Source organism: Onychomys torridus, chromosome 2 (assembly GCF_903995425.1).
Source record: "Onychomys torridus chromosome 2, mOncTor1.1, whole genome shotgun sequence".
Lineage (NCBI taxonomy): Eukaryota > Metazoa > Chordata > Mammalia > Rodentia > Cricetidae > Onychomys > Onychomys torridus.
In genome coordinates, this window is record NC_050444.1 from 153,149,543 (window position 1) to 153,289,787 (window position 140,245).

A 140,245-nucleotide genomic window follows, 5' to 3' on the forward strand; every position below is an offset into this window, starting at 1 on the left:
CCATGGGAGCAGCATGGGCTTCTTCTGAGATGTGGGGTCACCAGAAGAAGAACCAACATTTTGAAGGAGATATTGATGTTGATCTGTTCAGCCATATCTAGGCCACTCCTGCCCCAACCCCTCTTTCCATGTTAAAGACTTTTTGCCTCCTCCACACCTTTCTACTCCTCTACCTTTTCTTCCCAGTCCCTAGACTGCCTTTCCTTATCTGTCCATCCATCATCCACCTGTCCATCCATCATCTATCAATCCCTCTATCCATCCATTCATTGTTCATCCATCCATTCGTCATCCATTCATCTAGTCATCCATCCACCCATCTATCATCTATCCATACTTCCATCCATCATCTGTCCATCCATCCATCTATCCATCATACATCTGTACTTTCATCCATCATTCATCCATCTATTCATCATCCATCCATACTTCATCCACCATCCATCCATCCATCCATCCATCCATCCATCCATCCATCCATCTGTACTTCCATCCATCATCTATACACATTTGTTGAACATCTAAGATGTACCAGGCTCAGGGTTTTGGTGCTGGAGATACTGAAAACAATGAAGACATGTCCTTGAGGACTTCAAGGATTGAGGGATGATGGACTAGAAACAATGCACAGTCTTGGCTTTAATAAATTCTATGAAGGCAAAGGATGGAAAACCAGAACAAGAAGGAAAGGCTCATTATAGGCTGTGTTTAAGACAAGGGCTTCAGGACGAATATGGCCAGAGTGAAGGAGGTCTTCATTAGAGGGATTATCCTCTAATGATAAGGGCAAGAAGGATGCATGCAGTAGATGATCCGCATGCAGTAGATTGGGACCTAGGGTGCTGGGCTGGAGTTACAGAGAATGGAGGGAGCAGGATAAATGGTGTGGTGGTTTGAAAGAAAATGGCCCCCAAAGGGAGTGGCACTACTAGGAATCATGGCCTTGTTGGAGTAGGTCTGGTCTTGTTGGAGGAAGTGTGTCACTGTGGAGGTGGGCTTGGAGGTCTCATATATGCTTAAGCCACACCCAGTGTCTCAGACCACTTCCTGTTGCCTGCAAGCCAATATGTAGGACACTCGACTCCTTCTCCAGTACCCTGTCTGCCTGCATGCCGTCATGTCGCACCATGATGATAATGGACTAAACTTCTGAAAATGTAAACTGCCACCCCAACTAAACGTTTTTCCTTTCTAAGAGTTGCTGTGGTCATGGTGTCTCTTCACAGCATAGAAACCCTAACTAAGTCAGATGGCATCATCTCTTCTGGATGGATGGACAACTGATGAGTGTGGTAGCAGCCCCAGTAGGTCTCCTCACATGACTTTGCTGGGTACTGAGTCCAACGCTGGCTTCTTAATTGTTCGTGGAGGACAAAGAAGGCTGATGAACCACTTGGGGGACATGAAGGGCCCAGTCAAGCACCAGATGGTGAAAGAGTAATCAGGGTGGCCTTTGGTAACCATCTTCTTCTTAGAATCAGAGTAGTAACACACACACACATACACACACACACACACACACACACACACACACACACACCCCACCCACCACCACCACCACCACCACCAATACCACCACCAACACCACCAACACCAACACCACCAATACCACCACCAACAAAACTTAAAAGTTCAATATCATATGTTGGCAAAGGAACTGGGAAAACTCCTGCCTTAAGTGCTGTGGTGAGAAATCAATTGGGAGTTAGTCTCTTGAACTTAAAATGTGTGTGACCAGGAATCAGGCTTCTCAGAATCTCCCCTGAGAGATAAGTGTAGACCAGGCACGTGACTGTGGAGGACTAGTCAGAAACCATAAAGGAATAACCTAATCCCCAACAGGGGATTGCTTAGAAAACTGATTGTATGTGCTGTGGGTTCCAAGGACCAAAGGGGATCTCACTGCACCACCATGTAAAGATCTCCTGGGCCTGTGGTAAAGAAGATGTTCAAGGCTCATCAGCACAGCATACACATTATGATACAAATGATACAAGAAACAGAGACAGCCAAAGACAGCTGCAGACTACTTAAAAAAATACTTATTTTTATTTTATGGGTGTGACTGTCTTGTCTCTATGTGCACCACATGCTTGAAGAACCCCTGGAGTCTACAATGGGGTGTTGGATCCCCTGGAACTATAGTTACAGGTGGTTATGAGCTGCCATGTGGGTGCTGAATTGAACTGAAGACTTCTTCAAGAGCAGCCAGTGCTCTTAACTGCTGAGCCAACTTTCCAGCCTGTACTGTTCAGAAAGCAGGCAGCACACTTCTAAATGCACACATCCAGTCACACACACAGAACAAGAAAGGTCTCGAGGAAGAAGCATGTAAAGTAATATCATGGTCACTCATGGGAGGGAAACAGACATTGGCAGATGGTGTCAGTGGTTATGGTTGATGATAGCTTTATGAATTCTGTTTGAATATTTCACCATGAGGCTGTCGTTCTGCATTGCTTGTATAATTAAAAAGATTAAAGAGTTAGGGGTATGACTTAGTGGTAGAGCACTACTTGCCTAGTATTTATGGGATCCTGGGTTTCAGCTCTAATACCACAAACACATAAAAGTTAAAACTGAAATTAATATATAATAATTGTGTATAACTAATGTATCTTACCTGTACTAGTGTATACAGCCATCGTAAACTCTTTGAAAATGGAGCTATTCAGCTGGGTGTGGTGGCGCATGCCTTTAATCCCAGCACTCGGGAGGCAGAGGCAGGCAGATTTTTATGAGTTCGAGGCCAGCCTGGTCTACATAGTAAATTCCAAGATAGCAAGGACTGTTGCACAGTGAAACACTATCTTGAAGAGAGAGAGAGAGAGAGAGAGGAAGGCTCATCAAAGGCTTATCGTAGGTTGTGTTTAAGCCAAGGCCTGCAGGATGTCCTTGGTAGGTAGAGGCAGGAGGGTCAGGAGTTCAAGGTCATCCACAGCTACACAGCCAGCAGGAGGCCAGCCAGGGCTACATGAGATCTGTCCCAAAACAAAACAAGAAACAAAACCAAACACAAGAACCCCAGTCCTTTACCCCAGATAAAACCACCATGAAAGTCTTACTACATTTTTTCTTTCTTTCTTTCTTTCTTTCTTTCTTTCTTTCTTTCTTTCTTTCTTTCTCTCTCTCTCTCTCTCTCTCTCTCTCTCTCTCTCTCTCTCTGTCTGTCTGTCTGTCTCTCTCCCTCCCTCCCTCCCCTCTTTCTTTCTTTCTTTCTTTCTTTCTTTCTTTCTTTCTTCCTTTATTTCATTTTTGGTATGCCTAAGATGTAAAAATGGACTGAAACACACATTTTTCTTACAGTTTCTCGTGGGTATCTTTCCATGTCATTATTATCTTTATTTTAATTAATTAATTAATTATGTGTGAGTGCATGCATGTGTGTGCATCATGACTGGAGGGCAGAGGACAACTTGCAGGAGTCAGTTCTCTCCTTCAACGATGGGGGCCCAAGGGTGGAACTCTCCGTGCTGAGCCGTCTCGACAACCTCTTAACTATTCTCTCAATGGCTCCATTGTGTTATACCCCTTGGATTTAATCACTGCATATTGAAATTCTCTGAGACTTATAACTGAGGCATAGCTCATTTCTAATTTTTCTTATTATACAACCTTGTAAGCACATCTTTACATCTTTCTCTCACTACTTAAGAATGTTTTATTGGGAGTCTGTGCTGGGCGAAAGCAATTTGAAGGCTTTTGATGACCCATGTCTAGTTGTTTTGCACAAATGGGAAGGTTCTTGCAGCCTGAACAGGGCAGGATGTTCTCATATACCCCGTTTGCCTCAGGCTTTTCTGGAAGACCTTCCATCCACAGGGAGGAACCGTTTTTAAGAACACTAGCAGTGTCTCCCTCATGGGAGGATCTCAGAGGAAGAAGAGCTGAAACTCTGTTTGCAGTTGTGTATACTGGTCCATGCATGTCCTCCCAGCCTTGGGGCAGGAAGTTCGTGAGTTCAAAGCCTGTCTGGGCTACATAGTGAGTTCTAGACCCACCAGGAAATTTAGTGAGACCTTGCCTCTAAATAAAATTTAAGGGATGGCAGTGTGGTTCACTAGATCGCTTCCCTAGCATGTGCCAGACCTTAGGTCTGATTCTCATGGTGTTGAGGGTGGGGTGAGAGGAGGGAGTGGTAAGGGGTGCTTGTTTGCATTAGTCCTTAGAGGCAGAGCTGCCCAGGTGGTCCCTCATCCCCAGCCCTCCAAGTAACCTTTTGAGGGTCCTTCAAGAACTGGATTGGAGGTTCCAGAACAGCAGAACAAACCACGGAACCAACATCAAGGTTAACCTCAAAGTTGGCTATAAATATCAGGACCTCTAGGTAAATCTCCAAAGACTTTGCCCTCAGTGAATCTGTCAGTGAGGTTCTCTAGAGGGCCCACCTGGTTGCAGTATGGATTTGACACAACCTCCAGAATACTGGACATTTCCGAGAGGAGGAGGTGAAGTCAGGGGAGAGGAAGAAGAATCATAAAGAATCCAGCACACTGTCTAGAGTTGCCTGGCACTAGATCAGCCCTGCCCCAGAGTTCGGAGTTTGGCGGTAGCATATGGCCAACGGCAGGCCTGGGCAGCACCTGCACAGAATCCCCCACTCTCCCCGTTTGCTCTCTCCATCTTGCTTCCCTTCAAATTCCTTCCTTTTCCTTCTCTTTTCTTTGAGGCAGGCTCTTGTGTAGCTCAGTGGTCTCAAAGTCACAGTGCAGTTGAGGATGACCTTGAACATCTCATCCTCCTGCTTGCATTTCCTGGGATTACAGGCATGCACCACCATGCCTAGTTTATTCTGTGCTAGCGATCAAACCTTGGCTTTGTGTGTACCAGGTGGGCATTCCCCACCCGCTGAGGGAAGTCCCCAGACCCCTAATATGTTTTCTGCTAACGCTGGGAGCTATAGAATGCAGTGACGTAATAAAACCTTGAGGGAGTCAGGCCTCTCCTTCCTTTGTGTGGGTCCCGGGGATCGAACTCGGGTCATTAGACTTGGCTGCAAGCACCTGTACTTGCTTAAACTATTTCTCCAGCCCCTAGCCATTGATTTTCAGTTTTCATTTTATGTACTTTTCATCCCTGAGGTTCTGTTTGGTTCATGGCCATATTATAGTTTCTTGCTCTGTGTTCAGTTTGATTTGGTGACTTATTTCTTTAAATGGAATATAACTTGATAAAATGCTCTACTATTTGGTGACATTTTGCCGTGAGAATAAGAGAAATGAGCAGCATCGTTCCTGGCGGAAGGCAGTGTCCACCACCCAGGGGTTGGACTGGCTTTGGGAAAGGGCATCGGCCAGTTACGGCAGCAGAGGGATGGCAGTGTCTGGTCACACAGAGTGGGGATGAGGAGGCAGCTGTCTCTTCTGGATGCTTCTTCCAGAACACAGAATGGAGGTCGTGGCGAAGCACAGGGAAGAGGCTGTGAGTTGTGAGAGTGGTGGTGGTCCCTGGTCACTTGGGAGTGCGGAGGGTTTGGGGATCGAGTGCTCTTGCCTGGCTGCCACAAGGCCCAGAGGAGACCTTGAGGCGGAGAACCAGGAGAGGAATCCCAGCATGACTGCAGCTTTGTAAGCACAGGTTAGACCAGTCCATTCCCTGCTTGTTTCTCCTGCTCCAAATCCTCTGTAAGACATTCCATGTCCTCGAGGATCCCAGCTCTCAGGGTCCTCAATTCTGCCCCCTGCACCCCGCAGCCGAGAGCACACTGCAGTTCCTTCTACCTCTCTGACATGGCCCTTGCAGCTTCCTCAGCCTGGAACATGCACCCCACACTGAGCTAACCCCAAGGTCTGTTTCACATCCGAAGTCTGTTCTCACCTGTCACAGCTCCCATGTGATGTCAGTCACTTCCTAGTCCTCCTCCTCTAGCAGGTGTGGGCTCATCAGGGCACAGACTGCCCTGTCCTCCAACAGCCCAGTGTTGTGCACCAAGCAGGTGTAGAGACAAGATCCTTCTAGAGGACTCTACAAATAACTTCTAGACAGCTAGGCCAGGCCAGTGGCTGTTACCCAGAGGGCTGATCTTGGAGTCACTGGCCTGAGGGAAGAGACATAGACAGTAGCCAGGAAGGTGGCCAAGAATTTAGGTCAAGAGAAAGCAGGCCGCTTTCCCAGGAGGAGCTGAGAGGGAGGAGAGAACACCTTGCTCAGGCTGCATGGCAAGCCTGGAGACTACCAACAGCCTCCAGGGTGGCCCTGTGCTGTGACCCAGGCCTATATGGTGGGGTGGATGTTGGGTGGCACAGCCATCTGGGAGGGGATACTGCAAGCTGTGAAGTGCTGATTTTGGGGGAATTCTCTGGGAATCCTAGGTCCTTGGTTTCATTTCTTTTTGCTGAGGTAAAATGCCCTGACAAAGGCAGCTTAGGGGAGCTCATCCATCACTGCAGGGAGGTCAAGGCAGGGAGAACCTGAAGATGCTGGTCACATGACATCCACAGTTCTCTTTCTTTATACAGGCCAGGACTCAAGCCTAGGGAGTGGTGTTGCCCACTTTTAGGCTAGCTCTTTCCACATCAATGGACATAATCAATATAATTTCCCATAGGCATAGCCCCAAGTCAGCTTTGATTAAAGCAGGCTGGAGCTATGGAATTCCAGGTAGGCTCCAGCTCAGGGCTGGGCAATACTCTATTGAAAAGGGACAGAAAGGTGTTGAGCACAGATAAAACCCAGAGGGAAACTCTCCAGGTCAAATGTAGGGAAAGTACAGGGTGGTGTGAACAAGGGATGCCTCATTTGGGAATCAGTCATTGAATGCTGTACCCACAAGTCTAAGATCACCTTGGGGTAGCCCCAGTGTGGATGTGATGCCGGCAGAGCCTGTGGTGACAGCAGAAGAATCTTTGGTATCCTGAGCTCTAACCAAGATGGCCGAGTGTGTCTGACCAGCCTCGGGGAGCCTGTTGGCCTCTGCTGGGCTCATCTTGATTGCTCAGTGACAGTTCATGGCCAGTGCAGAGCACTGCTGTCGTTACTACAATCCTGCTCAGGGCTGATTGTGTAACAGCCCTGTGGGGTCAACAGTGGCTAAGGGCTTGCTGTGTAGGTATGAGGACCTGAGTTCAGATTTCTAGACCCTACGTAAAGCCAGATGTGGGAAGACAGGCACATCTGGAACCTCAGCACGTGCCTACGACAAGATGGGAGGCGAAGATGGGAATTTGTGGAAGCTCATGGGGCAGCTAGCCTGGCATATGGAGCAGGGAACAAGATATCCTGTCTCAAAAGGTGAAAGGTCAGAACTGGCATGAAGCTGACCTCTGACCTCCACATGCACATCTACACTCATGCACATGTATACATAAACATACATAAAGATTTTTTTGGTTTTGTTTTTCAAGACAAGGATACTCTATATAATAGCCCTGGTTGTCCTGGGACTCTCTCTCTCTCTCTCTCTCTCTCTCTCTCTCTCTCTCTCTCTCTCACACACACACACACACACACACACACACACACACACACACACACGCATATAAAATCGTAATGATGGACAGAGCTACTGAGACCATTGTGCCTGAGGCTTCAGACATCCTTTAACAGCATTGACAAACTAATAATTAAAATTGCAGAGAGAGTGAGTCAAGGGCCTGAAAGGTACCATAGGCCTGGTGGAGAGGGACGACTCTGTATGACCACAGCTGCCTCTTCCAGGTGGCTTCATGAGGCTGGTGACACCCAGACGGAAGAGTCAGGCTGTTGGGAATTTTAGGTCCTGAGTGAGAGGATGCTTGCTGATGCTTACAGAGCCTCCTCAGCCTCATCTAAAACTGGGGACAATGACACTTTATACACCAACATATGGGCCAAGCCAGAAGACTCTCTTGTCCGATTCCAGCACCTCATCTCTTACCTGGAGGGTGTCTCAGATCTTGACCCGGACTGTGACAGTTACTTCCCACCAACCAGGAAATTCTTGATGAAGGGACACGAAAGCCAGATGCCTGCTGAGGCCAGAGGGGGCCATTGGCTGCCCTGGACCTGGACCGGACAGTTGTGAGCCACCATGTGGGTGTTAGGAATCGAACCTGGGTCCTCTGTAGGAGCAGCCAGTGCTTTTAACCTCTGAGCCATCGCTCCAGCTCCGTTCTATGTGTTTGATCAAAAGTTACAGTAAAAATTTACAAAACAGCTTGTGGGATTTTTTGCAAGTAGGACTTTATCTTACCCCCCCCCCCTCGCCCCCACCCGATTGCTGGGCTCTGTCTGGCTTGAGTGTGCCCTGCTCTTGTGCACACTGTCACAACCACTGTGAGTTCATATGTGCGATGCCCTGTTGTGCTCAGAAAATAGTTTCCTTACAATCATTCATACCTTTGGCTCTCATGCCTCCCCTCCCCCATCTTCTGAGATGGTTCTTGAGTCTTGGGAGGAAGGGGTGTTACATAAATGTCCCATTTAGGGCTGGGCATTCCACAGTCTCTTACTCTCTACCCCTTGACCAGTTGTGGGTCTCGGTGTTAATCGCCATGCCCTGCTTAAGAAGTTACTCTGATGAGGGAATGAGACATGCAGTTAGCTACGGACGTAACTGTAAGCCATCAGGAGCTGGCTTCTTCTGGGACTTCGTTCCCTGACAGCAGTGTAGATAGGCTGCCCTTCCAGACTGTCCCAAGCGCTGCATCTTAGGGGTGAACCAAGGCTTACGTTGTTATCTATTGTTGGGCGCTCTGTGTCTCTTCCCATCTGTTTTGAGTCTGGTTGGTGGGTGGGGGCAGGTGTGGACTGAGTTAGCCTCTGAAGTTACAAAACTGCCGTTGGGGAGGTCACCAGGCTGACTCAGGGACTTCTGGATGTTGAGTGGTTTCTGAGTTTGTGCTGAGGACAGCAGGAGACCTATCTGTCACTGAAGCCCGGGAAAATTCAGGGCATCACTCTTCTTCATGGTTCTGACAGGGCTGGGCCACAGGAATAGGGCTTCCGATTCACCCTCTTTTCCGGCCACTTCCAGAGGTCCTGTGGCTAGGGCCATTGCTGCAGCAGTATTTGTACCCCAGAGCCACTAGACCTGCCTTGCTCCTCTGAGGGCTTTCCCTGAGGCATGATGTAAGTGGGGGAGGTTAAATGTGCATGTACCCAGCTGCCGTCCACTGGGAAGAAAGGCAATCTGTAGAGAAGGCAGGAGGGGCCCCCACAGCGAGGACACCTCACTCCCCCATCCCTGTAGACCCTGGACCCTTTGGAGTCTTCCTGGCAAAACCTCCTCCAGGGGCAGTGTGGAGGAGGAGTACTGTCTTCCCTTCACAGCACAGGATTCATGCAGTACCTGCCTCCACACTAGGACCTTGGCTCTCTGGCTCCCAAAATGAGGACCTTCTCCTGGTTGCCTAGCTTCTCCTCTCCCACCGTCAGTTTCTCCATCCTTAAAATGGGCATGAAGGCCCCGCCCTTAAATTCATTAGGAAAGAATGATGCCTGGCAGGTGCTGAGTGCTATTAAGCTCATTGCTGTTGGAGCTGATGTTAGCTGATGTTGAGGACGGATGAGACACTGCCCATGTAACAGACAGAGGTTACCTTCTCCTCGAGCTGGGTCCATCTCTGTGGACTGTGATGCCTTTAGATGACAATAATACTGGGGTAGGAAACATTGCCTCTCCTGAGAGGGCTGCAGGCTTTCTAGTGACCTGGATGTGGCTCTGACTCCACGCTCCTCTGCTATCTCCCAGAGACAATGCACAGTATCAGAGAGAGAGAGAGAGAGAGAGAGAGAGAGAGAGAGAGAGAGAGAGAGAGCTCTCACCTCAAACCCTGAGGCAGCATTGCATTCTTATTCTGTTTTGTTTTGTTTTAATTTAGTGTGTGTGTGTGTGTGTGTGTGTGTGTGTGTGTGTGTGTGTGTGTGTACTTTTACCTGTGGGTGTGAGCACATGTACACATGTGGTTAGAGGCTAGAAGTCACTGTAAGATGTCTTCCTTGATTCCTCTTCATCTTATTACTATTATTTTAGTAAATCTTTTTGTATGTATGAGGGGTTTGCCTGCATGTATGTCTGAGTACCATGTGTGTACCTGTTCCCACAGATACTAGGAGAGGGGGTGTCAGATATCTTGGGACTGGAATCACAGTTGGTTGTGAACCTCCATGTGGCTGCTGGAAGCTGAACCCAGAACTTCTGCAAGAACAGCAAGTGCTCTTAGCCACCAGTCCATCCCTCCAGCCCTTTCACCTTGATTTTTGACCCAGGATCGTTCAGGGAATCAAAAGCTCAGAGAACTTGGACAGCTCGGCTAGGCTGGCTGACAGTGAGCTTTGGAGATTTGCTGTATGTCCCCAAGCCCCATTTTGCTGTTCTGGGGTTGCAGATGTGTGCTGTAGTGCCTGGCTTTTACGTAGGTGATGGAGTTTTCACACTGTGTGACAGGTCCCTACCAATGGAGCCACCCCCTCAGCCCCTGTTCCTATTTAATTGCTGGGAAAACTGGGGCCCAGTATTCCTGCCCCAACCCCTACCAAGGGAAGAACTACCTCATTAAGTACTAGGCTTCAAATGAGTTAGCACACAGTCAAGAGAGGGACTTGTGTCCTCCAGTCAGGACTTGAGGGGTGCTAGGAAGAATCTGGAAAAGGTAAGGCCACTCTGGTGTGATGGGCTGGCTTCATCTTCCTGAGGGAGCTGTAGGTCAGATGGAGGTGTGAGAGATGAGGGAGGCAGTGTGCTAATGGACACATGACAGAGAGAGCTGGCTATGCCACAGGGAGAGCAGTGGGAGGCAACTACACTGGTTCAGAACTTCTGTCTATACTCCCACATGCTGCTGCTTTGGTGTACAATTGAATGGCGGGCTTAGACAGCTGTCTGTCAATGTCTGTTAGCACTGAACTTGCTTGAGTCCATTGCAGCAGTGATCTATCTCTGGGGCTGTACCCAAGACAGATAAGTTACTAACTTTACCGAAAGCATCTTTGAGAGGGTCTGTAGCGGCTTTCAGCACCTCCAAGCTAAGGAACAACCCAGGTGCCCACCTGCAGCAGGATGGAATGAATCTACCCTGATGTGTCTATACCAAGTGACACTACGCAGCAGAGGAACTAAATACTGCCGTATGAACACTGAGTGGGCGAATCTCATGTACAGGCTGAGAGAAATGAGCCGAGGACATCCTGCACCAGAACATGCAGTTCTAGAATGGGCTGGAAAGGAATAGAGGGTGAGAAAAGTCCTCACAACTTTGGGAGCAGGAAACTGAAAGGGAACAAGAGGGAGCTCCCCAATGTGTGGGATGTGGTCTGGTGAATAAATGCCCATTTACAAATTCATTGAGCTGCACACTTGGGACTTGCACATTTACTAAACATCAATTATACCTCCTCTGGGCAGAGTCAAAATAAGAAGCAAGGTGGACTCCCAGAGAATGAAGTCAGGAGCCGGCCAGCCAGAAAGGCTGGGGACTGAGTTCTGGAGGAGGGGGACACATGTGCAAAGGCCCAGCAGCTGGAGTACACGATGGCGCTTCCTCTGGATTCATTGATGGTGCCACTACCCCTTGCTTTTGCTTTGTTTTTGCTTTTGATTTTTGTGAGACAGGGCTTCTCTGTGTAGCCCTGGCTGTCCTGGAACTTGCTCTGCAGACCAGGCTGGCCTCAGACTGCCTCTGCCTCCTGAGAGCCGGGATTAAAGGTATGAGCCACCACACCTGGTTCATTCCTTGCTTCTATCTGCCTCTTCCTACTCATGTGAAGGTTTCTGAAAACACAACTCATTCCTTCACTCCCCTTGGAGATGCCAGGGGAGGGGCTATTGAGATAGCTTCACCAGTAAAGGTGCCTGCCACCACCTAAGGACCTGAGTTCCAACACTGGGACCCACACTGCAGAAGGAGAGTCGAACCCCACAGGTTATCCTCTGACCTACGTATGTGCACAGTGTACCCACTTCCAGTCCCTACACATACTAAATAAAATGGAAAAAGGGAAACAAAAGGTGTGATGGGAAGGGGATATAGAGGAGCTTGGTGGGGAGGTTGGAACTGGATTTAAAGCTGAGCTTTGCACTGTGTCCTTTCCTCCCATGAGCCTCTGCTTCTCCATCTGTAGGAAGAGTATTTGATAGACGGTGCTTTCATGAGGGGGGCGGGTGAGGAAAGGACACATTCAACAGATACCTGTCCTATTTGGGGAGCAAGTGTACCCCTGTTCGAATGAGCATTCATGGCATGAGCATAGCCATGTTAAGGACACCGATGCTCCAGACCCACTGGGACAGCAAGGCCTTCCTCCAGCTCACAGCTGTCCTTTATCTAAAACTAGTACGACAGGAAGTGAGACAATATCTACCACTTCCTCCTCAGAATGACTTCATCCTGAGACTGCTGTCTACAGAGACCCCGCTGACATTAGCTAACATCCCCCTGCCTCTGCCATCTATATATAATAAACACACTGGATTTCCCAAATGATGCTGTATCTCCACCAGAGCCCACAGCCCACCCAATCCCAGCTTTTCTGCATGTGTGTCTATCATTTTCTTCATTCCCTATCATCTGAGTGAGGTCCGTCTGAGGGAGACATGGATAGAGGCCGATTGCAAGGCCCTCTGGTCCTGTGGCTCTCTGTGGGGTGATCCAGGTTGGCCTCCTGTCTGCCTGGCACAGAGTTCATTACCACACAGGACAGGGTAGGAAGAATGCTGGCTCATGACAGTTAGCATGTCACAGCAACCCTATAAACCATCACCAGCCCACTTCACAGAGGGAAAACTGAGGCATAGGGAGGTTGAATAACTTGTCCAAGACCACAGAATTAATCATCTGCTGTGCCTGGGTCTGGGTCCCCTCTTCCTAACAACACTACTTAAACAGTGGCACCCAGGCTAGTATCCTCAATGGGGAAGGTGCCAGAAGCTACCAGGGGCTCCCTCAAGACTGCTGACCAAGATCAGTGCTGTCAGAACACTCTGGCGCCCTGAATTTAGTGAGATCCACACCCTTTTCGAAGAAGGAGAACACACCCAGAATAATCGTGGAGCCAACAGACAGCTGAAGCCCTATGTAGCCTGGAGGTCCCAGTAAAGATGAGGTTCTGCAACGTGCCGCTGAGCCCAGGTGAGATCCAGTCACCATTTCTGCCAAGATTTTTCTTTTTTTGGCTGCTGTTGTCATTATTGTTTCTTTGGGGGGAGGGGGAGCCATGGGCCATCTCAAGGACAAAGCCTGTGCAAGTTAGGGATGAGTTTTCATCTGGCACGGTGAGGGCTTCTAGCCACTCCCTTCCTTGGTGCCATGATGGTTTACTGCACTTTTTTATTTCACTGGAGAAGAAGCCTGATTGGAATGTTCTGGAAACTGAAGCTTGGAGGGATGGACTGAAGCTTGGAGGGATGGGAGGCAGGGGAGGGGGAACCCCTTCTGCCCGGCAGCAGGCTGAACTTAGGCCCTGGCCAGGGTGCTGAGTAGAGATGTAGGAGATGCTGCTCAGTGCATGATGGGCACTGAGAACTGTTTGCTTAAGCAAGGCAACCCCAAATAAGTGCCAAATGATGGTAATACTGGCAGTCATTGCTGACAGGGATGGCCAGGAACTGTGGCTTCAGAAGCATCCAGCTCTACCTGGGCTGGAGGGCAGGCCAATTCATCTTGGGTTTGGGCACTGAATGTCTTCATCAAGGGAAACCCCTAAGTCCTGGGCAAACCAGAGGCTGTTTTTGGTCCCCTAGCTGGTGGACTATTTGGTATTTCTCACTCTCACCTTACGTACAAAGAGCAGGATGTACGGCTCACTGCTGGTACCACTCTGTGGTGAATAAGCAGCATTCCAGCTCTCTCCTTAGTAGGCACCACCACCATACAGCTCTGTTGGAGGCCTTCAATCTCAAGTATCATTTCTGTGGTCCTCTTCAGATCCAGCCTCTGTTCAGCAATCTCCTCCTTCATACCCTGCCATTGACTCAGGAGGGTCTAGTGTCCCCAGCAGGTCCCCCTCCAGCACCCTCCTCAGCTTCCACTGCAGGACTGGATCCAAGCAGGGGTCCAGTCTGAGACCCTCAGTACTCAGGACAGGGTTGTCCCTCTCCAAGAGGGCTTTATACCCAGCTTTTGGCAGGACAGAGCTTTTCTGGAAAAGCCTGAATGAGTTTCTTCAGAGGTATGGCTCCTTAACCCTTTCTGTGCCATGGGCTTCTCAGACATTTTGTGAATCCCGCAGTGCCTGCTCAGAATGATTTATAAGAATGCATTATGAGGACGCATATGGTGGTCTTTAATACCAGCATTCCATATACAGAGCAGATGGATCTCTGGGAGTTCAAGGCTAGCCTGGGCTACACAGAGAGACCCTGCTGCCTCAACAAACAAGTGAAACAATGCATGTGGCTGTCAGAAGAGGGCTTTCCTAGCCAGCTGAAGGCCTTGATGCCCATGCGTGATGTCCTATGCTTGTAATCTTAGCACTTGGGAGGTGGACTCAGGAAGATCAGAAATTCAAGGCCAGCCTGGGATATCCTGTCTCAAAAAGGAACAAACAAAAACCATATCATTTTGTTTTGCATTCTGACAAAATTCATGCAATGAAAAGTGTTTAAAATGCAAGTCACCAAAGTCTTCAAAAAGCAAATTCACAGCATCATGATATATTTATTTCTTTATCAGCACACTAACTAATGGAGCTTGAGAGATGGCTCAGTGGGTGAAACCCTGCTGCACAAGCGTGAGGTCCTGAGTTCAGATCCCTGGGATTCATATAAGACTGGATGCAGTGGCAAACATCTGTAATTCCAGATTCCTACCATGAGAGAGGAGGAGACAAGAGAGTCACCAGTGCCAGCTAGAACCCCTAGGGCCAGCTAGCCTGGCATACAGAACATCATAGAGATCTTGTCCCAAGTAAGGCAGAAGGCGGGGACCAACATCTGAAGTTATGGTATGTGTGTGCTTGCACACCACACACACACACACACACACACACACACACACACACACACAGAGGATTTTTTTTTTTTAATGAGGTTTTGGGTTGAGGATGTGGCTTGCCTAGCAATTGAGATGCTCTGAGTTCCAATCAAACACTATACAAACCAAGCAGACAGATGTAGCAGTAAGCCCAAGAGGACTTTCAGAATGTTGGTAGCTCAGGTCTCAGGATATTTACAGCACCGATCATATGGGTATATCTGATTTCCATGGGTCACAGAATCACAAGGACTTCATTCAGAATCAAAGGAAATGCTGACTAGGAAATTCAAAAGACAAGCAACCATAAAAGTGGAACTTGGGTCCATCCCAGTGTCACAGCCCCCTCAGAATTCTATTCTTAGTCCACGTGGGAGCCCAAGAGCCCCCCACTTCAAGGCAAAGGGTTCCTGATTTTTGGGGTGGATAAGGAAAGCATTAAAGGCTATGAGATCTAAAAGTTCAGAACAGTGACCAGGTAGGATTGGGTTCAGAGGAGAAAGACGGCCAGAAGGGACTGTCAGAGCTCAGAGGTGTGTCCATCTGTCAGGGAGCAAGGAGCTGGGAGTGAGGGAAGGCAACATGACTAACCCTGAAACACAGCAATAACATCAGAGGCACAGCACCACCCCAGAGCAAGCTACTGTCTTGTGTCATAAAGAACACCAAGGCATTGTCCCCGTAAGACAGGGTACCTGCCCACAAGCTTACACAAAGAGATAAGACAAATACATAAGTTAGTAACAAGACAGCAGGGCAGCGAAAAGAAAAAAAGATGTGGCTGGACAAGTCTAGAACACACTACATATCTGGTTAAGAGCTGGCGGTGTAAGCCACAGGCACTCAAGGGTGGGGTCCCTCCTTTATGGAGTTTGTGGTGAGGACCAAAGGCCAGCAGCTTGGAAGGCTGGTTAGAGCATGCTTTGAGATGGTGTGACTGCTCAGGTCTCAGTGACCTTCTCTATAAAGTGAGGATAATACTTAAGTAGGCACCTGCTGTATGCTAATGCTTGCGGTGGGTGCCGGAGACGCTTGGAAATTGCAGGAGACACTGACTTTAGGGTGGTAGATGTGAAGACATCTGGATGGATGGATGGATGGATGAATGAATGAATGAATAAATGAATGAATGAATGAATGAATGAACAGATGGATGGGTGGATAAGTACATCCTCTAAATAGGTGCTTCTCCACAGTGTAGCAAGGCAGTTGGGAGAATAGACGAATTGACCCCCAGCTCTGGGCTCTGCTACATCACCGCAGCCTGTGAGAATGTGGTGGTGGGAGGTGGTTAGTCAGGGCTTAGGACAAGCATGCTGGGAGGGTCGTTGGTTGCTCTTTTCCCGGCTTACCTGGCGTCCCTGAATCTCGGTTTGCTTGTGGACCAGCGGGCTCCAAGCCTGCGGGAAGAGGCGGGTGAGGAGCCCTGGATCTGCCTAATAGGGGACAGGAAGGCGACCTAGGCCGCCGGAGGCTTGAGTTGGCATGCATGTATCTTCACACGCTATGGTTGCCAGACCTTTGCAGGCCACAGCCATTCGAAGGCGTGAGAATCTGGGGCAGGGAAATTTGGGGCGCGGAGGGAGGGCGGGCGGGAAGTCAAGCCCCTTAGCAGACTTGGTGGGAGAGGGCTCCCCCGGAGGGGAAGTGAGCGGATCCAGATCGTCCGCCTCTTTTAGAGGCTGCTGCTCCCGGCTCTGCCGCGCTCCCCGCTGCAGTTTCATATGTAGACTGCATTACATTACCTGAACCCCGCTAGGCCTGCAGCGCCGCACGCAGGAGAGGGCTTTCCGGGCCATTGCTGGGCGGAGCCTGAGCTGCAGCAGTCGCCTGGCGCCTCGCAGACAAGTGGCGCAGCTTGTGGGTGGGCGGAGTTCAAGGGGTTGTGGGCGTGGCCGGGGCTGCAGGGCCTGGGAGCAGAGTCTCAGCGGGTGAAATCGCTGCATTGGGTGGAGGGGGCGTGGTCTATGCCCGCAGAGGGCGGTCCAGGCAAGGGGGCAGGGCCTTCTCCTATAGAGGGTGGGCCAGAGAGGGGCGTGGCCTTTGCCTGCAGAGGACGGCCAGGCAGGGGGTGTGGTCTGTGCCTGCAGAGGGCGGGGCCCGTCGCAGAGGGGGTAGCGCCGGCGAGAGTCCTCTGCGCGCCGCTACTGCGGCCGGTCCACAGCAGCTCTGACAGTCGCGGCGCAGGCACCGAGCCCCTCGCCAGCCCCACGCAGTCACAGCGACCTCCGGCTCGTCCCGCTCTCTCTTCCGGCGCTGCGGAACTGCATCTCGCGTGTACCTGGCACCACCCCGGCCGCGCTGGAGCCCGCGCCCGCCCTGACCCGGCCACGCCGGGAGCCCGGCCCCGAGCTGGAGCCCCATCTGGAGCCGCGGGCCCGGGGCCCTGAGCCGCGCAGCCGGCGCATGGTCAACTCGCTGCTGTTCGGGGAGATGGCCTTGGCTTTCGGCTGCCCGCCGGGGGGCGGCGGCTGCGCAGGCGGTGGCGGTGGTGGTGGGGCCGGGCCGGGGCCCTCGCCTGTAACGGCGGCACTGCGGGACGATCTGGGTTCCAACATCCACCTCCTCAAGGGACTCAACGTGCGCTTCCGCTGCTTCTTGGCCAAGGTGCACGAGCTGGAGCGGCGCAACCGGCTCCTGGAGAAGCAGCTGGAGCAGCAGCAGAGCGAGCGCGAGCGGCGGCTGCGCTACAAGACCTTCTCCCGCGAGCAGGCCGTGCAGACCGGGCCGGAACTGCTGCGGCCGCCGGCTGCGGGCGGCGGGCAGGCCCTCGGCGCGGCCATCGGCATCAACGCCAACGCGGTGGCCCTGGGCGGCCTGCCCCCCGGCGGCGGCTCGCACCCGCAGCACTACGGTCGCCTGCCCGGGACCATATGGAGCTACACGCAGGTACGGCGCACGGGTGGCGGCGGCGTGGAGACAGTGCAGGGCCCCGGCGTGTCGTGGGTACACCCGGACGGCGTGGGCGTGCAGATTGACACCATCACGCCAGAGATCCGCGCACTCTACAACGTGCTGGCCAAGGTGAAGCGCGAGCGTGACGAGTACAAACGGAGGTGAGTGGATGCGCCCTCCTCCGCCGCTCCTGGGACGGGCAGCAGGGCCTGGCAAGTGGGCTACGAGCTGCAGGGAGGACTCGGTCATCTGAATCCACGAGCGCAGCTCTCCCTCCCCCCCCCCCCCCCCGCAGGATACCTGGGTGCAGACCCTCGGGGCCAGGCACATTGTTTCCCAGGGACGTAATAACCAGCGGACTTGTGGTGATCTCATTCTGTCCACATGACAATGCGGTGTGAGGCAGTCTTGTCCCCATATTGCAGATGAGGAAACTGAGGTGAAGAGGTGCTAAGTGACTTGCCCAAGACGCCTTGGCTAATCCGTGGTGAAAGTCAAGATTTGATCCATTGATGGGAGTCCTGGCTGGTGTGTGTCCCAGGCTAGGTATTTACCCGGAGATGTTGGTGGTAGATTCCCTTCCCATAGCAGGTATAAAGAAAAACTCTCAACTAGCACATTGTCATTTTTTTTTTTGTCCTTGAATTTAATGAGCTCATGTGAGAAGATGGATGGATCTGTCCCCAGGGCCCCAGGGTTGGCTGTCTTGTTCCAGGTCTGTAAGGCCCAGATCCCTGGGCTACAGAATCAGAACCAGCCACCAGCCTTTAAGAAAATTCATTCTTTTCTTCACATTCTCCCAAGTGATTATTGAGGTCCCTCAGGGGAGAGATGCTCATGGGTTAGACTATTGGGTGGACCCAGATCATGGGTCCAGCTGGAGGTCGGGGGCTGACTGCCTGCAAGATGGTCAGTGTGCTTCCTGAAGTCCAGATTCACTGGCTGCAATACTGGCACTGCTTTCTGCCTGCAGCCTGGCTAACAATACTGTCTGCTCAGCTTTCTACACAGGGAGGAAGAGAGAAAGAGGGTCTGTGTGTAGTTCTCAGGTCTGCATGGGGGAGGGGCCCTCTGGTCTTAGGCTCCTATCTCAGCATGTGTAACTCAGCTTTCCTGACTCCTAAGGGAGTGGGGCCATTCCTTCCCAGTCTCCCTGGAAGCTGGGCCTGGGTCTCCTTTCTTACCCGCTGCTGAGGTCTACTGACTGGGAAGAAGTCCGGGGCTAGCTCCCATCACCTGCAGGGGAGGGAGATTGTCAGGCACTTGGAAGCCTGTGCACTCCACAGGGAAATGGAGATAGAAAATTCCAGCCAGTGCTCCAGGGTAGAGTGGGATGAGGCTCCTGTTGGAAGGTGTAAAATAATCAAGTAGATGTCATTACCTGTGATAATAAGCAAGGTGTGGACATGCCTGGAGTCCCTGTTGCACATGCAGGGCCTGGCTTGCTGGGGGATGCTTTCCTCTCTGGCCTTAGGAATGTCCTGTGCTGTTCATAGTGGGGCCACCCTCTGTCCTTGGTGGTTATCCCCAACAGGGCGGTCTAGGGAAAGAGACAGTTGCTTTCGATGATGAAACTGGAGGAGGAAGGTTGGGCTGGCACTCCTGTCTGCCACCTTGGGCAGTGTAGCCATGACAGAGGCTTGCGCTGTATTTGTTTAATTGTGTGTGTACTTCTTGGCCCTGGCTGCTAAGGTGACGGAAAGACTGTGCCCAGGCTTAGAGGGAGATGGGTTGGCATTGAGCAATGAGCTGTTCAGGTTGCACCCAGGGTGTGGGGTGTGATGTCAGCTTCTGGCACTGTCCTGGAATGAGCCAGCCCTGCTGAGACAGGTGGAGTACAGGCATCTCTCTTCCCGCCTTTCTGGGAGGCCCATGTACACCTTCCTTTCTTTTCTTCATCGTCGTATGAATTGGAAAGACCTATCTTCTCCGAAGTTGATTCAAAGCTTTGGAGTTTTCCAAAGTGGATATTCTGCCTTGCTCAGGCCTCAGTTTCCCTACCTGTCAAGCAAGGTGGTTGGCCAACAGCTGTGCTCCTTGAAGCCCTGGGCTTCCTCGGTGATGCTTTGGGGAAAGCTCCTTGGGTAGCTAATGAAAATACAGCAAGGGCCTGGGAGATGGCTCAGCAGGTAAAGGTGCTTGCTGCCAAGTCTGACGACCATAGTTCAATCCCTGGGTCCCACATGGTGAATGGAGAGAGCCTGCTCCTGCCAGTTGTTCTCTGACCTGCACACATTTGCAAAGGCATGTGTGCCCACACAGTACCCCCAGATCCACATAAACAACTGTGTTAAAACCCCAATAAAAACCCAGGCGGTGGTGGCACATGCCTTTAGCCCCAGCATTCGAGAGGTAGAGGCAGGTGGATCTCTGTGAGTTCAAGGCCAGCCTGGTCTACAGAGCGAGTTCCATGACACACTCCAAAGCTACATAGAGAAACCCTGTCTTGAAAAACCAAAGTGCTCTTGCCTACATTGATGTCAATGTACCTGACTCCACCAGCATGTGATTTTTTTCTAAGATGTATTTATTTATTTAGTAAGTATGTGGATGAGTGTCTTACCTGCATGTATGTATGTATATATGTATATGAGCATCCTGTGCATGTCTGGAAGAGGAGTAATCCCTTGGAAGTGGAGTTACAGGCGGTTGTGAGCTGCCATGTGGGTGCTGGGAACTGAATCCAGGTCCTCTACAAGAGCACTCAGTGCTCCTTGCCACTGAGCCATCTCTCCAGCATGCTCACTTTTTAATAGTTGGATTCAAGTTGAAGCCTCTTTCTTTGGAGAATATCGCCAGCTGACTAAGCAGGCTGCTGACATAGTTTCTTGTAGTAACAGCTTACCCAAGTGTGACAAGATACTTTTGATTTTCTGCTAATAGTCCCACCTGAACCTAGAATTTAGTCCCAGCACTCAGGAGGCAGAGGCAGAAGGGTCTCTGTGAGTTTGAGGCCAGCCTGGTCTACAGAGAGAGTTCCAGGACAGCCAAGGCTACACAGAGAAACCCTGTCTCAAAAAATCAGAAGCCAAAAAAAAAAACAACCAAAAACCTCTGGGCTACATGATTTGAGAGAGGCTGCCTAAGCTTGTCAGTATATGAATCTGCAAATCTGTGCTGGGGTTGAAACTCTATGACAGATCAGTTGCCCAGAGTGCAGGGGAAATTGGGTTGCAATAAGTGAATGCATCTGAGCTGCCAGCCTACCTCTGGTACTTTGACTATTAAGAGGTCATAATCTAGGAGATGAGACCATGGGGTTTGCCTGTCTGGTCTGTAGACTGCTGAAGGCATCATAGCATCCTGGGTGTCTAGTGTGGAAACCCAGTGTTGAGTACCAGAGAGGTCCTGGCTGGAGAGGGGAAGACCTCCAGTGTTCTCTGGCACAAATCTGGAGGACCTCAGAGGCTCCTGCCTTAGTTGCTAAATGGTAAGCTGGAAGTATAGCCGTTTTTTAAGCTGTAGGTCTTTGTGGTCCCTTCTCATGACTGGTTTCTTTTCACCTGCACCTGTAGTTTCCTGGTTTGGCTGAGGTAGAATTGGTCCATCTTAAAGCCACCCAATTTAAGTACAGCGATTTTTTTTTTAAGAAATTTTAAAGCAGTGTATCCATCTCCAGGGTCTAGTTTTAGAACATTTGAACCCCCCTCCAGATTCCTTCCTGTCTATTTGCAAACAATTCTCCTCTGGAGCAGTCACCAACCTGCCTGGTGTCTATATGCTTTTTTCTGGATGACTCAGAAACGAGGTCCCATGATGTGTAGTCTTCCGAATCTGGCTTCTTTCATATAGATGGTGTTTTAGGAGTTCTTTATGTTGTACTTGCATATATCTGTAGAGTATCCCTTATCATTGCTAAATCATATGTATGGAGGGGCAGACCCTGTTCGTCTGTCCCTTCACCTTACATAGTCTTGTGCTCCAAGCTTTAGGTTACCTGAGTGCTGTCTGACGTGGTGTACCATCAGCAGTACTAACCCAAAGCAGAGCTTCTGGCCCTGGCGCCCCCACCTCCGTGCTCACTGCTTCTCTGGTTTCCCTTCAGCCCAACCTGCTCTTTACCGAGTAGGAAGTGTGGTCACCGAGACTGTATAGAGGGCAAAGTTGTGAAGCGTTGATCTGGAAACCAAAACAAACACTTCTTTCTGTCACCACCCTGTGCCACCAAATCTCTTGTTCTGAGTTTTCGAGTTGGGGGCTTTCCCCGGGAGAATCCTGGCAAATCATCTGAACTTTAAATGCATGCATTTTCTGAACTGGCCTCCAAGAGACCCCCAACTCCCTTGGGTGGTCCCTGGGTCTGTGTCATCGCTGATCTTTTTGTCTTCGCAGAGACTTTGTGTTTATTGTGCCTCCTGTGTTCTGGGCATTCTGTTTCCCGTCTCTGCTTCAGATGACCAGGGTCCATACCATGGCATGTTTCCATGACTCCTCCCCTCGTTTACAGGAGGAGGCTGTGTTACTTTGTGCTTGTCAAGAAGAAGTTTTGTGTAGGTCCCACTGGCTGCATCAGGGAAGTTGTCATGGCTATTCCAGGAAGTCACAATTACTGGCAGAGGCAGCCAGCTGCCTGTGGGGCGGGTGACTCGCTACTGTCCCAGGTCCAAAGCCCCTGTAGCCCGGTAGGCCTAGTGTGATTAAAGGGTGACTAGCTTTCTCCCCTCGATGCTCTGGACAGTCAGGGTCTATGTGCTCCTGGCTGGCTTTGTCCTTGGTGTCTGGGGAGAGTGGAGGGCTGCTGGAAAGTCTGAGGGACCTGTGTTGTCTTTTTTGTCTTGGTGGATTTCAGGTGGGCTCTTCAGATATCTGGAGCCCATAGTAAGGTACCTCATAGGTGGTTCTGGGGACAGTGGGAGGCTGCGCCCCTGGAATTTGACACATCCAACCACAGGCTCCTTTTCCGTGATTCTAAAGGATAGTCTGTGTGGAGACAGGCTTGATATTGACAAAGGAAAATGAAACCACCACTTCAGCTGTGTATTTTCATTTCAGAGGTGGGGAAACTGAGGCCTGGGGAGGCTTGCTTTCCACGGGTGGCTTTGGGCAGCTCTTCTGAGTGTCGCTTACTTTCAGCCTAACTCTGATGTGATGCCCACATCTGCCTCCAGCAGGAGTTTCTCAAAGGCTTTCTTGTCACCTTCTCGTGTGGCTGTTTTCAGAAGCTGTTTGAAAAGCTCCTTCCTAGGATGGAGGGGCTTTTGACAGAGCTATTTCTGACTGTGAGACAGAAGCGGCTGGGCTGTTAGAGCTGGAATGGAGAGCTCCAAAAAGGGATGTGCAGTGGGCAGCTGGAGTGCCCCTGCCTTTCCCAGCATGCCTCAGGGAGGCCCTCCAGCAGGTGGGTGCTGGCCTCGAATGCCCCAAGCCCTAAAGACTGCCTCAGAAGATTGTCCCCAGGCCACTGACACTTTTTTAATTTCTGAAGCTCCCAACAATAGAGGTTTTTAATTTTGATTTCTGCATTAGGTCTAGGACGGTGGAAAAGGGTTCGAATCCTGACTCTGCCATTCTGTATGCCCATGGGCAGGTCTCTAGGCCTCCCTGAGCTTGCCGCTCTGTACAGAGGGATGCTGGGAAGGAGTAACTTAGTTCTGTGAAAGCCTCCATGGCTTGGGGAAGCTCTGAGGATGTCCTTCACTGGAGCTCACAAAGTCTGTTCCCTTAATTTATGGGGCCTTCTGGGCACAGCCCTGGGCTGCCCAACAAATCCATTTCAGGACACATTGCTTCTCTCTGTGTCTCATGGAAGGCGCCAGAGATGGTGCTGGGGGTGGAGGGAAACTGGGCCGCCTCTTTGTCCTGCCGAAGGGCAGTCTGGCCATTCTCAGTAGTGATTTGTGCTTCCGGAACTCCCCATACCCCCACTAGCCCTTTGTCTTAAAGGAATCCACCCCCACACCCCCACACCCACTTCTAGGACCTCAGTTCACTGGAGAACCGGGTTACTGAGTCTCTTGGCCAGCTAGGCATCTCCCTGGGGACAGATTCGGGAAGGACTGTCTCTCAGAGCCTTGAGCCAGAGGGAGGGGAGGGAGGAAGGTCTCAGAAAAGAAGAGAAACTGGGGACAGCTGACTCTGAAGATTCTTTCCTTCCCAGAGGAATGCAGGCGAGGCTCTTGCCGGCCCCACCGGATGCATGCCTAGCCACCCCACCCCCAGCCGCTATGCACAGTGCACAAATGCACTCACACATGCATGCAAGCACCTGGTCTCTGGCTTTGGGTCTGCAGCTTGACTCTCCACACGTGTCCTGTAACGTAGCTGTTGAAGGACGAGGAAGGGTAGAGCAGAATCTAGCAGAATCGTGCATGCGTCCTTTGCTGCAACCAGACTCCGTGGCTTCCAGCAGAACTGATCCGAACCCCGCTGGGTATCAGATCCTGGAGGGTGGGACTTTGTTGGTATCAGGGAGATGAAGCCAGGCTGGCATTCTGTGTACTTCCGTGTCACAGATGGCTGGAGGCCTGAGACAGAACAACCCTCTGTCCTTTGCACTCAGGAGTGAAGGTGTGAGCCCACAGTGTTCCTGAGACCTCAGTTCCTCCCACCCTGTAGCCCCCACACTCTGAACCCTAACTGCCCAGGATGTGTCTGCTTCCTAGTGCGCTTGAGTTCTGCTGCTCCCAGCTTTCTTCTGGTGTTCACAGAGCTTAGCCAGGCCGGCCGGAGTCCACACTGAGTAAATATTTGTGCAGCCGGGGAGGACTATAGTCTGGATGCCGTGTGCTACTAGGCATCCAGGAGACGGGGGTCAGATGACGCAGACTCGGTCGGCATCTAGGGGTCTGGCATACTGGGACAACGGGTCAGCATCTGGAGTCAGAAGACCCGGCTTCAGTCTCAATGTAGCAACTCCATGAGCTGGCATGATGACCAAGCATAGGAAAACAGTGGAAAGCTGTGTGAGCCTGGGCTAGGTGCCGAACCTCTTCCCATCTCAGTTTCCCCATCATTAGAATGGGAAGGTTGCCCATTGTGGTGCCACACATCTGTCACCCCAGTGCTAGGGAGGCTGAGGCAGAAAGATCTCCATGCATTTGAGACCAGCCTGGGCTACATAGTAGGTTCCAGAACAGCCAGGACTACAATGTAAGCTTGTTTCAAAAAACCAGAATCAATCAGCTTGATCAATCAGCTCGATCAATCAGCTCTGTGCCCAGGATGTAGGAAGAGCCAGGGGACTTACATGGCTATAGGAGATTTTATATATATGAGCTATGTGGGAAGAGTTTGCAGGGTGGTATGGAGCTGGGCTGGCTCTGCAGGCAGAGGCTGAACACTGAGTGCCTACTTGGGAACTGGGAAGGAGTTTAGGAGTTGTGCACACTTCTGGGTACACTATCCTGAGATGTTCAGTGAAGGAAGGTCTGGGGCCAGGTGGGAGGCTGGCTGGTGAGCAATGGTTAGCCATGTCAGGGGAACACCTTCCCATTCATGTCAAGGGACCGGTGCTTGATTCTGTACCAGGACAGAATGTGGTTGCTCACAGTCCCTGGTACAAGAGGAGCTGTCACCCTGCATAAAGCCAGCAAAGCACCTGGTCCTCTGTGGGGGTTGTAGCCTGACTGAGCCCCCTAGATGGTGGTGTAGAGTCAAATCCACCTGCCTAGGAGGGTGGGAGCTTCACCTTGCTCACCTGGGAATAGGAGGGGTGGGCTTGCACATGCCCATGAACACTGTGCTCTTCTTGTGACTTTCCTGGAGGGTCTGGATTTGATGAGGGCCATTCTCTCCCTTACACCTCAGACTGTCTCGCTATCAGCTCTTGGGAGGCTGAGACAGGAGCATTGCCGACAGTTTGAGGCCAGTTTGGGCTACACAGTTCATTAGTGAGTTCATGGCCAGCCTGGGATTCATGGTGAAACTGTCTCAAAAGGAAGAGGGGATGGTCAGATGGCTTGCCCCGCCCCCAGGTCGCCTAGGAGCTCCAGTCCCAATCCCTTCTGACCCCAAGCTCTGAGCTTCTGCCCTGCTGTGAGCTTAGTCCACACCCTCTGGAAGCTGACAAAGGTTGTCCCAGGTGAGGAGGCAGGATTGGCCAGGAGCAATGTCTTCTCCAGTGCCTGTCACAATATTACTGCAGCGGTGGGAGACTGCCCAGAAGGTGGAGCCTGGGCTGCGAAGACTTCCCGCTGTCACTTTGTAGCAGTGATTTTTTTGTTTTGTTGTTTTGTTTTGTTTTTTGGTTTTTTGAGACAGGGTTTCTCTGTGTAGCTTTGCGCCTTTCCTGGATCTCACTCTGTAGACCAGGCTGGCTTCGAACTCACAAAGATCCGCCTGCCTCTGCCTCCCGAGTGCTGGGACTAAAGGCGTGTGCCACCACCGCCCGGCAAGCAGTGATTTTTTAGGTAGCAAATTAGTCACTGGCAGCGGCAGGCAGCTGAGACTCTGAGCCACCCTACAGGCCATCCCCTCAGTGCACATGGAAGGCTGACTGTGCATCCCAGGCTGTCCGTGAATACCCCTGTTGTCCCTAGTTCCAAGTTGTCCCTAGGACAATGACTTGAAAGTCTTATCTGTTCACAACAAGCAGGAAGGAGCAGGGAACATTTTGGGGGCAGCATGAGAGCTGGGGACCCCCTAACTTTTTTGCTTCTGGTCAGCACTGTGAACTTTGCCCGGGCATCAAAAACTGGTCACCAACTTCTCTTGTCTCTTGCTAGGGACCGTGAGCCTGGTGAATGTGATTGTCTGAGACGTCAGTGTTCTGTCATCCTCAGGCTGCCACTGACCTTGTGCCACATGCTTCACCTGAGAACCAGGGAACAGACAGCCTCTGCTTCTGGAGCTTGGAGTCTGGGGTAGACATGTGTCTTGGTGCATGGTAGAGTCATATGACACTGCCATGTGCCAAGTGCCTGTCAAACAATGCCCATGCATAGGAACCCGATCAATATTTCTTAGTTAATTTCATAAGCAAATATTTATGCAGCATTCACCCATTACCAGGCCCCATTCAGAGAGGGTCACATACATCTAATTCACAGAACCCCATTCCAACCCTGGGAGGTGGGTACCATCCTCAGCCCCTTTTAGAGATGCCGAAACTGAGCCTTTGAGGGAACTGGGCTAGGTGAGATTTAAGCCCCTAGATCCAACCTTTATCCTACACTGTGCTCAGAGAAGGGAGTCCACAGCAAAGAGCTCTCCTGTTCCAAGCCTTAGCTTTCCCTCCTATGAAATGGGTGAGTAATCTGACCTCAGAAGGCTATGTGGAGAGCTGTAAGTGACGCTGGGGGTGTGCCTTGTGAAAGTGCCAGATCCCACCAGGGCCTCCTCTGACTTCCAGTGCTACCTGGGATACCCCAGGCCCCATGACACACTGCTCCTCCCTCTTGGCCTTGCAAAGCTGCTGAAGGAAGCTGCTTGGAGTGGAGCGTGTGCAGAACCCATCTGGGGAATGAGAGCCTGCCATGCTCACACTGCTTATCGGTCACGGGACCTAGGTGGAGTCTTTGCCACTCAGTCTCCTTTTCTTTACCTGGGAAATATGGCTGGTCACAAACACGGGTGGACTGCACGAGGAGCCATGAGCTGATGCCGCTCAAGCCCTCGGGCCCTCACAGATGCTCTGGATCTTCAATCGAGGCTGAGGCTGGAGAAATGAACTTGGTGGGCCCAGGTGGCAGCGTGCATTGTCCCTCTGAGTGGCTCTGATTGGCAGGACTGAACCACCAGAGAGATGTGTCTGTGCGCTTACTGTGTGTGCTCTGACTTGAGATGTGCAGGTTTGCCCAGCCGCTGCCCTGCCCATCTGTCGCTTGGTGGGAAGAGGTTCCTGCAGTGGACACGTTGCCTTCCGCCCTCTCAGCTGGTCATTTTTATTATTCGGTTTATTCAAGGCAGTTCTTGGCTCCCTGCCACCTATTGGCTGTCTTGGGGGAGAGGGAAGATCTGCTGGTCAAAGTGGACCTTGTGAAATCCCCTGGCATTCAGGCGTCTCTCTGAGCAGGGACAACACGGCTTCCCAGGGACTACTGGGAACCCCCTTTCTGCCCTGGCCCACTGTGATACTAGGCCAAAGGCCATCCTGTCAGAGTCAGGGCAAAGTGGAAGTTTTGCAAAGTCATGAAGTCCTAGAACTCTGGCTCGGGCAATGGTGAAGCCCTGGGGTGCCTCCAGGCCCAGGATCCCAGGAATCATCCCAGCACTGTGTAGGGCCAGTCAAGGAAGGCTCCCTGGACGAGGCAGCACTTGGGTTACATTTTTGAAGGGGCAGCGTGAGAAACTTCAGGAAAGAGGGCTCTTAACCAAGGAGAGCGGCATGGGCTGAGGCCTGGGTGGGAGACTGAGGCCAGGGCCACGAGCTGGGTCCGCTCCTTGGTCTGGTCTTCAAAGCTTTTCTTGGTTCTAGCCCCTCTTGTGGTCGTCCGTGCTCTTGGCTTCCAAGTCCCTGTTCTCATCTTCTCGCCTGCTCTTTCCAGTTCCGGTTCCGGTTCTGGTTCCCCGTTCTTCATGGCTTGTGTTCCTGCCCCCGTCTGAGACATCACTGAGTAAGGATGGGGCTTTTGTTCTGTACTCCTTAACCGGATGCCAGGCCTGAGGGGCAGCTCTTGTTGCTGAGGCTTTGGGAAGGAGTGTGTGTGTGTGTGTGTGTGTGTGTGTGTGTGTGTGTGTGTGTGTGTGTGTTTGTGAGAATGTTTGTGCATGTGTGTGCACATGTGCTGCTGCTCAAGCATGTGTCCAGAGCCTCTGTGTACACTCTGAGACCTCAAGGTCAACCCCTTCCCCTCTGGGCTCTTGTGCAATGGGCTGCAGTGTTATATAGTGGTAGGGTAGAGGACATTGGCCGCCAGATCTTAGAGGTCATTGCTGGCCTTGGGACCTAAGCTCATACACAGTGGGAATAGGGACCACTTTACATCTTAGGATGCTTCTGTCTGTCTATTCCCATAGTCCACACAGCTCAGGCACTCTTTGTGGTCTGGTTACTCACCTCTTCCTTCCTGCAAAATCCTTCCCCTGCCACCCCCAGCCTGGTACCTGTGGTCCTCTGTTCTTTCTTTTTTTCTTTCTTTCTCTCTTTCTTTCTTTCTTTCTTTCTTTCTTTCTTTCTTTCTTTCTTTCTTTCTTTCTTCTCTCTCTTTCTTTCTTCTCTTTCTTCTCTCTCTCTCTCTCTCTCTCTCTCTCTCTCTTTCTTTGTTTTTTTTTTTTTTTTGTAAGTTGGGGTCTCTTGTAACCCATGGTGCTGTCCAAGTCTATGCAGCCGACAATGACCAACCTTGAACCCCTGATCACCTCTCAGATCCTGAGGTAATAGGCATACACCATCACACCTGGCTTATGTGGTGCTGGGGATCGAACCCAGGGCCTCATGCAAGTACTCTGCCAACTGAGCTGCATGCGTCCCTAGTGGGTAGGGGTGCCTGCTGTCTTTTAAGAAAGACCAGAGAGCTGTCTCTCAGTGTTTTCTCTTTGCTCCACTAGTACCCCTGTGGAACAGCTACCTTGAGTAGCTGCCCTTGCGTTAAGACCCCCTGGGGGCAGCTAATGTAAGGCTTGAAGGTGGAGTTTGGAAAGTACCCAGCAGCTGGAGGCGTTGATGGGGGATCAAGGATGGTATGAGAAGGGTGCTGTTGCCTCCCTGGGCCTTTGAGCAGATGTCTAGGTTGATGGTACTGCTGATGGGACTTGATTTCTCAACCTGCAGAACAGACATTGAGGGGTCACCCACAGGGCTCATCTGCTTATAACCTTGAACCAGACTCAGCCTCACTTTGGGGTCTTGGGGTACTGACTGATCCCCCATCCTGTTCTGTCCGCCACATGCATAGTGGCATTGTTTTTCTTGCTTCTGTTTCCTCTTGAATGAAGTGGGGTGGAGAGACCAACAGGGCCCCGGGCCTGAGTGCTGGGCCTCCTCTCCCCTTCCCTCTAAGGTAGGCACCAGGATTGTAACTTGGGAAGTAGGTTGAACTTTCTGACCCTGCAAAACCAAATCTTCAGAGACACCCCCTCTTTTTGCCTGGGGGTGTGTGCCTCATGGGAGATGCTCTAGTCATTGTAGACTCTTGCTCTGAGCATCTTGCTGTTCTTGGCAGTGGGGCTACACCTGTCTTTAAAGACAATATACCGTGACTTAACCTGACCGGGGCGGCGGAGGTCAGAGTTCTGCAGGCTGGGACTGGCAGAGGCCACATTCACCTAGCGCCAAGTTCAAGGTCTTCCAACTTACAGGTGGTTTCTTCCCGAGCCTTAAGGCACGATTAAACTGTGGGGATGTAGAAGTACTGCTCTGGTCTGTCTTCTTTGGGGTCACCATTGGCCTGTGAGTTAGCCTTTCATGCAGAGTGGGAGCCCTGACTTAAGTGAGGGGTTCACCTCACTGCCCCCCAGCCTGGCAGCCTCTGTCTTTCTGTCTGTGGAACTGGGAGTGACTCCTTAGACATAGGTTGTCTCAGGGTTCTGTGGCATAGAGTGCGCTACCTGCTAAGCAATGCTGGCCCTTAGCAAGACTCTGTCCTTGGCCCTCCCCAGCCCCCACACAGTGGGAACTGGTCACTTCCTCCTGCTCCCAAGGCATACTAGCCTTTTGTGTTCTGATATTTCCTCCCCTTAGCACGGCCTGCGAAGAGGAGGTCATGTCCTCTCTCCTCTCCAGTACTCTGTCCACAGGGTGACCAGGGGAGAGGGCATGGCTTGGCATTCAGGGCTGGCAGGAATAGCGGAGTGTCTCTGTCCCTGTCTCTCCAGGGATCTTACAATGTCATGGCCCCTTCTCTTTGTGGCTGTGAAAGCAGCTCTGTTGGCCTGAGGGCTGCCTGCCTGTGAGAGGAAGCAAAGTATTTACCCGAGGACTCTCCGTTCTCAGCTCACTCTACCAGGCTGAGAAATGGGCTCACGTTCCTTACCCTCTCCCTGGGGTTGAGAGGCAGGAGTCTGATTATAGGGTTCCATCTGGGCCCCTGGGGGACAGGCAGGTGGCCTCCTGGGACCTTAGGAAGGCCTTTCCCAGGCCTGGGCAAAGGGGTGACATTGAAGACTGGCTCCGTGTTGTTTTCCAGTGCTGACGTCAGGGCTGTGGTTTAGAGTTTCTTCCCAGACAAAGGCTGCTTTGTAGCTCTGGGTGAACTGAGCCCAGGAATCTCACTCCAGGTGGGAGGCCAGGTGGAGGAGAGGCAGGGCTGGGCCCAGGATCCCTCAGAGGCCTGCCTGTCCTCAGATCCATCACTCCATTTTCCCAGGAGCCATGTGCCCCTTCAGGTGCACTCTCTTTACCACCAGCATGCTCCGAGGAGGTAGCTGGGCTCTCGCCCATTGTACAGATGGAAAAACTAGGTCTTGGAAATAAAACAACTGAGTCTTAGCCAGAGAATAGCAGAGCTGGCAGTGGGGTGTGTGGGCTTGAGTACCATTAGCTTCAAGGATCCCCTCAGGGTCATCTCCCATCAAAGCCACATCTCACCTCCAACTTTGGCAGTGTGTTGAAGAAGTCGGGGACCCCAGGGGAAGAACAGTGCAGGCAGCTTTCAGCAGGCACAAGAGCTGATTCCCCTTTTGGGATTCTGAATTGGAATGTGTGTGGCATGTGTTGGTCTGTGTGTGTGGGTGTACTCGCACGTTTGTACATGTTAAAGAAGGGGCTTGGTTACTGGAAGATCTATAGTTAACTGGAAATGATTCCAGGGGCCTTGTGGGTGGGTGTAAGTAGTCATTCCAGGGAACACCTAGGATCTCTGCTCCTCTTTTTCAGTATCCATCCATCCACCCATCTTCCCTTCTTTCTGTCCATTCATCCATCTGTTCATCCATCTATCTATTCAACCATCCACTATTCATCTATCTATCTACTCATCCATCTGTTCCTCCATCATCCATCTACCCACCCATCTGTCCATCCACCTACCCATCTATCCATCATCTTTCTGTCCATCCATCCATCCATCCATCCACTGATGCATCCATCCATCATCCATCCACCACCCATCCATCCATCCGTCTATCTTCCATCCACCCATCCTTCCTTCCTCCCTTCCTCTCTCTCCCGCGCCCCTCTGGATTCCTATGTTTGTTCTTGGGCTTGAACTTTGAGGACAACTCTGTGTGGACTGGGGCCTTTCCAGTGTCTGTCAAATCAGAGCAAGAAACCTGGCAGGTTATTCAGTCTCCCTCTCCCCTTTTCCCAGGGAGGGGTCAGTGACTATCCAGCTTGCCCAGTAAGTTCATGGCAGAGCCAGCATTCAGTCCAGCCCTGTGTCTCCCTTTCTGCTGGGGTGACTGACAGGCAGCTGTCACCTTTTGCTGGCAGCTACCTTAATTTGTCCCCTTTCCCTCCGATCCTTTGATGTTTGGCCTCTGTTTTGAGACACATCTAGAGACACCAGAACACAGCCCTGGGCTGGAGCCCAGATTAGCCAACCAACTCCAAGATGGCTTCCTCAACCTGAACATCCAGTTAGTGGTGCTCCTGAGGGCCATCTTTTCCTTGCTGGAGCAGTTTGGGGGTCCAGAGGTCATTTGATCCTTTTACTTGGAGGCTAGAAACACTGAAAATCCTGCTCAAAGTTCACACTCAAAACTGGATGGAGTGCCTGCTTTACTGATGCCTTCCAGGGGCCATTTCCACTGGGAAGTGCTTTCTGATCTCTGGACATAGTCCTGAATGCTTCATTCCTTTTGTTTGGTGGATTGAGCATCACTGCCTGTGGTACTCAGGCGTCTCATGCCCATCACATCCCTCCTTCCCCCTGTATCCTTTGCTGCTGTCCTGAGGGCCCTGCCTTGACTCAGACACCAGTTAGGGCATGCTCTGCAGGAGGCTCTGCCTGGGCTTCAGGATCCTGCTGGGTCTTGAGAGGGAGGCATACTCCTTTCCCTGGACTCAGGCATCGCTCTGAGATAGAACTGGCATGTCTGTGTGGCCCAGGCCCACCCTTCTTGGCATGGAAACTGAGGCCCAGAGAGGCTGTGCCACTTGGCTGTGGCACAGCAGAGTTGGGTGCCTGCATTCACCAGTGTTTCTTTTTGGACAGAGCCCAGGGTTCCCAGCTTGAGGTGGCGGCTGGGGGTTTGGGGTGGGCTGTTCTGGACTGGTATGCCAGAAGGGAAGAAGCCAGTGCCTTGTAGCTGCATAGGTGCCTCCACAGACCTCTGATGCTCCAGAGCTACCGTCACCTCCTGTGTGTGTCAAGAAGCTCGAGGTTCCACCCTAGACCCTCACTGGGCCCCAGAGAGACCCCTCAGGTTCTCACCCTAGGTAGGTGGCCTGAAAGTCCGAGAGTTTACTGGTGACTAAGGTCAGGGTACGTATCCTGTGGCTGGGCAGGAAGGGGTTAAGCAGTTCTGCCTTACAGGCCTAAGTTCCCAGCTGGTGTCCTGGCCCCTCAGGCCAGCCAGGCCATCTGGCCGACAGATGCCATACTGTGTCCCATCTGTCCCAAGGCAAAGTCACCAGGAGAAGACCTGTCTGCTGCCTTTGTGAATCTATGGGCAAGTCGACTCCTTACTGTCTGTTCCTATGAGTCTAGGCCACTTGGGAAGGACTCATAGCCAGCAGGCTGGCCTCTGGCCACTCTCCCTGATGCCTGGATTAGCTGCTGTATGGTGTCCCCAAAGTGACAGAGTCTGAGCTTCCTGTAAAGATGAGCTGGGAGAGGTGCAGGGACAGGCCCAGGGTCACACAATGAGTCAGTGTAGGCAAGGCGGGGCATGCATCCATGCTGGGCTCCTGCTCAGAAGCTTATTTACCTAGTGAGCATCACTTAAGGGCCTACTGTACTTGGGTAACTGGAACCCAAGGTACCAAACAGTGTTCCTGCATCAGGGAGCAGGAACTATGAGAACAAGAGTCCCTGGGGAGGCATGGCTCACTGCGCTCTGGTACCCACCCAGGGCCTGGACGCTGTGGCAGTTCTCCCAAAAGCCATCAGCTGTCCCTGGCCATATCCTCACAAGCCAATGTTGTTACCCCCATTTTACAGATAAGGAGACTGAGGCTTAGAGAAATGAATTCACTTTTGCTACATCACTGGCTGGGCTTGACTGAGTTGGGTCAGCCTTGCTGGTTTGTCTGATGTCAAAGCATTTGGGGTAGAGGTAGGGGACAGACACACACGGTCTCATCCCGGCCACAACGTAGAATCCTTGTTTTTCTATATTGGAACTTCTCCTTTGGACATTTGCCTGAGTCCAAGCTGGGGGTCACGAAGCTGGAGGAGCCGGTCCCCGAGCAAGTCTCAAGTGGAGATAGCTCAGTCAGTCAAGTACTTGCCTTGTGAATATAAGGACATGAGTTCAAGCCCTGGAACCCACATAAAAACTCTGAACAGGGTGCCATGTGCTTGTAATCCCAGAGCTAGGCAGGGGACAAGGGGATCCTTGGAGCTTGCTGGCCAGCCAGCCTACCCCAAATGCCCCCCCCCCATTTAGTGAGAGAGGCTATCTCCAAAGATAAAGACAGAGAAAAGGAAAGGAAGTGGACAGCATCTAATGAGTGACTTATGGCTTCCACATACACACAGACATGTGTACATGCACACACATACATGCTCATATACACACAAACGTGTACATGCACACACACACATGCTCATATAAACACAGACATGTACATACACACACATACATGCTCACATACACACAGACATATGTACATGCACACAAAAATGCTCATATACACACAGACATATGCACATACACACATCCTCTCCCTTTTGGTAAATCACCCAAGAAAACTGGTCCAGGCTTTGGGATCGGAGAGACTGGGTTCAGATCCACCTTAGTGCTGTCACAGGGTAGACAGAAACAGGGAAAAGCCTGCCGGTCGAGGGCATGTGCCACAGAGCCCTCAGGAGTCTAGTCCTGGCTCTTCCACTCCCCAGCTCTGTGACCTTGGCAGTTACTTTACTTCCTGGCCATCATCTTCTTGTCTTTAGAGTAAACACAGTGGTCATTCTGCCTCATAAAGCACCTGTGAGGCCTCAGTGAGCCAAGTGCCTTGTGCATGCTCACAAGTCATGATGTGAACCAGTGTGACTGTGACCCTGTGAGCCTCAGTTTCCCCACCAGCCAGATGCAGATAAGGACATGGGAGACGCCAAAAACGTACTGTCCCAGGAGATTCTCCGGGACTCTTCGATCTAATTCATACCCTCCATCCTCAGGGAACTGACTGCAGCAGGGAGACCCGGGTCTCATAGAAAGGTGGCAGCGACCCTGCATGTATTGGGGTGGGGTACCCATTATCTACCTCTGTCTTCCCCAGGTTCATGGGACTGAGTACCAGGGTTGCCATGGCAACCCACGTTTGATACTAAGAAACAAGTCTCCCAGGTTGAGGTTGATGGGTGTTGAGTCACTCAGCCCCTCTCCCTGTTTGGGCTAACCCAGTCTAATTACCCGTCCCAACACAGCCTGGAGCCTGCCTTCCCAGCCAGTTAGGGTGAGGGCTGGAAGATGCACGCAGGCACACCCTGCTGCAATCCTTCTGTGGTTGCATCAACCCCATGGGTAATTGGCGGGTCCTTCTCACTCTTCTGTCTTCCTGGAGAAGGCTCAGAAATGTCTTTCCCTTGTCAGTGGCATGGCCTGAAGTACACTCAGCCTGGCATGCCCTCCCCACCTCTGAGCTTCCGCCCTCTGACACCAGGGTAGCCTGTATGTATTCCAGGCTTTTCTCTGACCCTCCTGGAGAGCCACTGTGTGCTTGGCCATTCTCATTTAATCCAGGCAGGGGCTCTCCCACTTTCACAGCTCAGGAGACTGAGGCCTGGGCAGGTGACCTGACTCAAGGCTGCAGAGCCTGGTGCGAGCCTTAGATGATGATAAACTCGGGGTCTGAGGCAGTGGCATGGCTCCCCCGAGCTTCTGCCCCACACTGCCCCACATTCACCTGTTGCTACTCACCCACTGGCAATAAACAGTGGACAGACCCAAGGTGCACATTAGCTTTCCAGAATAGCCTTGGGAGTTGCTTTTCTCAAGGCTGTAAACATATCCCTGGGTGGGGCCCTCACCCTGCTGGACACAGGCCCCTGGAACCTCCTGCTTCTGGGCCTGGGTATCCAGAGGCTTGGTGCTCAGATCCTCTGCTGGCTTCTGACACTAGGGGCATGGAGGGGGAAGTCACTGGGGGCTTGGTTTGGCCCAGGCACCTGAGATAGTGTCCTGTAGATAGTCAGCTGTGGCCCCAGCATTTCCAGAGCTGGCTGGGCTTGGGCCTTCAGGGTGGACGGGAGAGAGTGGTGGAGCTGTACTGGACTGTGGAGATTGGAGCAACTGATGGGAAGCCATGCCCAAGGCCACAGGGAATCAGAGCCATGGACTGGATGGACCTTTCAGGAACAGGCCTGAAGGTGACAGCTCATTGGCCCTTTTTCTCTGGTGAACACTTACGTGACTGCTGTGTGCTGGGCCCTGGGCTGGACACTGAGTTGCAACTGTGACCTTTAGATAGGCCTGATAGTGTAAATGTCGAGTTATCTGAGACATGCAGGTAACAGAAATCCTCTGATCCCAGTGACTCAAAACCATGTCAAGTAGGGGGCTTGACCCTGACCCCTATAGGAGGCAGAGGAGGCTTCCTAGAGAAGGTGGTGTATAAACTGAGTCCTGAGTTGGTATTAGATAAAGAAATAACAAAAAAGAGAAAGAAATAACAAAGGGGTGTGCATGTGTGGAACCTTCTAGACAGGAACCAACACATATGGAAAAATCAGAGGTGAGTGGGGTCAGGGGTGATGGGACAGCAGGAGCTAGGGACAGGATTGGGATCTCGCTTTTTCTCAGAGCCCTGGGCAACCGGGAGCCTGTGGTGTGGAGTACAATGCCAAGTGACCTTACTCAGCTGCTGTGACCCACAAGCGAGTAGCCTTGTCACATGCAGCACTTGGGGGTTACAAAGGCCTTTTCTGAGTCTGCCCTCAGCCACAGCAACTACTGCGGGGCTAACAGGGCCAGCTCGTGAATGTGAGTGTAGAGACAAGTTCTATGCAGCGTGACCTTGATCACTAGGACACCCACTGGCCGATCTGGTAAGATGAGCTGGTGAAGATATGGGGCCTGTTAGCAGGAAGGAGGACTTGGGGGGCTGTTGAACTATTTCTTGTTTGGCCCCAATTTTCACCCCGCTTGTCCACTCATTGTGAAACACTCCTGCAGTTTCAATGGGGGGGGGGGATGAGCAGGTGGTTTTGTTTTCTTAAGATTAAGTAGTTCTAACTAAATATATGTGACATCAATCAAAAGTAAAAGGATTCAGAGGAAGAGTGTATCAGTCCTTTTTCCATTGTTAATACAAAACACCTGAGACCAGGCAACTTAAGGAGTTTGGCTTAGCCTGCAGTTTTGGAGACTGGAAGATGGAAGAGCATGACGCTGGCTGTGTTATATCATGGTGGATGGCATCATGGAGGGGGTTGTGTTGAATGATTGCCTGGAAAGACAGGAGGCCAGGGAACAGGGAGGAACCAGGCTCATCCTTCTATAACAACCTCTTGAGAGAAGCAACCCAGGCCCCATGAGAACCTTAATCCCTTTCCAGGGAGACCTGGGAATAGGAAGTCATTAGCCCAGGAACCAGGTGACCTGGAATATCTAGGTTTGAGTCCTGTTTTGTCCACCTTGGAGGCCCGTGTTTTGTTCTCTCACTGTCCCCTGCTGGTTGCTTTAACAGTAGAAATAGCGGTTGACTAAGATATTGATTCAGAAAGGATCTGGGCCCTGAGAAGTGAGTTCATGAGCAAAGAACATTCGTGGCCCTGAAGATTTTCCAAGCAGTGTGCCAGGGCACGAGGGTAGCATTTTTGTGGAACCCGAAGCACCAGTCTTATCACTGAGGCTGAGGAGTTGCATGGCCTTGGCTTAACTTCGGGCAGTGCTTTGATCTGAGCCTCAGTGTTCTCATCTGTAGTGTGGGGGCTGTCATGCCTGGCTCAGAGGTGTTGGGGATGGCGTGAGGTGGTAAAAGACTCATCAATGCATTTTAAGCATTGGCTGCCCAGCATTGGCCGCCCAGCATTAGCTACCCAGCATTGACCACCCAGCATTGGCTCTCCAGCACTGACCACCCAGCACTGGCTCTCCAGCACTGGCCACCCAGCATTGGCTCTCCAGCACTGACCACCTAGCACTGGCTCTCCAGCACAAGCCTCCCAGCACTGGCTGCCCAGCATTGACAGCCTAGCATGCTGTTCAAGATTGTGGGATTGTGAGTATCCCATAGCTGCCACCTCCAAGTGTTTCTGTTGTTGTTGTTGTTGCTGTGTTTTTGTTTTTATACTGATGGGTCCAGGGTCAGACAGGGACACTGGACAACAGAACCTCAGCTTGGCACAGAGGCAGATGGCCATGCCCTCTGGGGCCCACTTTGCCCCAAGATCCAGCAAGGATCCAAGAGGATACTTCTTTTGAGACAGGGACTGTTTATGTAGTCCTTGCTGTTCTGTAGCTGCTATGTAGACCAGGCTGACCTAGAACTCACAGAGATCCACCTGACTCTGCCTTGAAGGTGCTGAGACTAAAGGCAAGTGCCCCCATGCTCAGCCGTGAAGACACTCTGAAATACCTTATGCCTGATGCCAGCGGGCCCTCCCCTTCCATCTCACTGGCTGGCATGTTGGTGCTGGTGGGAACAGACCTCAAAGGACTGGGCAGAACCCACTTATTCTTGCCCAAGACCACACAGAAGCAATTAGATTAGATCCAGGATGCTCAGGCTCTAGGGTCCTTCCTCTTCTCTCCATTTACTTGTTGGTTTGCCCTTCAGGGCTGATGGCCCAGCTGACTCTGAGACTTTGGGGTTCATTACATAACCATTGGTGGTTGTAGGTATTTGTTTAGGGACCACAGACATTGTTTCTGCTTGCTCTGGTGGGTGATGAGAATTAACCTAATTTAACCTCATGCTGTCATGCTGAGAGGTAAGAGATTTGCCTGAGAACACACAACTGAGCTGGGTGGTGGAGGTGGCATATACCTTTTATCCTAGCACTTGGGAGGCAGAGGCAGGCAGATTTCTTGAGTTTGAGGCCAGCATGGTCTACAGAGTGAGTTCCAGGACAGTTAAGGCTACACAGAGAAACCCTGTCTCAAAAAAACAAAAAAAAAAAAAAAAAGAAAAAAGAAAAAAAAATCACACAACTGGACAGATCAGGGACCAGACAGACTCAGAACTTCCTGTACATTGCTGACCACTCAGGGTTCAAAGGAGGGGGGGTCAGCTAGGGTTGTACTTTGTCTCTGTTCTTCCCAAGACCCAGTGGCTCTGCACGGACAGTCCAGAGTCCACCAGCTGCCCTTTGGAAGCTGCTCTCGGTCTCTGGCAGACAGGTAATGGCCACAATCTTTGGTTCTGTAAGACCTGAGCATCACTGGGCAGTGGTGGCCCATGCTTTTAATCCCAGCACTCAGGAGGCAGAGGCAGGCAGACTTTTGTGAGTTCAAGGCCAGCCTCATCTACAAAGCAAGTTTCTGGACATCCAGAGCTGTTACACAGAGAAACCCTGTTTCAGAAAACAAAAACAAACAACAACAACAACAAACACCCGAGCAGCTTGTTTATAGCAAGTGGCATAGGAAATGTTGTGGAAGAATGGGACATAGGAATGAGCCTGTGCATGCTACCACCCTGTCCGTTCCTTGCTTGCAACTAGGCAGAGGAGGCTGGGGGCACCCTTTGAGGGCAGGCATCTGAGCTGGGCACTATCCAGGACAGTACTGCCTGTCACCTAGGGCCATGGCCAGAGTATGCAAAGAACACTGTGGATGCAATGTCCAGAGAGGCTCCCCCATCCTCTTTGACAGCATCTCATGTAGCCTAGACTAATTTTGCATTCGTTATGTAGTCGAGGCTGACTTTGAATTTATACTCTTCCTGCCTCCATCCTGGAGTGCACCACCACACCTGGTTTATGTGGTGCTAGAGGAAAAAACCAAGGTTCTCATGAGTGCTAGGTAAGCACTCTGCCAACTGAGCTACATTCCCGGATTCTTGATGATGCTATTACAGATAAGTGGGCCGAGGCCCGGGGTTGAGATGAGACTTGCTCAGATTTTGCAGTGGATTAGCCACAGCCAGAACTCATGCATCTCCTGACTCCTAGCTCTGTACCCTCCCCTGCACAGAGAGCTTCTCTGTGGCTTGAAACTCTGCCTACCCTCTCCCCAGCAGCCTTGTGGGATGGTTCAGGCTGTGAATAGGCCCATGTGTCTAGTGGAAGGCTGTGCTGGGTGTGGAGGGTTCCTTAAAACCCAGCCCATCACCAGCCTTTTGTCTGGGCTATGGCCCACTCCAGCTATTACCGCCCGCCTGTAATGGGATCGGCTGCCTGGGTTAAGTGTTCACATTAAATTAATACCTCCTCCATGGAGACAATCAGCTGGCATTTAATTTGTGTTTCCTTTTGGGCGGCAGAGTACAGCTGGGCAGCCCTAGTGGGCATGTCTGTGTGGCAGCATCCCTTTCTCAGGATCCAGACTATAGAGATGGGAAGGTGGAGTGGTACCCAGAAGCCCAGGACAGGCACAGGTGGATGGGAGCATGGTAGTGCAGGGCTCCCTAGTAGAGGGTAGCTTGAGGTCCCTGGTTGTCATCTTCAAGGAAGAATATGTCCTCACAGTCTAGGGAAGAGGAAGCCAGGAGGGGAAGAGGGAAATGGCTCATGGTTTGTGGCTCAGCCTTTAGCTTCCTGGGGCGCGGGCTGGTGGTTGGTGGTGTTGGGTTCTGTCATTGTGCCCCAGCCCCCACCTCCCCATTATTTCTGTATTCTGCTGTAAACACAGAGGGCTGTAGTACAGAAGGGGGTGATGTGGAGTGAGGACCCAGACTCAGTCAAGGTTAGCGAGCCCCTTTGGAGCATGCAGGAAAGCTACTGAAGCTCTGGGTCTTCCCAGGAGAGCCAACCTTGGATTGTGCAGCCCAGGGCTCCCTGGTTGGTCTCTGCTGGAGCCCCTGTCTAGCACAGAAGGGCATCTGGCTAGGCCTCCACTCTGCTTGGGAGCCCCTTGTCTGTCTGTACCTGGCCCTGCCGCAGGGCAGTGGGGTGAACTTATCTTCGTGCGTAGGGTGGAGCAGAGAAGTCATAGGCAGACCATAGGGAAGGAGGCTGCCGTCCACCCCCACCCAGGGCCAGGCCCAGGCCCACGCTTGGCCCAGAATGAAGTTTTCCACTGATGGCCCCAGCCCTGCCTCACCTGTGCCCATTTCCTATCACCTGAGTGAGACAGCCGGGGTGTGCCTGCTTCTAGGCGGGACCATTCTTGCCGCTCCCTCCTGGTACCCCGAGGCTCCCGCCTGCTCCCGTGTCTGCCTGGCCTGCTCTTGGAGCCGGACTGAGATGAGCAGCTGGCTGTGATGCTCTGCCTTGATTCAGGGCTGGGACCTGGGCTTTTCACCCTCCTCCTCTTCATGCAGAGTGGTCCCACAACTATCCTCAGAAATGAGATGTTTTCCACCTCACTGGTGGGAAACTGACACCACAGAGGGGGATGGACTTGCCCAGGTTCTCACAGCTGGGGAATGTAGGGGCAGGAGTGAAATGTTACCAAATGGGAGCCACAGTTCAGCCACCCATCCTTGAGAAGCTAATTAAAATAATCTAATTAATAGTATGAAGAAGGGAGATGTATCCAGTGTGCTCACACTGGAAAGAGGGACAAGGATCCACTGACCCCCCAAGTCCCTCTTGGGGTCCTGAAGTGAAGTTAACTCTTTAAACAGGGGGCCAAGGTTGGAGCATGGAGTCCTGGACAGAGTGTGGTCCTGCCCAGCCGGGGCCATCATTGTCTGGCTTCACTATAGTCCTGCGAGGTGCTCTGACAGTTAGAACTATGTGGAATCCTTTTCCAGGAGCCAAGGTCCCCACTCTGGCCATGGTCTTTTCCTTGTTCCATTGTGAGATTCCTGGGGAAATTGCCATTTCTCGGCGTCCATTGTTTCTGTAGTCTGAAAGTAGGATTGAGGAACACAGACGTCTCATTTTCAGAATGTCTTCATTTCTGCCATGCTGGGGCCTCCAGGACTGACTCCCCACGGGCCCCAGGCTGTCTATGGTGTTCTAATTATCTGCAGGGGCTGCACCCACTTTCTTCCTGGGGCCGCTGAGCCTTTCTCTGACTGCTCAGGATATGAAAGCCCCATGAGTCAGCCCCTCTGCCAGCGGCTTCAGCTTGGGTTTCCGCCTCTCCCTCTCCGTAGCCAGGCTTCGTGGGCTCCTTCCTGCGTCTGTGTGTCATTTTGAACTGATGGAGGAGGGGGAGCCACTGGCCCAGGCTCAGGCAGCCGGGACTGGGCTTGCTTTAAAGCCGTCCCCCTCCTCCCTACAGAGGCCAGCTGAGATTTCTCATCTGTCACGTGGTCCTAGCGCTGGCTCTTCAGGAATGCTGAGAGACCACATCTGGCAGTGACGGGGCTGCGGCCTCCTCCTTCAGCTGCCAGTCTCCCACATGTGCCTCTTCCGCTTAGGTGGTGGCGGGGCCTGCTCTCAGAGGCTGGCTGGGTCACTTTGTGGAGTCATTTCCTGTCCCTGCATTGATGGTCCTGATGTCCCTGCCTCCCCTCCTGGCTTTGAAGGGTTGTGAGCAGTGGGAGGGCAGGTTTCTCTTTCTCCTTCAGCTTCCTGTCTGGGATGTGCACGCCCCTCCCTCTGGAGGGGTACGGGAGCCTAGAGGACTGGGAGAGAGCCTGGCTGTGTGGGAATTTGGCTGTGGATTCCCCAGGCTAGGAAACAAAGATAAGATTCGGGGGCAGGGTTTAGGCTGAAGGAAGGTGCCTGAGTGTGGATCAAGTCATTCATCCACCCTCCCATTCATCTTCACATCCACTCATCTAATCTATTCATCCATCCCATTTCATTCAGTAAGGGCCAGCAAGATGGCTCAGCGGGTAAAGGCTGTTGCCACCAAGCCTGAGTTCAATCCCAGGACCCCTCATGGTGAAAGAGAGTTGACTCCCATTCCATTCAATGAATATTCCCCTCTTTACTGAGAAGGATTAGGGAGGTTGGCCTCTGGCTTTAGACCCAGCTCTCCCTTCGCACCCTGACCCTCAGTCCAGAGAGCTCATTTTCTTTTTGACCCCTCCTTGCTTCATTTAGCTGGGGCGCAGGGTGCTCAGAGAAGGTGAGGTGTTACTGTGGCATGGTGAAGATGGTAGAGGTGGCCTTACTTCCAATCACTCTCCCTAGCCTCGTGGGCCTGGGTCCCTTAGGGAGAGCTGTGAGCCATGCACATGATGTCCATCCAGGCTACCTGGGAAGACCTATCTGGGTGCCTGGGTCTGGCTGCCTTAAATCTGTGGAGTTTTTTTTTTTTTTTTTAAGAGGATCAGTGGAGAGAAGATGACACTTGGGACAGTGTGGGAGAAGGGAGAAGGTTCCAGAAGGCGGAGGAGGAGGGAAGAAACAGGCTAACACTTACCTAGAAGCCAAGCCCTCTTCTTCATCTTCAACATGGGGATAGTCCTTGGGGGATTAATACACCCTCCTCTCCAGTTCTTGCATCCATCATCCCACATTTAAGAGATGTTGGAAGGATTGAGTGTCAGGACAGTGTGGAAACATCCACCCTTCTGCCCCACAGGTGGTCTCTTGAAGATGATCCCAGCCTCTTTGTCCAGCTCGGAGCTGCACCCTAATAGGAGTTTGGGGACAAAGGCTTTCAGGAAAGTGTGTCCACCAAGCCCCTGGCCCAAAGTGTGTCCCCTCCCTCTGTGGGCAGCCCCGACAGGGCTTGGATGGTGCTGGAAACAGGTGCAGAAACCTCAGCCAGCCACTCCGTTGACAAGATTTTGGTGAAGCTGGGTCCTAGGGAAGATGGACCACCTGTCTGTCCTTTAATAATCCAGGCAGCTAGCGGCTGAAGGGCAGAGATTTTCTGCATTGTCAACACGTTAGCCAGCTGCGCCAGGTTTTCCTCTGCCTCCCCTGGGAGGGACATCTCTTTGGGGCAGTGGGCCCAATCTGTGCAGCCAGCTGCTGTCCATATTCATCTCCTGGGGGGCAGAAAGGCAGCTGCACACACCTACCCCAGTTTTGGAAATAAAAGGCCTCTGAAATCATTTGTGCACACCCACCCTTGGGGTATAGCCTGGGAAACATGATGGAAGTGGGTGCAGGGCTTGGGGTGGGAGGGAGGGGAGCAGGGAGGTCGAGGCACTGAACACACAGAGGGCTAGCTGCAGGCTGGCACCACCCGGGAGCTGTCTCCTTAGTGTAGACTTGCTGGGATGGGTTTTGTGTGGGGACAAGATGGCTGGGTGATTCGCCTCCAGGATCTAGGCTGAGTGAGGATTGTGTCCCAAGTCCCTATTACCAGCTGTGTGACTTTAGAAAAGTCACTTCATCTCTCTGAACCCCACCCAGCTCCTTCATCTGCAAAGTAGTTTTGGATAAAAACCCAAGAGGATTAGTAATTCATGTGAAAGCTGTTGTATGTATGAGAGAATGAGTCCTGTATGTGAGACTGTCAACATCTGTCAATAAACAGCTGCTGTTCCTGTCTGGAGATCCAAAGGCATGCATGAGTGATGTGGGTAAGCCTGACTTCTGGCTAGATGGATAATCAGAGGAAAGGTTAAGGGTATTCTGCTGCATTCCAGGGGTATGTGGAGGACCAGGGGTGTGTGGAGGATCAGGGGTGTGGGGAGGACCAGAGGTGTGGGGAGGATCAGAGGTGTGGGGAGGACCAGAGGTGTGGGGAGGACCAGGGGTGTGGGGAGGACCAGGGGTGTGGGGGAGGATCAGGGGTGTTGGGAGGACCAGGGGTGTGGGGAGGACCACTGGTGTGGGGAGGACCAGGGGTGTGGGGAGGTCCAGGGGTGTGGGGAGGACCAGGGGTGTGGGGAGGACCAGGGGTGTGGGGAGAATCAGGGGTGTGGGGAGGACCAGGGGTGTGGGAGGACCAGTGGTGTGCCGTTCTCTCTCCTTCAGGCTTTGCTTGGTTGCTCCTGTCGTTGGCACAGGAGGGCCTGACCCCAGAAGCTGGTCTGCCGCCAGCACCACACACTCTCCCTTCCGCCTTCTCTGCCCTCCCCCATCAGAGCAATGTGGCCAGGAGCAATGATTCAGCCCTGACCTGTGTCCTGGGCCTTCACCTCCCTCGAGGGAAGCCCCGAATACCCTGGGCTGCTAAGCAGTGGTGAGGGTAGCCTGACACCCCTGCCCTTCTCGATAGTCCTACCTGCCTCCATGAGAGGTGGCCTGGCTCTAGATTCAGCCTCTTCCGTGACATACTGTGTAACCTTGAACAAATGCAGCCTAGGTCTCAGTTTCTCTCTGTGTTCAGGCATGGGGAGCATCTAGGGAGATAGTTCCTTTCAGGTGAAGCCCTGAGATTCCTTCCGCGTCCTCTGTGCTCTGTAGTTCCAGACTTGAACTTAGGGCAGATATGGGCCCTGCCATGCCACTGGTTAAGGCGGAAGTGGACTCACGTCTCCTGGGAGCCTGGCTGGGCTGGCTTGTCTGGAGAGAGGCGGGATTTTCCTCAGTGTGTGCAAACAGTATCCATTTTCTCTTGTTTCCAAAAGCTGGTGATGTAACCAGCCCTTCATCCAGTCCTTCCCTCTGGCCTATTTTTAGCCTGGCCCCACAGCTTCTTAAGAGATTCAGACCTCCTTGCTCAGCGACCATGTAGGGAGGGTAGCATGGAGTGAGGAAAGACAGAAGCCTGTCTGTTTGTCCCAAGGCGGAGGAGGTCAGGCACAGGCTGCCAGCTCCTCCGGGTAGGGAGGGGATCTTAGTGAGGTGCTCAGTCTTGGAGACCGAGTCCTGGCTCCCCCTGTGCTTACCGAATATTGGGAAGGGTCTCTCAGCTGTGCTTAACTGCTGTGACATGGTGATAATGGTGGTGGCATCCATTCCGTGCACTACTGGAGGCCTGGGTTGCATCATGTAGACCTCTCTAGAGGGAAGCTGGGGCTGTTACCTTTGTTAGTGTTCCCCCCCATTGCCGCTGCCCCTCCCCATCGCATGGTTAATGTTGGGGCACACATTACCTGCGTGTTAGCCCCTCTCTTTTCCTCTTCGGCTTCAACCAGTGGTGTGTAAATGAAACAATATGCACAAAGTTCTCAGGGTCTGGCATACAAGAAACACCGGAGCAAAGAGGGCTAAACCTACCCATGGATTAGGTGTGTGCCTTTGGGCAAGATAGTTAACCAACTGAGCTAGTCTCCATATCTGTAAGACTCTAAAACCTGCACAGGCAATGTTTGGGGCCTGTAAGGTGTGCTGCAGAACACATAACCCATCTGAGAATAGTGTTTAGCATGGAAACTTGCTTCTTACAGAGAAGAGCCCTAAAGCCTGCAGCTGGACCAGGAGCACCTGTACAGCCCTTCACATGGGATAGGCGGTGGTCCTTCCCATCTGTGTCCCCATAGTACCATGCTTGTGCCTCAGAGGTGGCATTTGCCAACCGCCCGGCCTTGTGGTTAGCAGCAGCCCGCCCACTGTCTTCTTGCCCCCTTGCTCTAGGTTGAGAGATCCTGTTTGGCAGGCAAGTTTTCCTAGGCATCTTCCCTGCCCTGCGTGGATGGTGAGGGTGGAAGCGGGGGGACTGGCAGGAGCAGGTGGTCTGACCATGTGTTCTTCTTGGTGTTACAGATGGGAGGAAGAGCTGGCCAAGCGTATGAACCTCCAGACCATGGTGGACACACTGCAGGAGGTAAGAGTCTGCAGAGTCCCCAGCCAGAGAGGTTTGCAAGTTAGCTGTGGGGCCATGATAGCGAAAGCTGGCCAAATAGGCCTAGCATAGCCCTGCCCTGGTCACTCTCTGCCACCTGGGCCAAGCCTTACCGGGCCGGAGAGCTCAGGCACAGGACTCGGGAAGTCTGGGTCTTCCTGGGTGACTGGGGCCAGCTGCTTCCATCTCCTGCCTCTCAACCTCCAAGTGTCACTGGGCGAGGTGGACTTCAGGTCCCTTTGATCTTCCAACTGCAAGTTCCTCAAATTAGGACTGATGCCTTGGAGAGACCTGGGGACACATCGCCTGCTAGCTCCCAGCCCAAGCAGGCTCTGGGACAGACCTGAGGACATTCCCCTTGTTGTTCTGTCTGGCTACTCTGAATTCAGGCTGCACCACTCACATACCGGGAACCCTGAGCAGCATGCTTTATCTTCAGCCTGTTTTCCCTTCTTCCTCTGTCCCATGGGTCAAGACCACCAACACCGTGAGATGGCAATGCAGAGTTGGCTTTTTTTTTTTTTTTTTTGGAGCTGAGGATTGAACCCCTGGCCTTGCACTTGCTGAGAATTGAACCCTTGGCCTTGCACTTGCTAGGCGAGCGCTCTACCACTGAGCTAAATCCCCAACTTCCCCCCTTTAAAAAAAAAAAACAGCTGGGTATGGTGGCTCACACCTATAGTTACTTGGGAAGTGGAGGCAGGAGGATGAGGAATTTAAGGTTAGCCTGGGCTGCATAGTGAGTTTCATGAGACCCTGATTCAATAAAACAAAACCAATTTGTTTTCAAAGTTGGACTGGAGGTGTGTCTCAGTGGCTGAGCACTATGCATATCTTATGCATAGCTCCAAGTTTCATCTCTAGCATGGAAGAAAATATTAAAAGTCAGAATGAATTACTTTTAGGATTAGTTAAAAATTCGAATCACTTTCTGACATTTGAAGTAATTATTTTCTAAGACAGTGAGTGAGAGACACAGCTCAGTTAGTAGAAGCTTGCTCAGCATGTACAAAGCCCTAGGTTCCCACTGTAAACAGTGTGTAGTAACCCCAGCATTTGGGAAGTAGAGCCAGGAGGATCGGTTCAAGGTTGCGCTGGGGATGTTGTCAGACCCGTTTAATCCCAGCACTTGGGAGGCAGAGGCAGGCGGATCTCTGAGGTTAAGGACAGCCTGGTCTGCAGAGTGAGTTTCAAGATAGCCAGGGATCCAAGAGAAGCCCTTTCTTGAAAACAAATGAACAATGAAAGAAGTTTAAGGTGACCTTCAGCTAAAGAGCGAGTTTGGTCTCAGAGAAAAAGTAGAGGAAAGAGACATGTCCTCTTTTTCTTTATAATAAAATGTTTTACAACATATTCACAGTCAGATGTTGGAAAAGTCCATAAAACAACAAAGGATGAAAATTATCTGTAGCTCTTCCTTCTGGTTTATCAGTTTTTTTTGTGTGATCTCCCATTTTTTCTGCACAAACATGCTGACATCCCAGTGGACACCTTCAAATGCCTGTGTTAGAACAACAGACGTGAAGTTATCATTTTCAAGGCCAAAGCTGGTCGGTCATTGGCACCTGGTGGACTGGGGTTGACCTTATATTTTTAAGTGCTGGGGAGCCTGTCGGCCTCAACTACCCTTTGCTCCTGATAGCTACTCGTTTTTCTTTGCCATAAATGATCCCCAGGAAGCGTTGGGAGCAGTCAGTACCCAGGCTGAGGGATGCAGATGTTTAGCTTAGTTAGACATTGAGTGTCCAGGGCTCTGGACCCAGGTGTCTGTCCATCCTCTCCTCCCCCTTTAAAGCCTGCCTGTCTTCATCCATCTGCAGGCAGCGCAAGAAGCTGAGGCTATCCAGGAGGAGATGAACGAGAAGATCGAGCGGCTCAAAGCCGAGCTGGTGGTGTTCAAAGGGCTCATGAGTGACGTAAGTGGCGTGGCCGTCACCCTAGGCATCATGACCTCCCTTTTCCCTTCATGCCAAACGCTTCATTCACTCCGAGGCTCGAGCTCGGCTTATAGTTACAGTCGTGGCTGGCTGGTTTGTTCCGATGAGGGATGGATGCATCGGAGACCAGGCGCCTCCCCACCTCCCCACATCGCTTCCCTATGTCCGAATAGAGGCTTTAACCGCTGCTTAACCCATCACCCTCCTCCTCGGGCCCCCGACGTCTGTATGTGCTGCTCAACTCTCCCCAGATCGCCGTGTGGTGACCTTGGTGTCTGCCGAGCACAGGCGACAAAATGGACTTGGCTGTGCCAACCCAAGGGACTTCACGCTCAGAGAGCCCACCCTGCTGTAGGGTGTCCTTGTTAAGTTGGGGATGGCTGGTGTGTGCGTCTTCTTGGCCATCTGGGGTCCCTCTGACTGGCCATGGGTGGAAACAGCTGTTAGCCGTGTAGGCCTCCTTGAGTCTCGGACCTTGAGTTTCTTGCTGTCTTCAGGCAGTGGGCAGTCTGCCAGGAGAGCCCATCTGAAGGAGAAGGAGTCTGAATTTGGTGATTCAGCCTGGCTCAGCTCCCGGCTTTCAGGGACATGCAGCTGAGTGTGGTTAGGAGAAGCAGTGGGACCCAGGTGAAGGCCAACTGTCTCCCTTCACTTGGGTGCAGAGGGAACCCTTGCTTTTTCTGTGTGACCCCTGCGGCAGGAATCTAGAGAGAGAGAACGGCTGAGGCAGGCATGTTATGGGGGACAGTGGCGCACGAGGGTGGGAACAGAAGGGGCGTCTATGCACTTTTGTGTGTGTGTGTGTGTGTGTGTGTATGCTGGGGAATTAAGCCAAAGGCCGTGGCCTTCTTAGGTGACGTGCTCGCTCACTGAGTGACACCCCAGCCTTGGAAGGTACCTCTCAACAGTCTCCATGCTCTTGCTTGTCCTCTGCTCCCACTAAACCAACATTGCTGTGCCCTGCAGCCCTGAGGGGGTCCAGCACACAAAGCTCCACATCTTCCCTCCTCAAGTCCCCATGCTCCTTTCTACCCTGAGCAGTGCTGACCAACCTTCCACTCTCAGGAAAGGCTCAACACTTCCCCCCACCCCCAGGGTGCTCCCTCCTCCTCTGACGGCCCCTCCTGCTTGCTCCGTCCCTCGCTCACGTGACCCCTGCTGTCCTCCCTGCAGCCCATGACAGACCTGGACACAAAGATCCAAGAAAAGGCTATGAAGGTGGACATGGACATCTGCCGCCGGATCGATATCACGGCTAAGCTGTGCGATGTCGCACAGCAGCGGAACTCGGAAGACGTGTCCAAGATCTTCCAGGTGACCAGGGCCGGCCCCTCTCACCAGTCCCCACCCCAACCTCTTAGAGCAGCCTGACCTCCACCACAGCCTGTCGATGCCTCTTTCCCACCACATTTCACTCACCCCATCTCATCCTGAGGTAGTCAGTCACCTGACCCTCTGACCTCCCTTAGGGAGACACAAACTTGGGGATTTGTAGTTTACAGCTGAGGAGACGGAGGCCATGGGGGATGATAGGATGTGCCAAGAAAGGACATGGTAGACCCGGGCTGGAACCCAGATCTCCTGGCCCTCTAGGCTGTTTCCTCACGCTTACCCTGTGCCCAACCATTTCTCACGTAGCCTCTTTCTTGAGACTCCACATTGTCCCCGTGGTGAGGGAGCCCTGGCCAGGAGATGGGGAGCCCTGACAGCTGGCTCTCAGGGTTCCCGAAGAGAAGCTATTGGCTTTTGTCTAGTTCTCATTCTCCCAAAGGGTTCTGTACACACATCCCCTCCCCTGGTTTCCCATGCAAGAGAGAAGGCGGTCGGTTGGCACCAACGGGCAGTTCTGGAGAGGGCCTGAGTGTGGTCCTGCTGACAGAGGACACGCGTCATTCTCAGAAGTTTTGGGTCATAGTTTGGCTTGTGCGTGAGCCCAGGGCGGAGCAGTGTGTTGTTGCTTTCTGTGTGCGACTCTGGACATGGTTGGGGGAGGTCAGATCCTCCCCAGTCCTTTCTCCACCTCACGCCTTCTTGCTGCCTCCTGAGGGACTGACCCCTTCAGGGAGCTGTGCAGTCCTTTGCTCGGGCCTTGTCTGCTTGTGAACCCTCCGTGCCTCTGCACGGGAGAGGAAGGTTCTGAAAGCATGCAGCTATTTTGAGCTTTGTCAGGGTTTCTTGGTTTCTCTGGCTGGCTTTGAGACATCCCAGGTGATGGTACCCTGGTCTGGCCTACCAGTGTTCCAAATCATGGGGCTGTTTTTCTGGTGATGGGTGAGCTGAGCTGGCCCAATCGCTAGGCCTTCCCAGGCAGGATTTGGTCCCTGTATCTCTGTTCTCCACCCTGCATGCCTCATGCCTCACGCTTCCTGCTACCGCTGCCTGCTTCTTAGAAAACCTGTGCAGCTCCCTGCGGTGGTGGCTGGCCCCAGCCATGCTCCATCTACTCCTGGGGACACTGGTTCCCTTCCAGGATCACCCCTGCTCTCCACCCTAGCCAAGCAACCCAGTTACCTTGCTCTCTTCCTTCCCTGTCCAGGTGGTCCCTAAGAAGAAAGATCGTAAGGTGGCTTCGGATGATGACATCTCTGAGCAGGATGGGGAGGTGAATCGGTTCTCAGATGAGGAGGTCGGCTCCATGAACATCACAGATGAGATGAAGCGCATGTTTAACCAGCTGTGAGTACCTAGGTTACCCAGCCAAGGGACATATCAGTGGCTGCCTGAGAAGAGCCCCAGATGTGATGTGTTCTGGAAGGGTTTGGATTCTGTGTGTGTGTGTGTGTATGTGTGTGTGTGTGTGTGTGTGTGTGTGTGTGTGTGTGTGTGTGTGTTCTGTCAATGTGCAGACTCAGTGATGTCACATTGGTAGCTTAGACTTTGTCATTACAAGAAATTGACACATGCCACCATTCAGGACTCCCCTACCAAACCCTAGATCTGGTGCACCAGAACCCGTTGAATATATTGCCCTGGGGCTGGGGTAGCACTGTGGCCTTGGCCTATTTGGTGCTTTGTTCTGAACCCCGATTCAGTTTTAACTCTAATCCATACAGGACCCCAAGGTGGGATTGGGAGAGGATGCTAGGTGAGTAAAGGGTGGGGCTGGGAGCCCAATGCTCTCAGGCACCTGGACTCTGCCTCAGCGGGCACCATCCAAAGCTCAGGCACCAACTCTGAGCTCCCAAGGAGGGGAGCACTTCAGGAACACACGGTGTGGCAGGCCAAGCCCACCTACAGGGTTCAGTGCTCTGTCCCCTTAGCCACCTTCCTGCTTGGAAGAGATGCCTGGCTTCTGTCTGCTGCGTCACTGTCCCTGGCTGGCCCCTTTTTGAGAGGACAGGCAGGGTGGAGTTGGGAGTCCCTCACCTGATACCTGACACCTCCCTTCAAACAGAACCGAGATGAGGCTGGACATTTACTATTGACAGTACCAAGGACACCCCTCAACTTGGGTCTCCTCCAGATACATGCTCTCACCTCCTGACAAGAGGGTGTCCCCCAACTCCCACCTTTTTTGGCTTTGGTTTTCAGATGTGGGCTCATGTAGCCCAGGCTAGCCTCAAGCTTGCTATGTAGTCTAGAATGACCTTGACCTTCTGATCTTCCTGCCTCCACCCCTTGAATACCAGGATCCATGCCCAGTTTCTGCGGTTCTGGGGATCAAAGCCAGGGCCTCCCATGCATGATAGGCAAGCGCTCTCAACTGAGCTGCATCTCTAGGCTTGGGAAAAGAAATGTGGCTTGGGTCTGGGTTTTCCCAAGGTTACTCTGGGAATTCCTGAGCCTAAGTCACTCTTAGATGCTCAGACACCCCAAATTGCCTTCATTTTGTTGAATAATTTCTTCTCCTCAGAAGAAACCAATTACCTGAGGTATTTCATGCAGTCCCTAGGGAATCGTCAAGTTGGTCAGAAATAAGGTGCAGTGCAGAGGTACCCATCCAGAGAGCTGAACTCGGGGCGCCTTTGGCAAGGGCTCCTTGTGTGTAGAAACTGCATTCAGCTGTGAGCAATAGAGATGTGATCCCTCATGGGGTGGGCACGGAGTGATTGACAGGTTCAGTGTCTAATTAGATTTGTCTGGCTTTAAAGTCGTCTAAGTTAAGAAAAGAAAACTCTCTGATCGCCCTCTAGCCCTCTGCTGTTGCTCCTCCCTGGCTGGTGTTAATGACCGATGGGGTAGGCTTCTCCGTCCCACCCGATATCTCCTTGAGCCCATGGTCCAGCCCCAGCCAGTCCTAGGGAGGCTTCTGAATGACGCACCGGTGTCAGAACCTTGTTTGTTTTGATCCAAATCATTGGCTTGGGCTTCAGACCAAGACTGAGAGGAATTTCAACCGCCTTCCAAAGTCCCTGGGAGGGTGGGGGCTCTTTCCGTCTCTGCTCTCATCCATCTTCCTGTCTGTTCTGGGGAGCCATCCCTCAGCGGGGCTTTCTTCAGACCTCAGACACTGGAAAGGAAGTGAAGTCAGTAGTGGACTATGTGATGTGCTAATGGGTGGACCCTAGGGGCTCAGAATCACCTCCTTCTCCAATGTCCAACCCCAATTTATTTTGTGACTCACAGGCGCCACCTACAGGCTCCTACAAGAATTGCTTTGGGGCAAAGGAACCAGCCTAGCCTACCTCTAGGGGGCGCTGTAGGAAGCTTTTTATCAGTCCCCAACTAATAACTTTGATGAATGATGTAGAGCAGAGCTCTAGAAGAGTCAGGAGAGAATGGAGAAGGGGGAAGCATAGACAATGGGAGAGCTCGGAATGGAAGTCTGCAGACCCTCCTGTGCCACTGTAAGCTCAGCCGGACATAGTGGCACAAACCTGGAATCCCAGGATTTGTTTGTTTGCTTTCTTTTGAAACAGGGTCACTCTGTAGCCCTGGCTGGGCTAGAACTTGCTACATAGACTAGGCTGGCCTTGAACTCATGGAGGTCCTTCTTCCTCTGCCTCCTAAGTGCTAGGATTAAAGTGTACACATGGGGCTAGAGAGATGGTTCAGTGGTTAAGAGCATTGGCTGTTCTTCCAGAGGATACGGGTTCAATTCCCAGCATCCACATGACAGCTCACAATTGTCTGTGGTTCCAGTTCCAGGGGATCTGGGATCCCCACACAGACATACATGCAGGCAAAACACCAATGCACATTTAAAAAATGAAGAAGGCATATGTATGCACCATACCCAGTAGATGGAATGTTTTTTTAAGGGGTTCCCAATCTTTCTTGAGTCTCAGTTTGCTAACCTGTAAAATGAAACTAACAATCATGCTAATGTCCAGGCTGGAGGCTGGCCTTAGTTGCTTTCAAAGCTAGAGAACCAGAAGGGTTGCAGCCTGCCCCTGCTACACACTGTTGGTGGCTTTGAGCAAATGCAGTTCCTTCTTAGCCGTGGTCTCCTCATCTGCAAAATGAGAGGAGTATGGTTGGATTTGCCATGATCAACATGGGGTGGGAGCAACCACTCTTTTGACCAGAAGCATGTCTAAAGGAAAAAGAGAAGAGAGAGAGGAGAGAGAGGAGGGAGAGAGAGAGAGAGAGAGAGAGAGAGAGAGAGAGGGAGATGGATTCTGAGGAGATTTAAAAACAGATTTGTTTTCTTTGTGTGTGTGTCTTGCCTGGGCATTATGAACATGTAGTGCCTGTAGAGTCCAGAAGAGGGTATCAGGGCCCCTGGCACCAGTGTCAACAGTCAGTGTTAAGCTGCCATGTGGGCACTGGGGACTGATTTCCAGTCCTCTGCAAGAGCAGTAAGTGTTTTTCACTGCCTGGTCATCTCACTGGCCCTGGGGGCCAGGGTACGGTGGGGTGTGTGATACAAGGTTTTATACCATAGCTCAAGCTGATTGGAACTCACATGGAGCCCAGGCTGGCCTCGAATTTGACTCTCCTGCCTTATCCTCCCGAATTCTGGGATTATAGACATGCATCACATTACTTTTGACCTAAAACCAGACTTCTAATTGTACAGAGGTGTTCTGTATTTTGAAAGGCTAAAGCTCTTTTTGCATAAGACAATTGGCCTTGGCTGCCACCCCCCTGTTTTGAGACCAGCCTCACGGGCACACACTCACTGGGGAAGGTGCCGCTTTCTGTTCTCTGTGTGTGCCCCAGGAGCCTGGCTTCTGTTCAGTCATGCCTTCTGATGTCACCCACAGGCGGGAGACCTTTGATTTCGATGACGACTGTGACAGCCTGACTTGGGAAGAGAATGAAGACACACTGCTGCTCTGGGAGGATTTTACCAACTGTAACCCCACCATTGACCTGCAGGGAGAGGTGAGCCCAAGACCCGCCTTCTCGGGGCCACCTCTTTCCCATGAGCCCTCAGTTTTGCCCTTTTCATGCAGCCTGGTCTCCAGCTAAACTGTCCCCTCTGTCTCCTCAGCAAGAAGAAAACTTGGGCAACTTGATCCATGAGACTGAGTCCTTCTTCAAGACGAGAGACAAGGAGTACCAGGAGACGATAGGGCAGATTGAGGTAAGAGCTTGGGCCATGGAGCCTGCCACTGAGTCTCCTGGGGGCTGCATAGTTGAGATCCTGGGTGATCAAGTGTCCGTGGAAATGCAGGCTTACAAAATGGGACAAGCAAGGGGTCAGGAGTCAGGAGCCTGGCATTGCAAACCTGTCTTTATTAGGGTATTGGCTTCCTAATCTGTTAAGTCTGGCAGTGATTCCTGCCTCCCCTAAAGAGGCTGAGGCAGGAGAGTGCCCATAACAGAATTAGCCAACCCCTAGCATCATTTGGCATCACTCCGAGGTCCACTCTGGTTGTTCTGGGTTATCCTTACCTCCTCCCTGGCTATAGGGACTGGGCGTCCATACAGGGGAAGAATGATGTCCAAAGAGGCCAAGTCACTCTCCCACTGTTTCCAAGTCAGGAAGCAAAATTCAGGCCAGTGTGCTTGACCACTGCTGTACAAGAGTTAGTGCTTTCTCTGTTGGAGAAGGAGAAGCCTAGAGTCCTCCCTCCTCCCTAGAGGAGCAGGTGCAACAGTACAGGAGAAGGCTCAGAAACATGAAGAGTTTCCTGTTCCTGCCCATAGCCTGTTCCCCAGAGATGCTGAGTACAGGGAAGTCCCCTGAATCAGTGGGGGCTTAGCCGGACAGACTGACTCTGGGGCTGCTAAGCAACCATTCCCCCTTTGACCAGAAGCATGTCTAAAGAATATTGATCCATGTGAAGAGAATAAGGAAGGTTGATACCCACAAGGCAGAGCCTTGAGGCACAGTGTCCAGGGATGGCTTGGATGGCGCCAGGGATGGCCTGGGTGGAGGAGGAGGGTGGTTGCTGCTGCTGGTAACCTGGGTTCAAAGGTCCCCCTCACCACCTTTATTCCGCATTGACTCCTTCCAGCTGGAGCTGGCCACAGCCAAGAGTGACATGAACCGACATCTGCATGAGTATATGGAGATGTGCAGCATGAAGCGAGGCCTGGATGTGCAGATGGAGACCTGCCGCCGCCTCATCAAAGGCTCTGCAGACAGGTGCGGCCCCTGCTCCTCTAGGCTTCTGTGGTGGGGCCTTAGAGAGACATTCTGGGGCTGCATCATGCCCCTTCAGTACATTTTCACTTTCCTGACCACTATCTGTTCTTCCATCCATCCATCCATCCATCCGTCCGTCCGTCCGTCCGTCCATCCATCCTTCCTTCCATCCATCCACCCAAGCCCCCAGTATAAGCATGCCACTCTGTCCTAGGTGATTTATGTACCTAATCTCACAGAGCTTCTGTTAAAAACAAAACAAACAAAAACATTAACTCAACAAATAGTTGTCAAAGGCACCCTGTGTGCAAGACCATCTGAGTTAGCTTCCTATTGCTGTGATAAAAACAGCATGCCCAAAAGCAAACTGGGAAGGAAAGGGTTACACTTCCACATCACAGTCCACTGTTGAGGGAAGTCAGGGTAGGAACCTGGAATCAGGAACTGAAGCAAAGGCCATGGAGTGATGTTGTTCACTGGCTTGCTCAGCCTGCCTTTGTATACCATCCACTGCCCAGGGTTGGCATCCCGCCCACCCCCCACCCCCCAGTGCACTGTTTTCTCTTTCTCACATCATTCATTAATTAAGAAAATGAAACGCTCCCATAGACTTGCCTACAGGTCAGTCTGGTGGAGACATTTTCTTAACAGGTCCCCTCTTCCCAGATGTCTTTGGCTTGTGTCAAGGTGCAAAAAAAAAAAAAAACCCTACCCAGCACAGGGTCTGATGACTGGAAAGTCAGAGCCTCTGCCCTTAGGGAGTGTAGCCCCCCCCCCCCCGTTATCTACTGAGGTGGGGGTGCAGGAGCGGGCAGGGCATACTTCACTGCTGCTGACTAGGCTCCTATATTGTCCTTCCTCTTTCTCCTCTTTCAACTCCACCCACATGGGTCTGTGCATCAGGTGTGGAACGCAGAGGCTGACCCCCTTCAGCATCTGCATCCCTGTTGGGGGACAGACACAGATAATAGGATGGGAATGCTTGGCACAAAGCTCAGCTTCCTTTCCTGCTGTCACTATGTATGAGGGAGCAGAGGCTGTAAGGGAAGCATCGCAGGCAGCAGAGGTCGGCTTCACCTCTCCAACCTTTAGCTCATGGAATCCCCTAGAACCCACTGTTATAGGCGAGTGAAATTGCTTGCCAGAGACCCCCTTGGGCAGACTGAAACCCAGGGCTGTTTGCTCCAGTGTGTGTAGTCTCTGTATGTTCTCAGTTTTCTGGGGTTTACTGGACACCACTCTGTGCTCAGACCAGGAATGATGGATGGTTACAGCATGAAGAACCAAGCTGGACCCGTGACCCCCACACACTAGACTAAGCCGTGGCTAGGGCAGGGGTCCCAAGGAGTCGCAAGAGCCATAGGCAGTTCATGGAACCTACATGAGCTGGGGAAAAGTGTGGCCTGGGCAAGGATTACAGCGGGAGCCCCTCAGGGTAGATCCTCTTTGGTTCTTGTTTTGTTTTGCCAGGGGTGGAACCCAGGGCCTTGTGCACACTAGATAAATGTTCCGCTCACCCAGCCCCTTAGGGTACGTTTTTTACAGGTGCGACTGCCCAGAGTTCCTGGGATGTCGGGGGACCCCAGCTGCTCGCTGAAAGTCTCCTCCTTCCGTGCTTTGCAGGAATTCGCCGTCCCCTAGCTCTGTGGCCAGCAGCGACTCAGGAAGTACAGATGAGATCCAGGATGACCTGGAGCGGGAGGCAGATGTGGAGCCCATGGTCAGCTGATAGTGGAGGCCCTGTGCAACTGGTGGTCTTGGTGATGGGGCCCAGGCTCCTCTCCTCACTGAGCCACACAGACTCCGGTCCTTCCTCCCCTGGAGGCCCAGCGGGACCGCTGCTTCCTTCCTTCCTCCACCGCCCACCACTCACCCACGGAATGGTGCTGTCGATTTTCTTCCGTTCTCCACATCACAAATGCAGACTTGTGTGCGACGACGCAACTGTGCCTTCTCCCTTAAGCTGAGCCACTTTGAGCTCCAAAGAATTCTTCCTAGCAGGTGTTTTTTATACAAAACTCTAAGGCGAGGGTGGGGCCTGGGGTGTGGTATCTCTTGGTTTTGTCCCGCCCACCTGCTCCTCTGATTGGCCATGAGCTTTACCCTCCTCCCTCCCTCCCTCTGTCCTGGCCCCACTGGATTCAAGTCGGTGGCCACTTGGGGGAATCTGCCTTCCAGAGGAAGGAGGCCGTTTACCTCCAGACCTGGGTGAGGAAGACTCCTTAGTTCCTTATCACCCACTGAAGGAGAGAGAGGCCGATGGAATGCCGGGAGGGGAGACCAATTTTTTCTTTTTCTTTTGGATCTAGTGGCGATGTGGTGGGGCAAGGCACTGTGGGGGAAGGTAGAGCCTCACTGTTTAAACTATGCAAAAAACAAAAACAAAAAAAGCAGCTTGCCTTATATCAGTGGGGAAGGCAGGCCCTCTCTCAGACTCCTGGGAACTGGGAGGGAGGCCAAGGTTAGCATGAAACCCTCATAGCCTCTGAGGGTGAGCGGTGGATTTGGGGGTGGTCCCATTCAGACCTCTGGAGAGGCCTGCATTCTGTAAGCTGGCCCACTGGATTGTTGGCTTTCTTGGGGACCTCTGCGGGGTGGGGTGGGGTGGGTGGGGTGGTGGTCTTTTATTGTCCTGGTGACTTGATGTTCATTCCCGTCTCTCCAGCCACCTGCCGGGCTCCACAGCTGTAATTTCTCTGTGAGAAAGTGTGAACTGGCCAGGCCACTGGTACCCACTCCGTCCGCCATGGCGCCATCTTGGCCCTCCATTGTCTCTCTGGCTGGAAGAAAGCCTTGGGAGGGGAGGGGAGGGAGGTGATGAGGTTCCTGGCAGGCTGGTGGTAGCTGGAGTAGAAGCCCCAAGTAAGGACCATCCTCACTCTTGTTTCTAGGCTTTTCCATGCTCGCTTGGCTGGACTCTTGGGGAGTCACTCTGAGCCAGTGTTTCCCCAAAGCTCCAAGGGGCCCGAGTTAAGGGTCCTAAGATAGACCATCCATCTAGTCTCAGCTGGGAACTCACTCAGCAATCAGGTTTTATTTTTATTTTATTTGTTCTTATTTTTGTGTCCACTCTAGTGGTTTTGATGGCCTGTGTTTTTTGTTGACCCAGCAGCTCCCTCTGGAGGTCAAAGGAACAAAATGTACCCAGGGATCAGAACCCGTGGCCCTCTGAGGCCTGTGTGTTGAAGGGCAGGGGACTCAGGGCTGGAGCCATGGTGGTACCCTGATTCTCCTCTGCATCTTTGTATCTCTCTCTGTGAGTGGCCCCATCTGTTTTGCATTTAGAACCAGTGTATATAATAGGCAATGTATGTATAGAGAAGAGAGAGAATGTGTTTGTTGGCAACTTCTTAACGTAATTTATCAGAATTTGGTGGCCTTTCTCATGTGTGTTTTCCATGATGGGGGTGGGGCGCATCCCACTGGTCCCTGTGCAGCCTGGCTGCAAGGATTCACTTATCGTCTCTGGATGACCAAACAGTCCTTTCTGGCAGGTACTTGGAGGGACACAGCCCTCCTCTCCCACTTCTCACCAATCCTTCTTCAAAGGTTACAGGGTTCATATGCTTCTGGTTATTACTATTGTGTTATTGATATTTTGTTTTTATTTTAACCAAAGGGTATCAGAGCCAGATGGGTCTGGACCTTAGCTGCTGTAAAGATTTCCGTTTCCATGAGGGCAGGAAGATGGCTGCCCCCTTGGGTCTCCTTGGCTGAGGCTGGCAGGCAGAGTAGAAGCTGGCCCTTAGATGTTCTTCAGGGTGGTGGTGTGGTGACACATATCTCTAGAGTTAAGACAGTAAGCTACAGTATAAACGTCTGGGGTGACGAAGGTAACCCTGGAAGTTGGTGTCCAGTGTTGTTATTTTGTTTTCCCAACTGTATACATAGGTCATTTGTCTAGGACGTGTGAGACAGCAGGCTCCAGCATGTCCCTTCCTGCTGGTTTTCAAAGTCTGCTTTCCCCTGGGGAGTGAGGCTCAGAGGCAGGAGGATGATGGGAGAAGAGCCAGGGAATGGTGGGCATGCCTCCTGGGCTGGTTCTGGGGTCTGGACCTGGCCTCCACTCTCTCTCTCCTCTCTCTCTCTTTTTCAGTTCGTTGCCAGTGGGCCCTGCTTGTCCCCTTACTGTGAGCCCACAGCTTGCCAAGAAAGACCCCATGGCTCACTGGGGGCAGCGCCTGCCCAGTCTGGACAAACTCGTCCATCTTTGTAAACATGTACATACTTCCTTTTGAGTTTTCTATTTCTGAGCCCAGTGTCATATTGACACTGGTGTTTCAGGGCTTCTCAGATGGCCTCTCTGTGTTGCCCTTGGTCACGCTCCTAGTTTGGGGGCCACATACACAGGCACAGCAGGGAGACAGCATCGTCCTTTCAGGTCCCTAGTTGATCATGAAACACACACACACACACACACACACACACACACACACACACACACCTCACACTCCTCCAAATGAGAACGATTGGGAAGTTTTGTCTCCCTGTGGCCATGTGTCTGGAAGGCCTGTCCACGTTGGACTCTGCTCTGGGGGTGGAGCTCAGATGACCTATGGAGAGTCAAACCACTTTGACTTTGGGGTGGGAGGAGAGGGGGGTGGGCTAAGGGATCAGATAAGGTGTAACTTAAGCTAAATGTATTCTATTTATAAAGTGAGAGACTCTATTTTTATGAAAGGAAAAGGTTTTTAATCTAGGGTAGGCAGTCGTGGTGGCCCAGCACTTCACTGTGGATGAGATGCCACCATGCTCATTGACTGGGGTGTGTAATAGTCACCCTGCCTTCTGTCTTCGCGGCACACAGCTGGGGCAGAAGTGGCTTCTTTCTTCCTTAGCCCTCAGCTCCTTGAGCTGGAGGTGGGGGCCCTGGGTCGGGGCTGGAACCGGCATGTGGAATGCTGCAGGAGACTGAGGTGGGGGTGCTCCAGAGGTAGGTTCTGATAAGTTCCCCCAGCTCCTCTCTGCTCCCACTCAGCTGTGTGTGTGTGTGTGGGGGGGAGTCGGGAAGCCCCATGGGCTTGGGGAACACAGGACTTCTTCAGGGCCTGGGGCTTACTGTGTCTGAAGATGTCAGGCGGCTAGAGTAGGCACTGAAGGGACCCGAGAGGCTGAGAGCTCAGCCCTGGCTGTCTACTCCAGGCCAAGGTCGAACTTGCGTCTTTCTTCCCTGGATGAAGGAGCAGGGCTCTGGAGGCTTGCTGGGTCCTCCCTCTGGGACCCCAAGCTAGGCTTTTGAAGGGTAACCACCTACAGGGAGGAATGGGGAGGGGTCTGAGCAAAGCCATACACTCTCTCTGGGAGGGGATTTTCCATGAGTGAAGATTTCCAGGCTCAGTGTGGGCTGTGTGTGAGCCTTAGGTAAACCCTTCACCTTTCCTGCCCCACCCCCAAGCTCTCAAAGAAATGTGGTGAACTCCCCACAGTGACCCCTTTATGCACATTGTAGCATCTACCTGGTTTTTAGCCCCACCCTATCCCACGGTTGCTGTGTCTGTCAGCTGAGTCTGAAAATCCCCAGGAGGGGTTTGTACTCACTAAAAGACTACTGACCCTACCATAAAGCCAACCTGTTTACTGTACTGTTGTAAATACTGTGCCCTTTATATCCTGTATATCGGCTTCTTTTGAATAAAGTAAAAATGTCTTAGAACAGACAGTGTGTGCTTCTTTTTGTCGTGGTGATTGTGGGAGGGGTCAAAAGACTAAAGCAAACACATTAACCAATGAGTGATAAGCTAGGGAGCTCACACACTACCTATGTGCATCTCACAGTAAGATCTTCCAGTAGGAGATAAGGCCGGACTTGGCTGAAGAGCCCCAGAGAGGCCCAGGCTGACTGACACTGTCCCATCTGAAGCTGAGGTCCTACCAGCTACAAAGCCCCCATTTCACAAACTTCCCCAGAGCATCTACAAGAAGCACCTGCTGGGCTCTGGATTTGATACTGTCCACTGTTCTAGTTACTTTTATTCAATGGCCACGTTCAAAAGTAACCTCACTCCACTGAGGGCTGTCTTTTCAGGGTGAGGAGACGCTGCTCCTTGCTCACATTTATGTAGTTGCCCTAGTCAGCGCTCTTGGCTCAGATCTCCCAGCCTGTCTCAAATGGTGTAATTGGGAGAAAAAGGACAAGTCCAAAGGTGACAGGGTGTTTGAGGTGGCCCTTATCATCCTATTCCACAGAAGAGGAAACTGAGGCCCAGAGGGCCTGTACTGGATAGTTTTATGTCAACTTGACACAAACAAGAGGCACCTGAGAGGAGGGAGCCAAAATTGAGAAAATGCCTCCAAAAGATCTGGCTGTGGGCAAGCCTGTAGGGTGTTTCTCAACTGAAGTGGAAGGTCCAGCCCATTCTAGATAGTGCTGCCCCTGGGCTGGTGGTCCTGGGTTCTGTAAGAAAGCAGGCTGAGCAAGCCAATAAGCAGCCCCCCTCCATGGCCTCTGCACCAGCTCCTGCCTCCAGGATTGTACCCTGACTTCCTTCGATGATGAACTGCAAAGTGGACATGTAAGCCAATAAAGCCTTTCCTCCCCAACTTGCTTTGGTTATGGTGTTTCCTCACAGCAATAGTAACTCTAACAGAGGCTAATTTGCCCAGATATCAAAGAAGAATTGGACAGAAGTGATCTTACAGTAAATGCCCTGGTCACACTGCCAGAGCATAGAAACACGTTATTAGAATAAAGAAAACACATATTGGTATCTTGGAAATATAGTAGTTCCCTCAGGCATTATCCTAAGAGCAGGCTTCAGAAGCAGTTTTTTGGGGTGGGGTGGGGTGGTTTGAGACAGGGATTCTCTGTGTAGCCCTGGCTGTTCTGGAACTCAGTCTGTAGACCAGGCTGGCCTCGAATATATAGAGATCTGCTTGCCTCTGCCTCCTAAGTGCGGGGATTACAGGTGTGTGCTACCACTGCCTGGCTCAGAAGCGGTTTTCGTTTGTTTGTTTGTTTTCGAGACAGGGTTTCTCTGTGTAACTTTGTGCCTGTCCTGGAACTCGAGTTGTAGACCAGGCTGGCCTTGAACTCACAGAGATCCGCCTGGCTCTGCCTCCTGAGTGCTGGGATTAAAGGCATGTGCCACCACCGCCCGGCTCAGAAGCAGTTTTAATATATGGGAATTGTCATCAAACAACTTCTCATGCAGAAAACTGATAATTTTTTCCAGAGGGCACAGGAACACAGAGAGGAAAAACTGGTTTTTTTTTTTTTTTTTTTTTTGTGGCTAGAGGCTTTGGGAAAAAGGAAGAAAGAAAAAGAAAAGAAGGAAGGAGGGAAGGAAAGGAGAGAGAGCGAGAGAGCGCGACGGAGGGAGGGAGGGAGGGAGGGAGGGAGGGAGGGAGGGAGGGAGGGAGAGAGAGAGAGAGAGAGAGAGAGAGAGAGAGAGAGAGAGAGAGAGAGAGAGAGAGAGAGAGAGATACGCTAAGCACAGGCCGCTATGGTTTTATCTCATAATGATCCCAATCTGGAAGGAAGCAGGCAGGCCCAGGCAGCTGGCTGGCCCTCCGCCAGGCTGGGAGGCGGAGGGCAGATCAGGCTCCACCCAGGGCAGCAGCCCCCAGGGTGGTGGCGGGGAGCTGGCTTTAGTATGGCCCACGGGCTCGAGCAGAGTGGTGGCCCGCAGGTGGACAGCCTTCCAGCAGCAAAGGGTGGGACCCTTGCTGCACCTGTCCCATGGACCTGGTCCCGTCTACCACTGAGCACGTGCTCAGTGCAAGATCTGTCATTGGCTCCTGCAACTCTCCAGCCCGACCTAAGAAGTATGCAACTTGCCGGTCCAGCTGATTGGCCCGGAGCCTTCCACGTGTGACTGTGATTGGTTGATGAGGCTCACGCCCTCTCTCTCTTTGGGTCATACCATAAGGAGAGGAGGAGAGGAGAAAAGAGCATCTATTTCAGGGCATTTCTGTCGGGTTCCCTGCCCCGCAGTTCACAGTGGCCTTTGGGATACTAAATAAGGCTGCTGTTTATTGACAGGAGGGGGTACCCGCAGAGAGACCCCGTGGCAGGTGGACCGGGTGATGCTGAGCCTCCCACAGAGGTGGTGCGCTCTGGGTTTGACTAGTCCAACCTTGCAGGGCGGACTCGGAGCTTTCAACAGGCTTTCGGGATCTTCAGACCTAACTCAATGATGTTCCTGCCCACGCTGCGCCGAGCCATGCTTTCCCACTTCTGGAGGAGCGCTGGGTGAGTGAACCCCTTGCTGCCGGAGCCCTGAGAGCGGCGGGTGACTCCCTCTCTGCGGGTGCTCCGGGCTGCAGCCACCCTGGGAGAGCCACCCTCTCCCAGGTCCCCAAGTCTCCCCTAAGCTCGAGGGTCGCGTCCTGCACAGCCACTCTCTCATGGACACCCTGTGTCCTCTTCCTGGGTCTCCCTAGACGGTCACTTTTCCTTAGCCAAGGACTCCGCGCCCCCAGATGACTCCTGTGGTCGGTTGTGGTGCCGGGACTATGTCCACGCCCCCTTCCTACCTCCTCTTCCTCCTAATGTTGGATATTTCAAATTTGTCGATTCTCCCAGTCCTAGAACGTCCCTGAGTTCAGGTTCTGGAGCCTCCTGATGCTCCCGGGGACTGCTTCTACCTCACTTTCTTTTCAGTTCATTATTGGGTTTTTGTTTTTCGGTGGGTGCTGTAATAACTTTTATAATGTGTGATGCTGGATGGGTTCTGAGTGGCTTAAGGCTTATTTTGAGATTTGAATAAATTAATTAAGATAAGTCCGGTGGTGGTGGCACACACCTTTAATTCTAGCACTGCGGAGACAGAGGCAGGTAAATCTCTGTGAGTTCAAGGCCAGCCTGGCCTACAAATCCAGTTCCAGGACTACACAGAGAAACCCTGCCTCGAAAAAACAAAAACAACAACAAAGGTGTTTGGTTAGCATTTAGGAGGCAGAGGCAGACTGATCTCTGAGGGTTCAAGGCCTGGCCAATTTGGTTTACATAGCCAGGGCTACAGCTGTCTCTAGAACAGATGTCTGGTCATTACTATTGTCCTGGCTACCACTTTCTTTTTTCTCTTTGGTTTTTCGAGACAGGGTTCCTCTGTGGAGCTTTGCGCCTTTCCTGGGACTCACTTGGTAGCCCAGGCTGGCCTCGAACTCACAGAGATCTGCCTGCCTCTGCCTCCCGAGTGCTGGGATTAAAGGTGTGCGTCACCACCGCCCAGCACGATTACCACTTTACGTCAGACTTCTCCTACAGTCATTGGAAGCAATGAAGAAACTGACAGGCTCCAGGGCAGAGCTGCTCTTCAGATCCGCTCTCTGCCATTCAGTCCGAACCTCAGTGCTCTCGGTGACCTGTTCCAAGATCCTACCCCCAGTGGGACTCTCAGTCTGTTGGGCTTGGGTGTTTCTGTCTACCTTTCACAATGACACTGCACCTGCCCACCCCGACTTTGGTTCCTATTTGCTGGTTCTGTGGCCTGTGACCCACTGTGTCTTCCTCCACTGAATTGTGACCTCTCTGAGTTAATCAGTGACCCTTTCCCTAGCCCCCGTGAGATGGCAGGGGTGAGTTTCAGCTCTTCTGTACGTCCTGGTGGGGAGTTGGCAGGAAGAGGACATGGGGTTGGAGTGTGTGGAGGCTCCAGCCCTTCCATGTCTTCTGCATTGGACCACCCGCTGCTTAGTGGGGAGAAAGGCATAGACACAAAGACCCTCTGATCTCTCGTAGGAAGCAGTCCATGTTATAAAATGGTTCCAAATAGCAGTATCATTTAGCAAGCTAACAAGTAGGATGGACCCCACGCTGAGCCTCGGAGCTTGTTCTGTTCCCATGTGCAGCCGGGGACTCTGCCTGTTCAGGAGTTACGGTTGGTCTAGAGCCAGATCCCCGCTCTTCAGTGCGAGGCCTCTTGCGCTGGTGAGAAGAGGATTTTGCAACCAGTTCTCTGAGATCCCCCTGCCTGCTTTTACGGTGCGGCTGGCCTGGCGGGATGCCCAGATGGGTTTCTCAACATCAGCAGCGTATTCACTCACATTTGGTGCAGGTACTCGGGGGCTGCTGTGCCCTGCAAAATGCTTAGGAGCACTTCCAACCTGTGCCTGGCACCAGTGGCTTCTTCAGTCACAAGAGTAACACTCTTCAGAGGTTTTCTTGTTGTCACTGGTTGAGAGACACAATCGTAGCTGTGGTTGTTTGGTCCCTCTTATTATTATTTGGAGACAGAAGTTTCTCTCCTGGCTGTCCTGGACTCACTTTGTAGACCAGGCTGACTTCAAACTCACAGAGATCCACTTGCCTGTGCCTCCTGAGTGCTGGGGGTCAAAGATGTGCACTATCATGCCCAGCCTTCTCTTTTTCTTGTTTTTGTTTTGATCTTGTGTTCTTAATGGGTTTGTGGGCTCACATCTGACCCCTACTTCTATTCTCAAAGTTATGTGAATGTAAATAGTTTAAAATCTGAAGACATGTGAAATCTGAAAGACCCAAGCATTGTGGGTAAAAGCTGCATGACTTTTCTTCTTCTTTGTAAACCTGTCACCCGTTACTGGATGTCCCCAGGACATGGAGCTGTGACTGACACCTGTTAATCCCTGGGCAAACATGGAGGAAATTAATGAACTTGTCAGTGAGCCTTTCCTTACTAGTAGACATTTGATCATTAGATCACCATATGGCCTTGGAGGAAGGGCTGGTGACAGTGGCTTTCATTTGTCTTTTCTTTTATTTGAGAAGGTCTCTCACATAGCACAGGCTGGTCTTTAACTTGCTGTGTAGCTGAGGGTGACGTTAAACTTTTGATCTTTCTTTTCTTTTTTTCTTCAGGCAACTTTATTAACATACAAATAAAATCACATTTCAGTACAAATAAAATATCACCACACTTCTGTTTATTGAATTTTTATATAAGGACTGAGAATGCAGCTCAGTGGTGGGTGCTTCCCTAGGACTGGAGTGTAACACAAATCTTAAAAGGTCTTATTTTAAAAAGTATATATTAATTGTGTCTCGTATCTATTCCTCCAAGGGTGCTGATCTTGTCTTTAACGGCCTAATTACCCTTTTGCATTGAGCATATAGCATTTTCAAAAGCCAGAGATTCAATTATTATCTGTCTAGCTTCTGAATTTGATATCATTCTATTTATTGCTGAAGACAGTCTTTGTAAGAAATCAGTGAAGTTTTCTTTGGGGCCCTGTATAACTTTTGTAAATGACTCAATTTTCTTTTTTCTTTCCTACTTCTTCAATTTTGTTCCAAGCATTCAAAGCTGCCATTCGGCAAAGAATTAGGGCGTGATCATCATATAAAGATTGTCTTTGTATATCAGCACAATCTGCCTCTCTAAGAAGTTGGTTGATCTTGGCAAATTTCCATACCTCTAGCCCTACATCATTGTTCAATGGTCTTAGCCTCATCCTTCCACCAGGTCCTCCATTGTAACTGGGGACCAGCCTCTAAGGCTGCTGTATCCAAATCTTTTCAATCTTGAGGGATAATTCTATTACAAGTTGACCATGACTTTAACATTTGCTTCACGAATGGAGAATGCACACTATAGAGTCTTTGAATCTCCTCAAATCTAACATTTGCACAGGAGTCCAGTCAGCTCTTACACAGCCTTGAGCATCTGGCAGTTCCTGTAAGGTTGCTGCATAGATTAAGGTTGGCTGTTTGAAAGCTTTAGGCTGTTTCTCTGTAACCATATAATGCAATACTGAGATTGGTTCACCTTTGAATTCTTCTGTCTGGGTATGAATTTCTATATGATCTGTTTTAACAAGTTTTTCTAAAACTTTCATCTTGGTAGTCACATTAACCAACTTTTTAAATGATAAAACAAGTGCGCAAATAATATTTATTGACATTATATAAACCCCATCTACATTAATTATCCTCTCATTTAATTGTTCCATTTTCAGTCTGTCAATTTTTTATCAAACAGAGACCAAATTCCCTCAGTAGTCTAAATGTTTCCCATTTTTTTTTAAATGTGGGAAAAGACTTTCTTTTAACTAATTCCTCCCTTTAAGAAATCTTTACTCATCAAATCTGCTGATAATGACGATTCAGATGACAATGTGTCAGTAGCCCAAGGAGGGGACCCAAGGAAAGCAGCTAATTTGGGGTGTTTGGAGCTTGAGCCTTGGGAATTTACTGCAGAGAGACTGCAACAGAAACTTAGCCAGTGGGTTACAGTCTCCAGCTCAGGTTGGGTGGAGACTCCAGCCTCATGCAGCTCTGGCCTGAGCCGGGGATTACAAGGCCACAAGCAAGTGGCTTTTTCACGAATTTGTGCCACAAACATTGGGCACCAAATGTAACACAAAATACTAAACGGTCTTATTAATAAAAAAAATACAGATCCAGATATTGGGGTGAAAGATCAGAGAAACAAAACAAGCCAGCCCCATTCTTACCTCTATGAAATCCTCAGCCTAAAAAACAGTGAGTCCCTGTTTCCTCATGCCTTATATACCTTTCTCTGCCCTGGCAACACTTCCCAAGCTTACAGGCGTGTGTGCTTCCCAGTACTGGGATTAAAGGTGTGTGCCACTACTGCCTGGCTCTGTTCCCAGTGTGGCCTTGAACTCACAGAGATCTAGGTAGATCTCTGCCTCCGAGTGATAGGATTAAGGGTGTGTGCCACCACTGTCTGGCCTCTATGTCTAATCTAGTGGCTGGCTCTGTCCTCTGATCCTCAAGGCAAGCTTTATTAGAGTACACACCATACCTGAGTCCCATCCCCAGTGATGCATTGTGTACATGTGTGCACATCCATAGATGCAAATTTACATGCAGATATGTACCTTGTATGTTTCAAAGATTCTGTGCAGAGATTTATCACTAAGGCCATAGATGAGAAAGTGAAAACACAGAAAAGGGCAGAGGTCAAGGTCAAGGCAGGAAGGAAATAGGCCAATGGGAAGCCTGATGTTCATTAGCTCGAGACCCTTGACAAGTTTTTCTTCATTTCTACTGGCCTCAGTTGTTTAATCTGTGAAATGAGGAAAGCAAACTTACACATTACAGGCTGCCCAGGGGCTGAGGAAGACAAGCCTTGTAAAAGGTGAATCTGGGGGGAGAGGAGGGGCCTAGGAAGTGACTCAGTTAGTAGAGTACTTGCCTAGCATGCACCAAGTGCTAGCCAGGTATATCGTTGATTTATAATAAATGTTCATTTCTGTCCCTTATTTGCCTTTGTGCCAGACCCTTCAGGGAGTCTTCCTGTGCATCATAGGGCTGTTTCAGGCCGCCAGCTCCTGTACCCTGCCATTGTTACTGGGTATTCTTGGCCCATCTACATGTTGCTTTAGTCATGTGTGGGCACTGGTTGTGTTGTCGGGTACTAACTTTTTCCTTGTTCCTGAGCACATCTCGGAGCCCTGCAGGTGAGGTGTTCCCAACCTCACCCAGCACTCTGGGTGTCCTGCTAACAGCCCTGTCACAGGCAATGACAAGGATCCGAGTGTGCAGGTGTGGTGCTTGGTGTGCCCTCTAAATACTGTGGAGGACTGTAGGTGGGTTTTTGTTTTTGTTGGGGGGTTGGGACTGCTGGTCAGCTCTGTCCCTCCAGCTTGCTCCCAAATAACCACACAGAGACTTATTATTAATTATAAATGCTTGGCCAAAAGCTTAGGCTTGTTACTAACTAACTCTTATAACTTTAATTAACCCATATTTCTTATCTATGCTCTACCATGTGGTGGTACCTTTTTTCATCACAGCCATGTTCATCTCCTGCTTCCTCTATGTCTAGCTGGCAGCCCCCTTTTCTTCCCAGCATTCTCTTTTTGTTTGAAAGTCCAGCCTAATCTCTACCTGCTTAACTATTGGCCATTTAGCCCTTTATTAAACCAATGTGAACAACAAATATTCACAGTGTACAAAAAGATGGTTCCACAGCAGAGACCTAGATGGAACCTGAGGTCCTTGTAATGCTTCTGACATTGTTCAAATCGGTTGGCACTGGCACCTGGAAACACTCTGCACCTGGCACACAGTAGGTGTTGAACCTGTTGCTGTTAGAATGGTCCAGAACAGAATGCAGCTTGGACCCTGGCCCACCTCTAAGCAGCTCTGTGACCCTGGGCAGGTGACTTGGCTTCTCTGTTGTCATGTGGAAAATAGCGGTAGCTGACTCACAGAGTGTCTTGTCTTTGGGGATTTTTTCCTTACAGTGTAGTGACCTGTGTGTAAGGCATGTGCTTTATCCTGGGCTGAATATCCAGCCCTTTTTTAACCTTTATTTTGAGACAGAGTCTTGCCAAGTTGCCCAGGCTGGCTTTGAATTTGCAGTCCTCCAGCCCCAGCCTTGGAGTAACTGGGATTGTAGTTAACTTCATTAGTAGGCCTTGTCTTGGGGTTGAATGAGTTTATAGATGCTGCGTGGTTTAACACGTGACCAGCACCCAGAAAACTCAGGATTGCTGCAATATGGGTGACCCACCTCTCTCCCACAGTGGGCTGCCTTGAGTGACCTGACAGAAATACCAAGGATAGCAGGACAGCAAGAGAGTCCTCCAGGCTAGATGTGGTGGTGTACACCATTGATCCCTGTGCTTAGGAAGCAGAGGCAGGTAGATCTCTGAGTTCAAGGCCAGCCTGGTCTACAAAGCAAGTTCCAGGACAAAAATAGCCATAAGTATGCTCCATTACAGATGAGCTGTGACCATGAGCTGCAAAGGAGTCAATGGTTTACTCTTCCATAAGAAGAGGCTGTAGTGCAACCTACTGCATTTGGAGGGTGGACCAAGTGAGATGGTACCTGTGCCCATGATGCTCAGCTTTGTCAACTTGACACAACCTGAAAATACCTGGGAAGGGGGTCTTAGTGAGTGACTATGTTGGGTTGGTGGGGGTGGTGTGGTGTGGGTGTGGGTGTGTGTCTTAATTAAGTAAATTGTGAAAAGACCCAGCCCAGTGTGGGCGGCGCCATTCCCTAAGCAGGAGCTTCTGAGCTGAGCACATGCAATTGAGCGTATATGTGTTCCCTCCACTCTTGACTGTGGATGCTATGTGACCAGCTGTCTCAAGCGCCTGCCTCTGACTTCCCCACATTTCAGACCTGGGTTGTGAGCTAGCATCAACACCCTTTTCCCCCTAAGTTGCTTTTCGTCAGAGTATTTTATCACAGCAACAGAAATAAATGGCACAAGGGCAGTGTCTCCACCCCACTCACAGCTCAGGGCTCAGCACTCAGAGCTCACTGGATGATCTGTACTCTTCTACACATCAAGGTAAAGTGGCTCCTGTAGCCTGCCCCACCCTGGGCCCTGTACTTTCCCCTCCCCAGGAGCCTCCACTGCTACCCTAATTACACCTAATTGAGTGATAAGGGGATTTACCTTATCAGGGCCCAGATTACAGCTGGAAAACAGGAGGCCGGAGGAAGCAAGACAGCTCCCTTTGCTTTCTTCTTGACCTGGTGTTTCACTGGCAGGAGAGTCCAGACCAAGTTCAGTCCCAGAGGTCTGGTGCTTGCCAAGCTTTTTCTCTGGTGGTATTTCTTATGTGCTGGGACTCGAGAAGTGAATACAGGCTGCTTCGGCGAGCTTGCTGCTTGCTTCAAGCAAGAGATGTTCAGGCTCCCTTGCGAACCCCCTGCTTGGCTCGGAGATAATGGGAGAGGAACCCCATTCAGACTGCAGGGGGGGGTGTCCACCTGTGAGGGGCATCCAAGCATGGTGGGGAGGTCTGAGGAAAGGGTGGGACAGCTGGGGTTCTGCAGGGATTGTGGTGGTGGGAAATGAACCTGAGGATCCAGAATCTTCATTTTAGAAGAAGTGGTTTTAGGTTGAGTCTCTCGATCCAGTATTCATGTTAAAATCTGGGTCTTGGGCCCGCAAGCTGACTTAGCAGGTGAAGGCGCTTGCTGCCAAACCTGACAACCTGTGTTTGGTTCTCAGGCGCCACGGGGTGGAAGGAAACAAATGTTTTCTGATCTTCACATGTGGGCCATGACACATTAGAAATAACTAAGTAAACTATGGTCCTCACTATGCCGTGAAGACCGTCATGGACCTCACTCATCCTGTAGTAGTCTCGTATAATTATCACGGAGGGCGGGGCTTTGTGACAGAGCCTGCGTGTCTGCTCTTTGGGTACTTGCCTAACGTGTGAAGCTCTGGCTGTATAACCCAGTATGGGGATGCAACCTGTAATCCCAGACTGCTCTTTAGGAGGTTCAAGGTCATCTTCTTTTACATAGTGAGTTTGGAGCTAGCCTGGGCTACACAGTGAGACCCTGTCTCAAGATAATAAAATAAAATAAGGATGTTTGCTGCCTTCAAAACAGTGCGCCATATTGCAGCATGGTGGTGTTGTGCATGTCCTGTTACAGCATCCGCCGGTTGAAAAAGGCCCCTCTGGAGTGGCTTGCATGTGTGAGGTTTCTGTGTGGGTGTTCTGTGGTGCATCCACAATGACTAAGTTGTTTAGGTGTGTATTTCTCAGAGCAGGTCCTTGGTGCTGGTGGGACAGGGTTGTATAGCTTTGGTTATGGCACGAGCAGCCTGGAGATGGTGGAGATGTGGCTGATGAGAGCTGATGGCACTTTGAACCTTGGACAGAGTGGAGCCTGTGCCCTCTACCTCCCCATCTCCTCCCCCAAAGAGTACAGAGTTTGCTGGCACAGACACTTCTTAGAAATCCTGACATCTCCTGCCTCTAGCGGGGAGGGGAACATGGGCTCTGAAGCTTGAGCTGAGGGGAACCTCTTACTGGCTCAGGCCCTGGCTGCAGGTCCCGGGGGTGAGGGGATGTTGTCCCAGGTTGCTAGGAAACCTGTGTTGGGTGCAGAGGGAGGATTGAGAGTGGGGTCAAGTCTACACCCGGAGCCGGGCACCTTGTTGAGTCCTAAAAATGTGTGGAGAATAAACAACTGGGTGGATGGATTAACTCTGTGTTGTTGCTGTGGGGTTAAGTGTGCTGATTACATGAATGAAAATAACCATCCTGCCTAGAAAGTCCTGGGGAATCCTCTTAGGGAGCAGTGGTTCTCAACATGTGGGTCGTGACCCCTTTCGACAAACCTCTATCTCCAAGAAAATATTTACATTGTGATTCGTAACAGTAGCAAAATTACAGTTATGAGGTAGGAACAAAAATATTTTTATGGTTGGCAGGGTCACCACGTGAGGAACTGTATTAAAGGGTCAATGCGTTAGGAAGGTTGAGAGCCACTGTCCTAGAGGCCCTGAGTCTTGTGCAGTGGTCCACCTCCACCTTCATCTAAGCTAGTGGAGGGTGTCTGTTAAAGGGGGACGGACCACTAGCTGAAAGGAGACCGAGCCTGTTGGAAGAGAAGCCTGTTGTTGTTGGCCACACTTCACTCACGCTCAGCTTGATCTTTGAACTAGTCTCTCCAGGACCTGGAGACTTTCCAGGGCCAGAGAAAGCCCCTGTGAGCCTGTGGTCACAGTGGGCCTCTGCCCCGGGAAGGCGGGAGGGGGTCTGGGGGATCTGTTTCTGGCATCACTTTTACGGGGGGTGGGGTGGAGGTGGGTAGCAGGGAAGAGAGACCTGGTGTGGGTGAGGTATGTGCTGACTTTTTCCCACCTGAATGTGGTCCTGGTGTGTGTGTGTGTGTGTTGGGGGGCGCTTTGGAAAGTCCTGGGCCTTGGTAAGTCTGTCCAGAGCCAGCAGGTAAGGAATGACTGGCGGGACTGGAGGTGAGCTTGAAGGAACACTGTGGTGTTCTGGTTCCTCCGCTGAGAGAGTGGATGAATTGTGTTGGCCAAGAGTGATCTTGGTGGACAGGAGTGTTGTTGGCTTTGGTTTATCTGTTTCCAGAAATGGCAGTGCCCAACATGGTGGGTGGTGGGGTGAGCCCTGGAGCCCTGCTGGACTCAGTCCACATCCAGCTAAGGAACCGCGGGGGTGGGGGGGATTTTTACCATTCCACTGTCAGTCCCTAGAAATTTCTGCCCCCTCTCTCCTGTTCCCGGGACTGCAGGAGGAGGGGACATGGTGGACTTCTCTAGCTTTGCCTTCTTTCAGCTGTCCAGTCTCCATAGCAACCCTAGGAGCCGGGCCTCACAGTTTTGTACTGGAACATGAGGCTAATGGGGGCAGGATGGGGTAGCTTCTGAGTCGGCCGCTCTTGTCTTACCTGCTCTCCCTTGGCCAGACCAGGATGAGAGGAAGGGATGTGACTTGGCCTGGGGTTATGACTGTGGGGAGGAGAATGGACACCCTCCCTCCCCTCTAGCCAGATCTTACCCTCCCTCCTCTTCCAGATCTTGCCAGCACACGACCCTCTTCCTTGTCCTCTTTCTGCCTTTGTTTATCCTGCCTGTCTACTCTTCCTTCCTCCTGGAATGTGGCCTCAGGGCCACACCCACCCCCCATGGGTTTGTTTTCTCCCTCCAGTGACCTCTGGGTCCTCGCATTCCTTCCCGTGAAGAAAGGAGAAACACATGTCCCCACTCCCTCAGTCTGACCACTCTGTCCTGCCGAGCATGGTTATGCTGGTGGAGGCCCAGCCAACAGCATCGCTCTGACCCAGACAGCATGAAGCTCAGAGAGCTCTTCATTTGTCTAAGCACAGTCCAGGCACCCACAGAGTAGCCCTTGTAGAGGGGTGGCTTTTCTGCCCAACCCCTCATTTCCTGGCAACACCCAGCCCATGGTGCTCCCCAGCTTTCTGGACTGTCCCCTCAGATCACCCAGCCAGTCATGTGGTGGCTTTCCCCAGCATCTGGCACATGGTGCCTGGCTTTGTCTGGACTCAAGTTCAGGTTTCTTCTAATACCGGCCTTCAGCCAGTCATTTTCCTTATGAAAATACCTGGATGCCTTATTCTGTCAGGGGCAGCTGTTTGAGCAGCTGGCCTGGGGCCTGGGCTCTGTGAATGTTGCCAACATTAAGATGTCCTCTGAGTTGTCCTCATTTACAGAAGAAACTGAGGCCTGAGGGGACATCTCATGTCTGGGAAGTGGAAGAGCTGGACCTTCAGCTCGGGAATGATGGACCCCGAGCGCTGGCTCTGATCCCCTCCATCTGCCCTACTTTGCACCTGCACACAAGGAAGGAGGTGGAGGTCAATAATCAGCTAGGTTCCCCAGACCAGTGTTGCTGTGCCCAGCACTCAGGCCAGTCCTTCAAGTTCATGGTCCATATGTGATGCTCTTGCTCACCTGAATGCCAGCTTTCTGCTGAGGGCATCTCTCTGGTTCACACTGAGAGACAGCTCTCACAGGCTACCTGTTCAGTGTAGAGAAACCTGGTTCTGTGGGGTGAATTTCAGGAAAGAAGGGACAGTGGCCTTCAATACAAACAAAATTGACTTCAAGTATTGGTGTGGGTTTGGTGGCTTATTCCCATTTAATAACTGTAGAGACAGACTCAGAGCAGGAGAGACACACAGTGGTGGCGTCATGATTTCTAAGTATTAGACCCAAAGCCAGTTGGCTCCCCAGGCCTTGGATTTGCTTTGATATCGGCCATGTGGGTCAGTCCGGGACCACCTGTGAAGACAGAGGGACTAGCGTGATGGCTGCTGACCTATCATTTTTCCCCATGCTTGTTTCCAGGCTGCGTTGGAAGCACACCTCCTCTCTCAAGGTGGCCAATGAGCCCATCTTAGCATTCACTCAGGGCAGCCCCGAGCGGGATGCACTGCAGAAGGTAACAGGGTGGAGTGTCCCCAGAGTGTGTGGGGGCATGGAGCAAAGAGAGACAAGAAGTTCCCATCCACATTTCTGTCCCTCCTCCCCCAGGCTCTGAAGGACCTGAAGGGCCAGACAGAAGCCATCCCGTGTGTTGTCGGGGATGAGGAGGTGTGGACGTCCGATGTGCAGTACCAGCTGTCGGTAGGTCTGATGGGGCAGGAGCTGTGGTATCTGCCTGGAAGGGTCATCATCCCCTCCCAGGTTTTGAATTCCTTAGATGCCTAAAACTAGAACAAAGGGTACCATGCACAGCCCACTGCTGAGTCATATCCCCATCAAGGAGCCTGGGAAGAGTGTGTGTGTTCCTGGTGGTTTCTTCCTAAGGATGAGTTGCAAGCAGGGGTGGGGTGGTGGGGATCTGGGTTCGGCCCTATAGAAACCAGCGTGCACCTCAGCGAAGCCAGAGACTCACAGACTGCCCAGTCTGGGGCGGGGGAGTGAAGGGCTGGCTTTTTTGCCAATGAGTCTATTTCGATAGAACTCTAAGAGCACTATGTGCTGGATCCAGTTTGAAAGAGCTAACCTTTTCCGGCATGCTCCCTTTAGCCTTGTGACTTTGAGCACAGGGTACCTGTGGAAGTCAGAGGACAACTTGGTGGACTCGGCCTCTCTCCTCCCACCCTTACGTGGGTCCGGGGGACTGAACTCAGATTACTAAACCTGAGTGGCAAGCACCTTTACCTGCCGAGCTATCTCACTGGCCTGTTGGAAGAACTTCTAACCAAGGCTGGTGTACAGATTCTAGGCATGGAGAGCGGGGGAGGAGGAGGGAGCTGTGACCTTAGTGCCGCAGGTGGATGAGCTGGGATTCAGGCATGCCTGACTGAACACAGAGGCTGTGCTTTCCCTGAAAGGCAGAGTGGTCTGTGGTCTTGGCCTTACTTATGAACCACGATGCTCCCGGCCCTTTCTTTCAGCCTTTTAACCATGGACACAAGGTGGCCAAGTTCTGTTATGCGGACAAGGTGAGTCCCTGGTGACCATGGCTGCCCTGCCAATTGTGGGTGTACCCCACTACCTCTCTCCCTTATCCTGGGGAGTCTTTGGGCTGAGTCACGTACCAGTCACGTACAAGTTAACACAAGCCCAACTCCAGTTGTGTTGCTCAGAGTGGGAACAGCACCAAACATTCCCACTAGCATGCCCACCGCTTCAAGCAGACATGGGGAGATCTGCTGGGGGTAGTCATGAGCCATGGCCACTATCAGAGTTACAGAGAGCTTTATTAGAAGGGAGAGTTGGGGAGAGAGAGGGGAGCCTGGCCTGGGGGGAGGGAGAGATGGCCGGAGCAGAGGAGAGAGGCAACAGAGAGAAAACAGAGAGCAGAGAGAGAGGGTGGGGGTCCGTGTCCAGCTTTTTAAGATGCAGATTATGTGACCATGTAGTCACCAGAGCCCCCTGGTGACATAAGACACAAGACCCCGAGCTGCACATGTACAGGATCCTAACAGGTAGATTCTGTAAGACTGAGTCAGAGCAGTTGGACACATAGATAGAAAGCCAGGCAGAGAGTGAGAGAGAGGGCCCATGGGAGGGGCTGATGGCTGGTGCCATGTGGTAATGAGGGCCGTGGGGTCTGGGTCACTGGCAGGCAGTACATGTACCAAGCTATGGTTCTGATGGCAAGGCTGGAGTCCCCTCAAGGATGTGGTACCTCCTTAGTTAGATAGAGCATGGGAGAAAGGTGGGGGCAGCAACTTTCTTTTTCAGCAGCTAACTCAGCTGGCAGGAGCCTGAGACCTCAGAATGAGTAGGACAGGCTGGCTCTGGCAGTGTGGATGGGCCTGGGGGCTTCTGCTGGTAGCTAGAGTCTTTCCAGTCCCTCCTCTGTGTCCTGGGGCTCTTCCTGCTGTGTGAGGCTGAAGGCAGCTCTTTACCCCTCTCCCCCTCTCTCCAGGCCTTGCTCAACAAAGCCATTGAAGCTGCCTTGGCTGCCAGGAAAGAGTGGGACCTGAAGCCTGTGGCAGACCGGGCCCAGATCTTCCTGAAGGCAGCAGATATGCTGAGTGGGCCACGAAGGGCTGAGGTCCTTGCCAAGACCATGGTGGGACAGGTGAGGATTGACAGGCCCAGTCAGGCTGTCTTAACTCCGTTTCTGTCACTAGACATTAGCTGAGCCTCTGTGTGCCAGGAGCTGTTGGAGGCTTAGAGATGTTCTCCAGAAACATCCCTCCGAGTGGGGTTATAGCATAGGTTACCACACTAGGCGGATTGTGCTGAGCCCACGTGTCCTGCCGTGGGCCCGTCACCTCCCCTCCATTCCTGTCCCCCTACTGTGGGCCAAGCCTTTGTCATTTCAGGATCATCAGTTGCTCTACCAGAAGTGGCTAGCCTTCTGACTTTGCTCTATGGCATTGCCATCTACAAATATATCACTGTGTGCATAGCCGTCCTGGGGCTCACAAAGCTGCCGGCGGGACCCTGCTGCCAGTCTCCCCGCAGCCCTCAGAGGGATCTTTTAAACATCCACAAAGTTGCTCCTGACTCAGGGACCACTAGGGTTTCTCTCCCAGGTTCTCATCCTATACCTGGGGCTCCTCTACCCATCTCCCCATGATGGAGTTTGAAGCCCGGGCCTCCTCTAGCTCTGCCCAGTATCCACTGCCTAGAATGGACCCTGCCTATCTGGTCGGGCTCCATCCTGACCTCTTTGGGGCTACCTGGCATTCCAAGCCCAAGAAGGGCCATTCTGTTCCATTCAGGGGAGTTCTGCTCCTCGACAGTTAACGCTCAGGTAGTGGCCGGGTGTTCCGTGCATATTGACTGCCTGGCGAGATCTGTCTTGCTTGAACTTCGTCTTTAAGTTGTCAAAGGAGTCTCCTGAGAAATGCAGTTTGAGAAATGGGCTTTTCAAGTGAGCAGTGCCCTGCACTGAGGAAGGAGCCAGGGAGAAAGACACAGTTTGGCCTCCTCCAAGAGTTCTGCTAAAGGAAACGCTGGCCTTAATTCCCAAGCTGCCTGAAGAGTGCCACCTGCTCACCTGTCTATGGTGAGAGCGCCCTCTGCTGCACGGAGGCGAGATGACAGCGCCCCACCTTTTCAGCGCTGAATTTGTGATATGCCTGAGATTATCAGGAAGATAGATTATGTGGGCTGTCACATTTGTCTTGAGATTCACGGGATTCTAGGTAGCACTCTGCAGGTCTCAGCCTCCTGGGCTCCACACTCTAATCGCATGTCAAGAATTATGAGCTGTGTAGCTCTGCATGGTCAGCGGATGCTTTTCCGGTCCAGTGTACGTTAGTCTGTTTGATGGAAGAGGTTCGGATGCCTGAGAATCAGGTCCTTTCTTTCCTCAGTCCCAAGACCAGGCCTGGTCCGCCCACTGAAGGTTTCTGTTCCCTTCTGGAGGCTGACTCTGGCCTGTGTGCTGTCCCTGAACCCGGGCCACCCTCCTAACAGGGAAAGACCGTGATCCAAGCGGAGATTGATGCTGCAGCGGAGCTCATTGACTTCTTCCGATTCAACGCCAAGTTCTCCATGGAACTGGAGGGGGAACAGCCCATCAGTGTGCCACCCAGCACCAACCACGTGGTGTACCGGGGGCTGGAGGTACTGCAGGGCAGGTAGTGGGCCGCAGGGGCTGCTGGGAGCCTTGAGCTCTGCCTCACCCTCTCCCTCTTACTCAGGGCTTTGTGGCTGCTATCTCACCCTTCAACTTCACCGCAATCGGAGGCAACCTGGCAGGTGCACCGGCATTAATGGTGAGGAACCGGGGACAAGGCAGTTAGCCATGCCCCAGATCTCAAACAGACACAGACCCTGCCCTCAGGCGTGGGAGAAATACAGATGGTGGTAGCTGTGGCTGTGAATAAGCTCTGGGTTCCAGCACAGCCTTGTCCGTTTGTGGGAGACCCGAGCAGACCCCAACCTCAGCGGCACAGTTTCCTTCTCTGTCACACAGGAGCAATGATGAATGTGTGGCGGGTTGCATGCCATCAGGTTTCAAATATTGAGTGAGATGTGCTAGACATCAGGCAGGTCCAGGCGAGAGTGAGCCACGGGGTCCAATGGCTGCTGACGGTGGTGTTGGCCTGGAGTGCTCACATGTGCGGCAGCCATTGACATTGTGCTGATGATGTCCTTTAACTAAAAAAGGCAGTGAGAGAAGTGACTGCCCCATGCCTTTTGCCAGGCCACACCTGAGAAGTACAGGAGGGACTTACTTGTCAAGGCTGGTAAACAATGGAACGGATAGGAATTCGTTGAGTGAAGGTGCCTGTACCACAAGCTCCCGGTCTGATATGGGGGATACAGGCCAGTCCTCAGCAGGCTGGGCAAGAGGAGAGCCCGTGTTCACGGGGTATGTGCTCCCCATGTGCGTCTTATGTACATACACAGGGACAACTTCGTGCATCAGCAAGTGGGCCCTCCTGGCGCCTGTGATGCTGCACGTGCTCTGGCCCAGCACACGTGCCAAACATCTATGAATACTTGCCCAGCCACACCCAGGAGTGGCCCAGAAACACTGAGAACAGCCCTAGCCTGGAGTGAGGGCAGGATTCGGCCCAGGCTTGCAGGGAAAGTGAACCCAGGCTAGAGTCAGAGGCGAAACTTGGAGCCTCCGTGGCAGGGTCCTCTGGAAAGGGTGCAGATGTTACATGAGTGGGCTGAGGTGGGGGATGTGGGGTGTAAAGTGGTTCCAGGTAAGGGTGACCATGCTCTCGGGTACAGTGGGGTACATGGTTGGTATGGTTGGTAGCCTACTGCCTTGTGAGTCATGTTCACACCTTTTGGGCAGGGCAATGTGGTCCTGTGGAAGCCCAGCGACACCGCCATGCTGGCTAGCTATGCTGTCTACCGCATCCTCCGGGAGGCTGGCTTGCCCCCCAACGTAATCCAGTTTGTGCCAGCTGATGGGCCAACATTCGGGGACACGGTCACCAGCTCAGAGCACCTCTGTGGCATCAACTTCACAGGCAGTGTGCCGTAAGTCCCTGGGGGGCGGGGCAGGGCACAGTGGTATAGGGAAATGGTGCCACTATCTCGGGCTGTGAACTCAGAGGTTACATGCTGATCTCACCCAATTTCTCTGTGTGATCAGCCTCTCTCAATCTAGTTATTATTTTTAACCTGCCAAATGAGAGTGGTGGTCCCTAGGTCCCTATCTTTTTTCCTTTCTTTTTCTTTTTTTTTCTTTTCTTTCTTTTTTTTTGAGCCGAGGATCGAACCCAGGGCCTTGTGCTTGCTAGGCAAGCAAGTGTTCTACCACTCAGCTAAATCCCCCCCCCCCCCCCCCCTTTTTTTTTTTTTTGGTTTTGGTCTTTTTGAGACAGGGTTTCTCTGGGTAACAGTCCTGGCTGTTGTGGAACTTGCTTTGTAGACCAGGCTGGTCTAGAACTCACGGAGATCCGCTGCCTCTGCCTCCCAAATGCTGGGATTAAAGGCACCGCCACCCGGCGTTGTTCCCTATCTTGCTGAGTGTTTGGAAGGATGGGAAAGGAGGGTGCTGTGTGGGCTGAAAGCACAGCCTATGGCTGATAGCAGCCTCTACCATGGAGGACATGTTTGGGCGAGCTGGAAACGGGAGATATTCATCCTGCTTCTTGGAGAAGGCACCCAGGTGAAAGATTGGCTAGGCAGAGGTGAGAAAGTGGGGACAGGGTTATAGGAAGGGGAAGGACACCAAGGGGGCTTGCAGGCTAAGCCTAGGATGTGCTGCAAGGCCTGTCCCTTGGGCCTTGGGGGGTGGAGTTGGGGGAGGGCTGGGTAGTCTGCATCAGTCACCTACTCACTGACTCAGCAGCTATTTTCCAACCCCTGCAGCACAGGGTTCTGTGCCACAGCTGGGAATAAGTGAACAGTGAGGTCCCCTGCTCACCATCACCCACCCTGCCTCCCTTGGTCCCACCTCTCAGATTGAGCCCAGTGGCTCCTAGGAGCCTTTTGTATCTTCAGAAGTGTCTGGGCTGCATGCTGAAGGAGGCAGGGGATGCAGAAGGTTGTAGGGAGTGGTGTAAGCATGGTTCTGTTTCAGGTGGGGGTTGCCCATTGGACCTGGGGAGTGACTGGCTTAATTTTCTTAGATTCCTAATAGCCATGGCCCAGCCATGTCTAATTGAGACTGTTTTATTTTAATAATCCATATTGTGTGTGTGCTCTGGTCCCATGGGCCTGCCTGTCTCATGGTGCCAATAGCTGGAGGTGGACAACACTTTGTAGGTCCCCCAGTCTCACCCCAGGCCCTTGGTCTGTATATCCCGGGTCTGCCCATTGCTGGCTGTCCCGGCCCTTGCAACTGTACTCTGTCCTAGGAACCGGTTGGAGCTGCTCCAGAAGGCCTGCTCAGGAGGTTGTAGGCAGCAGGGATGGGGATAATGACTATGGACCAGGCAGGGATGTCAGAACCTAGGGCAGAGCAGCGTGGTGAGCCGCTAGCAGTGTGCAGGGCTGGGGTCTGGGTCCATGACCTTCTGGCCTTGACAGAGAGGGCATGGTTGACCAGGATAGATGCTGTCAGGAGTACAGGCTTGGGGAAGTTGAGTGTCGGTCATCAACCGAGGAGTTTTCTGGGCTTCTGGGTAGAGGTGACTGGGACAGCCTGGTGTCCCATTTTGCATCTGCAGCTCTTGCTATGGGGCACCTACCACAGTGGCTTCTCTGCACCTTCCCCGCCTGGATCGCTGGTGTGGGTGGCAGCTTCAGGACTGCTGAGGAGGTCTTTTCCCCAGAGCCTGTTCTGCCGGTGCTCGGGTCTCTGCCTGTTAGCAGGCGGAGTGGGCCTGGCCCCCGTTTCGTTTGCCACGCTCTGGCAAGCTGCTAGGCCGAAGGTGGGAAAGTCATAAATTACCGTTAGCTACTGTGGCTGGGTGATTAGCATTTTTATTGTTTTGTGGTGTTGAGGTTGGTCACAGTGAAGCCTGGGGAGGAGGCGGTGTCTCTGGGGCAGCAGGGCAGGGCACAGCCTCAGTCCGTCAGGCCAGGCACTGGGCCAGGATGCCCCTCATAGGCACAGGGGTGTGTATTCCTTGTCAGGCACTGCGGTGTGCCCAGCGTGATCCCAAGTCCCGACTCACTGGAATCCATGTGTGTGGAGGGTTCTTTTTAGGTGAGGTGCAGCATCGAAGGCTCAAAGACAGCAAGTCATGAGCCCAAGATCACACAGCCCTGTGTCAGAGCCAGGGCCAGCACACTGTTTTCACATCTGGGCCTCCCCAACCCCCATCACAGCTGCCACGACCCACTTAGTCCTCCGATGACCCTCACCCCCACCCCAGGCCTTTTAGCCCCTTCCTAGGGAGGCTGCTTGACACTCCTCTTTATTCATTCATTCATTCATTTATTTATTTTTAAATTATTCATTTTATTATTATGTATACAGTATTCTGTCTGCATGTGTCCCTGCAGGCCAGAAGAGGGCGCCAGATCTCATTACAGATGGTTGTGAGCCACCATGTGGGTGCTGGGAATTGAACTCAGGACCTCTGGAAGAGCAGTCGGTGCTCTTAACCTCTGAGCCATCTCCCCAGCCCCTTGACATTCCTCTTTGCTTCTAGCACCTTCAAACACCTGTGGAAGCAGGTGGCCCAGAATCTGGACCATTACCGGACCTTCCCTCGCCTAGCCGGAGGTAAGCCCCGCCCCTCACACACTTCCAGGGCTACCCTCTTCCTGGGCTCTTCCGAGAGGGCAGGAGATCAGAGTCAGGGTGGCCAGGATTCTCTTGGTTGCTGGGAACCAATATCGGAGACTTCTCGACCTGCCTCTGCAGTGGCCCCCTCAGGAGCCACGTGTGGAAACGGAAGCCCTTAAACATGCCTGTGTGTGGAACTGAAAGCTGTGTTCCTCTTAGGCGTGTGTTAGTCTTTAGCACACGTGGCTGGGGGTTGCTGTGGTGGATGGCAGGGGACTGAGCAGGGGAGGAAGGAGCCCGGTGTGTGTGTGTGTGTGTGTGTGTGTGTGTGTGTGTGTGTGTAAGGATACCAGAGTAGGCTGAGAGGGCAGCAGGCCCTCCTCACCTTGACAGCGATAACTCCTGAGAAACCATTCTGTGATCACAAAAACGTGACACACGTTGGTCTTCTGCAGGGCTTCTCAGAGCCGTTAGTGCTCCATTTTACACTTGGAGAGCATGACTGCCTGTGCAGTGTTTCCCAAACTCCCCGGGCCACGGAGCCCCATGTGCAAAGTCTCTGTGGAACAAGAGTTTTGTAGAACACACTCTGGGAGAGTGCTGAGACCTCAAGGGAAGTTCTGTCTGGGGCACACTGGACAGTAGAAGCTGGGGCTGGTGGTCTATCCTTCTAACCCCAGTGTGAGGTGGGAGCCCTGGTAAGGCCCTTCCTGAGCTGGCTGGCCTCTGGTGGTGTCCCCAGGCAGGCTGTAGCATTTGACTTTTCCAGCCCTCATGTCCTCAGTCCTTGCCTTTGTGAGATGAAAGGTGGACCCTACAGGGGGAGGTGTGGGTGGCCCTTCCCTCTCAAGGCCATGGCCCAAGCTGGAGTCAATGGCTTCATCACTTTGCCTCAGTTTACTCATTTCTGAGATGGGAGGGCGACAATGGGGGTAGTCCTTGGGGCATGGAGAGACAGCTCAGGGTGCTTCCTCCAGTACCTGGCAGGTGGTGTGTGCTTTTGGTTGCTGTTATCTGTCGTAACTGAGCAGGTAAACTGAGGCTGGAAGGTGCTGTGACAGTCTGAAGGTCTTCCCTAAGGGAATGGTGGGCTTTCCTGGGAGGTTTCAGGAAAGCCTCATGTTGACCATTTGGTTTTCTCATCTGTGATGGGGAGTGGGTGCCAATGCCCTCCGCTCTCCTGCTCCCTTCCCCTGGCCTTGCTTCATCTTCTGGGGAGTGGAGCAGTCCTGGCTCATGGCTCCCCTTGCTCCTCTCTGTTCCAATTACTTCCTCTCATTGCCTGCTGAGTGTGGGGCTGTGGACCGACCGGTGTGCGTGGTGGCTTGGGCTGCAGCCAGCAACCTCCATTCTTGCCCACACCCTGTGCTCTGTAGAGTGTGGCGGGAAGAATTTCCATTTCGTGCACAGCTCGGCCGACGTGGACAGCGTGGTGAGCGGGACAGTGCGCTCGGCCTTCGAGTATGGTGGTCAGAAGTGCTCAGCCTGCTCGCGCCTCTACGTGCCACAGTCTCTGTGGCCACAGATCAAAGGGCGGCTGCTGGAAGAACACAGCAGGATCAAAGTGGGCGACGTGAGTGGCACCTCCGCTGCGCCCAGCAGGTGGCTGATGAGATTGGCTGCCGACTCTCCAGCTCTTTGAGTGCCTGGTCCTTCCCTGGGGCCCTCTCTGGCTCTTTGAGGCAGGGTCCTTCCCTTGGGGCTCTGCGCGTGGGGTGGGCTGTGGGGAAGGGACTCCCTTTGTCTTTGCCTGCAGTGTCTTATCTCTTCCTCCCTTGTCCCCAGCCTGTAGAGGACTTTGGGACCTTCTTCTCTGCTGTGATTGATGCCAAGGTAAGGGGTGGGGTACAGCACAATCTGGGGGTGCTGGGCCCAGATCTAGGACAGAGAGGGGCAGGTTCGTCGGTGTGGTTTGTAACCAGACATGCCTCTCTGGCCTTGAAGAGGACACGATCATCCAAGCTGGAAATTGCTTTTGTCTGCACACCCTTGAGCCAGGCTCAGCAAGCCCCTAAAGCGTATTTATGTGCACACACACAGGCAGGCCCACATATGTGCACTTGAGATCACAGCTCTGGAACCAGAGTATAAACAACCTTGAAAACACATCTCTGTAGCCACATACACATATCATGTGTTTAAAGGTAAACACACACACACACACACACACACACACACACACATCATGTTTATCTCAGCGTGTGTTTTTTGTTTTTTGTTTTGCTGGAGTTGAGGACTGAACCCAGGGCCTTCACGATTGCTAAGCAAGCACTGTACCACTGAGCTAAATCCCCAACCCCTCAGCGTGTGTTTATATGTAAGGATACCTGTGGTTTTACCACACATGAGCACGCACACACACTATGTAACACTTTTATATACATACACAAAGATCCCACATACATAACATACACACTCACATACACACACCCCATATACATACACAGCACACACATACATACCACACACATGCACTTATATACACAACACACACACACACACACACATACTCAAGACATAGACACATGCTACATACACACATATATAACACAAGCAGGTACCCTTTTCTATGTCCCTGCCCCTCCAGATTCCCTCTGGTCTCTGCATGCCTGGCTTCCTCACCATTTGGCAGATTAGCCGGGCCTTGATCTTACCTCAGTGCCTCCAACCCTGCCCCCCTTTTCAGAACTCAGGCCCTTTAGGCAGAGGTATTTTGCAGTGAGTGTGAGGGACAGCTGTCTTTGACACCATCCTGCTCACCTGCCCTAGGCCTTCGCACGCATCAAGAAGTGGCTGGAGCATGCGCGTTTCTCGCCCAGCCTCAGTGTCCTGGCAGGGGGCCAGTGCAATGAGTCGGTGGGTTACTACGTGGAGCCGTGCATCATCGAGAGCAAGGACCCTCAGGAGCCCATCATGAAGGAGGTGATTGCAGTGGGCTGTCCTTGGGCTTGGCATCACGCAGGGTTCTAACGCTGTCTGGTGTCATGGGTGAGGAAGGGTGGCTGGCCGGAATGGCTTACAGAGTGAACAGACCTGGGTCTTGAGCCTCAGGCCTGCCCAAGGCTCCGTCCTTGTCACTGTCAGATCTGGCTGTGGCCTGGCACTCCATTGCCACAGCTACCACAGCCACTGTGGGACTGTGGCAGCTGTGGGCTTACTGGCTCACTGTCCGGCTGTGGCTGATGCCCGAGATCCAGGGAAAAGCCCCAGCCCCTTGCTGGGGGAGGGGCCCTGAGGAGAGAGATGCCTTGGCACTTGCTGCTGAGCTAGCCTCCTGCTCCTCAGAGCCCGACTGCTTTACTGTCCAGGTGAGGACATGGCAGGGAGGCTGGAAAGTTCTGGCACTTTTGCCAAATGGTCAGGAAGCCAGGCACACAGAGGCTGAGGGAACCTGGAGGAATCCACCTGTCTCTGCCCGTGCTCAGGGCTGCTGTGTGGTCTGAGGCCTGGGATGGTGGAGAGGATGGCCAGATATGGGGACATCGTAGCGACTAACCCCCTCTCATCTCCCAGGAGATCTTCGGTCCTGTGTTGACGGTGTATGTGTACCCGGATAACAAGTACAGGGAGACGCTGCAGCTGGTCGACAGCACCACCAGCTATGGCCTCACGGGGGCAGTGTTCGCCCAGGATAAGTGAGTGGCCTCAGCCCTGAGAGGTGCTGTCCCTGCCAGCTCAACATCATCCCCCTGCCTCCTAGGCGCAATTCCTGCTCACCCTAACCTCCACTCTTTGCATTTTCCTTCCTCCTTGGCCCTGTAAGCCACTGTGTCTGCCCCTGAGAGAGAAGTACTGGGATTGGAGCCCAAGAGGAAAGCATGGGGGCCTGGGTATGGGCTAAGTTTCTGTGAAATGGCCTGGTTGGACTGGGACCCCTGCCCCCATTGTTCCCAAAGCTGTGGCCTGACCCTCTATACTCTCCATCCAGGCCTCCCAGGAGGCGGGTGAGCTGATTCCCCTTCTCAGGGGAGAAGCTGAGCCTTGGAGACTAACTTGTCCAGCGCCCACGCTAGCAGCTGCCAGTATCCTGTTTCTACTATGGCTGCTTGCTTAGCTAGGGATCCAGTGAGGGCAGCCTGGGGATGGCAGACCCTCTGATCACTGTCCTGTCTCCTAGGACAATTGTCCAGGAGGCCACAAGGATGCTGAGGAATGCTGCTGGCAACTTCTACATCAATGACAAATCCACTGGATCCGTGGTGGGCCAGCAGCCCTTCGGGGGTGCCCGGGCCTCTGGTGAGTGGGAGGCGAGTCCTGGCCAGAGGCCATAGGTCATTGTCTTAGGGCAGTGACTAGGAACAGAACAACTGTTGGGAGTGTATGAATGTTCAAATACAGAATGCTTTCAGGAGCTTCCAAAGCTAGGAGGCCATTCTTCTATTGTACGGGGAAGGAAACTGAGCATGGGGGGAGGGTTGTGAATGTTAGCTTCAATGCCCACACTTCTACCACCAGGCTTAAGGTCACCTAGGTTCAATGCTCTCTAGGTGATGGAGAAGCTCTGGATGGGCAGGCAGTGAATTGCCAAGGGCTGCTACCCCCTAGTGGCAGCCAGGGCCAGAACACATGTTAATAAACATGTAAACAGCATGTAGCATTTAAGGCAGCCTGTCTCTTCAAATATCTGTTCTCTCTCTCTCTCTCTCTCTCTCTCTCTCTCTCTCTCTCTCTCTGTGTGTGTGTGTGTGTGTGTGTGTGTGTGTGTGTGTGTGTGTGTGTGACTAAAAACATTCAAAGGCTGGTCTTCTAGGTCTTTGAAATACATGACATAATTATTAGCCATATCTACCCTATGGTGCAGAATGGAGTACCCCAAGATTTGTTCCTGACTTAACGCAGTGTCCCCCAGATTCCCAGCTTCTAGTAACTGTTCTCATTGCCAGCTTATATGAGAGCAGCTTTTTCAGGTCCCATGAGACAAGAGCACACCATTCTCATCTTTCTGAGCCTGGCTTACTTCATACAACATAACAGTTATAGTTCCCTTTTCGTGAGTGAATAATATTCTACAATGTGGAGGTACCACTTTTTCTCACCACCCATCTATCAATGGGCCCTTTGGTTGTTCCCTTTTCTTGGCAGTTGTGAACAGAACAGTAGTGAACGTTAGTACACAGATGTCAATTTAGCATGCTGGTTTAATTTCCTTTCCTGGCTAAATACCCAGGAGGGATTGTTGTAGGGTTTTTGTTGTTGTTGTTGTTTTGTTTTGTTTTTTGTTTTTTGAGTGTTGGGGGCGTCAGTTCACAGGGTTTCTCTGTATAGTCTTGGCTGTCCTGGAACTAGCTCCATAGACCAGGTTGACTTTGAACTCACAGAGATCCACCTGCCTCTGCCTTCCGCATGCTGGGATCAAGGGTGTGCGCCACCACTGCCCAGTTGATTGTTGTAGCTTTTAAAGAGCAATTTCTAAACCTTTTCTCATGATTCTATACTATCCTACCTTTCTGTGTGCCAGGCTTTTCTTTCCTCCAAATCCTCCTCAGCATGTGTGTGTGTGTGTGTGTGTGTGTGTGTGTGTGTGTGTGTGTGTGTGTGTGAGATTAGTTTCTTTGTTGACTTCCTTTCTGAATGATCTGCCCTTTGCTGGGAGTGGAGTATTTACAGCTTCTGCTGTTATATCCGAGTCTCCCTTTCTCTTTGTGTCTGTATGTTTCAGTGTTCTGATATTGGTTGCCTATGTATTTACAGCTGCTGTTTTCTGTCCTTGACTTTCTCATTTATAACCCTTCCCCCGTCCCGCCTCCCCCCCTATCCCCCATTGCCTCCCTTCCTGTCATCTTCCCCCGACCCCCAGTTTTAGTTTAGTTACTTTATTTGCTGTGAGCTGCTCGTGTGCCTTTGAGATCCGTTTATATCTTCTTTCTGTGTCCTCAGGGGTGAAGTGTGTTTTCTTGTAAACCACATATAACTGGGTCTTGCTTATTTATTTACTTAAGAATAAATAAACTTTTTTAGCTGGATAAGATGGTACATACCATCTCTTGGAAGGCAAAGGCAAGTAGATCTCCATGAGTTCCAGGCCAACCAAGGCTGCATAGTGAGACCCTGTCTCAAAAAATTTGGCCTAGAACATGCTATGTAGACCAGGTTGATCTTGAACTCACATAGATCCACCTGCCTCAGCTTCCCAAGTGCTGGAATTAAAGGTATGTGCCACCGCACCTGGCCCAGCATCTTTTTTAATTATATGTATGTGTATGAGTAACAGGCCACATGTATGTAAATACTCAAAGAATCCAGATGATGGTGTCAGATCCCCAGGAGCTGGAGTTGCTAGAGGTTGTGACCTGCTTTGTGTAGGGGCTGGGAACCAAACTCTGGTCCTCTAGAAGACCAAGAAGAGATCTCTCTCCAGCCTGGGTTTTGGTTTTTTAAATCCATTCACTCACTATGACTTTTAATTGCAGAATTTAACCCATTTACATTTAAGGTAATTACTGATAGTTAAGGCTTGCTTATTCTTTCTTCCTCTCTTACCAACTTCCTTTATGCTCAAGTGATTCACTCAAGTATTATGTTTTAATTCCTGTCTTGGACTGTCCATCTCTCCTTCATTTCTAAAGAGCAGTTTGGCTGGGCAGTGTTGTTTTGGTTGGAGTTTTATCTCTTTGGTACTGTGAGCCTCAGCCTCTCCCCTGACCTCTGGCCATGCTTCACATTTGGTTCTGATATGCTCAGCAAGCTCTGAATGTGTTTAGTTTCTGCTTCTCCGCAGGGTGCATTGTAGACAGAGCCATCATTCACCCCTGTGCTGCCCCATTCACTCCCCCAGCCCCCTACCTGCCAAGAACCATTGTGCATTCTCTTTTCCACAGGAACCAATGACAAACCAGGAGGCCCCCACTACATCCTGCGCTGGACATCACCCCAGGTCATCAAAGAAACTCATCAGCCCCTGGGGGACTGGCGATACTCCTACATGCAATGAGCTCTGCTCAACGCTTGTACCGTCTACCTGTCTGTCCATCCAGATGACTGACATCTCTGCACTGACCCCCGGCTCCTCACCAGCTCCTCTTGGACACTTCACAGCTCAGCTTGACCCTGTCCTGGCCATTGAGCTGTATCTTGACCCCTCTTCCCTTCGTGTCAGGTGACCAGGCTTTGGCTTTGGGTCATACTGGGAAGGAAGAGCCAATTCACCCCGAAATCTCCTCTGCTCTGGAACACCCTGGTGCCTGGCCGGCTCTCCGCCTGGCCGCTTTACTCTCCTTATCTGAGACCCCTTGGCTCAGAGACTCTGAGAACAGAGAGAGACACTCTCGGGATCCTGTGGGGAAAGGAGACAGAGACCGCAGCCTTATCACTCAGACTCCTGACCTTGACCCCTCCACATATCCAGTGAGATAGGATCTCAGTCAGGTGGCTGTGGGGTACCAGCTGGCTTTGCCCCTCGGTCTGCTAGATGCTCCTGCAGGCACTTGTGCCCAGCCATATGCCTTAGACCCATGTGCCTTCCTCTAAGATGCCCGGGTGTCCCTGAGCCTTCATCTCTCCTGGCCATCTGCTGGGAGTGTGCAGTGGTGGTCACCTGGGAAACCTTGAGGTGGGCCTCCATTCCATACTCTTGTCAGAGCAGCCAGATCAGTGTTAGCCAGGGTGAGTTCCTACTTGGGTCCGGGATGGTCAAGTGTTAGTTTTAGTAGCTTGAGAGCCTGCAGAATTCCTTTTCAAGGACATTTACCAAGGGATCCACATATAGCTGATGTGGCTGTCCCCAAGGGCTACCCCAGGTCACCACGGTCCACACTTAGGGGCAGATACCCATACCAGGCCAGCTCTGAGCTCTGCTTCATTTCAGTGTATATATGTCTTCCGGGAAGCAGGGCTCCAAATTCTGTTGGTTCTATACTGTGAGGGGTGGGGCACACTTACTGTTACCTAATAAAACACTAGCTGCCAAATCAAAGTTGTGGTGGTTGTGGAGGGAGGTGAGGGGCTGGCTAGCTTCTCTTTCCGAATCTAATTAATGGCTGGCATCTTGTCATATGGTGAAGTTGGATGCCCGTGGTGGGATAAGGGGGCTCTGAGGCTGGGGAGTCCCTGCTGGAGGGAGACCTGGAGCCCGGTCTAAAATCTGGATTTAGATCATGGCTTTCTGTAGCATGAATCTTAAAGGTACTTACTAATAAAAACAAACCCAGGACCAGATATTGGGGTGAATGCTGGAAGATCAGAGAAACAGAGCAAGCCACAGCCACCTCACCTTGCCAGTTCCTCAGCTGATCCTGTTTCCTCAGGCTGGAAGCCTCTGAGTCCTCATCCAGAATGAATCTCAGCTGAACTGCTGCTAAAAGCCTAAAAGCTTAACCAGCTCTAGTTCCTGGTCCTAATGCCTTATATACCTTTCTGCTTTCTGCCATCACTTACTGGGATTAAAGGTGTGTGTCACCATGCCTGGCTGTTTCCAGTGTGGCTTTGAAATCACAGACAATCTGATGGATCTCTGCCTCCCAAGTGATGGATTAAAGGCATGTGTGCCACCATTTTCTGGCCTTTGTATCTAGTGGCTGTTCTGTTCTCTGACCCCCAGATAATTTTATTAGGGTGCACAATATTTTTTGGGAACACAATATTACCACAGCTTTCTGTCTCCCACCAAGGTGATCACCAGGAAATTATGCAAATTCCTTTACCTTCCATCTCTCCAGCTCTAAAATGGTGGATTCCCTTGTGTATGCAGAGGGTCAAGTGAGCCACTCCATATGGATTCCAGACAGCGTAAGACAAGTGCTCAGATGTGTTACTTGTTTACCCAGTGTTCTACCACTGTGTGCTGTGGTGGTTAATTTTGTGTCCATCTTGTTGGGCCGTAGTCCCCAGAGACCTGGTCAACCATTGTGCAAGTTTCTATGACAGTCTTTAGAATGAAAGTAAGATTTAAATTAGTGGGCTTTTACATTTTTATTATGTGTATTTGTGTGCTTGTATGTACGCACGTGTGTACTGGTGCCCAGAGAGGCCAAAAGGGGAGATTAAAACAGTTGGGACTGGTGTTAGAAGCATTTGTGAGCTGTGCAATGTGGGTGCTCAGGTCCAAACTCTAGTTGTCTGGTAGGGCAGTGAGCACTCTAACCACTGAGCCATCTTTCCAGCCCCAAAGTGTAAATAAATGAGAAATGGTCTTTTTATGTAGTCCAGATTAGTCTCGAATCTGGATGCCTCCGCCTCCTGAGTGCTGGGTTTATAGGCATGTGTCTCCATGCCTGACTTAGGAAGCACAGCAGATTCTTCATAGTGTGAATGGGCCTTGTCTGATCAGTTGAATGCTAAAATAGAACAGTGGATGAGCTCACCCAGGTAGGAAATTTGCCATTAGACTACCCTCTGGAGACAGTTCTTCCCAGGCCTCACCCTCCCTCCATCTGTCTCCTCATACATATTTTCCTCTTTCCCCTTTCTGTACCCCATGGATTCTGTGTTCCTGGAAAACCTTGGCTAATACACATATCAAGGACTCTATGTGTCTCTGTACTCTCAGCCCCCACTAGCAAGTACAGTCTCACTCCTTTTTTACAGATGGGGAAACTGAGGCAGAGCTGACATAGTACTTCCCAGCTGTCTTAGTTAGGGTTTCTATTGCTATGAAGAGACACCATTGTAGCATGATTCTTAAAAGGTCTTATTAATAAAAAACAAACCAGGGAGCCAGGTATTGGGGTGAACACTGAAAGATCAGAGAAACAGAACAGTCCACAGCTAACTTCACCTTGCCAACTTCTCAGCCAATCCTGTTTCCTCAAACTGGAAGCCTCTCAGTCCTCATCCAGAATGAATCTCAGCTGAACTGCTGCTAAAAGCCTAAAAGCTTAACCAGGCTCTAGTTCCTGGTCCTCACACCTTATATACCTTTCTGCTTCCTGCCATCACTTCCTGGGATTAAAGGCGTGAGTCACCATGCCTGGCTGTTTCCAGTGTGGCTCTGAACTCAGAGATCCAGATGGATCTCTGCCTTCAGAATGCTAGAATTAAAGGTGTGTGTGCCACCATTTTCTGGCCTCTATATCTAGTGGCTGTTCTGTTCTCTGACCTCAGATAAGTTTATTAGGGTGCACAATATATTGGGGAACACAATATCACCACACACCATGACCATGGAAACTCTTACAAAGAAAACATTGAATTGTGGTGGCTTGCTTACAGTTTTAGATGCTCAGTCCAGTATCTTCATGGTGGGATGTGGGGGTATGCAGGCAGAAATGTGCTGGAGAAGAAGCTGAGAGTCCTATGCCTTGCAGGCAAAAGGAAATGGTCCGTCTCACTGGGTGGTATCTTGAGCATATATGGGACCTCAAAGCCCACCCCCACAGTGACACACTTCCTCTAACAAGGCCATAGCTACTCCAACAAAGCCACACCTCCTAATAGTGCCACTCCCTTTGGGGGCCATTTTCTTTCAAACCACCACGCCAGGAGAGTGGTGTAGCTGGGAAGTGACCCCAGATATGTCTCTGCTGTACTCCTGTGTCCGAATCTGGTGATGTACCTCCTTGGGGAGACCCATTCCGCTAACCCTCAGAGCAGCTGCTGATTCCTGCTGGAAGGAGCCAGTGAGGGACCCTGCCCATGTACAAAGCTCTGGGTTCCAGCTGGTTGGCCACAGTAGCTCCCTTCTACATGGAAGTAACGTGGATGCCCTGGCTGTGACTCACAGAAGGGAAGGATGGCATTTTTAGCTCTGTTTATGTTTTTGAATGAATGATGCCAATTACTCAGGGGCATACCGAGTAGCTTTTACAGTTCCGAAGATGGACCCTGGACTCTAGCACATGACGAGCAAGTGCTCTACCACTGAGCCCTACCCCAGCCCTCTGGAAGCTCCTCTCTCCCAGTGACCATACCAGGCCTTTATGGAGGTCAGAGGTAGTGGGGACAGTGGAAGGCAGATTTGATTACAAGTTGGTATTCTTGGCAGTCTTCTCCATAATGTCACTGGCTTCTCGACTCTTCTGTCACTGTCTCTAGATGACCCTCCCATGATGTCTCCTTTTTAACTGCAGGGACTCAAAGCCATCAGTGTTCCCTTAGGCTTGGGGCTGCTGGATCTCAAGGCCACGCTCCCCGTTTGGGTTCCTGAGGCTTTGCATGGTCAATACTGTCAGTTCCCATGTCTGCGGTCACCCACAGAGCCCCTTCATTTCCCTGCTGTGGCCAGGGCCCCAGCCCCAGCCCTGAGCCTGAACAGGGACCATTTGACTGTGGCCGGACGTCCCTGCTGCCACTGCTGCACACACTGTCACTCAAGCATATGTTCTAAGGAAATGAGGGACCATCTGCTCCCTCCTGGATGCTGTGACCGGGGCTTCAGCAGGATGGGGCTGAGGAAATGGCAGGGTCCACACCTGCTCCCTTCAGCCGATCCTGTCTTCATTTCCTTAGTCTGTGTGTCAGTCCAGTGTCTCCGTCATGCCAGGGTACAGAGAGCCGAGGCCAGGCTGGTCTAGAGCACAGGCTGTGTGTCTGGCACTGGACTGAGGGCTTTAGAGAATTGAGCCTTGGGCTGGCAAGATGGTTCAGAGGGTAAAGGCACTTGCCACCACCCCGAGTCTTATGGTAGATGACAAGAACCTACTCCTGTAACTTGTTCTCTGACCTCCATCACCCTAGCATGTTCGAGTGTGTATGTGTGTGCACACACAGTAAGTTAATTAGAAAAAAAAATTTGATCCCACCTTTCATCATAGCTCATTGAGTATATCCTATCCCACCCATTTCCCTGATGAGGACAGTGAAGGACAGGTGAGTGACAGGATACCAACACAAGAGGAAATGGCCAAGCTTCGGCTTACATCCCTGGGTGTAAAACCATGGCACCCCTGTGCAGCTTCTTGCCCAGGGTGGAGTCTCAGCTCTGACTCTTCAAGTTTGACATTTCTCAGCAGTTGGGGACCAAATGAAACATTTGAGGGACAAAGTTCTGGGGGGGGCAGCCTGCAGCGCGGGATGCTTGGTGAGTGAGGACCATTCAGCCTCAGTATCTGTCCTGGAGGCTGCACACTCAGTGGGGACAGGGACCTGTTTATGGGCCCCATGATCCCGCCAGTTAGTCTAGGCCATTGCAACCTGTGATAAGCCCATTGCAGTGGGCTTATCTACCTTTCATGGATGAGAAACGGAGGTGGGGAATGGGAGCGGGGAAGTGCTTAGAGATGAGGATGGGGAGTGATGCTCTCATCCCCATGCAGGGAGCATCCCATGTCTACAGAGTGCTCCACTCATTCTCTTCAGATTTTTTTAGACTTTTTTTTTTTTCCAGAAGGTCTCAGTTAGCTCAGGCTGGCCCCAAACTCACTGTCCTGGTTAGCTTTCTGTTGCTGTGATAAAATATGGACCTAAAGCAACTTGGGAAGCAAGTGATTCTTTTCGGCTTATAGGTTGTACTCCATCATGGAGGGGCATTAAGGCAGGAGCTGAAGTGGAGGCTGTGGAGGAGTGATGCTTACTGGCTTGCTACCCACGGCTCACTCAGTTTGCTGTCATACCCCAGAACCACCTGCTCAGGGGTAGCGCCTCCCACCGTGAGCTGAGCCCTGCCACATCTACCATTAATCAAGAAAATCCCTCTAGGGGTCTGCCCCCAGGCCAGTGTGATGGAGGCAATTCCACAGATGAGGTCCCTCTTCACAGATAACTGTAGCTGGTGTCTAACCAGCGCCCTGTATAGCCAAGGCTCCACCTCCTGCGTGTTGGATGCCAGCCCTACACCACCGTACCCAGCCACTCTAGAGATGTCTTCTAACATCCCATGAGGCTGAATGAGGAGTTGTGGAGGCCCAGCCTGGGGGCAACCAGTGCAGACCTCTCCAGTAGTCCCTGCCCAGCGTCCGAACAAGGTAGACTGGCTTGTGGACCCTGCCTTGAGGAAGGCCCACCCATCAGCACCCTAAGCTAGTGCAGTACCCAGTGTGTCCAGGAGGAGGGTAGGGGTGGAGACCAGAACTTTAGAGACAAGAAAGGGTATAAGGACCGTGAGGGTGCAGAGTGGGAGATGGTGGGGAAAGGTGCTTGGGCAGCCATTAATTTCTACCCCAGCCCCTTCTATCCATTGGGCATGCCAACTGGTATGCCTATTTCTTCTCTTTGTGTGCCAAAGGAGATGCCAAGCCAATGGACCAGGCTGGGCTCACTGTGCCCATGGCCATCCTCTCTGCCTTCTCTATCTGCTTTGCATGTCCACTACGGCTGATTGTCACCTTCACAGCCAGAGGCCACACAGGTATGAGCTCGTGCAGAAGGCTGGGTGTGGCCACATCATGAAGACGCTTTGTCCTCCTGTGGTGTGCAGGCCCCACTGGGCCCCAGAACTGTATCCTGCCCCGGTGTCTGTTCCTTCCCCAGAGCCCTTACAGCTGTCCACCTGTCCCCAGGCAGGATCATCACTATGTAAATGTCTGTGCAAATCTCAGTGTGGGGTGACAGGCTCCGCAGTGAGGTAGGGGCATCTCCTAAAGCATCACTTCGCTGTCATGGGGTCCCAGGCAAGGACACTCCACTTGCTGTTTCTCTTACTACATGTTCTGACTAAGCCAGTCCAGCTGGTAGAGAACTCCGACTTCCACCTGGCTGGGGACTATCTCCTGGGTGGCCTCTTTTCTCTCCATGCCAATGTGAAGAGCATCTCCCACCTCAGCTACCTGCAGGTGCCCAAGTGCAATGAGTGAGTCTCCATATGAAGCTGCAGGTGGTGGTGGTGGTGGGGGGCAAGGCATGGAGTCAGGGTCGGGGAAAGCAGAGTCCTCGGAAGGCCGGGACAAGGCCCAGAATGCTTCTCATTCTTTGCCAACCCCCCAATCCTAGATCCAGCCTGCTAGTCTCCAGTGCCCCCCACCCCCTGCACGATCTGTGTTGCTGAAATTCCAAGCAGTTGTGTTTGTAATCCTGAGATCTGGATTACCCCTTGTTACATCCCTGGAAAGACATGATGTTTAAGCTCAAAGGGTCACCACCAAAGCCATCCTCCACTACCTGTGGGAGCCCCAGTAAGACCATGTCAAAGCCTTGTCTAGATGCCAGGCTCTGCGTGGTAGTATTTGAGTATTGAGTTCAGACACAGGACACTGAGGAGAGCTTTGCAGTTTCCAAGGTTGTGGCTGGGGAGACAGGGAGTGCTCCAGGCTTGGAGAGTCCTCCTTCTCCCTCCATGAGCCATTTGGGGTGACAGCACCATTTAGAGACTGAGTGCACACTGGAGCCATCCTGACCTTGATCAGGAGGTGAAACATTCCGGGAGATGGGAAAGAGGGAGGGAGAGAGGAGAGGCTGACCAAGGGTTGACTGTGGGGATTCCCCACTTAGATGACAATGAGGAGGATGGTGTGCGGACTTGAGGCTGGTGAGGATGGTGTAGTGATGGCACCGAGCATGGTGCTAGGTTTATTGATGCCTGCGATGACGATGATGATGATGATGATGATGTCTGTAATGATCGACAGTACCAGTGGCAGCGACATGGTAATGGCACTAATAATGTTGACTGCAGCAATAATGGTGGTAGTTAAATGGGTACAAGGATGGTGGAGGTGAGGTGGTAGTGGTTGTAGTAGTTATAGTGATGGTGGTGATGGCAGTCATGATGGCGGTATTGGTATTGGTAATGGTGGTGTTGATGGTTATTGTTTTGTTTTAAAGATGGTGGTGTTGGTATTGATGGTATTGGTGGTGGTGTTGATAGTGACTGTTAGTTATAATAATGGTGCTTATGGTGGTGATGGTGGTAGTGGTCATGGTATAGTAGTGGTGCTGGTGATGATGTTAGCGATGACAGCAGTTGTGGCAGTAATGCTGGTGATGATGTAGTGGTAGTGATGATGATGATGGTGGTGATAGTGGTGTAGTAGTAGTGATGGCATATGGTAGTGATGGTGGTAGTGGTGCTATTAGTGATGGTGGTGGTATTGGTGGCGATGGTGGTAGTGGTTGTTGTGAGGGATGGTGTAGTGGTAGAAATAACAGTAACAGTGGTAATGGTGTTACCGACAGTGGTATTGGTGGCGATGGTGGTATAGTGGCAGTGATGGTAGCAGTGGTGGTGATGGTGTCATTGTCGGTGATGGTAAGATGTAGTGATGGTGGTGGTGGTGCTGGGACAGGGAGAGATGATGGTGACAGTGGGGATGGCAATGTGGAGGAGATCAGTATGGGCAATGATGGGTGGACAATGGTAGAGATCACAGGACTCACAGTGTGGTCACAGGGACAGTGCTGACAAGGATGTGGTAAATGCCAGAATCTTCTGTAATACTCCTTGTCAAGCTTTCCTGTGTGGGAAACCATCATTATCGCCAGCACCACCATCATCATCATCACAATCCCCTCCCCTCCCCGTGGACCCGCCCTCACGGTGTGGCCCTCCCCTCCCCATGGACCCGCCCTCACGGTGTGGCCCTCCCCTCCCCGTGGACCCGCCCTCACAGTGCGAGCCCTCCCCTCCCCGTGGACCCGCCCTCACAGTGTGAGCCCCTCCCCTCCCCATGGACCCGCCCTCACGGTGTGGCCCTCCCCTCCCCGTGGACCCGCCCTCACAGTGCGAGCCCTCCCCTCCCCGTGGACCCGCCCTCACAGTGTGAGCCCCTCCCCTCCCCGTGGACCCGCCCTCACGGTGTGGCCCTCCCCTCCCCGTGGACCCGCCCTCAGAGTGTGAGCCCCTCCCCTCCCCGTGGACCCGCCCTCACGGTGTGGCCCTCCCCTCCCCGTGGACCCGCCCTCACGGTGTGGCCCTCCCCTCCCCGTGGACCCGCCCTCACAGTGTGTGACCCTGCAGGTACGACATGAAGGTGCTGGGCTACAACCTCATGCAGGCCATGCGCTTCGCTGTGGAGGAGATCAACAATTGCAGCACTCTGCTACCAGGCGTGCTGCTTGGCTACGAGATGGTGGATGTGTGCTACCACTCCAACAATGTCCATCCTGGGCTCTACTTCCTGGCACAGGATGATGAATTCCTGCCCATCCTCCAAGACTACAGCCACTATATGCCCCACGTGGTGGCTGTCATTGGCCCAGACAACTCTGAGTCTGCCATCACTGTGTCCAACATCCTCTCCCATTTCCTCGTTCCACAGGTGATTCCTGGGAGATGTGGGGGGGGGGGCGGTGAGGGTGAGGAGCTCTTCCCTGTCAGCCATGAACATGAGCGGGGCAGGCAGCAGTTCAAGCATAGGAGGCAGGCTGACTCACTGGAGCCTGTGGTGAATCTCTTCACCCTCTGAGCCTCAGTTTCCCCATCTGTGAAGTGGGCTGATGAAGCTCCATCCAGGACTTTCTGTGGGTTGAAGTGGTCAACATGAAGGAGTTTTCAGCACACAGTAGGTGGTCTGTAATGCTATAGTTCCCACCAACTGCGTCTTTCTCAGGAGTGAGAACAAAGAGCACTCAGAATTAGCTTGCTCAATTGCCTAGCACAAAACCTGACTCATAGTAGGCCCTCAAGGAGTGCCACCAGGGCCTGGGGAGATGACTCAGTTGGTAAAGTGTTTGTTGTGCAAGCATGGGGACCTGAGTTTGGATCTTCAGCACCCACATAAAACACCAAGGCCAGCACCGGGGGCTGGGGATGGATGGAGACAGGATTCCCTAAGCTCATTGGATGGCCAGACTTGCTCAGTGAGCTCCAGATTCACTGAGAGGCCTTATCTCCAAAAACAGGGTGGACAGTGATTGAGGAAGACACCTACGCTGCCTTCTGGCCTCTGTACATGTGCACATGAACCCATACACACATGCTCAACACATGTGCGTGCATACACACATGCACACACATATCATGCACACACACATGTACACCCCAAAAAGTGCTGATAGTCTCACTTAAAATTTAAATTTGGGGGTGGGGTGGGGCATGAGAATGGGGTCTCTCTACATAGCCCTGGATGTCCTAGATCAGGCTGGCACTTCAAACTCACAGAGCTTCACCTGCTTCTGCTACCTGAGTGCTGAGACTAAAGGAGTGCCCTGCCATGCCTGGCATCTTTTGAGTTGTTTGGGTCACATCTTCATTTACTTTTGGGGCGAGAATACACGCACGTATTATGGCACGTGTGTGGGGGTCAGAGAACAGTCTGTGGAGGCTGATTCTCTCCTTCCACCAAGTGGATCTTGGAAGAATGAGCTCATCCTCGGGCATGGCGGCAAATGCCTTTTCCTTCTCAGCCATCTTGCAAAGCTCTGACTGCTGTTCATCTGTCACCAGCCACATGGGTGAAAGTGCCCAGTCCAGCACAGCTGTAGAATACTAACTAAAGATCAGATTGGCACACAGTAGGCTGGCGCAAGTATTGGACTTGCTGCTGTGGCTCTTACCTTGTAAAGTACCCAGAACAGGGTCAGACACATGGTAGGTGCTAACTATGTACTAACATTTTGATGTTAGTCTGGTCCAGGACTGAGCTCATCCCTTGAGCACCTACTGTATGCCAGGGATGGTTGTGGGTGCTAGGGAAACACCTGGGAACCAAGCACAAATCCCTGCCTGCCTGCAGTCTGTCTCCTACGGGAGGATAGATGATACGCACAGATAAATGAGGGATGCACAATGTCATGAGTGCTGTGGGTAAAAGGCAGAGTAGCCAGGGTGGAGACTGAGGCAGGTTTGAGACAACTGGACTTTTCAGCGTGGCGATCAGGTGGGTTTGCTGACCACAGGACAAAGGCTCCAGGGCTTAGGAGAGCTATGCAAGCAGCCAGGAGGAGGGCATTCTAGGAGGTTGGCACGTGTGATGGTAAGAGACACCTGATGGGCTTACAGAAGAGGATGAGCGGAGCCTGGGCCTGGAGGAATGTAGGAGGAAAGGGAGGCAGAGGCCACGAGGATGGTGCTGAGATGGAGTAGGGAGGTCGGCGACCGGTGGGTATCCCCAGGGGTAACTGAAAAGACTGGCTGATGAGTATGTGGTGTGTGCAGAAGGCCAAAGATGCCACCGAAGCTTTTGGCCTGAAAACTGCAAGGGGTGGATTCCCTAGGTGAGGGGGACCCTGCAGGTGTCCATGCAGGCAGAGATGAGAATGTAAATCCCGTGTAGACTGACTTCCTCAACTTGGATCAGACTCCAGGAAGTCTGGTGCCAGGTGGTTCATTGTCAGTATATTTAAAACACAATAGGATTCAGGGAAAGTTTCCAGGCAACAATCATTCCCATCCCAGATTCACAATAAAGCTTAAGGTGTAACTACATAGAAACTCTTTTACAACGTACCTGTGACCATGATGGTAGGTTCTAGCTAAAAGTCCTAGAATCTAGTGTGCTCTCTGACAGATAACATAGAGGTCAGCAGTACATGTGACTTCTCCCCTAAGGGTGGCTTCTATTAACTGGGAGCTAGGGAGGAAGAGTCTGGCAAAGACATTCTGGGGGATTTGGGTGAGATCTTCCTCTACAGCAAAAGGTGGGTGAGGTCTGCCTCCACAGATAGCAAAGAGGTCATCAAGTCGTTAACAAAATCCACTCAGCTTGCTGGAGGTATTTCATTTGATCTCGCCCATTGAGAAGATACTCCTATGTGATTAACACTCCTGGTTTCTCTAATGATCCATGAACAAAAAGATGTTCATGCTCCTAACACTTATGGACAGGTGGGAAGATGCTGGATGGACTCAGAGAAGAGCCAGAGTCTGGGATGGGAAAGGTCAAGCTCCAGATAGGAGGTGGACATTTTCAAGTCCACCCCTGAGGTTCAGGAGGGAGGTTGGAGCCAGAGCTGGATGATGGTGTCTCTGGCTTGAAACGATGTTTACACAAAAGGCTGAATGGGAGTTGTAAGGCAGATGAGGGTGGTGGAGGAGAAACCAGGCTGGGAGCCTGCACTTAGGGGTGCACTGAGACTGTGAGGTTACAGCAGAGGGAAGGGAGCATGACAAAGAGATGGAGTAACCAGTGAGGGGAACAAAGGCTCATATGGCATCTAGGAAGACATGTGGCCAGTGGTGAGGCTGGAATGCCCTGTGAGGATGAAAATGGCATGTGCTACGGTAGGAGCTCAGTCTGGGTTCCTAAGTGGTGGGAAGGAGACAGATGTGTACCACCTAGCCAGGATGTGACACACAAGGAGACTGATGTGGGTCACTTAGACAAGTCATAGTGCATAGTAGGGTCTCATATTACTAAGGCAGCCATGATGATGCTAATGTAAACCCATCCCTGGGCATGTATGTGTCCCCATATGTCACCAGGGTGATAATGTCAGGTGGAGTGCCTCCTCTAATACCTCACTCCGGCAGGTCACATACAGCGCCATCTCCGACGAGCTGCGGGACAAGCGGCGCTTCCCCTCGATGCTGCGCACAGTGCCCAGTGCCAGCCATCACATCGAGGCCATGGTGCAACTGATGACTCACTTTCATTGGAACTGGATTGTGGTACTGGTGAGCAACGATGACTATGGCCGGGAGAATGGCCAGCTGCTGAGCCAGCGTCTGATCAGAACAGGTGACATCTGCATTGCTTTCCAGGAGGTTCTGCCCACACCCGAACCCAGCCAGGGCGTGGGGCCTGATGAGCAGAGCCAACTGGACAACATTCTGGACAAGCTGCAGCGGACCACAGCACGTGTCGTGGTGGTGTTCTCGCCAGAGCTGGCCCTGCACAACTTCTTCCGGGAGGTGCTGCGTTGGAACTTCACCGGCCTCGTGTGGATCGCCTCCGAGTCCTGGTCTATCGACCCAGTTCTGCACAACCTTACAGGGCTGCGCCACACGGGCACTTTCCTGGGCATCACCATCCAGAGGGTCTCCATCCCTGGCTTTAGCAAGTTCCGAGTGCGCCATACCAAGGCGACGCAACCCATACCCAACAAGACCAGCCCACGGGCCACGTGCAACCAGGACTGTGATGCTTGTTTGAATATCACCGAGTCCTACAGCAACGTCCTTATGCTTTCTGGGGAGCGTGTGGTCTACAGTGTGTACTCGGCAGTCTACGCGGTGGCCCATGCCCTGCACAGGCTCCTCCACTGCAACCAGATCGGCTGTACCAAGGAAGTGGTCTACCCATGGGAGGTGAGGGCCTAACTGTGCAGGGACCGACTCCACCATTCCCGTGCTCAGGGACTCAGGGTCTGGGCAAAGGGGGATGGGAGGCCACAGGGCATTCCCATACTTCCAGATGCCTAGCAAGCACAAAGGTCTGAGTTCAAATCCCCAGAACCCGTGTAAAAAGCTGGACTTGACTGTGTATGCCTGTAACCCCAGTGCTGGGGAGGGTAGAGATGGAAGGATTGCTGGGCTCGCCAGCTGCCAACTAAAGCTCCAGGTTCAGTGAGAGACTCTGTCTCAAGGGAATAAGGTGGACAGTGACAGAGCAGGACACTTGATGTCCTCCTCTGGGCTCTGTGCTGGTGCACAGGCATGCTCTCCCCACCACCGACATATACACTATATACACACACACCCCCACGGGTACATCAACACAACAACACAGCTTTGTTCTATCTCAGCCACATGTCTCCGTCACATATCCTCAGAGCTTAGTCCCACTGCTCTAAGTACTTACATTCTGAAATGCACAGTTCTTTGAAAGGCATTTGGCTACCAGCCGGATTTGACTCTTGAGTACTGAGACTCTGGTAGCCAGTGTCACCATTCAGAGCGGTGCTGCCCCGCTTGCCAGGTGCCCGCTAGGATGCATTGTGATGGTTCTTTCACACCTACGGAGACTGAGGCACAGGGAGCCAGAGTTACAAAGCCAACTAAGGGCAGAGCGAGTTCTGCAATTCAGGCCTGGGCTGCTCTGTTCAGAGCACATTCTGGCCAGCACCAGTGTGGGGAGATGAACTCCGAAAGAGCTGACCCTATGGTGTGGGAGAATGGGAAGGACTGAGTGCAGGGAAAATTCCAGATGATATTTGCAGTGGAGAGAACCCCCGAGGGACACCCCAGATGACTTCTAGGGAGGGGAAGGTGAAAAAGCAATATTCTCTGCTACTATTTTAAGTTTTTTTCTTAATTTTTATTTTATTTTTTTAAAAAGATTTATTTATTTATTATGTATACAGTATTCTGCCTACATGCATGCTTGCAGCCAGAAGAGGGCACCAGATTTCATTACAGATGGTTGTGAGCCACCATGTGGTTGCTGGGAATTGAACTCAGGACCTCTGGAAAAACAGCCAGTGCTCTTAACCGCTGAGCCATCTCTCCAGCCCCTTAATTTTTATTTATATGAGTGTTTGCCCATGTGTTATGTATATGTACCATATGTGTGCAGTGCCCATGGGGGCCAGAAGAGGGCGTTGGATCCCCTGGAGCTGGAGTTACAGGTGGTTGTGAGCAGCAATATGGGTACTGGGAATTGAACCTAGGTCCTTGGAAGAACACTCAGTGCTCTTAATGGCTGAGCTAGCTCTCTAGCCTGCATTCTAAGTTTCTAATGTGGCCTCCATTTTGCAGAAAAGAAATTGGAGTCCAGAGAGGTTGAGCAAGAGGCCCAAAGCTTCAGGAGTGTGGCAGGGATAAGGCCTAGCTCCAGGCACACCAGGTTCCAAAGTCACCTACTACCTGCCGACCGATGCTTCCCCAGAGCTTGACACTCACATTTGACAGGTGTTGGGGGCTGGTGCAGGGGTGGTAGACTCCCAAATGTCTGGTCCCATCTCTGATGCCAGCTCTGCTTCCCTTCTTTCTGACCCCTCCAGCTACTCAGGGAGATCTGGGACGTCAACTTCACCCTCCTGGGCAACCAGCTCTTCTTTGACCAACAGGGGGACATGCCAATGTTCTTGGACATCATCCAGTGGCAGTGGGACCTGAGCCAGAATCCCTTCCAAAGCATTGCCTTCTACTCCCCGACCCAGCAGAGGATGACCTACATCCACAATGTGTCCTGGCACACCCCCAACAACACGGTCAGCTTGGGGGGTAGTGGTTCCCCGGGGGCTTGTCAAAAGGGCCCTCCCTCAGAGATGCATCAACCATGGCCGGTGGGGTCTCCATTTGGGGTGTAGGGCCTAGGGTCCTGTCCTTCTTTGCCAACTGAGAACTATGGAGTTTAAGGTGCTCTAGCTGCAGCAGATGAGGGCTGGGGGCGGGGCTCTGCTTACAACCCTGTGTTGATGTGCACATGACTCCCACATCAGCCTGAGGTGATGGGATTAGGCACTTTCCTTGATGCTGCCACCAAATAACTGAGCAGTTTAAAGAATGAAGGGTTTATTTCTGCTCAGGGTGGGCGCACGAGAGGGGTGTGTGTGTGTGTGTGTGTGTGTGTGTGTGTGTGTGTGTGTGTGTATGTGTGTGTTAAGGACACAGTCCATTATGGTGGGGAAGGGAAGGAACCCAAGGTGGCTGGTCACATGATATCCACAGACAGGAAGCAGAGAGATGGAGGCTGGTAGCCAGCTCGCTTCCTCCATTTTATTCAGCCCAGGACCCCAGCATATAGGCCCACACCCAGGGTGGATCTCCCCTCCTCTGCTAAACCTTTTTAGAGACACCATCTCAGACACACCCAGAGGTGATCCCCATAGTTTCTAAGTTTCATCAAGTTGTTAGGATTACACATCACAGGGACTGAGGCTACCGCTCTCCCCATTGTGTGGATGAGAACACCAAAGGCACAGAGAGGTTATGTAGCATCCTTAAGTCCACACAGCTTGTCTGTAGTCGAGGCTTTCTCTACATAGCCTTCCAGCTATAGCCGGTCATTCAGTGTTGAGCTTGTGGAGTCAACCAGGCTGGTGTCTTTGTTTTCTTGAGCTTAAACCACAGAAGTTCTTTGTTTCAGGTTCTGGAGGCAGAAGAGGGAGAGGTGCTGCTGGTCTGTACAGAGGCCAGGAGCCTGCTTGGCCTCTCTCCTGGTGTTTGGCAGCTTGCTGGAGCTCCCTGGCTCTCCTGGGCTTGCTGGAGCTCCACTCTGATCTTTAACTTCTTCACCTGGCAGTGTCTTTGTGCCCTTGTCAGGGTCCACATGTCCCCTCTGTGTAAGAACACAGTTCTTGCCAATGAGGGACCATTCTTTTCCTTAATCATATATGCAATGACCCTGTAACGGAATCGGGTTACATATTCAGGTCATAGGCGTTAAGATCTCATAGGTCTTACTTCAGTGTAAGTTCCCACTGAAATGCAGAGCCCGAGGCAAGGGTCATGTGTGATAGATTATTACAGATATGCCCCCAAGTACCATGATTGGGGGTTGGAAAAGCATGCAGGAGGGAAGAGGAGAAACCAGTCTGAGGGAATGCCCTCAAGCCAGACCCTGCTGTGAACCACTGGAGGGCCATCTTTCTGTCACCTTCTAAGGACTTGCCTTCGAGCTGTGTCCCAAGGGAGAGAGCATGGATTGGCTGGATCTCATCCCCTGTGGCCGTGGTTGCTTTGTGGTATGCTAAGCCCTTGTATTTCCAGGTCCCTCGTGGCTGAGGGCCTAGCAACTCCAGGTGGACATCTTACACCACACCCCCATGGTAGAGAGTGAAAGGCACGGCCTGGCAGCTGAGGCAGGGTGCTGGCAAGTGATGGCTACATGACATTGTCCTGACTGAGCCTGGAGGGCCACAGAGCCTTTAAGGCATCAGGCAGCCCTGTCTGTGCAAAGGGGGCATTTGGTGGGCAAGTGACAGGTGGTGACCATCTCTCTCTTCCACCTCCACTCTGGAGTTCTTCCCTTTCACTAACATGAGGTTGCTGGTTGCTCTGGTTGACTACTTGAGATGATGTCTATCCTAGGGTCCCCAGCTCTTAGCCGCCTGGCTGTAAATGGACCTTAGCAGTTATCCCGGAGACAGAGGCATAGGGCTGTCCTCAGGCATCTAGCAGTCTACCCTGAATGCCCTAGCTTCTTGTGAGAACCCAAGCTCCCTCCTTCTGGGACCTTCTCATTCACCGGTGGGGGGTCCTCAGAGGAACCAGGTGGTTTGCTCTGCATATGTCTCCCCACTGGGGACAAGAATCCCAACCCTACCACTCTAAGACCTCAGCTCTTACAATCTAGTGCAGAAGTTCTCAGCTGGGGGTCTCAACCCTTTGTGGGGGTCGCCTAAGACCATCAGAAAACAGATATTTACATTATGACTCATCACAGTAGCAAAATTACAGTTATGAAGTAGTGATGAAATAGTGTTGTGGTTGGGGTCACTACAACATGAGGAATTGTATTAAAGGATCACAGAATTAGGAAGGTTGAGAACCACTGGTCTAGTGAATGCCAGTGATTTGAGGTCCTTTATTATTTATTTGTTTGTTTGTATTCTCTACAGTGACAGGGATCAAACCCAGGGTCTTCCACATGTTAAGCAAGAGCTCTACTATCTGGCCACATCCTGCTCTTCCTCCTCCGTTTCCTCTCCCCTTCTTCCTTCTTCACTTCCTCTGCCTCCCTCCCTTCCTCCTCTTCCTTCCTTCCTTTCTCTCTTCCTTGTTGACAAGGTCTCTAACCCAAATACACTATGTAACCGAGACTGAGACTGAATATCTGATCCTTCTGCCTCCACCTCCTGAGAGCTGGGATTGCAGGTGTGTCCTACCATCTCTGGGTTATGGAGTGATGGGGTCAAACCCAGGGCTTCACGAATGCTGGGCAGTCTCAACCAACTGAGCTACATCTCCAGTCCTTTTGCTTTTCTTATACTGAGTTCTGCTGTATAGCCCAGGATGGGCCCTCTGCAAGAGCGGCCAGTGCTTTTAAACTCCAAGCAGCCCCTCCTTCTTCTTCTTCTTTTTCTTTTTTTTAAAATCTCATTTGGTTTTTCTGTGCTTGGAGAACATGTCTACCATGATTTCAGTCTTTTTAATTTGGTTAAAACTTGCATCACAGCCAAGCCTGGATAGTGTCCGTCCTGGGAGATGGTCATGCACATTGGAGAGGATGCTGCGCTCTGCTGCTGCTGGGCAGAGTGTCCTGGTAGAGTGTGTTGTTTTATGGTATTGGCCAACCTCTCCACTGCATTGTGGATCCTCTGTTTAGTTCTATGCATTAATTGAAAGTATGATGTTGACATTTCCACCTGTCATTTTCGAATACTACACATTCTCTGTTTTCCTTTGGTTCTTGCTTGCTTTATGTATTTGGAGTCTCTCTTGCTAGGGGTGTATGTGTTTATACTTGTATTATATGTTGGTTGCTGTGTCAGAGGCTTACATGTTTTTCATGCTCCTTTTCTGGGGGTCTCATAATATTTTTGGGTTTCTCTCAAGATTCCATCTTTTATTTTATTTATTTGTAGTTTTATTTTTTAATCTGAGTGAGTAAAGATTCAGCCTCAGTCAGTCAGTCAGTCAGTCAGTCAGTCAGTCAGTCAGTCAGTCAGTCAATGCTCGGTAAGTTTTCTTCTTAATTGCTTTCTCTGGGGTTATTTCTCCTACCAGTAAGTGGAACACTCTGTGTGTTCCTGAACACCCTCTTCATGCACCTGACTGCCGCTTTGGGGGCTGTGCTGGCCTCCATGGCCCAGTTCTCTGGGGATCTGAGTTGCTGATTCCCAGTTTGCTCTTCTGTCTTCTTACTGTGAAGACTTCAGGCTTTCCACGATCAAGCTGGGAGCCAGCCATGCCCAGTTTTTCTCCAAGCCCCCGTGAAGCGCCCCCGTGAAGCACCCCGTGAAGTGCCCCCATGAAGCACCCCCGTGAAGTGCCCCAGTGAAGCGCCCCCGTGAAGCGCCCCCGTGAAGCACCCCCGTGAAGCGCCCCTGTGAAGCGCCCCGTGTAGCACTTTCAGTATTCTCCATGGTATTTAAAACTCTCCATCTAATTCATGAAAATACTAGTCTTCAGTGCTGTACACCAGCATCTGGCATCAGTTTTTGCCCCGAGTTTGTGTGTGCAGGTGTGCATACATATGTGTGCTGGTGTGTGGTATGTATGTACGTGTGGAGGCCAGACAATAACCTAGAAATGTCATCTGATGACCGTTACAAGAAGTATGCGCGGGGTAGGGGATTTAGCTCAGTGGTAGAGCGCTTGCCTAGCAAGGCCCTGGGTTCGATCCTCAGCTCTGGCAAAAAAAAAAAAAAAAAAAAAAAAAAGTATGTGCATGTTGGGGGACATGAAGGCAGAAACCTCAGATTTGAAAGAGGCAAAAAGAGATGGGCTCTGGTGTCGAGGGGTTCTTCTGGGGCTCCCTGGTCTGAGCCCTGGCCCCTTCTTGTGTATGCCTGTAAGAGATGGTTTTCCTTGGTCACAAAATACAATCTCCACAGGATCTGGCGGCTGCTCACCCACCTCAGAGCTGTGGCTGCCTGAGGTATTTTACTGTCTCCTCCCTCTACCATGCTCCAGCCACACATGGCTCCCCTCACCGGGCTCAGATACTATACCTTCCTCACTCTCTTCCACACCAGCCTCACACCTACCCTTTCCTGTGTATAATCCATCCATTCAGCCCATGCTTGACAATCTTTCTGTGCTGGGCTCCCCTGAGGTAGAGACAATAGGCAGGAACACTGCCCTTGTGTTCTAGTTCACCTGAGACCCCTGCTTTTCAGAAGGACCTGAAAGTGGGAGTCTTGGCTGTAAGTGACAGGAAAGCAGGGTAGTGGGACAGATGGTGGTGGTTCAGACAAGGAGAGATCCAGGATCTCTTGATATCTTTCAATTCTCCCTACCAAGATCAGGTTTTTCTTTGGCCATGATATCCTCTTGGTGATAAGATGGCTGCCAGCACCCCCAGGGTTGCACGCTATCTTGTCTACATCCCCAGGAAGTCTCTGTCTTAACGCTTAGGTGTTTTACCAGAGGATGATGGGTTGGATTAGGTCATAGATGGACAAGCCAACAGAGTCCTGCAAAGACCCAGTTCTAACAGCAGTTCAGACGGGGCCAGGCCACCCTCTCCTAAGGAGCATCCTGTTAGGTGGGGGAAACACTGGCCTCTCAGAGGGTGGGGGAAGAGGGCTCGGGGTCTCTTGTCTTCTTCCTTCAGATCCCCATGTCCATGTGTTCCAAGAGCTGTCAGCCTGGGCAAATGAAGAAGCCTGTGGGTCTCCACACCTGCTGCTTTGAGTGCATGAACTGCTTACCAGGCACCTACCTCAACCGCTCTGTAGGTACGGCTCCCACCACCCCTGCTCGGCCTTCCTCAGCAGACCTCGGCTTCTGTTCATGGCTCAGCACCCCTACCCTGTCCTGGAGTTTTCAGGGGTCCCTTCCCTGTGCCAGGGTCTCCGGGGCCTTCCCAGGGAATGCAAGTATCCAAAAGCCAGAGACCAAGCCTGGTGCTTCTTGTGGCTTCCCATGAAGCCAAATCCCCAGTACAGGTTTCTGTGGGTGTCAAGATCAGTCCTCACACTGTGTGCCAAGCACTTAACCCACTGAGCCATCTCCCCAGTTCCACTGACTGAATTCTCACTTGAAGGACACTCTCTCTAGAACACCGACCCCAGTGTTAAAATTCACATAGTGTAGTACAGTTCAGGCTTGAGTGTAAAGCTTTCTTGTGACCTCATTGATTAAAAACTAAGCACTGATCAAGTCTGTTGAAGGCTTCTGCCAACCTGTCCGTCACAGTTGTCAGTGGCCTGCAGAAAGGGCCAGGCTTTACTGGGCTCCAGAGCTCTCCATCTCTGGTACCTGCCACGGTGTCCAGCTCTCAGTGGGGCTGGGGACACATGGTTCATAAAGAGCTTATCTTGCATATACAAGGACATGGGTTTGGTCCCTAGAGTCCATGTGAAACAGAACCAGGCATGATGCACTTGGAACCAGGGCTGGGGAGGTTGAGACAAGTGGATCCCTGGGCTCACTGGCCAGTCAGTTTAGATGACTAGTTGAGTTCCAGGCAAGTGGGAGACCTAGTCTCAATAAGAAAGAAACAAAGAGAGAGAGAGAGAGAGAGAGAGAGAGAGAGAGAGAGAGAAAGGATGGAAGGAAGGGAGAGGATGACATTTGAGGAATAATACTGATGTTGTCTTTTAGCCTGTATACCCATGTACTCACACACATACACACACACACACACACACACACACACACACACACCAAAACGCTAATAGAATGAGGCCCATGAGGATGTGGTTGCAGGCTTCTCCCACTAGGGGGCGATATCTTGACAGAGTGGCCTTAGAATTGGGTTCTGAGCAAGGAGACCTGGGTTTGAATCTTTATTTGGTAACTTACTGGCTCTGTGACTTTGAAAAAAGGACTTAACACAGCTGGGTTCCATTTGTCTGTGAGGTGAGGCTGCAGGGGGCTCTGCCTCCCTCTGGCTCAGGGCCCAGAGGATACAGCAGCTCACAGGTGGGGATCCAGCTGATGAGAGTCGCTGTGGGTTCTTGCAGATGAGTTTAACTGTTTGCCTTGCCCGGATTCCATGTGGTCCCACAAGAATGCCATCACTTGCTTCAAGCGGCAGCAGGCCTTCCTGGAGTGGCGTGAAGCGCCCACCATCGTGGTGGCCATACTGGCTTTCCTAGGCTTCTTCAGCACACTGGCCATTCTGCTCATCTTCTGGAGACATTTCCAGACACCCATGGTGCGCTCCGCCGGTGGCCCCATGTGCTTCCTGATGCTGGTGCCGCTGCTGCTGGCATTTGGGATGGTGCCGGTGTACGTGGGACGCCCCACGGTCTTCACATGTTTCTGCCGCCAGGCTTTCTTCACCGTCTGCTTCTCCATCTGTCTGTCCTGCATCACTGTGCGCTCCTTCCAGATTGTGTGTGTCTTCAAGATGGCCAGACGCTTGCCACGGGCCTATGGCTTCTGGGTGCGTTACCATGGGCCCTATGTCTTTGTGGCCTTCATCACGGCCATCAAGGTAGCCCTGGTGGCGGCCAACATGCTGGCCACCACCATCAACCCCATTGGCCGGACTGACCCTGAGGACCCTAACATCGTGATCCTCTCCTGTCACCCCAATTACCGCAATGGGCTACTGCTCAACACCAGCATGGACTTGCTGCTGTCCGTGGTGGGATTCAGCTTTGCTTACATGGGCAAGGAGTTACCCACCAACTACAATGAGGCTAAGTTCATCACCCTCAGCATGACCTTCTCCTTCACCTCTTCCATCTCCCTCTGCACCTTCATGTCCGTCCACAATGGAGTGCTGGTCACCATCATGGACCTCCTGGTCACTGTGCTCAACTTCCTGGCCATCAGCTTGGGATACTTTGGCCCCAAGTGTTACATGATCCTTTTCTACCCAGAGCGCAACACTCCAGCTTACTTCAATAGCATGATCCAGGGCTACACCATGAGGAAGAGCTAGCCTTGCCCACCGGCCTCAGGGGCAGAGACCCCAGCCTGCTACTGGTGTTCCTGTGCCATTTCTGTAGTCTGGGCACTTTTACCCACTTAGCACTTGAAAATACCCATCCTGCACTCTCTCCTCATGAGCTGTTTCACTGGCCCTGAGCTGCCGCTCACTTATGGAAGAAGCCACCCAAGCTGCCCTATGGGGCTCCACGTACAGTCTGATTTATAAGCCTACCCCTGCCATCTGGTGGTCACAGTGAGCACCTGCAGGCTGTGGCTCATGCCTTCCAGCCTACTCAAGGCTGGTCATTGTGAGGCCGACCATGGGCTTCATTTCCAGTTCCCGGGAAGCACAGGTTTCTATGTTCTAAGGGACAGCTAGGCACCATGGGCCCTTCATTATTGCTTATGAATAAACTTTCCTTGGGTGAAATCGATGTCCCTTCTTGATTTCAGAGGTTCCCCGAGGAAAGGCCCATAGACTCAGTTGGGGCATTCATTTGCTGGGTGACCTTGGGCCAACTTGTCCTTGAGCCTACACTTGCCCACCTCTGAAATGGGAACCATAGTTGCAAATTTTGATGTTTGGGGGCTGAAGAAAAGGAAGATGTTACAGGCTTGGTAGGAAGGAAGATGTCATGAGTTACCCTTCAGGAAGAGATCTGGGGAGAGTCACAGCATGGTTGCCATAGACAGTCATGAGGGGGCCTGGAGGGAGCCTGTGGGTCCCAAGAGGAGCTACCTCAAGAGAGATAACCACCGCAGAGAGCATGGCCGGGCTGCAAAGAGGATAAGCCTTCACTTCTTTGGAAGCCTTGTTCTGTGGTGTATGTGTGGGGAAACATTCTCCACTATGTTACTTAGGCTATGTGCCCGAAATCCCAGAGCAGAAAGGCACTAGTCAAAAGTGAAGTTACAATTCAATGTTTGGGGCCTGGCTATCAACTGCTTGCTTATCAATGCCCTGTCCAGAGAGAGAGAGCTGTGAGGAGGCATGGCCTGATTTCTGAGGGTGGGGAGGGGCAGATAAAGGGTTTATAATATAACAAGAATCAGGCCTGATCCCTCGATGCTCACCAAGGAGACAGAGCTCCAGTGTGAGGATCCAAATTACCCTCCAGAGAGCCTGAGTGGGCTCAGGGGCCAGTTCAGGGGCACCCAGATCTCAGACAAGAGTGCAAGCATTGGAGTGGTGGTACTTGGGCAGGACAGAGGGACAAGCTTCCTGAGGGTCACCACTGGAGGACATGGGTGGAGGCTTTTCAAATCTCCTCTGGGAGTGATAAGTCTCCCAGCAGCTGGGAGGATGGAGCTGTTTCCTCCTGGGTTATAGGACAGAAGTGTGCGGGTGGGGCCAGGTGTGGATAGCATGGGGAAAGATTGGAACACAGACTGGAAGGAAAGACAGCTGGGGCCCCAGGACAAAGGATCAGCTCCGGGTCTCAGGGTCCTGTACTTTCTGAGTGTCCCTGCCAGTGTTCTGGGCACAGTGTGCCCTTGCCTCTCTGCTGTCACCTAGGAAGCCATCCTGGCACCCCTTGCTCCATGTCCAGCTGTATCTTCCCACAGTCCTCAGCTTGGGTCTCATGTAGAGGCTGGAGATGGTGAGGGGAAGACCCCGGATTGGGCGGCATTTCCCAGAGGAACCAAACAGAGCTGTAGGATATGCGTATTCAATGGAAAGAGGACGTTTATTAGATGAGTCTACTGGGCTGCTATATGACCTGCAGACAGAAGAGCTGGGGACCCCAAAGAAGGGACTGTGCTGTCAGACAGAGAGGGAACAACTTTGCAGTCCCAGTCTGAAGCCAAAGGCCTGGGCACCCCTGGAGAACACTGGTCCACATCTAAGTTCAAAGGTTAAATGATCTAGAGTCTGGTGATGTCTGCTGCAACAGAAGCACTCTTTCAAGGATGATGCAGAATGCACACTAGCATCCCTCTTCCATGCTTCACCCTGCCAGACCCACAGGGCCATCTCAGGAAATGCTCTGAAGTGTGCTTTACCAACCTTCTAGATGGTTCTTAGTGCAACAATGGAATCTCTCAGCAGACACTAAGGATGTGTGTGTGTGTGTGTGTGTGTGTGTGTGTGTGTGTGTGTGTGTGTATGTGTGTGTGTGTATTTTAAAGCGAGGTCTTTGTGGAATATTCCTTCTCCATCCTGTCCATACTTCCCAGGAGAGCCTGGAGCCTAGACAGAGAGGCCTGGCTCAGCCCTGAGCTTTCAAGGAACGATTTGTAGGGTCTGGTCCTGGCATATCCCATCTGTCCCCCTTGCCTGAGGGACCAGATTGTAGGGGCACAGGGAGTTTTAATCTCTTAATTCCTTCTCTTTACATCCTTCTGTGCCTTGGCTTAATTTTTCTTTTTTCTTTTTTGTTGAAAAAGAGCTAATGGTCTTATTTCTGAGTTCTGCTGGAGGACCACCATTAGCGAAGAAAATCCCAGAACCTCACTGACCTCAGAGGGTACCCAGTACACACATGCTGCATGGCCACTGTAATGGAGGGGTTTTAATCCTTCCTTCCCTTCCAGTAACTGAGGATACCCTCTGTTGTTAGACAACTATTGTGTTGTGGTGTGTATGTGGCATATGTGTGTGTTGTGTTGTGTGTATATGTGGGGCATGTGTGTGATGTGTGTTGTAGGTTGTGTGTATGTGTGTTGTATGTAAGTATATGCGTGGAGTATGGTGTGTGTGTGTGTGTGTGTGGGTGTGTTAGGTGCATGTGTATGGCGTATGCACATGCAAATGCATGCTTGTCTGCCTGCATGTAGTAGCTAGAGGACAACCTCCTGTGTTGCTCATCTTTTTTTTCCCCTTGGCCTCTTACTGCCCTGGAACTTACCTGGTAGTCCAGGCTAGCCTGCAGACTTCAGGGATCCCCTCGGCAGGCCAAGGAAGGCCCCTGATATGTTGATAGCTTGTATCAAGCTGAGGGCTGAAGAATGGGCCCTGATGGCTTGAGTTTGACTCCCACGAACCCAGGCAGTGGAAGAAGAGAACCACTTCTACACCATGCACACACAGGGCACATAGATATGTTTTCAAGAAGGATGAGAGGCGGGTGGTCAAAGACAGGAGGGATGCTGTGGACTGCTCCAGGAAGAGAGCCAGCCTGAGCAAAGGCCCCGTGGCAGGGGGACTCAGCAGCTTAGAGAGCAGAGTTAGGGAGCTGAACCTGAGTGAGGAAGGAGAGGCAAGGGGAAGAGAGAGAGAGGTGAGCTGGGTTGAGGGAGAGAGCCGGAGAGGAAAGTAGGTGTGGGAAGAGACAGTATGGAGGGGCAAGGCAGATGTGTGGATACTGGGTGAGGACTGCACACGCCCACAGGACAGCTGTGGTCTTCAACAGGATACCTGTCCCCAGGGAGTCCCTGGCAAGTACAATTTAGACTTCGTCCAGGGGGCTTTGAGAGAAAAGAGCAGGTTTATAGGGATGGAGCTCAAGGGCCAAATGAGGCTGGTAGATCCTTGAGGAATTGGCAATGGTCATGGGGAGTTGGGGCCACATCAGCTGACTGAATGCAGGGGTGAGCTAGGGAAGGGGAAGGGGCCTGGGGAGGTGGAGGGGGCTGGGGTTTGGGTTTATAGCTGTCTAGGGCAGTTTGTTGGATGGTTTGGGCTACACCAAACCTCAGGGCATGCTTGGTACCCAGCCCAGCATGCTGGTGCATGCTCACTGATTTCTGCAGGCCTCCCATTGCACTGCGTTGATGCCATAGAGAAGTCTCTCAGATGCCAGAGTCCCACAGAGAACTTGGGAGCCCACAGGCCAACAGCCATCCAGGACCAACCCATCTCCAGTGCTGCCCAGTTCTTGGGGTACAAGCAAGAGGGTCAGAGTCTCTTGCCTAGGGTGTCCCACTAGGATGGGGACACCCAATTGGAACGTCTAGGGTGGCAAGGCAAAGACAGATCTACTTCTACCAGAGAAGTGGCCAGCCATCCTCCTTCCAATGATGATGTATAGGCCATCTGCTTCCAGTTAGCAGCTCCAGGCGCCTAATTGGCAGATCAAACAATCTGATGTTCCACGTTAGATAAGTTGTTAACACACTCTACGGACACTGACACTTTCTGGATGGATTCCAAGGCCCATCTGACCACCATGGGAGAGGGGTGCTAATAAGAACCAGGCCCTCGTGCACGGAAGTGAGAAGAGGTGTGCAAGCATGAACAGCTTTGAAGAGCTGAGGCAAATGCAGCCGTGGCTGCCAAGGAGGGCACAGGAGCTGTGGAGTCTTAAGGCCGCTCAAGACCGTGGACTTGAACCCAGAGGAGACCGGAGCTCTCTCAGAGAGGACTATTGACACAGACCCAGTGGCCACCAAAGATTTCAAGGAACCCAGAGCCCTGCCCTGATGGAATCGTGAATGGAGAGCTACAGATTCGAAGCAGGAGACATTGGCTCCTAGAGGTTCTGTGACTTGAAGGGCTCTGGGTAAGTGGCTGCAGCTTTGTTACCTGAGAAACCAGAAAACAGAGGGCCCACTGTGAGGAAACACTTTATCTATACCGAGGAGACAAAAATGTCTCAGGTCCCTGCATGCCTGAGATACAATGGGCCTGGCTGTGGTCCTTACCTGCAGGAATTACCTCTGCGATCACTGTCACAGAGGCCTCAGTATAGAGTCACAGTGGCCCCTCACACAATCACAGTGCTCCCTTGAAGAGTCACAGTGCTCCCCTTCACAGAGTCACAGTGTTCCCTTGAAGAGTCACAGTGCTCCCCTTCACAGAGTCACAGTGGCCCCTCACACAATCACAGTGTTCCCTTGAAGAGTCACAGTGCTCCCCTTCACAGAGTCACAGTGCTCCCCTTCACAGAGTCACAGTGCTCCCCTTCACAGAGTCACAGTGCTCCCCTTCACAGAGTCACAGTGGCCCCTCACACAACCGCAGTGTTCCCTTGAAGAGTCACAGTGCTCCCCTTCACAGAGTCACAGTGCTCCTGTGGTGAACTGAATGCCTTTTGTTTTATGATATAGCTATAAGCCTATGGGGACCAGGCAGTGGAATGTGATGGTTTGAATAGGAACAGTCCTCATAGGCTCAAGTATTTGAATGCTTGGTTACCAGGGTGTGACACTATTTGAAAGGATTAGAAAGATTAGGAGGTGTGGCCTTATTGGACAAAGTGCATCACCGAGGATGGCCTTTGAGGTTTCAAAAGCCCATGCCAAACCCAGTATCTCTGTCTCTGCCTTTGGATCAAGATGTAGCCCTCAGCTACTGCTCCAACACCAATCATGCTGCCATGTTCCCCACCATGATGATAATGGACTAAACCTATGAAACTGTAAACAAGCCCCCAATTAAATGTTTTCCTTTCTAAGAGTGGCCATGGTCATGTGTCTCTTCACGGCAGTAGAACACTGACTAAGTGTTGGTACCAGGAGTGGGGTTTGTTGTGACAGGTCTGACCATGCTGCTTGTTGGAGGAGCAAGGGACACAGCATCAAGGACAATTTAAACTGTGGGGTCCCAGGGCAAGACGTTTCAGAGGGTAGGAATAATAGTAAGTGCCTAAGAGACCTTTCTTGTGATATTTGGCAAAGAATGTGGCTGCTTTTTGCCCTTGTCCTAAAGATCTGCCTGAGGTGAAAACAAAGAGTTTTAGATTAATGGAGTTAGCAGAGGAGATTTCAAGACAGCCTAATATTGACTCTGTCTTGTGGTTATTAGTGGTCACTCTTATGCAGATATATAATGAAAAGGAGCAAGGTGGTCCAAGAAATACAAAGTGTACACTTAGCAGAGAAAAGGAACACCAGGAAATGTAACAGAGCTAAATCTAGTGTTCAAGGAGATAAAAAGTTTAGTAAAACCTAAGGACAAGAGCCCACCCAGCTAAGCTTCCAACTTGTGAAAAGGAATTAAAGAAAATCTTAAGCAGTGAAGGAAATCATGGACAACAGAAAGCTGATGAAGATGTAACTGGATGAGGGGGCCAAGTTCCAGCCCCAGTAAGCAGAACTTAGCAGCTTCAGCCACTTGGTTCTGACTTTAGGGTCAAGGACAGAAGGAAGGGGTTATGGGATCTCCCTCTGCAGCTAAGGAGAACCGCTGAAGCCAGATGTGTGTCAGGGGTGTGCCTGCACAGAGGCCTAGAGAGGACATTGAATGAAGCTGTGAAGGTGAAGCCTGTATTGCCTTGAAGATCCCAGCATGCTGGAGACGCCAGAGCTGTGGGATACCTGCCTAGAAAATCTATAGGTTGGGTGTGGAACCAGTCCAAGAGAGAGAAGTATATTGCAGTCAACAAAGCTGAAAGGAGTTGGAGATCTGAAGAGTGATTTGACATCAGACATCAATATGCAGAATGTGAAATTTGTCCTGCTTGGTTTTGGTCTTGCTTTGGACAAGTATTTCCTCACGATGATACCTTTCCTCCCTTTTAGAATGGTAATGTATATCCTCTGCCATTATATGTTGGAAGTATTTGATCTGATTTTTGATTTTGATTTTATAGGAGATTACAGTTAAAAGATTGCATGAGTCTCAGAAGAAACTTGAACTTTGGAATTTTAAATAGTGTTAGACTGTGAGAGACTATGGGGACTTTTGAATTTGGGCTGAATGCATTTTTCCTTATGATATGGCTACAAGCCCATGGGGGTCAGGGAGTAGAATGTGGTTGTTTAAATAGGAATGTTCCCATAGGATCATATATTTGAGTGCTTGGTCACCAGGGGGTGGCACTATTTGAAAGGATTAGAAGGATTAGGGGGTATGGCCTTGTTGGAGGAAGTGTGTCACTGGGGGTGGGATTTGGGGTTTCAAAAGCCCATGCCAATCCCCCCCCTCTGCCTTTGGATCAGGATGTAGCTCTCAGCTACTGCTCCAGTGCCATGCCTGACTACATGTTGCCATGCTGCCCACCATGATGATAATGGACTAAGCCTCTGAAACTGTAAACAAGTCCCCAACTAAAATAGTTTCTTTATAAGAGCTGCCTTATAAAGGTGTCTCTTTACAGCAATAGAACATGACTAAGACACCACCTTACAGAATCAGTGTCCACTCAGAGTCACGGAGTCCCTCCTCGGGGTCACAAAGTCTCTTCACTGAGTCACAGTGTTTCCCTTACAGAGTCACAGTGTCAAATCACAGGGTCACAGTGTCTCCTCACAGAGTCCTAGTGGCTCCCTTACAGAATCAGTGTCTAGTCACAGAGTTAGTGCCCCACTCAGTACCACAGTGCTCCCACAGAGACTCCCAGAGTCTTCTTCCCAGAGTCACGGTCTTCCCTGACAGACACAGTGTTCCTGTTTCAGAGTCACAAGGTCTCCCTCACAGAGCAACAGAGTTGTCCCAGAGAGTCCCAGTATCTCAGGACAGAGTCATAGTGTCTCCCACATAGAGTTACAGTGTCCTCTTACAGAATCACAGTGTCCCCTTACAGAGTTACAGTGTCTCTTTATAGAGTTACAGTGTCCCCCTTACAGAGTCACAATGTCCCTTATAGAGTTACAGTGTCCCCCTTACAGAGTCACAGTGTCCCCTTACAGAGTCACATTGTCCCCTTACAGAGTCACAGTGTCCCCTTACAGAGTCACAGTGTTCCCTTACAGAGTCACAGTGTTCCCTTACAGAGTTACAGTGTCCCCTTACAGAATTACAGTGTCTCTTACAGAGTTACAGTGTCCCTTACAGAATTACAGTGTCCCTTACAGAGTTACAATGTCCCCCTTACAAGTTACAGTGTCCCTTACAGAGTCACAGTGTCCCCTTCCAGAGTTGCAGTGTCCCCCACAGAGTCACATTGTCAAATCAGAGTCACAGTGTCTTCTCACAGTATCAGTGTCTTCCCCAGAGTCACTGTGTCCCTCTCATAGTGTCCCCTCACAGAGACACAGTGTCATCTTTAAGAGTGTCTCTCTTCAGAAATTCACACTGTCTCTTTCTTTCTCCAAGTTTTGTTTTACAGTGAGATTAACTCTGTTCTAGAACGATTATTTTTATTTTAAAACTTTTAACTTATTAATTTTATGTGTACATGTGTGTAACATGTGTGCATGTTTTTATTTGTACACATGTATGTATATGTGTTTGTGTGTGTTCATGTGTACATGTGTGTTAGTGAGTACATATACATGCATATGCATTGGTGTGTGTGGAATTCAGAGAGCGATTCTTGGCTATGGCTTCTCTCCTGAGGCCTTGCTGGATCTCAGGGTCAAATGCAGGCATTCAGGTCTCAGTACAGACATCTGTCTCTGCTGAGCCATCTAGCTAGCCCCCACTCCAAAACAAGCAAGCAAGCAAACAAACAAACAAATAAATAAACAGCACAAAAAATAAAAAAAACACACAAATTTTTTTTGATGGGGGTTGGTTTTTTCGAGACAGGGTTTCTCTGTGTAGTTTTGGAGCTTGTCCCGGAACTTGCTTTGTAGCCCAGGCTGGCCTCGAACTCACAGAGATGCCTGCCTCTGCTTCCCGAGTGCTGGGATTAAAGGTGTGCACCACTACCACCTTGCCACCACACAATATTTTTTCCTTTTTTTTTTTTTTTTTTGGCTGAGGATCAAACCCAGGGCCTTGTGCTTGCTAGGCAAGCACTCTACCACTGAGCTAAATTCCCAACCCATTCACATAATATTTTTAAAGCTGCAGAACTGAACAGTTGATGAACCTTAGGGTGCACACCCTGTGAACTCTTCCATGGTCCCACTGTCTCTGGCCTGTGTCTACACCCAGTATATCCATGCTATGGAGACCCTTGCCACTCAGGCATCTTCATTATCAGATCAGCTGTCCTGGTGTCCCAGGCTTGGTATCCAAGCCTATCTGACTAAGGGAAACTGAGCATGATGCTTGGGGTGGCTAAGACAAAAATGGCATTATGGGGGCCTTTGTCATACTATGGCAAACGGGCCACGGCCACCCATGAGGGAGCTCTGAGCTCAGATGACAGGGCACACGTATTAGGGTGTGCTCACATGTTTGGCTTCTGTCATATCATCCTCAATTCATCCCTACAACAACCATGCAACACACACACATGTATTGTAAAATTTTGTTTTGTGTGTGCCTGTATGTATGCACCTGTGTGTGCATGTGTAAATTTGTGTACATGTGTGGATAAACTTGGGTATTGCTTTCTCGGGTACCCCCCATCTTTTCTTTGAGGCAAAGTCTCTCACTGGCCTGTGTAGTTACTTTATGTTGCTGTGACAAAACACTGTGACCAAAAGCAACTTATGGAAGTGTTCGTTTTGGCTTACATTTCCAAAGGGGGAGGAGGTATGGTGGCAGGTGGTCCAAACAAGCAGCTGAGAGATCACATCTTCAGCTGCAAATACAAAGCAGAGACACTGAACTAGTAGAAGGAGGCCAAGGCTATAGACACTCAAAGCCTGCCCCCAGGGTTGTCCATCCTCCAGCAAGGCGGTGCCACTAAACAGCCCTAAACAGCGCCACCTACTGGGGGCCAAGTGTTCAAATGCCTGAACCTATGGGAGATATTTCCCATTTAACCCACCATATCCTGGGACTTTGCCCGTGGGCTCTCTCCCCAAAGATCCTCTCATCTCTACTTCCATCTCACCCCTGGATTATAGGTGCAGGACAGAACAGTTGGCATACTTTACCATCCAAGTCACCTTCCCAGTCCCAATCACATACTTTCCAGAGAAGAACTTATGGCCCAGAGAGAGGTGGTCACTTGTCTAAGGTCAGAGAGCAGGTAAGTGGCATTGCTGGGACTGACATCTCTGTGACCCCTGGTGTTGGTGATAGCATACAGAGTGCCCATGTTGTTGACAAGGTGATATACAACAATGGTCAGAGATGAGGTGACAGAAAGAGATTCTGGGGCTGGAGAGATGGCTCAGAGGTTAAGAGCACTTAAGATGGCTGCTCTTCCAGATGTCCTGAGTTCAAGTCCCAGCACCCACATGGCAGCTCACAACCATCTATTATGAGATCTAGTGCTCTCCTCTGGCATGCAGACAGAACACTGTATACATTATATATATACCAGAGAGAGACTCTGTTTCTGAATTCAAGATGGCTGCTCCATTTCTTCTTTGTTTGTTTGTTTGTTTTACGAGACAGGGTTTCTCTGTGTAGCCCTAGCTGTCCTGGAACTAGCTCTGCAGACCAGGCTTGTCTCGAACTCACAGAGATGTGCCTGGCTCTATCTCCCGAGTGCTGGGATTGAAAGTGTGTACCACCACCGCCCGGCTGGCTGCTCCATTTCCTACCATCACATCTGCATTCGGGCAGGTGGGAAGGAGAGTAGAAGAGGAAGCATCTGCCTTTCATTAACCAAATGTGACCTGGAGATGGCAGACACAACTTCTCTCAGCTCGTTGTTGTCGGCACTTAGCCAGTGGCCTCATAGTGGTAGGAGAGAGCAGGAGGGGGTGTTTACTGTGCCCCAGCGAGTTTGGGGTTCTGCAGGAGGGCTTCTGGTTACTATTTCACACCCCTCCCCCAGTGCACTGGCTGACACAGTGTCTGGCCTCTGAGAAAGGCAGGGCAACAGAAGGAGCCATAGTCTTCAGCTCCTCTTGCTCCTCTGCCTGTACCACACTCCTCCCTACAGGGCTGGACCCCAGGGGTGCCTCCAGTCACCTCCTGCCCTTGCAGCTTCATCCTGGATCTGCTTCCCTTCATGCTTCCCCAGGCCCTGGGAACTGTCACTGGTGAGAGAAGGAGAAGGCCAGCTGGTAGATGACCACTATCTCTGTGTTATTACGGGGGAGGTCATGGTGGGTGTGGCAAGGGATAGGTTGTCATGACACCGGTAGTTATCATGATGCTGGTCTTCACCATGCTGAAGAGCAGGATGCTGTGTTGAGTCCTCATGCCCATGTCCCCTGTGTAAGTGGACGTTTCCTGTCCCAACCACCTGGTCCCAAATACCCTGCAGCCACTTCCCAAATTACCACACAGAGGCTTATATGAATTATAAACACTCAACCAATAGCTCAGACTTGTTACTAACTGGGTCTTACATTTTAAGTTAACTTATGTACACCTGCCATGTGGCAGCACCTTTATTAGCATGGCACACTCATCTCCTGCTCCCTCTGTGTCTGGCTGATGACTCCTGACTCTGCCCTTCTCTTTCCCAATCATCCCACTGACACTTCCTGCCTGGCTACTGACCAATCAGCATTTTATTAAACCCACTCAAGTGACAAGTCTTCACGGTGTACAAAAGGATTGTGCCATGGCACCCCACATGTGCTGCTCCTGTAGGGTGGCTCTCTTGCCTTCTGTCCTCCTTCCTGGACACCATCGGCTGCTTCCTCACCCTGCAGGCCCTCTTTCTTCACATCTGCTTTTCCACTGAGGAAGAAAGCCACCGGGCTTCCCGAGGGACAGATCTGCTCTGTTTCCCGGCTCAGTGTCATCACAGGGGTTCCCTTTGCTCTCTGCTATGGTCCCTCCTAGATGTGCCCTAGCCACGATGGATGGTGGTGGTGGTGGAGATGCTGGTGATGTGTTTAAGTCAGTTAGGTGGTCATAGTGAGACAGCAGTGATGGCCAGGGATACGCTGAGCATGGTGTTGTTACTAGTGAGGTGAACGTGGCATTGGTGACGGTGATGGTGGTGGGGATGGTGACGGTGGTGGGGATGGTGATGATGACAGTGGTGGGGATGGTGATGATGACAGTGGTGGGGATGGTGACAGTGGTGGGGATGGTGACAGTGGTGGTGACGACAACAGTGGTGGTGATGTCATGGTGATAATGGTGACAGAAATGGTGGTGGTGACAGTGGTGGCAGTGGTTGTGATAATTGTGGTGATAACGATGGTGGAAGTGTCCAGTTTCTGCAAATGGGAGCCGGCGTCCCAATGTGAACTGTGCACAGCCACGTGCTGGCCCTGAGTTGGAGCAGCTCATGGCTTTCCTGAGCTCACTGCCTTCAGCTGAGGAAGCTCTGCCCAGTGCGGTGAGGTCCCCAAACAGCTTTAAAGGTGGATGGCACCACCAGGGCCACATGTCTGTCAGCTCTGGCCACTCTAATGAAAGGCCTTGTGGGGGGGGCAATTCACAGCCAATGGACACTCAGAGCTCTGTGGGCTGGAAGTCCAAGATGGGCGTCGGCCCCGACAGGCTCCAGTGAGGCCCCGACAGGCTCCAGTGAGGCCCCGATAGGCTCCGGTGAGGCCCCTCTTGCAGGTCAGAGACCCAGGCTCCCTGTATCTCCACATGATAGGAAGGGGTCCCTGTTACTGCAGCACTAACCCACCCAGGAGGCTAATAACACCCCAGTGCCCAACCAAACATAGCAGCTTCCGGGGACACAGCCCATCAGCCCTGCCAGCGTGAGCCCCAGAATCCATGGGTTCAAAAGGGGAGGTAGGCTTGGCCTGGACCCAGTGTTGGGCCTGTGGCCCAGAAGTACCTTTGCCCTTAGGCCTCTGGGGTCCCTAGGCTATCTGGAGGGGCCCTGAGTATTTTTGTGATGGGTGCAAAGAAGTCCCTCTGTTGTATAGGTTGATTTTTTAAAAAATTTATTCCTGTTTTTTGCTACCGGACATTTGAGTTTCCACTGTGAATTTCATTTTCTTCCAGTATTTCCTTTCTCTTCACAATTTCATACATGCATACAATGTATTCATATTCACCCCCATTGACAGCCCACCCCCTCCTCCTTACTCAACCAAAGGGAAGGAGGGAACCAGGTTTGGGGGAGAGGAGAGCTCTGGGCAGGGCAATTGTCTCCTGAGATAGGGCCCATCTCAATGCCTCTCCAGCCTCAGTATCCCCTCTGTCAGATGGGTGTTGTGTTAGTTCCTTTTCTTGTTGCTGTGGTCAAATACCTGATAAGAAGTGGCTTAGGGGAGGGGACTTTATCTGGCCATTGTTAGTGAGGGTGCAGTCCCTCAGGGTGGGCTGCCAGGGCAGCAGGAGTGAGGCTGCTGGTCATGTGGCATCTGCAGCCAGGACCCAGGGAGAGGTGAACGCTGGTGCTCAGTCCAGGATCCCATGGGCTGGTGCCTTCCACGTTCGGGTGGGTCGTCCCAGGTCACTTAGAGACACAACCAGAGGGGTGTTTTCACGATGTTTCCAAACCCTTTGCATTGACAATTAGGACAAACCCTTCCAGTCTTGTTGGACCAGACTGTCTCTGAGGTGTTTGGTGGGAGCCCTGAACATGGACTGTCTGCCTGGGTTGGCTCTCACTGTCCCTCACCCCAGAGCATCCCTAACTCCAAGCCACTTCACCCAACTGCCAACCTCTGAGCCACATGCCAGTCAGTCCTTGCCTGTTTTGTTTTTGTTGTTGTTGTTTTGTTTTGTTTTGTTTCTTTGGTTTTTCGAGACAGGGTTTCTCTGTGTAGCTTTGCGCCTTTCCTGGAACTTGCTTTGGAGACCAGGCTGCCCTCGAACACACAGAGATCTGCCTGCCTCTGCCTCCCAAGTGCTGGGATTAAAGGCGTGCATCACCACCGCCTGGCCAGTCCTTGCCTGTTGAAAGGACTCAGCCTGAGATTGTGGAACAGAAATTAGAACTTGAGACATGTTTCCAGTGAAATCCTGTGACCTTCTCTAGGCAGCGATGGACTCTAGGCCTCAGTTTCCCCAGCCAGGGTGGGTGGTCCCCAACTTGAGTAGAGCTCTAATGACAAAACTCATTAAAAGCCATGGAGATGGAAAGTCCCCACAACCCCCGCTGTGGTTACATCTCAGGGTTACATCTTGGCCTCCTTCTGGGAAACATAGGACCCACCGAACCACATATGTTCCCTGAAGAGCAGTCCCGGAAGCTGACAGCAGATGGCGATGTTGGTTCCTGAACTTCTCAGGTTCCCTTCCCCAGAGAGCTGGAAGGGCTCTGTGGGGGTTGGGACAGACAGACAGGCAGATGGATGGACGGACAGACAGACAGGCAGACGGATGGACGGACAGACAGACGGATGGGGACACGGACACACACACACACACACTCGATTTGGAGACACATGGGAGAGCATACAAGCTATTGTCTTTTAAAGTGTCAATTGTCCTGTAAATGCTCAACCTCGTTAGGTTCACCTAGCACACGTGTGTTTACATGTCACTGTGGTGTCATGGCATCTGCCAGATCTGATATGTGTGTGAAGTCAAGAGGAGGGATAAACACAGGGCAGTTATGCTGGTTTTGGTGGGATGTGTGAACACATGGGGGCCTGCATCTGTGCTTGTCTGTGTGCATGGGTAGCTGCAGGAGACAGAAGGCTTGGATGTGTAAGGACACTCTTGCTATGGCCCTCTGTGTGGATGATTTAGGTGTGTGAAGAGATAATATGTCGATAGCTGCCTCTGTGTTGCACATGTGTGCAGTTTATGTGTGCACTTGCATTCATGTTTATTCCCCCCCCCCCCCCCCCCCCCCCGCTTCTGTATGTTCATCACAAATCCCTGGCAACCCTTCACTAGGTGATGACAAGAACCAAGAGCAAGGGTTCTTGAATAGATGGCTCCGCCGTTAAGAGTACTTATGGCTCTTGCAGAGGGCTCAGGTTCCATTCCAGCATCCGCATAGCAGCTCACAACTGTCTATAACTCCAGTTCCAGGGGATCAGATGCCTTCTCTGGCCTCCATAGGCTCTTGCATACATGTGGTGCACATACATACAGGTAAGCAAAACGCAGACATCACATTTAAAAAAAAAAAAAAGAATTAAGCCGGGCGGTGGTGGCGCACGCCTTTAATCCCAGCACTCAGGAGGCAGAGGCAGGCGGATCTCTGTGAGTTTGAGGCCAGCCTGGGCTACCAAGTGAGTTCCAGGAAAGGTGCAAAGCTACACAGGGAAACCCTGAAAAATAAAAAAAACCAAACCAAACCAAACCAAACCAAACCAAACCAAACCAAAACAACCCCAAGCTGTGAGAACAAGTGGCTTGAGGAATGGGGCAGTGTGAAGGTCAAGTTTGATCCACCACTGACCTCCATGTAGGAGAATGGCCATGTAGACACCCCGTCCAGCTTGGGCAGGCACAACAGTCTTCTAGAACCAGCAGAGGACAGCCTTGTCACTACCGCTCTGGACGACACTAGTACACTTGTGTGCTGCGTACACCTAAAGCCCTTGTTGCACAGTTAGGGAAACAGAGACTCTGGGTAGGGAGGAATCAGCTGGTGTCACAGTGAGAAGGGTGGGTCAGGGTCTTGGATGAAAGTCCCACCCTGAGAGCCACCCTTGAATAACCTCTACCTCATTCAAGCCAGTGGCGGGACAGGACAGTGCTGGGGAATCATCCTACCCAGGGCCGGGTGAGCAGCAGCTGGCTGGTATGTGTGAGAGACAGGACGACAGAGGGAAAATGACCCTGGTCTGAGGGATAGTGTTAGTGCTGAGGTCTGTGGGATGAGGTGGGATGGAGACAGTTCTGGGGAGAATACCTTCCTTCCAGAAAGAGCCATGGATGGGAGGCAGGAGCTGGGTACAGCAAGGCCCAGGCCCACTATAAGGGCGTGCGTGCGTGCGTGCGTGCATGCACTGGCTGCAGGGAGGTGGGAAATATCAGCAAGAATGGTTCAGATCTGATTTGAACTATAAAGCCCAGCATGGTGGCACATCCTCTCAAACTGCCCATCAGGAGGCTAAGGCAGGAGGGTCTTGAGTTCAAGGTCATCCAGTTGGACTATGTAGGGAGACTCTGTCTCAAAAAAAGCAAACAGACAAAAAATCCTAGATGCAAATAAGAGAGTGTTCTGGGGAGGGGGAGGTCTGATGACTGTAGACAATGTCCAGTGTGCAACACGGATTCTAAAAAACAGCTGTGTTTCAAGTCTAGGCAGCTCAGCTACATGGAGAAGATGGCTTGAACTCTGGGTCCCTGTACAAGATCCCTCTGGTCTGTCCCCTCTGCATACTGCTGCCCCCTGGCTCCTTCTGTGACCTCTTTGCCACTGCGGTGTTTGTCGGGGGAGTCTAAAGTATAGACCCTCTGTCCAGGCTGAAGCCCGACAGCCAGGTCTCTCCTTAAGTGACAGATGACATCAATCAAACTGTGCTTTTGAAAGCCTCCATTTCCCTCTCTGGGCAGTAGAAGGATGCTTCTCCGAGCATGACAGGTGATGGGGAGATAGTGGGGATGCATGGATTGTGCACGGCCCTGGGCAGGTCATCAGGTCTGGGAGCACTGACCATTGCTTTCATGTGGACCGTCAGGTACTCATCCAGCCTCCTACAATCTCTTACCTCTTTGAACTGTGGTGTCTCCCTCTCCAGAGGCCCCAGGGTGCTGAGCTCTTGAAATGTAGGAAGAGCCTGAAGAGAGTGAATAGGGCATCACTCCAGCTGCTCCACAGAGAAGTGGCTTCTGCGGACAGCAACGAGAAAAGTTGGGTGTCAGGGTTAGCACAAGACCTTCTCTGCTACCTACCTCCCCCCACACACACGTTGTCTCTTCAGCCCCCTCCTTTTACTGTGCTCCAAGGAGCAGCCTTGGAAGGCTCCCTGCATCCCTTGCTGTCTTCTCTGCTTGTTGTGATGTGAGTTGAAGCAACCTTGCATCTCTGATATAGCTTCCCTCCCTCCCTGCCCTCCTGTCCTCAGGGGACACATGAGCAAGATCCCAGGGACGCTCAGGGCTGCTCCATGTGGCTCCACTCCTAACCCTGCTCATAAACCTACTTCTATCCCAGATCTTAGTTCCACGTCTAGCTCTGCTGCCCCAGCCCTGCATGGACAAGCGCTTCTGGGGTGGGGTATTAGGTTATTTTCATCTCCCACCCCTACCTCTGCCTGCTCACTTACCCTACCCACCAGCTGTGCTCCCATGGTGCTTGGTAGCTGCTGTGAGAGACTTGCAGATCACGGGTTTGACATTTCAGCATCTGGGTGTCTCTGCCAGGCAGGCACTGGCCAAAGCCATCCATTCTCCCTGCTCGATCACCTAGAGCATTACCTCAGCCCCATTGTCCTTCAGGCTGCTTCCTGTAGGCCTCACACGGGGCTGCTGGTACCCTGACTTCTAGGACAGGAAGAGGCCCTGCTTTTCATTTCAATCCCCACACTGGGCTCAGAGGACTGCCTTGACTTCTAGTCACTTTCTTCTTCCCTGGGTCTGGGTCCTCTTGTATTAATCACACCATGCTGCTTCCAGACCCCCAGCACCCCTGTGCTGCTTTGTCCTTTACCCACACTTCCCAGTAGCCCAGTGTATTTCTCTCTGTTCTAGCCCACTTCCACTTTGTGTTTTGATTTCAGCTGAATCTCTCCTGTTCCCTCTTGCAAGTCCCACTGGGAGCATGATGTGAGGGGATGCAAGATGTTGCAGTACATTCCATCCACAGGAGGCTTGGATACACATAGGGGTCTGCCATTCAACAGAGTATAGTGATGGCCTTGGGGCTGTGGCGGCTGCTGAGGTGGCACATGGCCACCTTGATGACATAGGTGAAGGAGACAGCAGTGTTGTGGTGTCTTTCTGGCTGCAGGGAGAGTTGACTATGATGGAGGGGTGTTGATGACTCACATTGAAGAGGTTTAGGAATTCAATCTGTCAGGCAACACTCAGGCGCCGTGGGTTTTTTTCTTTTTTCTGTCTTCTCTTTCTCTTCCTCTCTCCCAACTTTGATCTTCCTTCATTCCTTTCTTTCTAAGTTGGGGGTGTCACGTATCCCAGGCTGGCCCCAAACTTACTATATGGTCTCGAACTTCTGATCCTTTGAGATGATACACATTTGCTGCCAAACCCTATGCAGTGCTGGCAGCTGAACTCGGCTCTGTGTATGCTAGGCAAGCACTCTACCACCTATGCTATGAAAATATATGTCCAACCCTCAGCCTGTGCCTAGGTCACCAAATTTTTGAGCCAATGTGGGGATAATGGGAATCATGAATGAAGAATTCACACACACAGCATGAAGGGGCATGTGATCAGGTGTGGCCTGCGTTTATATAAGAACAATGCCATGGGAATTTGGGAGGAGACACGTGGGGCAGGGTACCCAGGGTGATGCCAAGGGTGGGGCCTCTGGGGGACCCTGTTCCCAATGCTGGGTGGGCCCAGAAGGACTTTCTGAAGAATAGTTGACTTGGCGTCACAGGGAGATAAACATGTCTTAAGTCTTAGCCCCGGGTCTAACCTCAGCTCACCAGACCCTCAATGTGTCCCTGGGCTGGCTCCACCCCAAGAAAGGCCCAAGGGCTCCCCAGGTCTCTAAGGCTCTTGATACCCTCCCACTTCTTAGATGAGCCCAAAGAGTACATCTGGAAGGTCCTTTTAGCAAGCTGGTGGCAGCCTCAGGGCTCACCCATGAGAGTTGAGAAGTTGGTATGCGTCACCGAGGGGTGAGATGTATTTCAGGGCACTTCCTGATCACCTGCTGACCTTTCTCCCTTCCCATCTGCATTTTACAGTGCACCTGCCTCCCACCTTGGGCCTGTATCTCTGGGAGCATGACTATCTAAGGGCTTGGAGCCCCAATAAGACATAGCCACACACAGCCTCCGCACCAGAGTCTCTCATTCTGATATCTGTGTGCAGGAAGTGAGTGGCAAACAGAGAGGGCATGGCCTTCCCCCAAAGCCACACAGCTAGAAGAGGCAGAGAAACAATTCCGGAAAAAACAAGGAAGGTTGCTATAGGATCCTGACCGTGACTTGGGGTGACCTCAATGGAGTAGCCACAAGCTGAGCAGGCAAGAGAAGGGAAATTGGGAGGAAATTAACCACTGTAACCAGATATGCCAGTGTAATTAAGCCTGTTGACATCAGAGCCAGAAGGCCTGGGTGTGAATCCTAGCCATGCCATGTGGTAGCTGTGTGACCTTAGGCTACCCGCTCACCCTCTCTGAGCCTCAGCTTTCTGTCTGCAGTATGGAGTTGGTAATGGAGTTGAGGCTTCCTTATGAGCATTAAGTGAGTGTGTGCAAGGGTGGCTACTGTGCCCTGTACCTCTTGCCTCAGGCTGTTGTAGTGGGAGTTACCCTGCTTTGCACACAAAGGAAGTGAGAGAGGAGGGGAGATTGATCCAGCCCCGGTTTGTGCCCAGCCTGGCTGGCTCCATGCCTGTCCAGCCGCCCTGGCAGGGGAGTCAGGAGGGGAGTGGAGGACTGTGTGTGTTGGGGGGAGGCAGCCAGCCTGACATAAGGCCCTCAAGAATGTGATCTGCTTCCTCCCCGGCCCCTGGGAGCCTGGTAATCCTGGATGTGGGGAGACAGCTGCTTGGCCAGCCGTGGGGCTGCTCAGGGGATGCCCCCCTTCTTGCTTTTTCCTGCAGGGTGGGGGCTGTGGCTATTAACCCTGGCTGGACCAGAGCTGGAAGGTGGGAGATGGAGAGGTAGAGAGCAGCAGACAGGGCTGCAGGGAGTTGGCCTGGTCCTGCTTCTGGGCTTGCTTATTTAGGATGAAGGTTTTCTGGGCTGGCCTTGCACCCTGGAGCTCTGCGATCCTCTGCTCTGGTGGACAGGGACTGTAAGTGCACATGGAGGCACCTGTGCCGTGCCTGCATCCCTTCAAATGTGGGCTCCTTGCTAGATACCAGAGGAACACCAGGCATGGGACAATACAGGTACAGAACAGGGTAGGGAAGATGGCTGTGTGGGAAAAGGCTCACTGTGTAAGCACGAGGACCTGGCTCTGGAGCCTGGCATCTACGTGAGAGCCAGGTGAGGCAGTCCTCATTGGGAACCCCAGCACCAGAGAGTGGTGGCAGATGGGGCTCAGTGGCAAGCCAGACAAGCCAGTCACTGCTCCACTTTCCGTGAGAGACCCTGTCTAGAGAGAGAAGACAGAGACACAGAGAACCGTGGGTGTCAACTTCTGACCTTCACAGCACACGTGCACACTCTGTAAGTCACCCCAATAAACTCATTGGGTCACTAAACTAGATTTTGTTTCTTTCGTCTGGGGGAGGGGCATCTGACGTGGGGTGAGTTGACATTTGCCTCTCAGGAAAAGTCACAGGTCACCAGTGATGAGGGAGTTCAACAGCGGTCACCAGTGCCAGCCCCGTGGCCGTCACCAAATGTCAGCTCCATGACTGTTGTCACCAACGCCAGCCCTGTGGCCGTCACTGACGTGGTAGGGCTTTGCCTATGGCGTCACATTCACTCCTCCACAGACAGCTGTTTGTTGGAAGGCAGGGTGAGTTTTCAGAAACACCCATTTTACAGATGAAGGAGGTAAACAGGAGAGGCTGGTGTATGTGAAGGCACCCAGCTCTCGGGTGAGCTGGATTCAGATGGATTCAGATCCAGGTCTGGATGGTTCCAGAATCAATGTCTGAAAGGTTGCGGTGATGGGGATGAGGGGTTGGGACACCACTGAGCCTAAGGGGAAGATGACTGTGGGTTTAGGGAGGGGCCTTGTTTTATTGGGAACATCGAATGACAGGAGAAAGGGAGGGCAGTGGGAGAGGAAGTACCCAGACTGTCACACCCTGCATCTGTGCCAGCATCATGGGGACAGTGAGCCAGTAGAGGGAAGCAGTGGGGTTGAGGTTGAACCCCAGGAGGCTTCTGAGTGAGAGAGTGGACAGGGAGAGACATGGGAATTGTTGAGCAGACAGAGGTTCAGCTATGGCCAGGGGCTTGCCCAAGGTCACACAGCAGTCTTGCCCAAGGGCTCCCAGGCTTCCTGCCATCTCCTTGCCTTTCAAGCACAGTGTCTTCTTTGGGAGTTTTTCTCCCTGCTTGAAGGGCAGGGCCTTCTCCAAGTCCAGTCCCAAACTCCAGGAGCTTGTGTGGGGGTTGCTGGAAAAAAGGGGAGACCGGGACTAGGGGGCTTTCTGAGTGGCCAAACAAACTGTGCCATTTCTGAGCAGAAATAAGAATTTTAGTGTGACCCCTCCCCCACCACAGTTGTGGTAAGACACCCCCAGGCCCTCATTTAAAGAGTCAGGGAACCCCAAGCTGCAGAGTACAAGGGTTTGGAAACACTGTGAGGTATGTGGGGGATGGATCCATCCAGGCTGTTCAAGGCGCTGTGGTATTAGCCGAAAGTAATAAAGAAGCAAAGCCCTGTTGAGCTGGTCAAGGTCATGGCCAGGGTAAATCCCTGGAGAGAGATAGGGAGGCTGCACAGGAAGCCTAGAAGCCCTGGATCTGACCTTGACACAGGCCAAGACTTCTGCATGACCTCAGGCAAGCCCCTCAGCCTCTCTGAGTCTTTGAGCAGATGAGCCTGGTCAGCAATCCTGGTTTTCCAGGATTTAGGGGCAGGAGGCAAATCTCTCACCCCAGCAGAAGGCAGCATGGGTAGGGGATCCTGGGAACAGTGAGGTCTAATCTACCATTGACATTCTGTGGGGTCTTGGAGCCATGTGGGGGGCTTGGGTTTCGCTTGGTCTGTGTGATCCTCTGGCCCCTGGTAGCACTTGCTTCACGTCACTCTGGGGGGGATTAAGAACTGAGGGCTGGAGATTGGGGGTGCTGAGGAGAGAGAGCAGGGGGGAGGGGCTAAGGGCTAACTGCAGGGTGGGGCCTCTCTGCCCTCAAAGTCGCTTTGTGGGGGGTGGGCGGTACACGATGGGCCTCGACTGTGACAATTGTGCATGCAGTCAACAGTGAACACCTGTGGGGATAGAAGGAGGAGGTCTCTTCTCAGGTCAATAGACAAGAAATTAGGCTGTCTCCGAGAGTAGAGCTAAAGCCCCAGCTGTGTGGTGGTGGGTTCCGTCTCACACTGCACACGAATCTCCCAAGCCCAATCAGAGAGTGGTGGAGGCCATAAAAGGCCACAAGACAAATGATGGGAGTGGTCAGTGTCTCATGGGAGGGCTCTTACGAGTTGGAACTCAAGCCCTGACTAGCTTGAGGCTGGTGTGGTATCAGGACTTCCAGACAGTCTGAATATGGCTGTCCTCCGTGGTCCTAGCCTTTCCAGACACAGAGAGGTGCATGCAGGCTTCCAGGAGCTGTTGCCGACCAGGACCAAGAGAAAAATCTGGATTAGTTTTTTTTTTTTTCCCTACTCCCCTCCTCTCCAGGTTAAAACCAAGGGCTAGGGGCTTCAATAAGAAAGGAAGGATTTCTGAGACTCGGTTTCCCCAGAGCATATCATTAAGATGGGAATTAAATGAGATATTACATAGAAAGCCCCTAACACAAGCTGATAAACCAACTCCATTCATTCACGTGGAGTTCCAAGTGGTCTTCCAGAGTCCAGCTGATTTCCCGAGACCAAGTCCAGTGTGAAGGGTTCTAGACTCATGTTTCATTGGGCTGTGCAGGAATGCACCTGGTAAAGGCAGTACCAATGCCCATGTTGGAGATGAGGCCTGGACTGATGAAGGGGTATGGTTAGAACCCCGCTCTGCTCAACCAGTGCTTCACTTGTGTCCTGGCCTTCAGTCTGGCATACCCTGAGTGGGCATAGGGATCTCCAAGTTGTACTTCTCTGGAAGCTCCCTGAGGATGGAGCCTGGCACATGGTGGGCATTCATGAAATGAATAACTAAGCTACCAACCACCCAGCCAGTCCCCCGATAGCTCTGGAGAGGACTGGACTGAACTGGACAGTTTCAGCCTACGTTTGGCCTTGGAGGGCCAACTGCCTGGCCTGCCCACCACCCAGCCTCCTCAAGGGCTTGCAGCAAGATGGGCCCATACAGAGTTCCTGAAGGCCCCGGATAGAATATCACAACTGAGACTTGAAAACCTGATCTCGCCCCAGCCGTTCTTCCCAAGGTTCCTTCAGCCATCAATCATCAGGGAGACACGATCATATTTTATAGCCCAGCCAGGCTGGGGTGGCAGGAAACCCAAGCCCATCCCACCTGGGGTCCTGCCCGCTTAGAGAGATCAAGGTGACGAGCAGAGCCTTAACTCTTCGTGGTCCCACTCCACAAGATTCGGGCACAGCCCTCCTCCAGCAGCCCTGCCCTGCTGGGTGTCTTGGGGGTGATAGAGTGACATACTCAGAGAGGTGGTAGGTCTTTGTCCCCCAAGAGCTTGAGGAAGGCCCAGAGCTCAGAGGACGGTCTGGTCTAAATCTAAGAAGTTATGCTCCGGATCAAGGCCTGCCTGTTTGTGGCTGGGTGTCCTCTGGCAGGTGTCTTTCCATCTCTGGGCTCCTGACCTCTCCCGGGGAATCCCGGAAGCTTCTGCTTCTCTTCCTACGCCTGTCATACCTTCACAGGGTGGCTGTGGCCCACTGTCTTTCCCCTGAAGTCCTCCTCTGGGTTAGCTAACACATAATAAGAGACTCCTGCCACTCTTAGGCACTGTTAATTTTTTTTTTTTTCTGGGACTCAGTACCCAGATAGGACTCATGGCTCAAGACAGCCCAAGAATTAGGCTGAGGTTCACTTCCTGCTGTCATTCCTAGATGAGCACAGGGCTCCTGGCTTTGGACATGAGTCTATGGTCCTCCCTGGGGCTCAGATTCTTTTCAAGGCTAATATGAGTTGGAGGGCAGGGTATGCTCTGCCTCCCCGTGGGCAAGGCTCAGAGCTCAGGCTGAAGGTCAGAGACACACAGAGTTGGCTTGAAGCCATGATCCCAGCTCTACCTGGAGGGATGTCTTCCAGAAGATGTTGAGGCCAGAGGGTGCAGCCACAGGGTAAAGGACTCATTTAGTACCAGGAAGGGGTAGGGGGCACAGCACTGACTCCCCTGGCTGTGGCGTGAGGCAGTTTTCTGGTAGCCATTCAGCAGCTGAGTGAGCTTGGAGCCTCAATTGATCGTCTCTCTTGGCTAAGAAGAAAAATACCAACATGCCCAAATTATCTTGAGGCTTAAAATTCAGTAATGACATAATCAATGGAGCCCATTTTGGCAGCAGGGTAGCCCAGGAGGCTGAGCTCCCTTTAACTGAGGGTCTCTCATGAGGGGATTGGAGTCCTTCTTGGTGCCAGTGGGGTGGAGGCTTTAACAGGAGCTATGCTCCAGTTTCCATGCCCTGGGTGATAGGGGTCGTTTAGGGGATGGACGGAAACTCTTGGAATAGCTTCCTTGGGTAAGGAGACTTTGGGGACACAGGTGTCGCATCAACAGTTGGATGTGTTGGGTTAATGGAGGACTGTTAGAAGATCAGCTTCCTGAGACGTTGTGGTGGGCAAGTCCGGGATGCCTCAGGTTTGGATAGGACTCTCTACCCAGTGGGCAGAACAGGGCTCCTCCTTTGTCCCAGAGGTCCAGTCACCTCCTCTAACCCCTTCCCAGAGTGTTCCTTGGGCTAAGACCCTCTACCTGTTGTCTTTCTGGGCTCCTGGGGCAGGGAGAGAGAAGACCCAACCTCTGGGGGCAAGGAGGCCAAGTCTCCATGTAGCCTATCTGTGCCTCAGTTTCCCTATGGGTAAGTAGGAAGTGTCCTAAATTTCTCAGGGAACAGGTCAGTAGGCATCTCTTGGTCAGATTTAAGGACTCAATTTCAACATTAGAGAAGTTGGCCACTCCTCCGGTCCTGCTGTGTGCTAACCCTCCCTGTTTTTCTTCTGCAGAGCACATCACATACTGCCCTGAGACCTCTGTCTGTGCTACCCCTCCAGCCTGAGGTCAAGCCTACCGGTTCACAGCTGCTCTACCTAGTCCATGTACCCAGTAGGACTGTGGCAAGACAGGTAGCAGGCTCTGTACTCAGTGTGCAAGCTGTGGTACAGTTCCCATTCTCTAGAGCAGTGGATCTCAAACTGTGCATCACAACCCCTATGGGAATGAAGGACGGCTTCACAGTGGCCACCTAAAGACCATTGGAAGACACAGATATTTACATTATGATTCATAACAGTAGCAAAATTACAGTTATGAAATACAACAAGAATAATTTTATGGTTGGGGGTCACCACAACATGAGGAACTGTATTTAAAGGGTCACAGCATCAGGAAGGTTGAGAACCAGTGCTCTAGAGGGTGCTGTACCCATATCCTGCAGGGCAGGGAGCGGGGAGTGGGGGAGAGGGTGGGCAGGAGGCAAATCCTGAGCTGATTGACTATTGAGCTAGGTGCTGGCTAAGCTGCCCCTGAGCTGGGGAGAAGCCTGACCTCTAACGGTTTTTGTTCCCCTCTGCCTCAGTGGTCTTGCTTGGGGTCTTGTTTCTAGCAAATGGAGCTGAATGCCTCATTGATCCATCTGGCTGATACTCAGCTGAGGCCTGGGAAGATGCTCTTGGCTCCAGTCCAGAGTGCTGGAGGCTGGGCAATAGGTGGAGGATGAGACCCACCTGGCCTGTGCACACAGCCTGGGGACAGTCTTTCTCTCCTCCTTTTCTCATTTTTTCCCCTTAAGAACCAAACCCCCAAACAACAATCTCCCATGATTTGGAAAAATGGCCCTCATCCCATGTCTGGCTCTGGAACATTTTAATGGCCTTTTACAGGCAGGGATCTGATGCCCAGGAACAAGAGCTGGGTTCCCAGCCTCAGCCTGGAGGATGGGGGTAGGCCCATCTATCTTCCCAGCTGGCGGTTATATGTGGGAAAGGCTGCTGGGGCAGGGTGGGGGCTGGGGACACCTGTTATGGTCACTCTTCCTAAGCCAGGCTCTGGGCTTCCAGGCTCTCAGCAGAATCGGTGCAGACCGGCTGGGGGCAGACTGGGACTCTGCCACAGGCACACACTCTGGTCCAGGCTGACATCACCCAGGATGGTGAAACTGAGAAGAGACTGGGAGGCTGCTGGAGGCCACACCAGCTCCCCACTCCCACTCCCAGAGGAGGCAGAGAACATCCTTAGGGTGTCCCAAGGAGGGAGGAGCCAGCCCTGGCCTCAGAGGGCTTTCATCCTAAAGGCATGCAGTTTTAACATCAGTGACCGAGCAGATTGTAGCCCCAATGGTGAGGGGAAGAGCAAGGGCCCAGAGGGAAGACATGGATGAAGGCTCAGAGGCTTGGCAGGACAGTATCTACTTGGGAAAACTTGTAGGGTACAGGACAGAGGGATGCTTCAGGGCTGCAACACTGAGATGGAGCCTTTCAGGGGAACAGCACAGGATGGTTCTTGCAGCAGAGGGATACCGTCATATCTGCAGTCTATGAAGAACGTGTGTCTTAGGGGAGGAGGGATGAGAGCGGGTGGTGAGGCTGAGATTATAGATGAGGCTGGATTGCATTCTGAGGGGTCAGAGGCAAGGTTGGACCCTCCCAGGCTTACCCAGCCCTGATATTCCGGGTGGTGTCCTTTGTGAAGACATCTTCCCCCTCTGGGCCTCAGTTTCCTCACATTTGTAAGCTATAGAGAGATAAAATGTGGTTCATCTCATAGCATCCTGACTTAGTGTGCAGCTCTGTTCCTAAGCAATGGTGGGAATGTCTGAGACTTGACTTCCCTTTTATGTAAAATGCCAAACTCCCCAGGCTGTTGGTGATTCCAGTTCACCTAGCCTTTGTAGCCCAGGACCTGGCACACACTGGTCAGGGACAGAGGCTGTCTGTCCATCTCGAGTCCTCCTTTGTTTCCGCTGCCCTCTTTCAGGGATCTATCTGGCAGCTTGGCGCTGCAGGATGAGTGAGTGAGCCTTCCTCGGCTGGGCAGATGGAGGGAGCCACTCAGGTTTCAGGATCCAAGGACCTGCAGAGCTCTGAGGAATTTTCCCAGGCTGGGTGTGGGCAGCTGGAAGCTATCCGTCCCAGGGAAGGCAGAGGATGGGGGTCCTGCCAAGGTCTTTTGCTGGGAACAAAAACTCAGGAGGGGGGCAGAATTCTCCCTTCCAGTCTGGAAAGATGAAACCCTGCTGCCAGGGCAGCTGTTGGTGGTGGTACCAAAACACCAAGCAGCCTGGTCCCTGGGGCGGCAAGGGTTGGGGGGGGCATTTGGGGCCCTGAGAAGGAGGGGGGCCCTGCCTAGCTTCAGCCGCTCTCTAACCTGGGTGGGAGCCTGAGGATACTGCTCCAGGGTACTGATGGTTCTCCTGGGCATTAGGGTTCTGGCATCTTGGAGATAGGGAGGTGGGGGTCTATGGCACACGGAGGCAGGGTAGCCCTACTTTGGAGTCTAGGAGAAGGCAAGTTCAAATCAGTTTCAATTGTTACCTGCTCTGCAAGGTTGCTCTGAAGGTTAGAGATAAAATCTGAGAAGCGCCTACATGCAGTAGTTGCTCAATAAATAAATGCTGGTTGTGTTTCTGGAGGAGGTGTTAACTAATGATGAAGAGTATAACCAGGATGCTGCAAATGCATGTGACTGTGATCTCAGCTTGGAGGTGAGCCTGGACTACCCAAGGCTTTACAGACAGACAAACAGCATAGGTAGAACCTGACTTCTCAAGCTCATTAGAGCATTCTAGAACCTCTGTTTCCCCATGTGCCACGCTTTGGACCTACAGGGCAGGGCATACACTTATGTGGTGTGCCTTAGTTGATGGGGTTCTGCCCATTGTTACCAACACCGTGAGAGCCCATGTTCTGGGCTTTGAACCAAGGGCATTCTTCTTGCCTGCCCTGGTGATGACAGCTGTGCATCCCTCCGGGCCCTCCTTGTCTGATGGCTAACTCTGCAGACGGTCTGCCACTTGGGAATAGAAGCATGTGGTGTCTCTGTAGTATGAAGAGGGCTCAGCTTGAGGTGACTCAGGCAATAGGAGGGGAAGGAGGCAAAGAGAGGTGCTAGCCTGGGAGTCCCCACACAGCCTGACCTCCACAGGTTCTCCGGTAGTCAGTCCTGGCTTTCTGCTTTCTGCTTTCTTTTCTTTTGAGACAGGGTCTCACTGTCTAGCCCTGGCTGTTCTGGAACTCACAGAGATCTGTCTGCCTCTGCTTCCCCACCCTAGTGCTGGGACCAAAGGCATCCATCATTGTCCAAGAGCTCCTGCTTTCTTCAATGTTCCGCCCCGGTTGTAGCAACTGCAGGGCTACTCTAAGAGGAGGTGATGGGGCCTCAGCCGGATGTGACAAGGCTAGTGTGAAGGTCGTATGGGGAGTGGGGTGGCTGTTGGTGCAGCTGAGGACAGAGGCACAGCCAATTGATAGGATGGAGGCTGGGGCTGGTCCCCACTCTCCATTCTCTCTTCTGTAAGGGTCGTTGCAGATGATGAGGGGCCTGTGGGCAGAGACCCCTCATCACTGCCTCTTGAGGGTGTGTGTGAAGTGTGAGGAAGCTAGTGTCAGCCATGGTGCTGCTTGGAGGAGTTCTAGAATTCTCATGGACCCTAAAGGGCCCTTAGCATCCTCCCTGGCATTTCTCAAACTGGGTCCTGAGGGCCGTGGGGTCCACCAAGGCAGCTGGTAGGGACAGGAGACTGGGGGCCTTAGCCCACTACACAGTC

At 51.8% G+C, this 140,245-nt stretch overlaps 4 protein-coding genes and 1 long non-coding RNA gene across 7 annotated transcripts; 3 read left to right on the forward strand and 2 right to left on the reverse strand.

The window, feature by feature from the left end:
- Window positions 1-14,592: 14,592 nt before the first annotated feature.
- On the reverse strand, window positions 14,593-17,296 carry LOC118578015. The gene is made up of 4 exons (XM_036178626.1): window positions 17,115-17,296; window positions 16,634-16,898; window positions 16,241-16,288; window positions 14,593-14,721 (listed from the first exon to the last, which is right to left on the reverse strand). Exons 1-4 carry the CDS (start codon window positions 17,294-17,296, stop codon window positions 14,593-14,595), a joined length of 624 nt encoding a protein of 207 aa, XP_036034519.1.
- On the forward strand, window positions 16,991-58,424 carry Iffo2 (intermediate filament family orphan 2). 3 transcript variants are annotated; one of them, XM_036178256.1, is made up of 9 exons: window positions 16,991-17,944; window positions 46,322-46,382; window positions 48,221-48,316; window positions 49,511-49,651; window positions 50,874-51,013; window positions 54,487-54,607; window positions 54,717-54,809; window positions 55,687-55,817; window positions 57,441-58,424. In XM_036178256.1, exons 1-9 carry the CDS (start codon window positions 17,295-17,297, stop codon window positions 57,544-57,546), a joined length of 1,539 nt encoding a protein of 512 aa, XP_036034149.1. In that variant the 5' UTR covers window positions 16,991-17,294; the 3' UTR covers window positions 57,547-58,424. The 3 variants fall into 3 exon arrangements, with proteins under 3 accessions (XP_036034149.1, XP_036034150.1, XP_036034151.1); XM_036178258.1 differs by lacking the exon at window positions 16,991-17,944 and adding an exon at window positions 36,727-36,754; XM_036178257.1 differs by lacking the exon at window positions 49,511-49,651.
- On the reverse strand, window positions 39,610-45,204 carry LOC118577700. The gene is made up of 3 exons (XR_004944220.1): window positions 44,898-45,204; window positions 43,137-43,349; window positions 39,610-42,438 (listed from the first exon to the last, which is right to left on the reverse strand). It is a non-coding gene; the product is annotated as an uncharacterized LOC118577700 (long non-coding RNA).
- Window positions 58,425-63,681: 5,257 nt separating the features above from the next.
- Window positions 63,682-90,923, forward strand: Aldh4a1 (aldehyde dehydrogenase 4 family member A1). Its single transcript, XM_036179943.1, has 15 exons — window positions 63,682-64,008; window positions 75,306-75,399; window positions 75,492-75,584; window positions 76,361-76,408; window positions 77,341-77,496; window positions 78,846-78,995; window positions 79,073-79,147; window positions 80,185-80,372; window positions 82,940-83,013; window positions 84,393-84,589; window positions 84,802-84,849; window positions 85,786-85,938; window positions 86,530-86,651; window positions 87,134-87,252; window positions 89,835-90,923. The coding sequence occupies exons 1-15, from the start codon at window positions 63,950-63,952 to the stop codon at window positions 89,945-89,947; spliced, it is 1,689 nt and encodes a 562-aa protein (XP_036035836.1). The 5' UTR covers window positions 63,682-63,949; the 3' UTR covers window positions 89,948-90,923.
- Window positions 90,924-96,485: 5,562 nt separating this feature from the next.
- Tas1r2 (taste 1 receptor member 2) lies at window positions 96,486-112,148 on the forward strand. Its single transcript, XM_036177380.1, has 6 exons — window positions 96,486-96,676; window positions 98,780-99,080; window positions 102,233-103,009; window positions 104,644-104,853; window positions 109,866-109,989; window positions 111,220-112,148. Exons 1-6 carry the CDS (start codon window positions 96,486-96,488, stop codon window positions 112,146-112,148), a joined length of 2,532 nt encoding a protein of 843 aa, XP_036033273.1.
- Window positions 112,149-140,245: the final 28,097 nt, after the last annotated feature.

Excerpts from the sequence above, each read along its gene's own strand:
- Tas1r2 (XM_036177380.1), top strand. The coding sequence starts at position 96,486 with ATGGGGTCCCAGGCAAGGACACTCCACTTGCTGTTTCTCTTACTACAT. Across the intron at positions 104,854-109,865 it reads GGCACACCCCCAACAACACG|ATCCCCATGTCCATGTGTTC; the intron begins GTCAGCTTGGGG and ends TTCTTCCTTCAG. Across the intron at positions 109,990-111,219 it reads CTACCTCAACCGCTCTGTAG|ATGAGTTTAACTGTTTGCCT; the intron begins GTACGGCTCCCA and ends GGGTTCTTGCAG.
- Iffo2 (XM_036178256.1), top strand. The coding sequence starts at position 17,295 with ATGGTCAACTCGCTGCTGTTCGGGGAGATGGCCTTGGCTTTCGGCTGC. Across the intron at positions 48,317-49,510 it reads TCAAAGGGCTCATGAGTGAC|CCCATGACAGACCTGGACAC; the intron begins GTAAGTGGCGTG and ends TCCTCCCTGCAG. Across the intron at positions 49,652-50,873 it reads ACGTGTCCAAGATCTTCCAG|GTGGTCCCTAAGAAGAAAGA; the intron begins GTGACCAGGGCC and ends TTCCCTGTCCAG.
- LOC118578015 (XM_036178626.1), bottom strand. The coding sequence starts at position 17,296 with ATGCGCCGGCTGCGCGGCTCAGGGCCCCGGGCCCGCGGCTCCAGATGG. Across the intron at positions 16,899-17,114 it reads GAGAGCGGGACGAGCCGGAG|GAGAAGGCCCTGCCCCCTTG; the intron begins GTCGCTGTGACT and ends CACCCTCTATAG. Across the intron at positions 16,289-16,633 it reads GCAGGCCTAGCGGGGTTCAG|GCTTGGAGCCCGCTGGTCCA; the intron begins GTAATGTAATGC and ends CTCTTCCCGCAG.
- Aldh4a1 (XM_036179943.1), top strand. The coding sequence starts at position 63,950 with ATGATGTTCCTGCCCACGCTGCGCCGAGCCATGCTTTCCCACTTCTGG. Across the intron at positions 77,497-78,845 it reads CCAAGACCATGGTGGGACAG|GGAAAGACCGTGATCCAAGC; the intron begins GTGAGGATTGAC and ends CCCTCCTAACAG. Across the intron at positions 80,373-82,939 it reads AACTTCACAGGCAGTGTGCC|CACCTTCAAACACCTGTGGA; the intron begins GTAAGTCCCTGG and ends CTTTGCTTCTAG.